The sequence below is a fragment of the Ochotona princeps genome, chromosome 13 (genome assembly GCF_030435755.1).
Source record: "Ochotona princeps isolate mOchPri1 chromosome 13, mOchPri1.hap1, whole genome shotgun sequence".
NCBI classification, from domain to species: Eukaryota; Metazoa; Chordata; class Mammalia; order Lagomorpha; family Ochotonidae; genus Ochotona; species Ochotona princeps.
In genome coordinates, this window is record NC_080844.1 from 63,770,853 (window position 1) to 63,913,523 (window position 142,671).

General features: G+C 54.7%; 1 protein-coding gene and 1 long non-coding RNA gene across 5 annotated transcripts; both read right to left on the reverse strand.

Moving 5' to 3' along the window:
• Nucleotides 1-10,178: 10,178 nt before the first annotated feature.
• Nucleotides 10,179-70,048, reverse strand: CHST15 (carbohydrate sulfotransferase 15). 4 transcript variants are annotated; one of them, XM_058671377.1, is made up of 8 exons: nucleotides 69,926-70,048; nucleotides 32,726-33,792; nucleotides 31,816-32,155; nucleotides 29,517-29,663; nucleotides 25,859-26,015; nucleotides 13,749-13,905; nucleotides 11,366-11,513; nucleotides 10,179-10,472 (listed from the first exon to the last, which is right to left on the reverse strand). In XM_058671377.1, the coding sequence occupies exons 2-8, from the start codon at nucleotides 33,275-33,277 to the stop codon at nucleotides 10,282-10,284; spliced, it is 1,692 nt and encodes a 563-aa protein (XP_058527360.1). In that variant the 5' UTR covers nucleotides 33,278-33,792; nucleotides 69,926-70,048; the 3' UTR covers nucleotides 10,179-10,281. The 4 variants fall into 4 exon arrangements, with proteins under 4 accessions (XP_058527360.1, XP_058527361.1, XP_058527362.1 ...); XM_058671378.1 differs by lacking the exon at nucleotides 69,926-70,048 and adding an exon at nucleotides 69,328-69,808; XM_058671379.1 differs by lacking the exon at nucleotides 69,926-70,048 and adding an exon at nucleotides 69,216-69,334.
• Nucleotides 70,049-72,337: 2,289 nt separating this feature from the next.
• LOC131481668 (uncharacterized) lies at nucleotides 72,338-73,957 on the reverse strand. The gene is made up of 3 exons (XR_009246491.1): nucleotides 73,856-73,957; nucleotides 73,409-73,474; nucleotides 72,338-73,144 (listed from the first exon to the last, which is right to left on the reverse strand). It is a non-coding gene; the product is annotated as an uncharacterized LOC131481668 (long non-coding RNA).
• Between the last annotated feature and the right edge of the window lie 68,714 nt (nucleotides 73,958-142,671).

The window sequence follows — 142,671 nt, forward strand, 5'->3', positions numbered from 1 at the left end:
TGTCCCCGGAGCCCAGGCCCAGAGAGAACCTTCCCCCAGGAACACTGCCTGGCCCTGGCTGCTGGAGTGGCTGCTGCAGGAACAGAAACCAGGAAGCACAAGTGGACACAGCTGGAGCCATGCTCTCGATGGCCCAAGTCTAGACCATAGTCCTTCCATCCTGAGACTCCCTCTCGCTGGGGACACCTTGGCCTGCAGGAGCTCTCTGGCCCAGATGAGTGATGTCCAGACACCAGTGAAGGTCGCAGGCAGAAGGACCAGGGCACAGCGGTTGACAGCCTTCCTGGGCACAGTGCCAGAGACGGCCACCAGGGGGCGGCACAGGGCTGCCTTTGGTCACTCCGGGTCACCCCGCCCAGTCCTGCTCAGTGGAATTCCAGGGGTGTGGGCAGAAGACGGCCATTCCAGCCCCTCCCTCCTCACCACACACAGTCACTCCAGGAAGCCAAGCAGCTTGTTTGCCCATGGCCATGAGCTCTGAAGGGACCCCCTACACCTCCCATGTTCTCCCACCCCTCAGAGCCAGGGGAAACGGAGGCTGGCAGTCACCCAGCTCCTTCCCTGGCCCCGATTGGTTTCTGCCTGCAGGTACCCATTGCATGGCCGGGAGCCAGGCTGGCATTGGGGCATCCCAGCAGCCCACAGGGAGGCTGTGGCTTCTGCACCTGACCGTGGGGTGGGGCGGGGTGAAGGCTGCCTGGGGGAGCCGTGTAGATCAGTGGGCAGAGGACTTGGGGCACAGCCAGCCAGCCTGGGTGCCCGGCCTGGAGCTGCAGCTGGCTCGGCTTAGGAATGTCCCTGCGTTGCTCTGTGCTGGAAGGGCAGGACTTGGCAGAGCCTCAGGATTATCTCATGGGTTGCTGGGAGCAGGCCCACGCTGGCCACGACCATGGTGGTGCAGCGGCGGTGCAGACGGCACCCACACCCCATTCCTTGTGGTGACTCAGACTCGCACGGCCCCATGCTGGCCTCACACTGACCTTGTAGCCAGTTCTGTCAGTCCAGCCCTGGGCCCAGGTTCTGACCAAACCTTGTCACCACTAAGCCACCCAGGGCCCGCAGAGGAGCCGGTCCCGTTTGCTCAATGCCCACCCCCAAAAATCAGGGGGAGTCCCTGGGGACAGCAGTGCCTTCGGCTCAGTGTCTTGCCATCCAGGCGACATCTATGCATGACGGAGGGAGCAGAGGGGCCGGGGCAGCAGGATAGGGGTTCTGCTGTGGCTGCCAGTTCTGTTCTTTCTACCGGAAGGACCCAGAGGACAACACCTGACCCTGACCTTGGCCCTCCCCTGCACGAGCAAGGCCAGCCCCTCAGCGCAGACTATCCCAGCCACTGCCCTGACTCCTGCAGGCATTCGGATTAAGGCGCTAAGCCCAAGAACCAGCACCACTCCTCGTGGGGTGGGCACCTGGAGCAGTGCCCGAGGAGCCTGTGTCTCCTGCCTGCCTGGCACAGAGCCCGAGGAAGACCCAGCACACTCCTGGGGTACTGCCAGGACCAGTGAGCGGTGTGCTCACCTGCTCAGCAGCAGCCACACCAGGTGGCCACCTGTCCAGGCCCACGATCCCCAGTGGGTTCCTGAAGTGTGGGAACACGCCCTCCAGGCCGTTCTGCGTTTACCCCAAGCCTGTGGTGTCTGCTCCCACCATGGTGGCCGTCGCTGGTGATGTCGTAAGTATTAGATTTGCCACACACGCCAAGTCAGCTATTTCCACCTGCTTACTCTTGGAACTCCACTCTGACCCAGGTCTAAAGAGCTCCCTGCGTGTTTCACGGGGTTCACACCTCCCTGTGTTTACTGTGTTAGAACTAGACCCGCATGGTTTCTGTTTATTTCCAAGATTTGTTTCTTTGAAAAACAGGGTTACAGAGGGATTTGGGGAAAGAGAGGGAGGCCTTGCCTCTGCCCATTCACTCTCCCAAACGGCTGCAGCAGCCAGGCCAGGGCCAGGGGGAAGCCGGGAGCCTGGAGCCCACCCAGGTCTCCCCCATGGGTGCAGGGACCTGAGCCCTTGAGCCGTCGTTGGGCCTCCCAGGTACAGTGGCAGCGAGCAGAACGGTAGGCAGAGCGACGAGGGTTCACACCTGTGCTCACATGGGATCCCGGCATCACAGTCTTAACTTCCTGCACCTCAATGCCAGCCTCCAGGGATTAACAAGTGTACCCTCAGCTGTCAAGTGGGACCAGGCCTCCAGGAATATCTGTGTTTATGATCGTGAGAAAACAGAAGGCAGACTTGCAGGCTCCCTGAATGGATCTCAGGGGTCCCCAGGATTCCTGGACCACCCTAGAACACACTGATGTAAATGAACGTGGTACAGGTGTGCAGAAACCACACGGGAGGCTCCAGAAAGTTCCGGGAGGAGCAGGGAGTGACCTGGGGGCCACAGCTACCCACCTGGGAAGGAGACGGCCTCCATTTGGCTGTGCAGGTTCCTCCTGTTCTCGCCCCTTCATCACCACGTGGCTGCTGCCCCGGACGTGTGCCCAGAGAAAAGGCTTGGGTCCTGCACCAGATAGCAAGTCCCAGCTTATGTCTTACACACCCGGACTAAAGTGAGACACTGAAGAAATGCCAGTGTGGACAAACCCAGCTGGCACTGATGGACGCTGCAGGAGTGTTGACCACCTCCCACACACACACACACACACACACGGACGTGCACTCACACACCGCAGGCTGGATGCCAGAGCCTATGACCACTGTTTCGGACCTTGCTCTGATTCCGCCTCCTGGTCCATGGCCATGCCATCCTTCAGTCCCTCACAGCGGGGCCCTGGAAGTCAGATTTGCTAGCTCTAACATGGATTCCAGCACCATGTGGCTGTGTGGGCTGAGTCGCCAGCCTTTCTGAGCCCCAGCTTCCCATCCTGCAAACCAGTAACTAACATGAGCAGGTGCCCCCGGCTCTCAGCAAGGTGGTAGGCACCTCCAGATGTCCCTCCATTGCCTGTCCCCCTCCCAGCCCTGAGACCCTACTCTCAGACCGCAATCATCTGCTGGGCCACCCCCCCCAGGCCCCCACACCTGCTCGGGACATGCAGGGCGGTACGGGTGTGTCTCCCGTGCCGCTGCAGCCCTTGTCTGCGAGGCTTCTCCCGCTGCCACTGACTCAAACCCTGCCCCCCAACACACACACACACACACACACACACACACAGCCCACAGTTGCCAGGGCCCTGGCGTCCAGAGATGGGCCTGGGCACAGAAGTATCCTGTAGAGAAGGAGGCAGGTTCAGGGCACAGACTCCCTGGCTGGGTCACACAGGGGCACTGCCTAAGGCAAGAGTGGGGCCCGGGTCCCCTGGACTCGGACACCCAGAATGTTCAACACCACTCGTCTTCCTGGATACATGAGACCTCCCCCCTCTGGGAGCCCCCCGGCCTTTCTAGACCCTATAAGTCCTCAGGGTGCTGCCAGGGACTCATGTCAACACATGGCCTGTGTTCTCCTGGGGCCTCCCTGTCACCAGGGAGTCAGCATGACCAGAGCTGAAGTGTTACTGAACCAAGGCTGGTCTTTATCCCAGCCTAAGGGAAATGAGGGACAGGCAAGGCCTCAAGGAGGACAACATGGAGTGGCGGGGCCAGGGGTGGGACATGACGCAAGTCTCATGGGAAGGAGTGGGTCGAGCTGGGTCACTGGCTCTGTGAGCTCAGGGCTGGCACGTCTCTGGGGTCCCAGGGTGGACATGCTGTCCCTGGCATCTGGCGCCAGGCCCTGGGGTGCTGAGGGAGGTAGAGTGTGGCTGGGTGAGGTTAGGCAAGCAGGTGGTTGGTGTGGCCAAGGAGCATCAGACATTCCCAGAAGCAGCCAGCCCGGGTGACACCGCTCCCCCTCCAGGCCAGTGAGGTCTCCAGATGCAAAAACATCGGAGGATACAGAAACGGAAATGACAGATACAGCAGTGCCTGGGATGGACGCAGAAGGGCACATGCTGAGGTGGGGAGGAAGAGGTGAATGGGACCTAGCAGTGGCCTGGAGGAATCCATAGAAAGGAATCCTCCAAACAGAAGGGAGAGCAGGGCAGGCAGGGCTGGCCCCTGGCTGAGTGACCATGACACGGGCTTGGGGCCGGGCCCTGCTGCAGAGGGACCCCCAGAGAAAGGGTCTGCAGGTCGTTGGCACAGAGGACCAGCTGGGTGATCACCGGCTGGGTGGCCTCGGCGGTGGGAGGTGGCCGAGGATAGGCTGTGGGGCGCCCCAGCAAGCCAGGGTTGGAGAGCAGAGGTGTGCAGTCAGGGGTCTGCAGGAGCGCTGGGGACGGGTTCCAGAGGGGACTTGGTCAACGGAGTTGATGGATGCCAGAGTCAGGATGGGCTGGACAGGACATGAACTTGACCTCAGCTGAGTTGGTACTCACCCCACCCCAGGGGAAATTCTTTCTTCTTGTAAGCAGACCTGTACTGAATTGTATTCTGGGTGGTTTTGAAGGCTAGCTTGTTTGAGAGAATCTTCCATCCACTGGTTCCTTCCATAAATGTCTGCAACAGCCAGGGTGGGACCAGGCTCAACTCTGAAGCCAGGAACTCCAACCTGGCCTTTCGTCTGGTCTAGGCACTTGAGCCAAATTCCACTGCTTTCCTAGGCACACTAGCAGGGAGCTGGGGCAGACGTGGAGCAGCTGGGACTTCAATCGGGCAGCACAACACGGGATCTCAGCGTCCAAGGCCACGTCTACCCACTGTGCCCCAACTGTCCACGCCCTCATTTCTTCATATTTGATTTCTCTCCCACCGTGTTAACAGCTCACCTCTCCGATTTTGCCTCCCAAATCCACAGTCCACCGTATTTATCAGGGGCCACCATATTTACTGCACAGCTCTATGGCACACTTGGGCCATCTCGAGCTAGAACAAGAAGCAGAGAAGGAGTTCTGAGGGGGGACTGCAAGGGCGTGGTGGCTTCTGAGAGGACCAGATAACGGGGGCTAGCAGGCAAGCCCAAGCCCTTGGGAAGACCTAGCAGGTGTGGCCCAGGGCATGCTGGGAGTGGCCTCAATGCCCACTGGGGAAAGCTAGGCTGCTTCCCCCCAACCTGGAGCTCGACCTCTAAAGCAAACAGGAAGGTTGGGCAGAGTGCAGGGACTGGGGAGCCCTCAGCAGGCACACTGCTGTCCCCAGCACCCCTCGCAGTGGGTGCAGCGCTGCAGTGTGCTGGTCAGTATCTGCGTTTCTTATCACTATCTGTTCATTGCACTTGATCCCAGCACAACCCGGGCAGAGAGCAGATCTGGCCTCCCTTGCACCCAAACCACTGGGCACCACACTGCTGTTGAAAGACCCTGGAGGGAATCAGCAGGTGAGCAAGCATCCAGCCCCCACTTCAACCCAACACCTGGCCCAGCACTTTCTGCAAGTAGATGCTCAGGAAATATGAGCTGAGAACATTCCACTTGGGTCTGCCATGTGTTTCCTAGCCAGGCGTGTACCCCGGATGCCTGGGAGGCAAGGACAGGGCTGAGGCCAGCAGATGGGGCAGTCCACTTGTGATGTGACTCAGGTCCCATGAGTCCCCTCAACTCAGCCAGCTGCTCCACCGACCTGTGTCGCGAGGCCAGGGCAAGGCAGGGCAGAGATCGGGATGTTGTCGTGGTCCTCCCAACACACACACACCAAGAATCACCAGTCCCCTTCCCTGTGAACGCTGGAAACGGAGACTGCAGGACAGACAAGAAGTCCTGCTACCCGACCCGGCTGGCTCCTGGGCTGGGCTGGCAGGTGCCAGTGGCACTGTGGTTAGAGGCCCTGGCACAGGCTGGGTGGGAAGCCTGCATGTACGTTCTGCTCACTGAGAGCTCCATGACCTCAGGCAGGCATGCAGCCTGCCAACGCTGTACATGCTGGTGAACCAAGACACCCACTGGCACGACTCCCCTGGGCATGCAAAACCAGCACTGTCCCCAGGCTACGCTACGGCCCTCGCAGGCGCTCCCTCGGGTGAGCAGGCCTGGGACCCAGCTTGTCTGGCTCAGCCCCCTCCCTGCTATGCCAGGAAGGAAAGCTTCAGGGGGCCAAAGCGCCAGGCCCCCACCATGAGTCAGGACACTGGGGACAAAAATCTGTCCACTGGCAGGCCTGACCAGGGCCTGGCGGTCCAGGGGTAGTGGGGAGCCTGGCACAGCCCAGATCACATCCCGGCCCGAGCCCCAGTGATTTCTGTGCTTCTGGGGGGACACCTCCAGGGGGCTGGCCTCCCGCATCCCAGCCACAGAGCCAGGAACTGATGGTGCCCCTCTAGGCTTGGCCACAAGCTCAGCAGTGACACAGCGCAGGTGCAGCGCGGCCCCTCCCGGCCCATCTGCCCGCTGACAGCGCTCACCTGCCACACTGTATCTCAGCTGGATCCCTGCAGACCCCCAGGGAGCAGTCTCCATTCCCCCCCACCACGGAGCTTCCTTGCCCACTCATGTTCTGACTGCTGGTAGCAGGAGTGCATGCCCAAGGAGAGTCAGGGCAGCGAGGGCCAAGGCTGCTGGGGGTTGCAGGCAGGACACGGAGACCAGGGAGGCACAGGCCAACCCCTGGGCTGGCTCTAGGAGTGGAGAATGAGGTTATCAGCCTCTACCCCATGAGTGGATGGCCACACCACAGCTGCCCCTGGAGGTTCATGGCCTCCCTGGAGGGCTGGCAGTAAGATCATAGTGACGAAGGCTACCGGCACCCAACCATGCTGTCTGCCCTGGGGCTGAGGAGCATGGCCCTGTGCAGTGGGCAGAGCCTGGCCCTGGACGGCAGGCCCCTCCTTCCCCAGTGGGGAGGCCTCGCGTCTCAGAATGCACCTCACCTGTCTCATCTACTCACCTCACCTTGTCTCATCTACTCGGGTTATAAGACAGATAGCTGCATCCGCCTTGAGACAGACAAGTCCAGGAGCTTGGTCCCCTACTAGGCAGCCACTCCCACCTGTTGCAAGTACAGCGCAGCAGGTGCCCACTTAATGCTGCTGGAAGAGCAGCCTAGGGCTCTTGCTCCCTCCTGTGGCAAAGGGGCCTGGCAGAGGTTGTCTTGAGAAGGGGGTGGTCCCACGTGGTCTGGTGTGCCAATCACCAGGCCCTTGCAAGAGGGAGGTGGGGCACGGACCAGCCGAGTGTCCATGGCAGCAGAGGTCACTGCAGGCAGGAGTGGGAAGGAGCCACGGGCCTGGACATGTGGCAGAACTGGGCTTCAAGGACCCTGGCTGGCTTCTTGGCAGGACTCCTCAAAGCTGTATCTCTCAGCGGAACAGGCCTTGCCTGTGGCCTGCAGAAACAGCAGCCCCTCGGAACCTCTGTTCCATCTTGGTGGCTGCTAAAGGGCTCCCTAGTGACACGACCTTGGCTTTGGCCCCCAAGGAGTCAGACCATGGGGAGACGCAATCCTTTCGGGACTCCACTGAGAGCTGGTGCCTGAGTGGGAGGGGAGGCAGCCCCAGAGCAGACAGGGGTTAGGAAGAGGGGCTGGCAGGGGGAGGTGTGTGCACACAGTGCTCACACTGTGCCCCAGCTTGTCCTGAACCCCTAGCTCCCATCATGCTGCCACTTCCTCTTCCCCGGTGCAGGCACATCCTTGCTGATCAAACCCAGGGTCCCACCACAGCTAGGCCTGGGTGGACGAAGAGGATCTCCCAGAGTGGGTTGACCCAGATCCTGGCCCTCATGGACTGGACTGAGCTGTAACCTGCTCTTCCCACTACCCCCGCCTCGGGCTGGGCTGCTGCGTTGCCCTCCAGGGCCCAGACTGCCAGTCCAGCCCCCAGCACTTGCAGCTGCTCTGGATGGCTGTTGGGGTTCGTGAGGGTCCTCATTCCACCTGCAAGAGGACATTCTTAGGAAAAACCACGGCAAACCTGCTGACACCTAGATACGGGCAGAGGAGACTCCAGTCTGTGCTGAAGCCCCGGCCTGTGGGACTTGTCATGGCCGTCCCAGGGCACACCCCAGGGCAATGAGTGCCAGTGATGGAGGGTGATGGAATGCACCCAGGGCTCTGGAGCCCACAGCTGCGCAGCTGGGCGGGCACAGCAATCATCCGGCCTTCACATCCCAGTACTGGGCAACAGGCCGGACCACCCCCTTACCTGGGAGATACTGCTCTCATCAGGGGCCCTGGTCACGGCCGAGACCTCGTCCCTCTGACCTCGCGTTTCTTCCTGCTGGGTGTTAGCAGAGTCAGGTCACATCCTGTCTCCCACAGGCCACAGCGAGCAGCCCGTCTCCGTCCTGCTGGTTCGTGAGCATCAGACATGGCAGGAAAGCAGTGCCCAGTCCAGGGCCGCGATGGATAGGGAGGCCACACACCACACAGCCACGGGTCAGAGGGGCTCGGCTTTTATTGTGTTAAATACCAACAAGAAGACAGCGTAACTGTGACGTGTGCCCTCAGCACTCCTCGCATGACGGAGTGAGCGTGGTAGGCTCCAGCCTGTGTGGACACAGCCCAGCTCCCACCCCAGGCGGTGTGGGTTCACTTTGGTTTGGGGTGGCAGGCCTCATGCTGTTAGGGAGGAACAAGACAGCACAGAGGGACGGGCCCATGTCTATAAAAAGATTCATGTAAGAAACCAAATAATATTGGGAATAATACTTTGAGCAGTAACTTCTGTAAGAAGCAGAATTACACCACGTGTCAGCCACACGCACCTAAGCTACACAAGAAACGTCCTTTCCTGTCGCTGGAGTTGGTGTGGGACAGTCACCCACGTCCTGGAGGCAACGCCTGAGCAATACGACCCCCTACGACAGAAATGTGTCCAGGGCCCCGGGGCCTTGGCAGGCAGCAACAGGACCTGCTTGGAAAGGAACCTGCTTGGAAAATGGCCCTGCACACGCCTGCTATGGGCTGCAAATAAATACACACACACACACACACACACCCACACCCAGAGACCACTCCCCAAAGCCTCCTTTTGCTCAGCCCAGATTCCCTGCCAGCTGCTGCTGCAGGTGTCAGCTATGCAAGAGGGTGGCACTGCCTGTGAAAGTGAGTGCTCGGGACACACGGCCCCCCTGGCAGCAGCGTCAGGGCTGAGAGTCCCCTCTCACGCCTTCACAGGCACCGGATGTGACAGCCAAGCCTCTGCAGGATCCTCATGCCACAGAATCCCTTAGGTCTCATACCCACGAGCTACAGCTGGGTTTCTGCGGCTTGCATGTCCTGCCTTGGTGGGTGTGGCCCCAGGGATGCTCGGATGCACCTCCGCCACAGGGCTGTGCCAAGGGAGCTCCGGCATCTTCTTCCACCCAAGCATCCACTAGGCTGCCACACGGCATGGAAAGTTCCACAGAGAGCATGGCTCTAGCAGCCTCACTCCGCACCCCTCGAATGGCCCAAGTTCAGCATCTGCGTGGCTTCTAAACACATCTTGTGGTTCCAGGATTGCGTACGGTGTGTGGACCACGCCTGGTGGAGAGCACACACAGCAAACTCATCCAGTGGGAGGGAGGACTGGGGTAGCCTGCTGCTGGCCACAGTCCAGACACTAACCCTCCTGTAGCTCTCTGCCAACCAGACGCACAGGAAGACAGCCTAGTTCTTAAAGTATCCACCGGGTGGCCAATGTTTGAGGTTGCTCCCTCTGGCATTAACAGTACAAAAAAAAAAAAAAAATCTTCCCAATTAGAGACCAAATTCTTTGAGAAAACATCCAACGAGCCAGAGGACAGAGTCGGGCTTGCCGAACGCAGGCAGCAGCCTGTCTCAAAAGCATCCAAAGTCAAGTTTGCACAGGAGGGCCAGAGAGAGGCGTGCACGCTGCCACTGGCAACAGAGGCCAGAGGGGCTCCTACCCGACAGGTCACAGGGCAGGCTGTGCTGCAGCGGAAGGAAGAACTGGATCAGACCATTCTGAAGGGACTCTCGCTCCTCTCCCAAGTCAGGCTGCAGCCTGGACAGAGCAGTTCCAAACTGACTGCGATGTAAGGCCTGGCAAGCCCCAGGGGAGGGCCTGGGGCATGCTGAGTCGGATCCGGTCATGTCACCACGCGGAGGGCTGTCCCGGAGGCAGGCTGGACTGGGCTGGGCTGGGCTGGGCTGAGGCCCTCTAAGGGTCCCCCCCTGCAGTCAGCATGGGTCCAGCTGGTCTGCCTTGGCCACGCACCCATAGAGCCGAAGGTGGAGTCCCTGGCATTCTCATGTGGAGGGGGCAGTCAGGGCATTTGGCGCGACAGAGATGCCACAGTGTCGTGGACGGGAGAGAAGGTTCCAGCTGCAGAAATGGGGGTTTCCACGCTCTGAGCTGAACCAACTCCCCACCATGAGAACTGCATAAAGCCACAGCTCTGTGGGCCATGGCCGCCCTCACGGCGTCTTCCACGCAAACGCTTCGTCGGCAAGCACCTGTGCCAGGCGGGTGTTGAAGGGCCGGTAGAAGTCCCGCAGGATCCTCTGGGTCACTGGCCACATGGGCCCCAGGCTGCGGTCCTCGGGCCTCCGCACGTTGGATGCGGGGCTCTTGGTCAGCAAGGCCTCCTGCTTCTCGCTCAAGGGCCCTGGAGGGAGAGAACAGCCGGGTGAGGAAGGAGGGGAGGCAGGGGGACAGGGACCCCGGCCAGCTTCCGGTGTGAACTGCCTTTTGGAGCGCTGGGGGATTGCAGTCCCTTGGCCACTGCATCACCAACAAGCAAGGCCCCTAAAGGGGGGTACTTTCCATGGCCACCAGCCTGTGCTGGACAACAGTGCCCACCCCAGGGTCCAGCAAGCCAGGGGTTCGGCCATGCTGCCATCCCGGCCCAGTCCTTCTCGCTTCCGGCCGCTGCTGCCCAGGGCCTATGACTGGACCACTTTCACACTCTTGCTGTGCTGTGGCCTCAGGAATGTGGGCAGGGAGGAGGCCACCTGTGCCCACTCAGAGACAGTTAGAGCTGCAGTAAGCCAGCTGGACCCCTCTCTGGCATTTCCTGGGTGCCCTGTTCACATGGGCAGTACCCCCACCAGCACACAAGCCTTGGGCACTACTGCCAAGGTGGGCAGTGGGGTTGTGACAGCTAGGTACGCCCAGGGACTTGGGCACCTCAGGGCTCCCCTAGTTCAGAGGCCCAGCAGCGGTGGCCAGCCCCTCCTCTCCCCTCTCCTCAATCCCTTATAAGACTCTGTTCCCAGTGTCCTCAGCTGCTGGGACACCAAGTCACCAGGAGGTCCCACTGTAACAGTACCACCTGCCACTCACCCAGGGGGTGGCACTGTAGTTTCTCCCCCTGGACAGTGAACTCCTGCCTGCCCAGAGAATCCATAGCCCGTGCGGCAAGCAGGCACTGAACTGCCTCCCTAGGGTGTCCCTGGGCCAGTCTGCTCATTGAGTCTAAGGCATGACCCAGAGAGTGCCTGGAACAGAGACATCCCTGGAACTCTCGTTGAACCCCTCGGCAGGAAGCAAGATGCATACCTAAGTTCAGAAACCGGAAAACCTTGTGCATGGTGTACTTGACGTTGGACGCATGGTCTTCCAGGCGCAGGATGAGGAATTGGTCCTTACTGAACACAGTGAGCCAGTCCAGCAGATACACGGCATACAGGCCGACCTGGAGCCTCACCTAGCGCAGAGGCACAGGGGCTCAGGAGTCACTTCCCAACACCGGAGGGTGGCTCCTGCCACCGAGAGCCACCCCCTCCACCATCACCCCCAGGCACTGGACTTACACACCGAAAAAGAAATAGATCTGAATTAGCTTAGTGTTGATTAGCATCTAAGAGGGGTGGGGAAGGGGGCTAGAGGGATCACACATGATGGGCACCAAATACAGCCAGAATGGAGGCAGGACGCTCTAGGGCATTTCCTATCATGTTCAAGCACATAGGTCCTGGCCACCCCCAAGGGAGACTGGATTGCATCCCAGCTCTCAGCTTCAGCTGTTGTGGACATGTGGAGAGTGAGCCAACAACAACGGGTCTTCCCTTCCCCTCCCCTCCCCTCCCCTCTTCTCCCTTCCCTTTCCTCTCCTCTCCTCCCTGCCATAATCTTTGAACAAAGAAGCAGTAAGCTCTAGCTCCACAGTGAAGTAGAGTAACTGTGATTCCTAATAAGGCGTTCTAATCTGCATAAAGAACTGGAAGCCAGGAGCTGGGAGGCTCCCAACAAAAACAGAGGACATAGTCCCACGGGGAATCCTCGTGGAGGGGGAACCAGTCAAAGGCCTTGAGGCTTCCCAAACCTGAGGCCAGGCCTGCTCAGTGGAGTAAGGCCCCACCTGCAGGGAGCGCAAGGGGCTGCCTTTGGTCCAGGGACCATGCTGAGCCCCTGCTTGGAGGGAGGAGCTGAGGCCCTGGGAGGGGAGGACAATCACAGTGGGGGTGGGGCGGGGTTTGGGCTGGGTGCGCTGTGTCCTCTGCAGCCTGCCTATCATCACCTCCACCAACATGGGCTGCAGGGAGGGGAACTGCCCGCCCAGACAGGAAGAGGCATCTCTACAAGGGGGGAGGCGGGACCCCCCTGCACCCTGCCTGCCCCTGCCCCTCAGCGTGACCTACCCAGGGACCGCCCACAGCCACACAGGTCCCACTAAGCCACATCCCTCCGGTGCCCAGACCTGCCCCCGGACTCTCCCTTTAAGCAGACAGTTGCTAAACTGTGTCATCCTGCTAGTCTGCAATGTGCACTTTTGGAGTCAGCCAGGGAAAATGGGCTTCTAACACCACAGGAGAGCGGGACAGCTCCTAGGAGCTGCCTGTCACAGAGCTGCCCTCTGCGAGCCACAGCACCCCCATCTGTAAAATGGGGGTGAACCAAAATGGTTTGAGTAAGTGCCTGGGGTGGTTCCCTCCTGTCTCTCACTGGCAAGAGTTTCCAGAATCTTCATCAGGAAGCTTCAAGCACACACAAGGGGGAGACACCTCAAGGACACTCATGACCTTGAAGTCCACGGCTAGAGTGCAGGAGGGGGAGGGGCTTACCCTCGCTCTCCCAGAGGAAGTAGCTATGGACATCCTGCCTCCTTGGGGGGGCTGCACACCCAGGTGGCTCTGCCCAGTGGTACCAACAATGCCAGGGGGAGGGACTGGGGCCTATGCCACACAAGGGGTGCCATCCCTGTGTGTGTTTATGTCACTTTCATGTAAAGAAGTGCAATTGAAAGCAACAACAAAAATGGCCCCATCACATAGAGTTCCATTCTGTCCTGCCTCCCCCTGCCCTCTTAAACCCAGAACAGCTCAAGCTGCTCCGAGGGGTCCTCCTGAAACCAAAGTCACACCTGTCCCTCTCTTCTGGGGTCTTCTTCAGGTAACCTGCTTCGGAGAGATTCCATGGCCAACAGGTCTGGAAAGGGCTCAGCCCATCGAACCCCAACAGACCCTGGTAGCCAGGTACCTTGCCCCTCACAGTGCCCATCTGCAAAGGAGGGTCCATGCATGGGGTAGTGTGAGCAGGGACAGCATGGGGCACACGGGCTTCTCTCCACTCATGCCCACTCAGCATCTGACTTAGAGCCCCGGGCCTGCCAACCAAATCCACCACTCCCAAGAACACTCTGAGGGCACCGCGCCAGCTGGGCAGCCCAAGGCTGTGGGTCCAAAGCAACAGGTGTGTTGTAGGGGCCTCACTGAACGGTGAGGCAGGAGACAGAGTGGTGATGGGGTGAGAGCAGGGAGCCAGCTGCCAGGGCCCAGCATCCGCCTTTGCATCAGGCACCGCTCAAAGGCTCAGAAGCCAGCATCTGCACACTGAAATGCTCCACTGTGTCTCCTCCCTAACATTTCCCTCTACACTGCCACTGCATGACGACCACGAGCAGACAACCCGCGGTGTGCAGGGGCCGGCCGGGGGTACGCACAGGCATGGCGTTGTTGAGGGTGTTGTTATAGACGCAGGAGCGCAGGGAATAGTCCAGCATACAATCCTCGAACAGCTTTAGTGCTTCTGTCACTTTCTCGTGGAAGTCATCGGCAGATTTATTCGAACTCGCAAAGTAGAGATAGTCCGAGTACAACCTGTGAATCAAAAAGCGATTTTACCACCCGCAGATGTGCCATCATGCCACTGGGGTGATGAAGAAACTCAACATGCAATCACACTACACGGTCATGCTCATTAAAACACACCTCTCTCTTTCCTGCTTTACCGTTGAGCCCATCCTATTCTCCCCTCACTCCCACCCTTCCTTCCCACACCATCCATGCTCTGCCGGACTCAGACATGTCCACACTGGCCCAAGAAAACCATCACCAGTGGGATTCTCATTCTTTCTCGGCATCTCGGACCCAGGCTGTTCGCACAGCTTTGAGACACCCCCAGGCTACAGAACTTGTACACCAGCAGAGGGGGCACACTTCCCACCTTTCTCTCTGGAGGAACAAGTACAAGTGCCTCGCAGGAAGTTTCTGACCATCACCCCATGAACACTCCTGACATTTAAAAAACATCATTTGAGGCCTCATTCTAGACTGGCCAGAGCTTATTTTCAAAGAACGTAAAACACCCTCGTGTGTGCGTGAGCACCTACCAAGGTGTGTGGACCCCACACATCAACCTTTCTGTTTGTTCACACAAGGAAATGTTCAGGCAGACGCACCCCCACCACAGGTAACAAGATCGGACCCACATTCCTGACTAAATCCCACTTCTGACTTCCACGTCCCCTTTGCCTCACCCCACTTTGGCAAGAATTTCGCTGCATGCATGGGAGGCCAGAGCTCTGGACCATCCCTGCACTGGCCCCAACTGACCAGCAGTCATTCCGGGCAGGGGCCATGGTTTCAGACTGAATTTAGAAAAGGGCTAGTTTTTCAAAACACACAGACTCCGGCATCATTCACAGCAGGCCCCACCTGGCTGAGCAGGCTGGACAGGGAGGCCCCCGGCTTGAACCCCACTTGAGAGGTCACTCTGAAGGGTGGCCTTTTCTCCCAGTATCGCCCCTACCCCACAACACTCCTCTGGCTGCAAAGACCCCTCATCTGGTTCACAAATTAGGTGAATACCAGCCTAATTGAAAGACTGTGCTCCCCTCAATCACCTTCCATCTTCCATACCTAATCACTCACCCTCACCCTAAGACCACGACGTCTGGTCACCTGCCTGTCATCACAGATCCTGCTCAACTGATTCAGCCAAAACCCTTTGTTTTAATCCTGTATCCTTTGGCTCATTCCTCAAATGGCCACAACAGCCAGGTGAAGCTAGAAGCCATGGTGGCATAGCTGGATCAGAAAATGGAGTGTCTAGGACTTGAACCAGTGGTACCCACAGAGGACGCCGGTATGTCAGGTCATGGGCTTTAAGGATACATTATGGCCCCCTGCCTGAACCCATCCTAGAGCAAATGGGGGAGGGGTGGGGAGAGGGCTTCACACTGCGCTTTGTCGGCAAACAGCTGGGCAGGGCCTTGGGCCACACATCCTGTCTGCACTGTGCCTGCGACAACATGTCCATGTCCCCAGTATGTCCAAGCCCTAACTCCTGGTGCCTGTGAAGGTGAGCTTGTGTGGGGATAGAGTCTTTGGCAGATGCAGTCAGGTGCTGGCTTTGGCTGGGGGACCCTGGAGCCATGGACCGGAGAGGAGAAGACCCAGACACGGCGCATATGCCAGGAGAAGAGAGAGGCAGAGTCGGAGCAGCGTATCTGTGACCAGAAGGCGGGAGTAAGGAGTGAAGGGCACAGGGCAGTCCATGCCACAGAGCCCCCAGGAGGACCTGACCCCGCAAACAGACCTCCCAGGTTCAGGTTCTCATCTGCACAGAGCAACTGTCCACTCTGTTCTGAGTCACGGAGTGTATGGTCATCCTTGACAACAGCCCCGGGAAAGCAAAGCCGAGCCTACAGCAGGCGGAACTTGTGTTCGCATCTGTCCGTCGCCCCGAAACCCAGGAGTAGGGGTCCCAGGCAAGCAGGGGGCTATGACCAGGGGGTTGTGGATCCCACCTCAGTTCAAGCTCTGAATACAACCTGGATGAAAAGGGACAGTGCAGGCAGGAAAGGCACCCCCACTGCCCTGTCCCTAACCCCTGCCCACTCCCCCCCCCCGGCTGTAAAAGCCTGGCAGACAGTTTATCGGGGGGGGCAGCCTTCGGGCAACTCTCCCTGCCCACCATATCCTTGATTGCTTTCCTGGGAGCATCATCTGAGAGAACCCAATCATTCCACTGTTAACGTTGCTCTGGAAAGCCAGAGCAACTTCAGGACCTTGGAGGAAAGAAGGCCGCTCTGCCAAAACTAGGCAGGATGGCACAGCTCAGCCAGTCAAAGCAGGTACCCACGCCCAGCATGCTGAAGTGTAGAGACAAAGCCTAACGTTGGTGTTTCCATTTCCCAAAGCAGCAGGCAGGAGGCTCAGGAACCAAGACCAGCTTGCCACCAGGCCAAGTTGGGCCAGAGAGGGTGTATCCAAGAAAGCAAACAGCCAGCCCCAGGCTGTGATGGAGGTCTGGAGACCTGACACTCCATTCTGGTGCCCCAATCTGGGGCCTGCCCAGCCCCCTCCTGCATAACCACCTCCCTGCCTTCCTCACAAACCATCCTGAGCAGATGGGTGCTACATTTGGCCAGGCCCGTTTCCAATGGCAATTCCAAATATAAGACCCAAAGTGTTGCAGGCCTTCTGTGCTGTGGTTATTTTAGAAGGTGGCTGGTGGAGCCCGTGCCACTGGGCCTGAGAGTGTGGCAGACACTGCTTGGCCTCTGCCCTGTGGCAGGCAGGGGTCTTGGGACCATAGGGTCCAGAGGGACCCTATGTGTTGGTGTCTCTGCATGCGGACCTTTGAAAGTGGCCCATGTCTCTCCCCTGGGGAACAGGAGAGTGGCCAGCGGTGAGCTTCAACGTCCCACAGACACCAGTCCAGTGGTTATCCCGAGGCCACTGCTGCGTTCATTCTGCGACGTCTCAGGGGCACAAGTAGAGGCATAAACAAATCAAAAAGCTGAAGTCACTTCTGTTCAGAAGCACCAAGACAGAGACCCATAGGTGATGACATCAGGGAATATAGCAGCCAGTGAGCGCTCGGGATCAACAGGAAAGTTTGTCAGGAAAGGCCAGTGTATTCATGGATACCACCCCAAGCAACCAAAAACATTACAGCAACACCCGATCTACACTCCATGTCCAGCGTCAAGCCAGGACATGCCCACTTACTGCCACGTGGACAAGCTAAGACTCTGTGGTCTTGCCAAGGCTCCTCAGACTGCACAGTGCCTGGGTGGTGATCGGCTTGTGACCGGCCTTCCCTGCGCCTGGAGAACTGGACTTCCCTCCTTGAGTTCTAGCTCCACATCCCTACCATGAACCCTCTCTCCAATGCTGGGTTCTCCTTCTTTCACAGCATGTTTATGCAAACACTCCTAAAAATTATTCACTCTTTAAAGCCAGGAGTGGGGAACTATGCAGGTCTTCCACCTGGGTGACAGGGACCCAGTGACCTGAGCTGGCACGTGCTGCCTCCCAGGATCTGCAGGAGCCCAAGGCTGGAGTCAGCAGCACAGGGACTTCGATAGGGGATTCAAGCATGCCACGGGGCAACCTCACCACTGGGCCAAATGCCCACTCCCTAGATGCACGGCTTTAATGTCCTAGAATTCTCCCTTTAGAGTGAACAGCTCAGTAGTTTTCGGTACAGTCTTGTCATTTGTGTGTCACCTAACGGCAGGGATGCCCAAGCTGCTGGGTGATGGCATCTCTGTGCAGGGAACATGTTGGGTGATCTGCACAAGCCAGGCCAGCACCACTGGATCCACAATCTGCATGAGCATCGCGGCACACATCAGCTACAGCTGGCAGAAACATCCAGTTGGAAAGGCATGTCCTGCATACCCACCACCCCTGCCTGATCCCCAAATACAGTCATCACCCTCATAAGTGACTTCTGAGCTCCCAGGAGTTACTAACAGCACGCAAGCTTCCATAAGCACAGCTTTAGTCTCACATTCAACTAACAGAAGTCAGCACAAGCCCAGGGGGCTTGTGGGCTGTGACAGTTCCCCTACCTATGGCTCCACTCTGGCGGGGAGCTTCACCGCTCCTGGGGGCCTCACCCCGGCAGCATGGGAGTACCCCCCCAGCCACCATCAAACCTCTCCTCGGTGACAGTGCAGTGAACAGCCACATATCCTCTACGAGCACCCCGAGAGGTAGCCATGCCATGCCCACATGGGGACTGTGATTAATATGCTCTTAGAGACCAAATACCTGCCTTGTTACTCCCCAGCAGCCAGCAGCCCAGTGCCAATCACCGATCAAGCACTCCCCGACCTCTGCTGGGCAGGGTGGACAGTAACGATCATGCTTGTCTGTCCTGAGAGATGCAGACAGGGCTGGGAAGGGGCCTGTGTGCTATTACATCGTCTTTTCATGGGGCATGGGGGGCAGCGGCCAGGCCAGCCAGGAAGGGTCAAGGGTTACCACAGGTTGAATGTGGAGCGACCCTAAAGAGACCCGTTCTCTGCCAGCTCAGAATATCCACATCTGGGCCTCAGACCTCCCAGTGGATGATACGCTGCCTGGGTCCATCTGGGCTTGGCTTCCCTCTGCATGGCTGGGAAGGTAGGGGAGACAGCAGGGCACTCCATGCCCTCAACTTTGAGGCTCAGCCTTCGTGGGGGACAGTCACATTTACAAAGCATGCCTTGCTATTCCCCAGCAATCCCCGTGGCAAACGTCCCTACAGATGCAAGCTCATGGGCACGAAGATTAGCAGCAACCTGTTACAGTCAGGCAAGGCCCTGAATGTGGGACCTTCACGGAAGAACAGTGGCCCCTGTGGAGTAGGAGTGGCCAGAGTGTGGCTTGTCCTGCTATGCCTCCAAGCCTGCCCCACAGCCGACCTCACGCATCAACCCCAGAACTCCTGGCTCTGGGCACTCAGCCATCCCTGCTGCCCCGTGTCATCTCCCCAGATCCCACCCCGGTCTGAACACCCCTCCTCTTAGCTTCTCTGCAGAGACAGACACAAGGGGGCTCCTGTCCCTGGTTGTCCCTGTGTGGAGCCACCCTTTGCAAACATTTCTAGGAGAACATGGGGCTTGGCAAGCTTGTCCCTAAAAACAAGCCACAGTAAACACGGGCTTCTCTCTCCCACCCAGAGCAAGACACCCATCTTTACCCGGTAGCCATTCTAGAATGTTCCCCAGCCTACCTTCCCAGAAGCCGGAGCTGTCTGCCTGGCCTGGGGCTGCCAGCTCCAAGGTCTGAGATTGGGGGCATGGCAGGGGGAGGGGTGCTCCTGTGATCTCAGGTCATTTCCAGAGCCCACAGGGGGTGTGCCAGGGACTCCAGGACAGAACCTCGGCTTCCCCAGGAAATGACTGGGACCACTCCCAGTGCTCCCCATGACTCCTCCTGGGTCACTCCTGCATCCCAGTGAGAGCTTGCAGCTCCTGTCACTCCCCGTCCCCACCACCCCATGGTCTCCCCAACCCGTCATTCCCCGTCCCCACCACCCCATGGTTTCCCTAGCCTGTCACCACCCCATCCCCACGACCCCATGGTCTCCCCAGCTTGTCACTCACCGTCCCTACCACCCCACTGTCTCCCTGACTTCACCTTTTCCTCCCCAGGAAGTTTGCCTCATTTCCTCTGGGATCTGACATCACTAACTAATCCCACCAATGCTAACTAGTCCTACTTGTGCTAATCTCTTCCAGAGAAAACACATCCTTAGCTTCAATGGGGGCCACCCAGGGCCCTGGACATGGAGCTTCCGGGAGCAGAGCTGTCAGTGTGGCTGATTGGCAGAAATCCTCACCAAGTCCAAGCTCTGTGGTCACTGCAAAGCTTGGTCCAGGCAGTGTCCGTCCATGCTAGTTCCTGCCCTGAGGTCAGCGTACTGTCCCCCGAAACCTGGGTGTGTAAGTGAACAGCATGGTCCAAGTTTAGCTCCCACCAAGACTGGCTTCTTACTGCTTATATCATTTGGCAAAACCAGGCAATGTCCTTACGGTGGGCATTGTGGCACAGTGGGCTCCACAGTCCACTTCCACAGCAGCATGTTGTATCTAAGCCCTGGTTTGAGCCTTGGCTGCCCCACTGCTGATCCAGCTCCCTAGTACTGCAAGCGGGAAGGCAGCAGGAGATGGGGAGACTTGGGTGGCGTTCTGGGCTCTGAGCCCCAGCCTGAACAAAACCAGTCACTGTGGCAATTAAAGATTTTTTTTTCTCTCTCTCTCTCTCTCTGCCCAGCTTTGTCCCTCCCTCCATCTGACTCTGCCTTTCACATAAATAAACAATTCTTTATAAATAAATAAACTAGACCAGAGCAGGGGGTCCCTCTGCCAGTGCTCCCAGCTTGACCGGGAAGCACCACTGGCTGGAAAGGCCAGGTCTACCAGCTGCTGCTGGGTTTGCTAAATCCCAGAGCTATATGAGGTCAGCTGAGTCCTCGGTGGCAACTCCAACACCATCCCCACCTCCACCTGCCCATCTGGCCTTGGCTGTGCCCCGGGCGCTGGCCCCCAAGCAGAAATCTCTCAGAAATTCCCCCAGAAATGTCTGGATCTTCCTAGGGGGATGAAAGACATGACTCTCCAGCAGGATCCGATGGATCCAGACCTGGCCTGGCCACTCGCCAACCCTGTGACCCTAGGTGACCCTTCTTACCTAGGCACCCATCCCAGCAGCCCTCACCCCTGCTTACAGAGCTTGGATGGGAGGTGCTGGCAAATCGCTACAGCCAGTGCTTGGGGACAAGGCCATGGCCCTGCTATGTATGCATTTCACTGGGGCCAGTGCTCGGGGACAAGGCCATGGCCCTGCTATGTACTTCACTGGGGCCAGTGCTTGGGGACAAGGCCATGGCCCTGCTATGTACTTCACTGGGGCCAGTGCTTGGAGACAAGGCCATGGCCCTGCTATGTATGCACTTCACTGGGGCCAGTGCTTGGGGACAAGGCCATGGCCCTGCTATGCATGCACTTCACTGGGGCCAGTGCTTGGGGACAAGGCCATGGCATGCCCTGCACTTGGCTTCCTGCATGCAGACCACAGGGAGCACGCATGGGCTACGTGATGGATGTTTGTGAGCAAGTGGGCAAGTGATCAGTTTGGTGATCACTGTTTGCTACTATTGATGCCTGCCAATGTAATAATAATAGTTAATGAAGACAGAACGGTCTTCATCTGTCCAGCACTGCTTAAACACCTCACTGTGTGTATTGAGCCATTTCATCTAGAGCCATCTAACATATTCCACAATCCTAGGGATTGGATTCTTTCCCCATTTCACTACCGACGACATGAAGCAGAGAGCAAGTCACCTGCAAGTCTTGGGGCAAGTGAATGGCAGAGGGATGGGAGGTTGCACTGCAGACTGGACCCCTCCCCACTGCCAGGCTATGTCTCTCCCTGTGACTCCAGCACTCCCCACTCACAGTAAGTGTGGGAGCTGCTCCCACTCCACCCCACCACACACTGGACATGCAGTGAAGCCAATGAAACCAGGTTCCTGCCCGCCAGCCCTCTGTAGTCAGTGAAGGCATATACAGGGACATATTTCATTAAACCTCACTCCACCTTCAGCACGTTGTCATGAGTAGATAAAATTTAGCCAGTCCAGGTATTAAAAAAAAAAAAAAGAATCAGCTGATACAGGCAACGAAGAACACAGCTACTGAGGTTCTGCGGCTTAGGTCCGAGTCAAAGTCAAGTTCCCATTGCAAGCCAGGCTGCGCTGCCTTTCCCTCACCTCAATCCTCAGAAAATGTGAAGAAGACCAACCACTCCAGCTGGTGGTCGCTCCTGGGTGCTGTGCTGAGGTTTACAGCAGAATTCAATCAAACTGCAGGCCCTGAAAAGTCCTTAGCAGATGGCATTCCAAAGACTGGGGCTGCGGTGGAGGCCCAGAACCTTCCAGAAGCTTTTCATGTCTATCGGGCTGGAGCTGTGTGTGTGAGGTCAGAGACAAGTTGTCAGCCATCTCACAAAGAAGAGGCGAAAGGGATGCTTTAGCACCCAAGAGAGGGAGAGAATGAACAATTCATCTGGTGAGTTCAGTGGTGGCTTGTTTCTAAACAACAGGTCAATTCAGGACAGGGGCCCATGACTTCTCAGCTGTCACCATCTCCCTCGATGCAATCCCAGAGCAGGAATTCCTGGCCTCTTTGGCCAGAAGGATCCTATCCCTCTTCCCCTCTTTGCTTTGTTCTCCAGCGGTGGGAAAATGGACTCCTTGCCTGTGCCTTCCTATGGAAACTTGGAAGTGATTTGATTTCCCAGGCCCCTGACTTTTGCCAATTATAGAAATCAAGGCTAAATGTGAATCTCCAGCTGGAAAGAAAAGTGGCATCTTTCCCCCCTCTCCAAGCCAATTTGCATAGGGAAAAGAATGATGTGGTCCGAGCCAACTTGGCAGTGAGCAGCCCAGGGAATCTCCCGCTCGCAGGAGTGCAAGGTCACGGATGACTGGAGTGGGCTCAGGGCCCGGGATGCAGTCAGACTAATGGGAAGTTGGGCTCTTGAGTGTTTGCTTCTTCAAGAGAGACATAAACATATAATATTTATCACCCTCTCTGCTTGGGGTGGGGAAGGAGCCAGTCATTTCAGATGGGCCATGAGTCATGGGATTTAAAAAAGAAGAAATCCTTATTGTTACATATTTTATAAATGTTGAAGAAACTGTCAGGAACTCAATGCCGAGAGCAGGCACTCCCTCTGCTGTCCAAGCGGGCAGCATACAGCTGAGGGATGCCAGACTGGGCTCCCATGTCCAGGTGGGACTGGAGCAAGCAGGTGCATGAGGTGGCCGGCTTCAAGGGGTGGTCTCTGCATCCCATGGCTCGGCATTGCCACCCCATAAGTTCCCCTGCCAAGCAGCCCCCACCCTGGGCCTTGTGTCTTACAGGATGTGGTGATAGTGACACAATGTCACCCTTGTGACGAGGCTCAGTAGATCATGATAACCAATCACCCTTGTTCCTTGGGTGGAGCCGTGGGCATCTGGAAAGACCCTGAGACACAGACCAAGGACAGCCAAGAGTCCACAAAGACAGGGGTCCTCTTTCCAGCCGTCCTCGGGGGTGGGGGTATGAGTGGGGCATGGGCATTGGGCATGGCCTGGAGGCGCGTCCTCCTGCAGGTTTGGATGAGACCCTAGCCCTGGTCTACACTGACAGTGGCTAGCAGAGACCCTGTAACACAGGATCTTGCAGAGCCATGCCCAGTGCCCAAGTCCTGGAAGTGTGGGATTGACAGGTGCTGTCTGAAGCCACTGACTTGGGGATAACTTGCCGCCCAGCAGATAACGTGCACAGCAAGGCTACGGTGTGCATTCCGACACGCACTGCCACCCCGCGCCCCACCTCCTCCTCAGCACAGGTAGTGCTCACTTCTCTGACAAGGCACCAGCTCCACTGGACCGAACTGGGGTACCTTTGCCATCCATCACTGTGCATAAGTCAGAGAGCCAGCCAGCAACATCTTGCAAGTGACAGGGCTGATAAAGGCTTGAATTCTGCCGAGGACCAAGGAGGTGAGGAACCCACAACATAAGAGGGTGGCAGCGCTGATATCCTGCTGTGGGCCATGCCTGGGGTGGGCTCTGCAGCTGGCCCCTCCTGCCCCTGGCCAAATACCACTGCCCATCCTGCCCCCAGGTCGCCTTTGTGGTTGTCTTATCCTCAGAGGTGGAGCTGAACTGCCAGGACAGGCCACATGCAGGGAGCCTGGGCCCATTTTCCTCCTCCTTGTCAGCCCAGTCCTCACCCTCCTCCCTGCTGGGGGTGCTTCAGCCCTTGGCCCAGCCCCTTTCTGCTTACTTGGCAAACTTATTCATCCCTTAGGAACCCGCCCAATGTCAGCTTTTCCAGCTCGTCTGCCCAGCGCACCTCCTCTCAGCAGGTGCAGGACCCGAGTCTGCAGGAGCTTGACATGCCACAGCCACACCTGTGCCCACACCAGGAGCACCACCTCCCTGGAGCAGGCATGGGGCTAGCAAACGGGGTCAGGGCCAGGCACCCGGTTCCCCACTGCTCTGAGCAGGCTCCTCTCCCCCAAGCCCTGAAGTTGGGGTATAGTCTCAGAATGAAGGCATCTGGGGTGTAGACAGCACACTCCAGATGGAACATTCCGTCTTGGGACCTCCAGCTGGCGCAGCCAGGAGGGAGAAGCAGAGCAGCTGAAAAAACACCTCTGTGGCCTGCCCTTCTGATGCCAGCGGTTTGTGTGGTGTGTCACCAAGCCAAGGTAGGGGACAGGAGCCTGATTCCTAACCTCATGGGGACAGGGACCTGATTCTACAATGTCAGTGGCTGCCTCGGACCCTGATGGATGGATTCCCGAGACTGGCAGACACACCTGCAGGGGCACCTGGGGGCTGCCGTGTGCCCAGGATGTCAGGAGCCAAGATTAATCCTGCCCTCCCCAACACTGGGAGAAGCAGGATCTGCCAGGGGCGTGAGGGGACCCCCCCACCCGGCCACCAGGCCAGAATGGACTTTCCCCATACTCAAACAGGCAAGGAGACCACATGGTCACATGGCTGCCATCACAGGAGAGCGTTCTCCTCTTCCTCCTCCTCCTTCCTCCCTCCCTCGCCGAGCTCACACTACACATCCTCATCTGCATAGAAAAGCATAGAACATATAGAACATAGAGCATAAAATATAGAAGCCTGGAAGAAGATACACCAAACACAAGTGGCAGGCCTTTGCATGGGAAACAGTGTTTTCACAAACAGCTTTTCTTCAGAGTTTTCCAATGTTTAAACACAACAAACAAGGCTTATTCTGACTGGAAGGCTGCAGGGCCAGGAGGGAGGGCTGTGGCGGAAGGCCTGGGGCTGCGGGAATTCCCTCGCCCACAGTTTTGGAGGCCAGTCCTCTGCCATCCAGGGTCAGAGGGCTGACGCCTCGCGGGGACTCAGTCTGCTGATGCCTCTCCCCGAGCTCCCGGCACTGCCAGCGGTCCTGAGAACGGCTCGGCTTGTGGCCACATCACTGCAGTCTCTGTGCACGGCTTGCTCCTGGGCCCTTGAGGGTGGACGAGGGTCGACCTTGACCCAAGATGACCTAGCTGCAACTTGACAGCATCTGTAAAACCTTACTTCCTAACCAGGTTTCAGCGACGCACACAAGAGGCTAGAACTCAAGCCTATCTTTTGGGGTGGTGGAATTTAACCCCAAAGAGATAGCACTCCAAGAAGGTAACACAGGCAGGTCTGTGCCCTGCCTCCGAGAATCTGATGGCCCCACCCACTTCAGGGCAGGGCTTTGTCTGCACAGCTCTGTAGGTGCTTCCTGTTAAGACCTGGTTACAAAAGGAAGAATAGAGCTGGCCTGGCCTGGCCATCTCAGGGGAGACCTTGCTGTCCCCAAAGGGCCTTCTTCCAGCTAGAAGGCTCTCTCCTCTCTCTGATGGAGTGGTCATTTGGAGGAAGAATGTGGCAGCTCTGAGATCCTGTGATCTACACGGGCACCATCAAAGATGGAAACAGGACTCAATGTACCAGCCAGGGGTTCACAATGGCTCTGTCTCACTTGGGCCAGGCAGCCCTGGCGGAAGAGGCAGACCCATCATGTCCATTGTGGCCTTCCTCTTGGTCTCTGCAGTAAAGTTGGAAATGCTGCTGTCAGAGCAAACCAATGGAAAAGTTTCCCAACCAGTGGGGAGACCCAGAGCTCCAAGGGCCAAGTCCTGTGGGTCAGACAGCACTCCTGATTCAGGGAGTGCATCCTGAGCCGGGCCAGGGCACAAGGAACCACCCCGGGTCCCAGGGCAACCCCAGTGGAGGCTGCAAGGCGCCCAGACCAGGCTCAGAGTGGCTAAGCCAACAATCTGTGATTTGTTTAAACACGGCGGAGATTGTCCCAAGAATAACATTTACACAAGACATAAACGGCCCCACTGCAACTGCAAGCCATTTTTTTTTTTCAAGCAAGGCAAAATCTTGTTTGTGACAAGAAAGAAACACGGCTCCTCAAAAGCGCCTTCCCTTTGTGCTCCACATACAGAGCTATGCACTCACCTCTCCACGGGGTCCCTCAGCATGACAATGAGCTTGGCGTTTGGCTGGAAAGCATGGATGAAGTCCTGCGTCAGGAACGGAGGCTCGCCAGCTGTGCTGTTTTCGTAGAAGAAGCTCCAGGCATTGTTGTCCCACATGGTGGAGGCACTGGCCTCCCCTAGCAATATAAGGCAGGAGCTGTGTATGACTCAGGTGGGCTCACTAGAGCTGGCGCCCACACCTGCCTCCCAGCCATTGCCTCTGAATCAGCCCCAGTTGGCAGGTGGTCAGCCCATCGCTGGCATTGGGGACTCCAGGCACGCCCCCTCACCCCAGGAGAGTGATCCCAGCCTGTCTGGAAATCCAGGCAAACCACCTGACCATGAGGGTCCTAGCCCCTCTCCAGCGTGGGTAGAGATGAAGCCTTTCTTGATTAGCACCCAGGGTTCTCTGTATTTAGCTCTGTTCAAGATGCTCGGCTCAATGTGCGGCTTCTTTCACGTGCATCTGAGATAAAACACGAGTCCAGCCAAGCTCCCCTCATTAGGGTATCGGATGCAAAGTGCATCAGTGTGGCCTTACAACAGGGTCAGTCACGTCACACACCTAGGATCCAGAGAGGAGACTGTGCCGACGATTCTCAGGGCCTCCTGCCCCATGTCCAACCCTCCTTCCTCACTGCACCGCCCTCGGGGCTGCTCCCAGACCCTTCTGCTCCTTGTGGTCCATGGGATTCAAGGATGGAAACGCAAAGCCTGCAGTCCATGTCAGAGGTGAGGCCAAGACGGGCATTTCTACAAACACAGACTCTCTCAGACACTGACCCAGTTCCCTGGTTTTTTTTAAGGACAGTCACCAGAGACTTAGAAAGAAAAGCAAATTGGAGCCAGTGTTGTGGCACACACCACTTGCAAAGCTGGTATCCCAATACGAGAATGGTGCTTGATTCAGCTCCTTGCTAATGCACCTGGGAAAGCATCAGAAGATGCCCAAGGCTCTTGGCTTCAGCCTGGCTCAGCTCTGCTGTGGCAGCCATATGGGGGGGGTGAACTAGTAAATGGAAGAGCTCTCTTTCTCTTTGTCCATCTCTTCCGTTTTCTGTCCTTCAGTCTCTCAAACAAATCATAAGACTTTTTTAAAAGCGAGGGAGGCAGATCAGTCAGTTCTGGCCCGCTTCCTGACATGTTGCATAGGGCTGCGTGAACATCTCAGGAAACATGAGAACCAGGAAGGCAAGTTCCTCTGGTCCGTGACAAGCACGTGGCAAGCATACAGAAAATGTGCTGGCTGTGTAACCACCCACAGTTGGGCATGTCTGCTCCTGGGTGTTTTATCCCTTCTCAGCAAGCCAATCAGGAACCCTTTCAAAATCCCACTCATCAGGATGAGTAAAGCATCTGAAACCGCATGGGTACAGATCCCAGCAGATCCCAGACACAAAGTGGTCCTGAAAGCACAGGGCGCCTGTCCAGCCACCTGTCAGGCCAGCCACGTGTCCGCCATCCCTCCTCCACCCACCCAGAAAACATTCATTTGGCATTCAGTTAGCGCCCCAAGCTGTGTTTGGTGCTGGGATCAAACAAGGCAAAAGGAAAAGGAGATAGACACATCCCTGCCCCCTGTGAGAAGCTGACAGGCATCCCTGGGGGGCTGAGAGCAGGCCAGGCACGCCTCTGCACGGGTCTGGCTGGAGAGGAGCTGACACCACCCAGGACTCGGATGAGCCCAGAAAGGATGAGCAGATGAGCCGACTGAGGTCAGGAATGATGGGACAGACTCGTCACAAGGCTTGGAGCCAGCTGCCGGCACAGCAGAGCTAGATGCCACCTGCTGCCTGCCTCCCTATCTTCCGGCCCTTATACCAGGAGGCCACCAAACCTCACCAAGTCTGCCTGACCTAAATATCAGCAGATTTCAGTGTTTTGTTTGTTTGTTTGTATTTGTTTAAATCTAGAAGTCAGTAGAGTTAGGAAATGAAACTAAGGCTTCATTCAATGTATTAGACCCTGCTTGCTAGGCCCTGGACAGATAAGACAGGAGTCTCCGAGAAACAGAAATGGTTCTTCGAGTGTTAAGACCCTCAGCTTTATGGAAAACGGCTAGCAGCCGAGTGGCACCACGGGGAGAGGGAACACGACCTCGGAAACTTGATGTTGAGTTTAATCATCACGCAAGTGAGTCAGGGCTTTGGCAGATACGCCCCTGTGACCTCAGAGGCCAGCTTTCAGTCTCACAAGGCACCTCAGTCGACAGCAAATGAACTAAGAGACTCAAAACCCAACAGGTCTAGGAAAGCTCTACAAGATAGACCACTGCCTCCAGTGTCAGCAACATGTGTGATGTGCGTGGGAGTGGATGCACACTGCTGTGAGCTGAGCTGGGTGAGAACAGCAGCCCAGGGGCACGAAGCCTGGGGGTTGAAGGGAAGGCTTGCTGGTTACAGCTGGCCACACCATAGCGGACATCACCAGTATCAGTACCTGTACGTGTGTGTCAACACACCACATATACTAACTATGCCATACAAAATACATTTGACAAGGGAGCAGGGGGGTGTTAGGTGTGGCTAGTGAGGTGCCCCTGGGAACGCCCACACTCCACACCAGAATCCCTGAGTTGAGTCCCAGATCTCCTTCTGACTCAGCTGCCTGTGCTAACACACCCTGGAGGCAGCTGCGATGGCTCCAGGACTTGGGTCCCTGCCGAGTGTGTGGAAAATCTACATGGCTTTCCCAGGTCACGCTTTGTTGCAGGCATCTGCGGAATGCAGCAGCTGATAAAACCTCTGCATGTATGGTGTGTGTATCTCTGCCTTCCAAATAAATAACACTCTTAAAAGGATATCTATATCTACATTCTTGTGAATTTTTAAAATGAATGAATATATATCAACCATCTCATTGTTGATGCAGGACAAATATCCCATGGTGCCTAGGGGCTGTGTTTGTTTCAGAAGCTGTCCACCTCCTCCCAACCCCCAACTCAGGGCCCAGGGTCTCCAACAGCCCCCAGGATGAAATCCACAACCAATCAGTGCAGGGAGCCTGTGGTTCCCCACCCCCACCACACACACATGAGTAGACCGCGCAAACATCAAGGATACACACTCTAGTAGAAGCAAGGAAATGGCAATGCTTAAAACACAGCAGCATTGGGCCCGGTGGCGTGGCCTAGCGGCTAAAGTCCTCGCCTTGAAAGCCCCGGGATCCCATATGGGCGCCGGTTCTAATCCCGGCAGCTCCACTTCCCATCCAGCTCCCTGCTTGTGGCCTGGGAAAGCAGTTGAGGACGGCCCAATGCATTGGGACACTGCACCCGCGTGGGAGACCCGGAAGAGGTTCCTGGTTCCTGGCATCGGATCGGCGCGCATCGGCCCGTTGTGGCTCACTTGGGGAGTGAATCATCGGACGGAAGATCTTCCTCTCTGTCTCTCCTCCACTCTGTATATCTGGCTGTAATAAAATGAATAAATCTTTTAAAAAAAAAAAAACACAGCACCATTTCAGCTGTTCTCAAGTCTCCACGGGTGAAACTGGATCAAGCAGTCTTGTCTTACGGCAAGGACGCGAGGATGTGGCTCTGTGTGGTGGGGGAGGGGGACTAGGGGCCCTGTGAGCTTGGCATAGATCCTGCAGGTGGAGCAGAGCCGGCCCCAGGGAGGCACTGCCCAGAGACATACCAACAATGATTTCGTTCATCCTGTTCTGCTCCTTTGCAGCACTGGCCTGCAGCCCCTGGTGGATCTGGTGTGCAGCCAAGTCAAAGAGATCCAGGTAATCTTCCACGGGGTAGCGGTCCCGCAGACCGTCTCGCAGGCGCACGATCCCTGTGAGAACCAAGAGGCACGAACTGCTTATTGCAGACAGAGGCACTGGGGCCCGGGGGGGCTGGTCTCCCACAGAATAACCAGGGCAGGAATGAAAGGCTCTACGGAGCAGGGCAACGGGCTAAATGCTAAGCCACGGAGGAGGTGGGCGCCCGCAGGGCAGGGGAAGGGACTGTGCCAGCTAAGCACACCTGCTTCACAAGTGGAAGACACTGCCACGGAGCTGGCAGCAGCCGCCACAGGATGTCACACCTGCGCAAGAGCCACAGATGTGCCTGCCTGGAAGGCCAGTGAGTAGCCAAGTCAAAGTGCCACCTGGGATGCCCAAGGTGAAGCCAACAGGAAAAGGTGAAAGGCAGACGGCCAGGAGGGCAGCATCACGTCCAAGCCCACATCTCTCTGATGTTTTAACTTCTAACCTACTCGGTCAAGCATCTTGTCCACTGCCCACACCCTCAGGGGAACTGACCCTCCCCTGCACAGATCTGGGCTTGTTTAGTCCAAACCCACCCCTTCCCTTAAACATGAGCAGACTGCAAACATTTTTACAACAGCCCGACAATCCCGACTACTGAAGCTGAGAGAGTGGAAAGAGCAGGCGCTCCAGCTGACGTGCGGCTCCGGCTCCAGGACCAGCTTTGTGCTTGCTGCTCTCCTGTCCGGGGGAAGCTGGTTTTCATTACAGGACAGGCCGTGGGGAGTACATCCATGCAGGCAGCACATCCAGACACGTCTGCCAACGTCCTGGCTTCTCAGGTGGCCGCTGCTCACCACAAGAGAAGCATTCGCACTGATGTCTACCCCAGCATGAACGTCAAAAGGGTGGAAGAAAAAGCTCCCCGGGAAATGCAGGCAGGAAACCTTCCAGATTCCCTCCTGGCCACCTGGGACCCTGGGTGGGCCATGCCCTCGGGGTCCGCCCGGTTCTGGCAGACTGCAGGCCGTGGGTCACCTCCAAGTCCTAGTGACTGAATGTCTCCTGGCAGGAGGGAAAAGGTCACTGAGAGGAAACAGAGACCAGGGGCCCACGGGGTGCCTGGGAGTGGGCTGAGCTGGAGGCAGCCTGGAGCGAGGGACAGGCAGTGCTCACGGTCAACGCATGGCAAAGGGGTGTGGAGAGCAGGGTTTTCCACAGGGGACCCAGGAGCAGGCAGGGCGGCTCCGAGAAGCTCTGTCTCCGGAGGTGTGGGGCCTGCTTGACACAGGACAAGGCTGGGAGCCCAGGACTCCAGGTCAGCGGCTGTTCCTGACCAGTCCACCCCCACTCAGCTCCCACTGCTCTCCCTGCTGGGGTCATCTGACACGGCCACTCAGGATGAGAGGACCTGCCCCTTCACCCTGCACTCTGCTGGCTGTCAAACAACGCTGCCTGGCTGGCAGGGAACAGGGCTGCGGGCCATGTTGGGACCCTGCCAGTGACCGGCTGCTGCGGTTGGGGAGGATCAGTGTGTGTCCCAGCTCGGTTCCCGGAGGGTGAGAGGGTTGGGATGGTTGGGGGTGGGGAGCCAAGCAGGTGCTGATGGACAATGGCAGTTCTGAGGGCACAGCTTTGAAAGGGGTGAACGCAGATCTTGCAAAGCACGCTGGTCAGCATGGGAGTGAGTTCTGACCAAACAAGCCCACCTCACACACCGGGCTTCTTGCACATTTGGCCTGTTTTATTTCCATTTCTTACCACATTGTGACGTACCCAGGGGCCAGTGCTAGACTGCAGACCCCCCAGGATCAGGACTCAGGCAGCCTGCACTGGCACACGAAGGGTTAAGCCAGGGGCCATGAGAACAGCATCCCACGTGGACATGGGTTTGAATCCCAGTTGCTCTGCTTCCCATCTAGCTCCCTGCCAATGCACTTGGAAAAGCAACAGAAGGTGGTCCCAATGCTTGGGCCCCTACTACCCTCAGAAAAGAATGGGACAGAGTTCCAGGCTCCTGGCTTCAGGGTTGTGCATCTGCCCACAGAAGATTTTTACTCTGCCTTTCAAATAAATAAATCTTGGGGGAAAATTCAGGAGCCAGATAAATCCCTTTATGAAGTGCTCAGCCTAGGGACAGGCTCATCTCCTCCCCACCCCTGCCCTACCCTGGTTCCTTCACTGCCGCTGGCCCTCCACACCCTACCGCCAGCCCCAAGAGCGAGCACCAAGCCTTACCGAACCGTTTCCGGGTCCACCAGTGCGGCTCCTTGATGGCAGAGAACTTCACTTCCGGGTGCAGGCGCAGGCGGTCATAGAGGTCGGTGGTGCCACACTTGGGCTGCCCAATGATGTAGAAGTGAGGCAGGCAGCGTAGGCGGAAGTGCTTCCCGTCGGCGTGAGACAGGTGGCCCCAAAAGGCCTTGCGCAGGGCATCAAAGGTGGAGCGGAAGCGCTTGGAGTAGAGCACATAGGAGTTGGTCAGGTAGGGGTCGGTGGTGTTCCTGCCGGAGAACTCCTCGTACCAGCAGGGGCTCTTACTGTTGGGAAGGAATTTGCTGGGGATGACGGAGAACATCTACGCAGAGAAACCCCAGAGGGGTGGGAAAGAGAGTGAGAGAGAAAGCACTTAGTAAAACTATGTCGATGGTCCCATCCTACACTATGCTGCCTCCAGGGTTCCAGTTGGATCTGTGACTGTAAAAATCCAGCAAAATCTGGTAGACAGCTGCTGACTACACTGTCTGTCTCCCACGTTAAAGAAAATATAGATTACCTTGGCCCGTGTGAGGCTAAAAGTCTACCCACAACCATCTAATTGAAGGGAACTGTTGTGAATTTAAACTGCCATTAGCAACCAAGACACTGATCCAGACAGAAGAGAAACAGGAAAGCCAAGTCCAGCGTGAAGATGCCAGCCACAGCTGCTGGGCGCGAGCACCCTCAGCCACCAGGACCATGTGTCCAGCAGGAAGTCATGGGTGTGCTGAAAGGAGGGGCTGGTTCACCTGGCTGTGCCCCTCAGGACAGCAGGTGCACCGCTCTGATCCTCAGGGCTGCCATGTGTCCCTTCCTACATGTCGGGCCACATCTAGTCCCTCCGTCCTATGTTCCTGGAGACGGTGGCAGGCAGCCCAGTGCTACTCACATGCTCCTCCTGCTTCCTGAGGTCTTCTAAGTCCGGGAGCTGCCTGGTGGTGAACTCGACCCTGGCCGTGATGCTGTTGATGATGAACCTGATGCTCTGATAGTCCCTCATGGACGACACGTTGGTCACCGCAGGCTGGGGGGCATGCTCCTTGGTGTCTCCCAGAGTCTCACCGTCCGTCCAGCCTGGCGTGCTAGGGAACCCCCCGTAACGGAACGGAGATGAGATCAGGAGCTCCTGGTGAGCCCCTGAGAGGATGTAGGACGCCATCACCAAGGTCATTATGATCAGGCCGAAAATGAGGCTCCATCGCTTCCCCTTCCGAAAGCGCAAAAGCCCACCCCAGGTCTCGTTCCCTTCGGTCCTCACTTCGAGCACAGCAAGCAAGTTCATCTGCTTACCGTCCACACGAAACAGGATTTTGTTCTCCCCCTGGCACGTGGGGCACACCTGGTGATGGTGGGCGAGGCCTCCACGGCAGCCAGCCCGCTGCGTGTGCGCCTCCTTGTGGTCCGGAATCAGCTGTATGCAGCAGTTGATGCAGTACCTCATGACAGAGCCCAGGCTGGGCACGGCTGGCCTGCCGAGCCCCAGGTGGGCCACGAGGAGTGGGCAGGCACGCGCAGGAGGAGTTGTGTTGGGTGACTCAACAGAAGTCTCGGGATCACAGAAGGTGGCAAACAAACACGCACAAATGTGGAGCTGGAGAGTCTGCAGAGCCCGAGAGAGGAGGAGGCACGTTCCTGGGGGGGGGGGGTGTGAACAAGACCCAGAGGACGTGAGCTCCCCACCTACGGGGTCCCGTGTGGGCCTCCTGACAGCCCCAAGCGTGGAAGCAATGCAGCCTGCACCTCAGGTTGTTCCCATGGCACAAAAGGAAGTGGAAAGAAGATGCTGGGAGAAGCTGTAAGCACCCGAGGGATCAGGAGGCGTCATGGTCTTCTCCCTGGTGGGTGGACTGGCAGGCCGCCCATGGGGACGCTGGAGGAGATTCCCATTTTACATCCCAAATTCCTTCCAGCTGCTTCCTGTGCGTGGGGAGCAAGCCCTTGGGGATGTCCGACTACCTAAACAAAAGGGAAAGAAGCCAGATTACAACACAGCGGTAACAACTCCACGTCCTGCCCAAGAGCGAGAGAGAGCTTTGGCGTTGCTTTCCTGCTGCTAAGTGTCTGCCAAGCCTGCTCAATCACCAACAAGTCACAGGAAACCACACAGGACAGACGGAGTGGCCAGGCACTTGAGCTTGGCTCGGGACTTGAACCTCCTGCTACCAAACGTGGCTGCCAGGAAGCAACAGCGGCAGCACAGCTAAGCACTGGCCCAGCAGGCACAGTTCTGCAGCCCCCACATCCACCTGACTCCAGGACCCTGCAGATAGCCTGATTCCTGCACTGGCCGTGACTGTGAATGCGAGAGATGAACTCAAAGAGCAGTATTTGCAAGTCCACGGAAAACCTGGAGAATAACAAGACGCAGACTGGGCAGAGAAGGTATGCCTTCCCTTCCAACAGCATCTTCGTTAAGCTCTCCCTGAAAACTAACTTTGATTACAAGATTTGAAAACAAACATTAATGAATATTGAGAACCAACAAAATGATCCTTTCAGTAGACTATCAAATTAAAAAATCTGACATTAAGTTATGAAGCAATTAAATCCAATGGACAGTATTCCCCTGAGAGGCAAGATACTCCAGACCTTGCGAGAGATTTTCATGTTCACCATTCTGGGGGAGATATGATTCTTAAAAACCCATTAATAGAATCCTGTGGTTGTAAAACGTATTGTTGTTCAAATAATGCTTCATAAAAAGAATAATGGAGGAATAAAAAGAAGGCCATTAGCTTCTGGCAGTGGCACTCGTCCGAGACTGGCTGTGTGATCTCAAGCAAGCCACCCAGCTTCTCTGAGCTCGGCTTCCTCACCAACAGAATCAGGGTGCAAGCCCCTCACTCCGTAACAAGTTTGTACCAAGTACTGGATCCGTCAACGCACATGGAGTTTGAGTAATGTTTAGCATCCCAGAAGGGTAGACTCCACCAATCACAGGAGCTCTCTGTATTCTGATCTGAATGGTCAGGCCATGCCAAGAACCTCTGGAACGGGGTCAGAGATGGTGATCTCCTCTGCCACATTGCCCTGCCTTTCCAACTCCACACACACACACCTGCATACACATATTTGCACACACGTGCGCAGGGAGGGTGAGCTAACTACCTGTTCATTCAAGCCCCATGCAAGGGTGGGAGGACTGCACCATCTGAGCTCAGCAGAAGAGACACTCACTTCCCTTGGACCACATAGCCCACGTTTTCTGGAAATATGCTGGCCGAGAAACAGCCAGGCAGTGTTTCCCAAAACATCTTCCCCCACATCATGTTCTGCAGGCTGTTAGTAAGCAACAATGCTTAAATTAAGCAAGGTGGGATGGACAAAATCACACAGAATTCTTTACGGTATGAGCAGCAGGGGGAGGGCTGTAATATGCTAACAAGCCCCAGGAATCCACAGGAGAGGAATACATTTATGATACAAGAAATGTGCAAATTTTCAAGGAGATCACAAGATCCTAGAAACGCTGCTCAGTGTCGGCTGGGACGGTCAGGCCCAGGCTGGGGTAGGTGGGGAGACCCAGGGAGGGGGCGCGGAGAGCACCAAGGAGGGGGCGTGGGAATGGCAGCTCCAGGAGGCCAAGCCAGACCCTCCAGCCAGCCCCAGGGCAGCTGAGAGCACAGGGCAGGACCCCCTGGGCTCAAGCCTCTACTTCTACTTGCTCAACCGCCCCAACCTATCCGTTGGTACAAACAGTTCTTCCAAGCCAAAGCAACAAAAGGGCATGAAAGTCCACTTGGAAACACCATCAGGAAAGCCAAGAAAGCATTTTTTTCCCACATGTCAGAGACAAGGCCAAACCGGGGTTAAAAATGAGATTCCAGCTGGGAGCTGGGCAGGAGGGAGCACACCCGCCCTCTCTCAGTTGCACAAGGTCTCATTAGAGTCTTGTTTTCAAGACAAACAAACACGACCTGGAAGCCACAAGACAAGAATGTGGATCCTCTGGGTCCTGCACAGAGGGCAAGCCTTCCTAAGCTGCAGAAATGTCACTGTAGTTCCAGCAAAGAAGGAAGGAGGGAGGGAGAGGTGGGAGGGAAGGAGGAAGTGAACCAGGGGGCGGCAGGAGCTGAGGGTCTCTCAGCCGGGGACGTGGAAGGCGCCTGAGCCTCCGTGAGCTGGACAGGGGTCCCATGGCCAGCCAGATCACTCCAATCTCCTACTTCAAACCTGGGAAACACGGGAACAACTGAAGTGCCTCGCCAGCCCCAGGAGACACTGGGACCCGGAGTTCTCTCATCAACCATGTTTTGGGAAACCTGTCTTGCTTTATTCTCAGCATCACTCACTCATTCCTTCACTCCACGATGCTGACTGCCCTGGCACACCCAGGTGCGGGGGCCTGTACAGCCAGTAGGGGTGCTTCCAGAAATTCTTGGGCAAATGCAATGAAAGCTAAGCTTGGGTTGCAAATGATTTCGAAATGCACACCTTCAAACAGACCACAGAATATGGGTATTATGAAACAGCAGTATGCATTTCAAACATTTTTTATACCAAAATAAGCTGTTTATTTTATAATTCCATTTTCCCAACACATTTTTTACAGTACCCTCTTGACAAGATAAGAACTGGACACAGGTTTGGTTCTCAGCCTCAGTTGCTAGGACCCAGCTTCCAGAACCCTAGGAACTCACACAGAGATGAGGGCGAGAGGAGCGTCCTGCCTCACCCCTTCCAGTGTGCTGAGGAGGTGGCCCTCGGCTTCAGCACGGGGCTGGCCACCTGAGAGATGCAGCCCGGTTCAGATGGGAGAAGGGAGGCCCGTGGTTTAACCAGAGGTGCTTGTTCAGGAGTATTCCCTAGGGTCCCTGTGCTTGCATGTGGCATCTGAAGAGGGGACAGGTTTGAAGGACAGAGCCGTCACACCATGGTGTCTAGTGCTGGCCCTGGGAGATGGGATGAGACGGCCCACTAACTGTCCAGAAATACGAGGCAGCTGTTGCTGATGGACAGCATCCCTGAGTGGAGGACCCTCTTAAGGGAAAACTAACAAACTCTCTTACATACGTAAGTTTCAACAAAACATACAGGTGCAAAACACACCTCAACAGAGTTGATTAAAAATAACAACTTGGAGCCAGTGCCATGACACAGCAAGTTCAATCACTGCCTGAAGTGCCAGCATGCCAGCATCCCTTATGGGCACTGGTTCAAGTCCTGGCTGCTCCACTTCTGATCCAGCACCCAGCTAATGTGCCTGGGAAAACAGCAGAGATAAGTCCTGTCCTGAGCTGGCAAGATGAGTAAAGCTCTGGCCAGGGGAGAGCAGCTGTTTCCCCTGGGGTTCCCACCAGGCTCAGGGCAGAGCAGCTCATGCACCTGAAAGGCCAGGGGCAGAACCAGAGTGGCAGAGCAGGGTTCTCCAACGCCATGATTCAGTCAGATGCCAGGGCCACCGAGCATGGGGTTGGCGGTGGCACTGGCTTCCATTTCCCTGATGCCAGGAGTACTCCCTTGGGCTCTGATGTCCCCTGGGAGATGCAGGAACCGCCCCAGCTGAGGACCCCTGCCTTAGAGGGAGGACACGAGGACAGGGGAAGACCTGAGCCCCGAATGGGAATCAGGAAGCCCAGATGTTCACCAGAACCAGCAAAAGCAAGGCTGGGGAGAGGCAAAGGTTTGGGCGCCGGGGTGGGGGACACCGGGCAGGGGGGGCGGGGAAGGAACTGGATGGGACAGGAGGCAGGAACCAGACTTTACACGGTTTCAAAGTCTGGAGCTGGGGGGAGTGTGCAAATCTGTAGGTATACTCTCACGTTCTCCCCCAAGGCGTCTCGGCAGGGCATGCAAGAGCCAGTACCATGACTGTGCTGAAAGCAAAGAGAGGGGCTATCATGTTCCTCCACTGGCCTTTCCCAGGTTCCACACAACACCCCAGGAAGGGTCTCTGAGAAACCTGACCCTCAGGAGTGCTTCCTTCAAAGCCACGCAACAGCTTCACTTGTCAGCAACGCCCGCACCTTGGTGCCAGCCGACACTGCTCAGACAGGTCCCTGGGCACTTTAGTGCACGTACCCACTCCAGGCCTCGGGTGTGCATTTCAGCTAAAATTCTGGTCCTACCCGGCCTCCCGTCTGTGCCCAAGGCCAGACTTGTGGGAACCTGCTGTCACTGCCAGAGATCAGATAGCAGGTCCCAAAATAGAAAGCGTTCCATTACCCAGCCCTTGCTCGGAGACCCCCATTAACCTGTGCACCTCAAGCGTCATCAGCCAGCCATTTGTAACAGAATTGTAATTGAGAGACCCAGAAAGCCCACTTTAGATAAAGTAATTGAATGCCTGCTTGGTGCCAGTTCGGTAAAGAGCATCCGATTTCACCCCAGGAAAAACTTATTAAATTATGGCAGCTATAAGCTGATGTGGTAGAATAAGGAGATATAAACTTCAAAAGAAATTTGGGTGGATTTCAATAAATAGCCTCATTTAGGTAGAATGTCTACATCTGCACTCTGGGGGAGGGGACAGAGAAAGGAAAAAATAGCTAATTATTTTATGTTTGCAGAGGGGGAAAAGGGTGGCCCTAATTAGCCTTTACTAAAACACAAAACCTTCTTCTTTTGATTAGTATGTCTAACCGCTGACGCATCTCTTCAGGCAAAGAATGTGGAAATACCCTTTTTTTTTTCCTCCGGAGGAATATTAGTCAACCAGTGGGACAGAGGTGTCTTTCGCAGCAAGCTCTTAGCACAGTCGTCACGAGACGGAGAAGCTGTGCACCTGGACATTTGCGCTTTGCATCCCGTCATGGTCAACAAACACCACCAAGTCGGCCCCTTGATCAACACTCACTGGCCCACTGGTCCACGGCTTGGGATTCCACATGCGTGTCCGTGTGGGAACCTCAGACAAGACTCTCTTAAGGTACGTGGAACTCCGTGTTCTCTGACAAAACCCTCATCACCACAGATCTCCCCAGGCTGGAGGGAGAAGCCCAGCGGCCTGGGTCTGACCTGGAGCAAAACACAGAATCTCTTCCTCCCATTTCCTCTGAAGCAGAATGTAAATAATTACAGGCCCTGTATCACAGCACCACTGTGAGCGCCAAGTGAATGAACTTGTGGAAAGTTCTTAAGGAATGTCTGGCTTGGGCCCAGCGTGATAGACCAGCGGCTAAAGTCCTCACTTTGCATACGCCAGGATCGCATATGGGCACCAGTTTGTATCCCGGCAGCTGCAATTACCTTCCAGCTCCCTGTTTGTAGTCCTGGAGGGCAGCCGAGGACGGCCCAAAGCCTTGGGATCCTGCACCCATGTGGGAGACCTGGAAGAAGCTGCTGGCTTTGGATCGGCTCAACAAATATGCAGAGAGGACGAGAGACAGAGAAGAAACTCTTCCATCTGATGGTTCACTCCCTAGGCGGCTGCAACGGCCGGTGCTGAGCAGATCCAAAGCCAGGAGCCCAGAGCTTCTTCTGGGTCTCCCGTGCAGGTGCAGGATCCCATGGCTTTGGGCCATCCTCAACTGCTTTCCCAGGCCACAGACAGGAAACTGGGTGGGAAGCAGGGCTGCCGGGATTAGAACTGGCGCCCATATGGGATCCCAGCACATTCAAGGTGAGAACTTTAGCTGCTAGGCTATTGAGCCAGGCCCAACAGTTTAATTCCGATCAGTTTCATTACTGGCTTCAATCTGTTGTTCCTACACACTCGTGGCCATGTGACTCACCTGAGTTTCTACAACTAAAGGAGTAAAATCATTCTCTGCCCTTCAGTAGGATTGAGGGGATTGTCTTGCCAATGGCGTGAGGCTGCAGCGACCACATGAAGGTCCCAAGCCCAAGCCAGTCGTAAGACGCACTGTGCGTGTGTTCGTGTGCGTGTGTGTGTATGTGTGCACATGTATCTGCTGGCCTGTTTTGCCACAGCCATGGGAAGAACAGCATGCAAGATAAGAATGAGGCAGGTGGAACAGTGCCACCTGGCCCAGCCTGACCTGCAGCAGCCAGCCCCAGTCAACCCTTGAACACACAGGAACACAGGCTGCTGCTGACACCACTGCGTTTTAGGGAGTGGCTTGTTACACACCAAAAGCCAGCTGATACATTCTTCCACAGGTGAGGAACCAAGCTGTGACTACATCAAACAAGAACAACTGTAGGTTAACCAGCTCTGAGAAGTGTCTTGGCAACAGGAATCACAAGCTACTGGGGCCATGACAAGTCACCCCAACACCCAGGAAGCCCACAGACCTAGAGCCATCCCCCAAGAACCCACGGGTCACAGCACATGGAAACCTGGAAGGGAGTCGTTCCCCAGCCGCCTGGCACACGTGCATTTTTTTTATTACATCGCATTATGTGACACACATGCATTTATGACAGCCACAGCTACGTGCGTTTGTGATGGCCACAAACAGGTGTATCTGTGCCGGCCACAGCTGCCTTGTCTCAGGCTTCCTCCTCCCTCATCTGAGACCTCCCTCCTACCTCTGCCTGAGCAAATCCATCCTGTAATCTGCCCCGCCCCCACTGCCGTTTCCTGGCCAGGTGGCCTTTCCTGGGACCTGGGATGCCTTATCCAGGCTTTGTCTGCATGGAGGACTCAGACACCAAGACCTTCCAGGTCTTTCTGGCTGGCCTGAAGGGTGTGACAATCAAATGCAGGCCATTCAGAGACACACTGTTAAGGCAATGGTGAGGACGCTAAGTTCCTCCTCGATGTTATCTCTGTCACCGATGGGCTCTTTGAGGAAGTGTTCTGGCTATCACTTCACGCCACAAACCACATCTGTTAGAACATGGGTTTCCTGGGATGAGGCCTCCGCCACAAGCAGCCACCTCCTCCCCTGCTCCCTGCCCAGCGAGCCTGCTGCATTCCAGGGATACAGTGTGACCCCCCTACAACTCGGTCTGCTCATCTGTAGCGTGGGCATAAACACACATCTGTCTCCCAGAGGAAATGCAAAAAGGCGGGTACCTAAAACGTGCTGGGAAAAAAGAAACAAAAAGATCAATTTCCTCTGGTGCCAAAAACAGATGTACACCCACGTCTAGGAAGGGGATTCAAAAAGTTTATGGAAAACACTTATGTGTATTTACTCAATAAACCACGCATTGATTTCCAAAAAACAAGCACTTCAATACACTGACCTTTGCTGTCATTCTCCAAAGCCCTCCAAAGCACAATGAGAGCACCCTGACACAGCAAGCCGCCATCAGTGAGAGGCGCCCTGCCAGGCTAACAGGGGAGCCCCTCAACAAGCTGCAGTCCCGGTGCTCTGCTTCCCACGTGGGCAGAACCCCAGGCACAGCACCCTGCCTTCCTGTCTGCCATAGATCCAAAGCCAGGCACCAGAAGAGGCAGTGGACACTGGTGGCAGGAAGCAATACCTTTGATTTGCAGCAGAGCAGGCCGACTGGGACCCAGGGCAGGCCAACTGGGACCCTGGGTAGTCTGACTGGCACCCCGGGTAGGCTGACTGGGACCCAGGACAGGCCGACTGGGACCCCAAGTAGTTTGACTGAGACCCAGGCAGGCCAACTGGCATCCGGGGTAGACTGGGACCCGGGGCAAGCCAACTGGCACCCCAGGTAGGCTGACTGGGACCTGGGGCAAACCAACTGGGACCCCGGGTAGGCTGACTGGGACCCAGGGCAGGCCGACTGGCACCCGGGGCAGGCCAACTGGGACCTGGGGTAGACTGGGACCCAGGGCAAGCCAACTGGGACCCCGGGTAGGCTGACTGGGACCCAGGACAGGCTGACTGGGACCCCAAGTAGGTTGACTGAGACCCAGGACAGGCTGACTGGGACCCCAAGTAGGTTGACTGAGACCCAGGCAGGCCAACTGGCACCCGGGGCAGGCCAACTGGGACCTGGGGTAGACTGGGACCCAGGGCAAGCCAACTGGGACCCCGGGTAGGCTGACTGGGACCCAGGACAGGCCAACTGGGACCCCAAGTAGGTTGACTGAGACCCAGGCAGGCCAACTGGCACCCAGGGTAGACTGGGACCTGGGGCAAACCAACTGGGACCCCGGGTAGGCTGATTGGGACCCAGGGCAGGCCAACTGGCACCTGGGGCAGGCCGACTGGGACCCGGCACAGGTCTCAGCCACCAGGCCCCGTGGCTGTGCAGGGTTGGCTTAGGGCAGCCTGCCCTCATCAGATGCCCAGCTTCTCCAGGACTTATTGCAATGCACCTGGGGGCAGAAGAAAGGGAACAATTTCCCAGAAATGTGCCCATCACCACCCCCAACATGGGGAGAGCTAGCTGCTTCTTTACAAGTGGGGGCTCCCCAGGGCTTTCTCACTGCACAGTCGCTGATGGAAGTCCCATCCTCAAGGTCACCGTGGGCAGCCAGAGCCCAGGTCAGATCTGAGTGGGCTCCCGAGGGACATCAGTCCAACCAACAGGCACATGCTCACCCAGGACTGCTCCATCCTCTCCAAGGGCAGGCACACAGCTCTTTACTGAAGGGTGGAGCAAGACTCAGGACCCACTAACCTCACCAGGGGTGACCCTGGCCGGGCCTCCAACAGGCCAGCAGCTCACGTAGACCCAGGCATCCCTCCATCCCGCTGCCTTCAGGAACCTCTTCCTAAAGAAAAGATCTACAGTGTCACACAGTCAGACAGGGAGGGGTGAGACACGCCAGACCAAGCTACCGCCATGTCCACGTGCCTTGTGGGCCATAGGCACTGAGTCAAAAAGTGCCTCAATCGAGACTCCTCTCATCACTCAGCCATGTCTCCTGCAGCCTGTGAAGCGTGGTGGGTGACAAGTCAAGGGAGGGGGCGGAGAGGCTGGTCTGGAGTCAAGGAGGGGGCAGGGAGAAGGAGGGGCAGAGAACATGGAGGGTGGGTGGACAGGGAGTGAGGTAAGACAGGCAGTGACTGCCACGGCTGAGACACTAGGGAGGAACAAAAGGGTCCCCCAGGCTGAAGGCTGTCCCTGGAAGATGGCCCTGACCCGCTGTCGCTGCTGCACATCAAAGGGGCAAGCCTGGACACTGCAGGACACAGGCATCAGGTGGTGGTGTCCAGAACAGTCTGCAAGTGGCTAGGATGGTGGCGTCCCGTCACGGCAAACACCCTGACCTGAGCTCCCCGACCTAGTCTCCGCCATCACCTCTTAACTGGTAACCTGGGGCAAGCCACTCCAGCTCCCCAGGACAACAGCTTCCCCCCAGGTAACATGAGGCTGCCCTTTGGGCCCCAAGGCTCCTGGGTGTGCGACCTTCATCCAAGGCCAGCATCAGGCTGTCTGACTCCCAGGGCTGCTCTGAGGTCTGCGCTTTACAGCAAGCCCTGGGAAGCTAGGGCCATCCTGGCTGTATTCACTGGGCAAACAGCTGGCCAGTCAGGCCCAGAAAGCTTGTGCTAGGTGCCACGGTACTCTCTGGTACACTTCATCAAGCTCCTACTATATGCACAGCTTGGGTCTCCTCGGGCTACAGGTGTGAGAACCCACACAGATCGAGTCTGCAGGGTGCACTCCGCTTCGGACCAAAGGCTGCAGGGAAAAGCCCACAGTGAGACCACATGGCCTGTTTCAGCCCCCAACGCCCAGGTCTGCAGAGCCAGCCAGCTCTGCAGCTGAGAAGGCATCAAACAACAGCGCTCATGGAGGCCTCCAGCAGCCGAAGACAGCAGGCCAGTCTCTCTTTCTCTGGGACAGCTCGCTCTCTGACAGGGCAGTCTGCCCCAACTCCTGCGTGCAGCCACCCTGGGCAGGGGCCAGGCCCTGCCAGCCACCACCATCTCTCAGAACAGCAACACCTAACGAGATGCTTTCTGCCAAGGGTGGATGGGAGACTCTAGAAACACTCATGGCACAGTTGTCCCCCCATCCAGGATTTCAGCATACACAAAAGACTCTACAGGTCTTTGTGACACAACCCATAATTTTCTTTTTCTAAAACCAACTGGGGGAAAATGAATTCAGGGCACTCATTTTATTACTTTCAGCAGCAAATCAAGCAGATGTAGGGATTCAATTCGCCATGCAAGTGTGTCGCTCTGCTACCCACAGCTTTCCATCAGGGTGGAACCCACCAAGATATGCTAAGCTGCTGGAAAGGACCTATACATACAAAGCCACCACAGCCGGTCACCGTAAGGCACCCCGGGGAGGTACATGCAGAGGGTTCTACCCAAGCACACAGGCAATGGAGGGAGAAGAGAAGAAACAATGGCCCAGGGCCAACCAGAAGCAGGACACCAGGCAAGGTCCCTGCCCGATGGCAGCCCCCTGAGGCTAACAATGCAACCCCCACGTTACATATGAGAAACCAAGTCACACAGCAGCATGCAACATGTGTTCAGAGTCATGTGGCCGCTACAGTGGGCTAGGATGGGCTGCAGAGATTGTGCACAAAGGACCTGCTAGCAGCACTGGGGGAACACCTGCTCAGGACCCCCGGCTCATAGAGTGGTACCTGCAGTCAGCCCCTGCCCAGCCTGCCAGCCACCCGACTCCCAGGCCGGGAGGTGCAGCTGGATGGCAAGTCCAGGAAAGGCACCCAGTTAGTGATGTTCAACCCTGAACAGTAACTCCCATGGGGCAGGTGACTCCACAGCTTCTAAGCGCAAGGCGGTGTAAAGGCCCAGCAGGTGCCCAGGACAGAGCTCCAGCCACTGTGTGACACCACCAAGGGCTTCCTGTGGCAGGGGGTGACAGGGGAATTATGCTGTTAAAGCACAGTTAAGAGGAATGCCTGACATTGTCTCCACTTTACAGATGGGTAAACTATGGCCCTCAAAATCGAATGCCATACATGTCCTACATAGAACAGAAAACAAGATCTGAGACAGGTGGGGGACCCACAGGACTGTCAGGAGCAGCAGCCCCAGCACTTGGCTAGCCACGTGACTGCAGGCAAACTCCCCTCGCCTTCAAGTAGACAGGAAGACTCAGCCATGCCACATGGGCCCAAGGACCCCAGGGCATTGAGAAACTCTCCTTACTCTTGTCACATGTTGTCACCATCAGATCTTGACTGTCAGGACCAAGTGACACACCATCAGGGTCATTCTAGCTGTGGCACAAGCAGGCCCCACAGACGAGGGGTGCGTGCCAATTGTCTCCCCACAACATTTCCTTCCACAGCAGGAAGAAGGATGGAAGGCAGCAGCCCAGAGTATAATGCACAGAGACCACGGATGAGGCTCCCAAGCGGTGGGACAGCTTTGCCCACCCTTCCGTCCCCAAACCTCTCCTGGCCACGTGAACTAGCTCTGCAGAGGCAGCCAGGACCAAACATCCAGCATGGAGGACGAAAAGAATGGTCCCACACAGACCCAGCGCTCACACGTGTAGCACCCAGTGCCAAGCCTGGCTCTGCATATGCACAGTGGCACCCCAGAGGGAATAAATTAGAGGCGGTACAAAGCGAGGGAGCAGCTGTGTGCTCCCCACCAGATGGTCTCGGGATCTGGATCGTTTGAGACATTGTTTGATTTCCCAAGATAAGCAAAAGTAGGAGCCTGGTTAACTCTTGAACGAGAAAAGCCTCCTGAAAACCACTTCCTCGGTGTTCGTTTCCTTTGCACTGCTGGGCCAAAGAACAATGTGCCTTGAATGCTTGCAGAACGAAGACAGGGGAACCAGCCACACTGGGTGTGGCACGAGACAGGAGCATACCCTATAGCCCCTGGTGGCCTTGCCTTTGGGTCACAACTCTCCCCAGCTTATGAACCCAGAGCAAGTGTCTCTTTTGGAACAACAGGAGACACAGCACGTGTGGAAGAGCAAAAGTGTGGCAAAAACAAACAGAATGGCCCGGGACTCCAGGACCTGCCGGATGAATAACATATCCAAACCTCAGTTTCCCCCTTTGTTGAACGCATGTGCCCTCTTTGCTCCTCCATCAGACCAGGTGTCCAGGGGACAGAAGTGAGGCCACAGCATACAGGGGAAGGGACTGCAGGGCACGGAAGTGGGGCTCAGGCTAAGGTTAGCCCCTCATATCTCAACTCACCTTGGAATTCAGAACATCATCGTCCCCCAAGACACAGTGTAATGCTCAACGGCCACTGAAAAATCCAAGAATTGGCTCTCACCTGGATCAGCACGGGGTGCCTGGGAACGAGCCCCAGCAGGACGTCATCCTCTGCCATGACCGAAAGCTCTGAACAGAGCACAGAACTCTGCGGAGCGTGCAGACACTGTCACTAACGCCAGCCACCAGGACTGTAGCCGGCACTGTGGCATCCTTTTCCCGGAGCACTGGTGTAAGTCCCACCTGCCCCACCTCCCATCCAGGTCCCTGCCACCACATGGGAGACCTAGACCGAGCACCAGACTCCTGGCTTCAGCCTGGCTCTGCCCTGGCTGTTGTTGGCATTTGGGGAAGTGTGCCAGAAAATGGAAGAGCAAGATAAAGTGTTTTAAAAAACAAAAAACAGACCCAACATCTGACACCCCCAGCCAAATCTGGATTCTCAGACCCAACAAGTGTTTGTTTGCACACATATCACCCACGGCAGCAGGCACGGCCACGTCCACTCCATGGCAGAGTGGCTTTCTTCCGTTCTCTCCTGCACTCACTGGGTCTTGGATGAAGGATGAGCCCTTTCAAACCTCTCCACACCTGACACTGCACCAGGAGAGGTAAATTCTGGGTGACTGTTGGAACAGGTGTCTGCCCTCCAGCACTCTCTGTGCCTCTCCCCAGCCCAGCACAGGCTCTGCTCCTCTTCCCACACGTCACATTGGACGAGGACAGTGCACCCTGGGAGGGGAAGAGGGGACAGAGAGGGGATGTTCACATGTACAGCATTGGATGGGTAGGGCTCCAGGGCCGGGCCACAAGCTCAGCTTTCTGTAAACAATTCATTGAAAAAAATCTCGTTGGAAAAGCACTAAGTGGGTCTTGGCCCCAGGAAACCGTCTCACACGCAGTGGACACTGTAGGAGATGGGAACTTGGCAACCCCCTCGGTGACCCCCAAGAATGGAATCTCCTTCCTAAACATCGAGGCTCATTGGCAGAGAGGAGACTCCCCCTGCCCCCAGTCGCAAGGTCTTTTTTTTAAATTAACTTAAAGAAGTCCTTGTAGTTGATTCCCTATCAAGAACTGCTCTGGTCTCCATCTCAGAAAACAAGTATTTGGCCGAAGCGCATGGTTGTTCAGACCTGAATCAGCTCAGCCAGTAGCCATCTCTGCACACAGTCCCAGTGCCTAGAGGGTGTCCCCGCCTCCACTCCAGTCCAAAGCCACAGAAGCAACACGCCACTGGGTTTGGAGTCTGGGGGGATTCAAGGCGAGCAGAGCAGGACCATGCCTGGCGCAGGCGCACTCACAAGAGAACCAGACACCAGCAGCAACTGTGTGACTCTGGACAGCACCCCCACCCTTGCTGGGAGGTGAATGGGGACATGTGCCAAAGGCCTTGCAAGGCTCCAGGGCGAACATCAGCAGCTGACCCATTGTACTACGTGTCCCTCTGTCTCCCCTCCTGCTCCCACCCACCCCACCCACTTACTCCCACATTCCCTGACTTCCAACAGCCCCGCCGCTCCTGCCCACTCTCCACTCAGCCTAAGGACCTGCCTGTGCCCTATCCCTCCAGCCTGGAACCTTCTCTGCCCAGCCACCACCCTGTGGGCTCCATAGGCTGCAGCAGCTCTGGGGTTGCCTTGGACCACAATCTCCTACAGGCAGACCATTTAACAGGCAAGCAGGCAGCACACTTTAAGATAGAGTGTGATCACAGATGGAGAACTTTCCAGAAGGATTCATCACTGGGTATTTAAAGCAGAAATCAAAGTTCTGCACGGTTCTACACTCTGCCTTTCTGGGAGGTGTGCGGGCCACTGAGCTGCCCCTGCTTGGCGTCTCAGGGTCCCACTGCCACCACTCGTAAGGGACTCTTTGTGGGCACCTGGCACCTCACCTGGGTCCTGCTGGCAGCAAAGACCCCCAAGGGCCCATGAGGGTGTCCTCCTGCCAGCCCTCAGGCCACCTCCTGCCTTCCCTGCATTCGTGTCCACATTTATGGAAACATCGAAACGGCACGCCTTAGAAGTTACGTGACGCCCATCTGTGGCCCATCTGTTTGCAGTTTGTTCTGCTTCGTCCCGCCCCGTTTTCAGTTCTTCCAGCCCTTCAGGTAAATTTCTGGATAAAGCCAACTGACTCCATTTTCCACCCTACACTGCCACACCCTGGGTCCTGAGCTCAGGATGCAAGAAGAGGAAAACTACCAAGCCCTCCTCTCTTTGGGTCACTTCCACTCCTTTCCTGTAAAGGAAATTTGGAGACGCTTCAAAAACAGCAAGAATCCAGAGTCGACTTCAAAACTCAAAATATTTTTCTCTTTCTCTTGTTTTCACTCCCCTCAACCACTGCTTCCTCTTCCACGCTTCAGAAAACACACATCAGCATCACCAAGGCAGTAGGGAGCCCCTCATATGATTAACGTGGGATTTTGCCGGTTTCCAGGGGATAGGAGCTGGATTTTTATGTTCAAAGAAGTGTACATCCCATGAGACCACTGGGCTGGTTGCACTTTGAGACTTGCCAGCTCTCCTCCAGAAGAGGCAGGGGGAGTTGAGATGGAAAGAAAAAAAAGGGTGCCTTCCTAGGTGGCAGGTGGAGGGCCTGGCACCAGAACTCAGCAGTGCCAGCATCCCCTTCTGGGCAGACATGCTCTCCCCCTTAACAAACTGGGTCTGAGAAGCAAGCTGGCATGGTCACAGAGCCATGTAAGATGATGGTTTTTTCCAAAAGTTGATAAAGGGGATTATTGTCACCACTGATGACATCTGAGATGGTCCTTGGTTGACTCTGAAATATTCACACCCAAAACCTGGAACACAACCTTTTCCCCCAAGAATGGCCTAAAGTGACATTTCGTGACCTCAGCTGCCAAGCCCCTTATTCCCAGTGTGGCCCAGCATCCTGCCTCCACCAACCAAGCCCAGCCCAGCCCAGCCATGGCTTCCTGAGACTGCACAGCCGGTGTATGTCACCGCAATCTCAAGATGCCTCCTCCACCCCACCTCTCCTAAGGGCTGCCTCATCACAGGTGGAGGTGGGTGCAGTGCACACAGTCCAGACTCTCGGGCTGGACTTCTCAGGGTCCGGTCATGCAGCCCTAACTGAGGAGGGACAACACACCCCGGACCCCACTCTCTGCACTTGCGTGGAAGGATGCAATCCATGGAAGGTCACCGGCAGCGCCCTGCAAGTCACTTAAAGTCAGCTCTGGGGAGCACAGACAGGAACCCAGGAACACGGTCCAGAAGCAGCATGAAGTTCTCTGATGTTGCTCTTTGCCACAGCTATTCTCTAGCCAGTAATTTACATTCATACCATTCAAACCACTGGCATCCTGCAGACTTACTCAGGCTAATTTGCTCAGCAAAGAAGCAACACACGTATCCAGCTTCCTAGGAAGCCACCTGCATGACCTCAGACCCCCACAGGAGGTCCGAGAGACCATCTCACCTCAAGTCCCTAGTCTCCCAGTAAGGAGCAGATCCAGGCAATCTGCCTCAGCTCAAAGCTGTCTTTCAAGTCTCAGTCACAGGGCAGTTAAAGAATGGCAAGCATGGAGCCATTCAGTGACAAAACTCCAACCCTGCACCACCAAATACCTCAGCAGGGAAACAAACCTAAAAAAAAAAAAAAAGTTAATATCACTTCCCCCAGGGCCAGGTAGGGTATTCAAACTGCATTAAGGGTTTTATGCAAACATGTAAAGTGGAAGTGATACGATGAAGCAATTATGCAGACCCCTTGAATGAGAGCTCCCAGAACCAGTGCCTCAATTAGGGAAAGAACTGAAGCAAAGAATTGAGCATATGGCCAGTTCCGGGAATAGCTCCCCAAGCTCCCCCTTCTCCCTGAGACAGACAGGCAGACCCAGTCCACTCTCCACAGCCCAGAGGGTCCTGAGTCCCGGGCTGGTCACTGTGGGGGCAACCTGGCACAGACTCATGGATGACCCTGCCCGGGCTTCATGGCCTGACGCTACACCCACCACGGTTTCTCATCTGAAAGATGAGGATGAAAATGCTAACATGTTGTCTACTGCAGCCACACTGAGGATGGCCAGAGAAGCATGGAAGGGGGCCCTGTGTTTTAGAACACTGGGTAACTCCCATTCACCCCACCACCTGCTCCAGGGTTTGTCTCGGGCTGCACAGCGCCACTATGAGCCCCTCAGCTTCATCCCATGCCAGCATCATGGAGCTGCACCAGAAATGAATGACTTTGCTGTCTATTACCAGGACTGCTCCTTTGCATTCTGGCCCCAAGAAAGACCGAAACACACGCTGCTGAATGTCTCCTGCATCTGCTGAGAGAAACATCACCGGGATCGTGCACAAAAATGCCCCTTTCATCACATGCCTTAATATCCCCGCTCTTAAAGGAAAGAAAAATCAGAGGAAACAGTTGCTTTTAAAGTGAGATCTTGTCTCATGAATCACTGCAAAGCATTCGATTATAAGAAACTCACATGTCAACGCCAAACCAGGATCATTTCTATTTCACAATGTCGAGGTCTTGGTGTTTGGAGTCTGAGCTCAAACAGAAAATCAGATCGGGACAAGAAAATCAGATCGGGCGTTTCCCAGGGCTCGGCCAGCGGGGGGAAGGGAGCAGGTATGAGCTGGGCAGAACTGGTGGGGGAGAGTGCAGACTTGTGGGGGGCTCCGCCTCTCAGTGGCGAAGAAAGCAGCCCTGCCACTGCACTCCCAAGCGCTCAGCCTGGCGAAGTGGCGAGACTGCGCCACATGAGCCACCGGGCCAAGCGGCAAACCCATACCAACCAACAGGCCACTGCATTCCCACATCCTGCACCCAAATTTAGACAGAACTGTGTCCAGCTGAATTCTGCAGGTTCAGCTCTTGAGCAAATCGATGCCACCCAGACCAGAAATACTTTCAGGAAATGCAAGTGCCTTGCAAAAGTTCAAGTTCATCCCTATTGTTTTCAGGCTTCCCCACCCCATCAGCAGCCAGGGATGAGAAAGGGCCCAGGTGCAGCACCATGGGGATGATCAGGTTGGCCCTGGGCTAGGTGGCAGGGGGGTTCGGGGCTCTGGCACATCTCAGAATGCTGCCACCCCCACAATGAATACAACATCAAGGTCACTGAACACAAAAGGACAACGCAGGGAAAAGATGAACCAGCAAAACCTATGCCTGACAGAAGGCAGAAGACGGCTGAGAAGTTCCGAGTACCTGGTTTCATGTTGAGGAAATCAGTGTCAGCGACTCCTAACGGGGGCTGTGGCACAGAAAATCCATGGCCAGGGGCACCAGGGCACAGAGGCCAACCTGGGGCCTGGCCATGCCAGTCAGCCAGCCAGCTGAGCTCTCCTGAGCAGGGATAGACACAGACATTGCTCTCATCTGATACCAACACTTCCTGTGCCCCAGGCTTGACAAACCAAGATTACACATCAGAGGGCAGGAAATGAGGATCACAGTGAAGGTAAACAAGATGCCCCAACCCGGACATTCCCCTGAATAGAAGCCTGAAGGACTGGGCATGAGGGGACCCCTTTTCCTGGGAGATATAAGAAAGGCAACATCACCAGCGTGCTGACAGGAGCCAATGACAGCGGGTGGCCCTGTCAATGCAATGTCAGAGAGGAGATCTGTCATAGGAAGCAGTTTCTGGAAGTAAAAGAAAAACTCAGACATTTAGAAGCAAGCTGGATGCCCATCTGAGCACCCTGGAGCCCAGAGCCCAGAATCCAGCTATGGGTCACCTGGCATTAGGTGTCCTCGTGCAGAGTAAAGTTTGCAGGTCCATCAGAGATGGCTGAGGCCAGCCGGAGGGCTTGTCCGGTCCCCTGCAGCAAAGTCCCAACACATGGTAAAAGCCATGGACGAGGGCATTGGGCTCCATGAGGTAACACCTGCTCCTGCATCGCAAAGCCTGTCCAGGTCACTTTCCCTGCTCGGGCTCCCAGCTCAGATTTCCCACCTGCACACATCCCTGTAGGCACAGGTGATGGTCCCAGTGACTGGCTCCCTGTCATTTGGGGTGTGAATGCTGAGGAGCATTCCTGGGGTCCCCCAGCTCTTCCTGTCACTTGGGGCGTGAGTCTGTTAATAGGAGAGCTCACATCATCAATCTCTCTGTATCTCTTGAATAATAACTTTTTTTTTAAAGACACAAACTAGAAATCTCAGCGGTGCCATTTACAAAGCCAAAACGGGAAATCGCATCACATCTATTCACAGCAGAAGAGACAAACATAATTCAGGCTAGAACCCCATGAACGCGGTGGAGTACACGAGTACAGAGGCAGCCTGGGCCCATTTACACCCAACACGATGCATAGGCAGGCAGGACGGTGGGTCCTTGGGTGGGGGCTGGGAGGGGCGATGGCTGCACAGGTGGGTCTGGTCATGCAGAAACATCACACCATACACTCCATGGCTGTTCCTGAACATAGATGTGTTACATCCCCATTTAAAAATAGCTAATAAAAAGAAGACAAGTTGTGCTGAGCTTCTGCCAGTAAGCTACAGGGAGAAGCAAGGGTGCGAACATGACCGAACCAGGGCAGTCCAGCCCTTTGGCCTTGACCATGAAGCCAACGTCCTCCCACCAGAACAACGCCCATTTCCTGCCAGAGGTGCCAAGGCAAAGACTCCTCTATGCGTGCAGTTAAAAATGGCCCGGGGAGTTCCAAACCACTTAGGGCTTATTTTACAACCCAGCTTGCAGACGGCCAGCTAATGACCTCCAGCTGCCAGCGACGTCTCGACGGCTCCATCCGAGCAGACTCAGCCAGGAAGCTGTAGCCAAGGCCTTGTGTGCAGCCACCTGCAGGCTGGGCACGTGCAGGGCAGGGCCCAGGGCCAAGGTGGGGCTGTGAAAGGGACAAGGCCCATGTGGTCTTCTCTGCCTCTCTCTGTAGAAGACTCCCACAGGAAGGCGCTGGGGCTGGAAGGCTGGCCACCGAAGCCATCAGCAAGTCTCTGCTCTGCAAGCTGCCTCCAGAGAACTGACCAAATTCCCTGGTGGAGAAACCCTGTAATCCTCAGTGCTAGCTGGGGAAACCCAGCTCCTCTGGACACAACAGCCAACAGGTACTAAACACATAAGGAGACTTCAAAGAGCTTGTGGGGGGAAGGGAATTACAAGATACACTTATTTCAGTTCAAAAAGAACTTTGAAACCCAAGCATGCAAAGGACTTTCCAGAAGTTCACAGAAATCTGTATTATGAAAACACTATGCATTCATTTCAAAACTTTTTTGCACCTAAGTACACTGATCATTTAAAAAAAAAAAAAAAAAGCTTGCTTAATTATTTATCGGAAAGGCAGATCTGACACAGAGAGAGGAAGAGATCTTTTATCCGCTGGTTCACTCACCAGGTGGCTGCAACAGCCAGGCCCAGGCCAGATCTATGCCAAGAGTCTGAAGCTCCATCTGGGTCTCCCACACGGGTGGCAGGGCCCAAGTACTGGGCCCATCTTCTGCTGCTCTCCTAGGCACATGAACAGGGACCTGCACCGGAAGCAGAGCAGCCAGAACTCAAGCTGGCGACCGTGTGGGACTGTCACAGGCTGTGCCAAAATCCTGGTCCGCAAACTGATCTAATTCCATTTCTCCATGAACTTCATGACATCCCCTCAGATATGCCCCCTGACTGTAATGGCCACAATTTGCGGTAGAAGGAAGCAAGTGTTGGGGTCAGGGAGGAAGGAGTATGCCAGTGTAAACTGATTTAGTCTCAATTCTGAACCTTAAAGGAGAGAGCCACAGCCCCAGGCACCTCACTGGGGAACTGGGTCCAAGTCCAGACACCCCTGGCTGTATGCTCTGCCCTTTCAGGAGGCTGCCCAGGACCCCTTACACTCCGCTCTGGCTTTGGAGTTTCCCTCCGGCAGGCCCCACACCCTGGCCACATGGGGCTCCCTGCACCCAGCAGCTCCATCACCCAGCACTTGACAAGGACTTCTCCATATCATCTACCCCATCCCCCAGACTCTAAGCTCTGCCAGGGCAGGGCCTGGGCACACCCGCTCACCACAACTCGGAGAAGCCAAGCTAAGCTCCCAGTCTGTGTCCCTCTGTAGTCAGGGCTTGCTGAAGGGAACGTCAGGGCTTCCCACGCATCTGATTGTCCCAAGTCATAAAAAGAACTGAGCATAGCCATGTGGCCAGGCCTCAAGTCAAACCCCAAGCCAGCCCTTGCTAGCTGGGCAGCCCTGGACAAGTTCACCAACATCTCTGAGCTTCAAGTGGCCCTTCCAGGTCTCCTGCCTGCCCCATCCCCTTTGATCTTGCTCAATTCTTTCCATGGCAGGGACACTAACAATGCCAACTCACAGGCCCTATAGGCACCCAAGTCATGCGCTTATGAACAGATTCCAAGAGGTGCGTGGCAATGAGAGGCTCTGAGACACACACAACTGCTGCCTCCAGGCACATCGTGAGGCCTGCAGAGGGGGCCAGATGGTCAGGGCGCACCATTTTGCTCCCTCTCTTACGCACAGATTTCTGGGTGAAGGTTTTGAATGACAATCATTATCCAAACCATCTCAGACTCCCACCCTAGGTAGCACAAACACAGTTGCGTGCTGTGGAATTATTTTCCCTTTTGAAATAGAAGACAATGCTGGTGGCTATCTTAACAAGGAAATCAATCCGTTTTGCCTGTGTATGCTAGGTGCTTGCTGGGTTTGTTCTCTCGCGGAGCTAACTGTTGGCTGAATGATACTCCTCCTCCCGAAGAAGCTCCAGTTCCAGACCACAGAGGTCCAACACAGACCCCCTTCTCACCCCCTACCACCTCTGCCCGTCCCCCTGTCCTCCACACCTGCCTTGGGCAGCTCCAAAGCCTCTAGGGTAGCCACTTCCTGTCCCGCTTTCTCTCTCCAGCCTGGAGTAGGAACACCAATTTCTTTCTTTCTTTGAATGTCACAGCCCCATTGAGAGCCATGGGTTTGGGACAATGAGAGGAAGAGAGCCTCCTGGCTCCGAGTGAGCCCACATCTCCAGCACTAAAGGAGGACAAAGGGAGACAATCCAGTCCCTGGGCAGCTCACTCCCCCGAGACCCTTCCCCGCACAGACCTGGCTCCCTGCTTGTGTTCTGGGAACAGTTCCAGCACCCTCCCTCCCCACCCTGGGAAAGGTAAACCTTAATCCTCATTCAGCAGTCCTGGCTCCCATTTAAAACCTGCCCAGTCATAGCTCGCTGGGCCTGGACCCCCACCCCTGGCTTTGGCAGCTGGCCCAGGATGCTTCCAGCAGGAAAGGGCGCCCACTGCCCATGGACATGGCCAGGCTCACCATGCTGGGAGAGAACAGAGACCCAGCACACTAAGGGGTGGGTGCGCTGAGCAGCATGCTGTTCCGTCCCCAAGATGCGTGGGGAGCCCCTCCCCACACTCAAATGCTGGCATTCTCCATGACCCAGGAATGACCTCAGTGACATCCTCCAAACCCCGGGCTCCCCCATCCTGGGACTTTCCATTGGGCTTGGAGGAGCAGGGGCCACTGGGGGTGAGTCTCCCCCTCTCAGGGTGCAAACACTAGGACACAGACACACACAGTTTAGCAACTATCAGGGGTGCTGGGCAATGCCCATGGGCCAGCCTCTTGCGAAGGACCAGACTTAAAGTTTAGTAGACTCAATTCATCCTTATCCTCTCTCTCTCTCTCTCTCTCTCTCTCTCTCTCTCTCTCTCTTTCTCTCTCTCTCTCTCTGTTGTAGCCCTCATCCCCATGGATTCTGAAGGATTCAGAGCTAGACTGTTGGCCGACTGGAAAACTAAACAAGCCCCAAGAAAACCCATCTGCAGGCAGGGATATTCGCCCCTGGGTGGGTCCAGCTCAGCCACTGTCTCCTAGCTGTGTCCTTGGATCAGGCACCTTGCCAGGCTCCTAGAAGCACAACCAGGGACACAGACATGGCAGTCCTCTTGCCCTTGGACACTTACAAACCCACTGCTGGTACAAGCTGCTAGGATGAGCCCAAGATCCCAAAGCCAGCCCTGCCTGTGGTGTGGTCCATGCAGTCATGCAGGGTCCCCTGCTCTGAGCTGTCCCACACTTGGTTTAATTCTCCGCTGTCTCCAGTTTGAAATTCTTCATGATTTTTGAATAAGATGCTCACATTTTCATATTGCAGTGGCCCTTGGAAACCACACTGCTGGTCTGGGAGACACCTCCAGGGTCACACAGGTGGGACAACACTCCTCTCATTCCCATCCACACCACAGCCAGAAGCAGACGCCAAGAGCAGAAGCTTCCACCACTCCCAGGAGTGAGGTTAGCAAAAGCCATTTTCTCAAGCCTGTGTCCTCACTCAGATCTGTAACAGTATCTGCTGATTTCAAAAATCCGGGACCCTTTAATTTATCACGCTAATGTGATTATACATTCATCCCCGGAGTCTAGGCCAGCTCAGGCCGACGGCCCCATCAGGGAAATTTATGAGTTGAGGCTCACACTCTTCTGGCCCCTTTAAATGGGGAAAGCTTTGCCTGGACCAGGCATGGCACTCAGTGCAACCAGAGGAAACAGCTGCACCCCTCCAAGGCGCCCTGCTCTGCTAGTTTTCATAATTCATCCCAAGCCTGCACAATTTAAACACCATTTACACACTTGCTGAATGCTTTTGTCCCAGGTATGTCTCCCAGGCAGGGCTGCCCAGGGGGCCCCACAGGAGCATGTCTGGATCCCACAGCAAGTGCACGACTCGCTACCTGCGGCCTTTGCGTCTTTGAGAAATCAGTCTGTAGGGGGTTCATTAAAATGCACCAGAACACACTTCGTATGGGACCACGGCTCCCGTGGAGCCCGATGAGCTGCAGAAATCTCAGGCTTCCAAGCAGCTGCATGGGCGGGCGAGATGTTCCGCACGCATCTCAAGTATGTCCAGCTCTGCGAGCACAACACTGGGTCTCTACCCAGAAAGTCAACTGCACCAGATACGAAAGAGACATGACAGGCAGCCCTAGATGATGCCTGGTATGGCAGGAAAGGAAACAGAGATGTCAGGTGAGCAGCCCAAGCACGCAGCGCAGCCAGGGAGAACAAGGGCCAGATGGGGCACAGGTCTGGACCAAGGAGGAAGTCTGAGAGGATGCAAGCGCTGGCCAGAGCAAGCAAGAGGCAGCTCCGGAATGCCTGGGTTCAAGGCCCAACTCTTCCACTACGTAGCAGGAGCTTTGAGAGTGGGGTAAGGTCAGTCTTCCCATTTATAAAAGGAACTACGATTGTATCCACCTCAGAGGCGGCTGGGAATATGAACTGAGATAAAACTAACAAAACTGAGCACATGCTGGGGCCTTCACAGAAGGCGTATTTGGAAAAGGCCCTGGAATGTGGCATGGGATGTCTATTTTGGCACATGAAACTTCGAAACCCATGGATACAAGGTTCAGGGAAGCCATGCATTATGAAAGTTTGCATGGGCTTCAAAACCCATTTGTACCAATGCAGACTTATCTCTTAATCCCACGTTTTGAAGCCCCCTCATACTTGCTACTGACTATCCTCAGAATTGAAGCTGTCATTTCCCTGCTTAATGTTCTGTTCTGCCGAAGCGTTCTTCACAGCTCCAGATCTGGGGAGGAAAGTTGTGTGCACACACTGGGCATGGGGCACCTACCCAGGGCATGTGGGCCCCAGAGCAGGTGCAGGGAATGCAACAGGTCTGTTTGCTGACCTGAGGGAGATGCATTTTAACTGACAGCCAATGGGACAGGTCTAAGTGCTAATCTAAATTAAAATGGGGGAGATTGTCAAATGCGTCCCAATATGCTGTGGACCCCTGGATGTGGTCAAATTAGCATGCAGCAAAAAAAAGCCTGTGGCTTGGTTCACTGTGTTGTCAAGTTGGACAATGTGCTGGGGTGGCCCAAGATGCTGTATCAGCGGGAAGCTGGGTGAAAGGTACAGGAACTCAGCTATTTTCCAACCCCCTGTGAGTCTGTTATTTCAGAATAATAGGAACGAAATCCAAGCAGCCCCAGGGAGCCCCAGAAGCTGGAGGGAGCTCCCAGCCAGTTCTGAGCCTGTCAGCACAGTCCCAGCTGGCAGGCAGTGTGGCCTTGCCTAGACGCGGTTGATGCGGGGAGGAGTCTCTATACAAGTGCTCGGAAAACATTTTCCTCTTATCTCCTCCTTTACTAAAACATAGGGAAGTGTATGTCTTTCCCACTGTTGGAAAATTACTCATCAGCAGATCCAAGATGGAAAACCATGTCCCATGGCTCCAACCACTGATAAACAGCAAGCAGAAAATGTGGCGAGGTTACATCTCAGATAGGGCTGCCCAGGACAGGAGAGAAGGGAGGGACACCGTCAGGGCAGACTCTACCATGGGTGCCAGGCATGACGTGCCCATGGAGGAAAGGCTGGCATTAAGGGACAATGACCGTGGATGAGTCAGAGGCTATGCCGTGCTTACCAGCTATGGACGCCGTCCAGGGCATCGCAATGGAGGACATGGGAAGGCAGGGCACACCCCAGGGTGACTGCAATGACCCGGGTGACAGCAGCACCTAGGCAGCGGGGACAGCGTGAGAGTTTGCCCAATAGCAGACAGGCAGCTAATGGCAAGAAAAGAGCAACAGGAGAAAGATCTGGAAGCAGCAAGGGCATGAGGAGGCACTGCCCTTAAGTAGACTCGAGGCAAATCAAGTCCCAAGGAAGGGCCAGGCAGGCGGGCAACGCTCAAGAAAGCAGTGCCAGCCCAGGGCTGGCGTTTCCAGTGCCAGAACCTCATGTGGAGCCAGGCATCTGAGAAGTGTCAGCAAGTTCAATCCCACAGCCCATGCACACTCTGGGACCCCATAGCTGTCCAGTTCCCTGCGTGGCTCCCAGCTCCGGAACAGCAGTATGGGGCAGAGACAGAGGAGAAGGGCCAGGCCCCCACCTGCGCCTGTGGACAAGGCTGAGAGATAAGGACACGTCACCCCCACTCTGCAGGTCTCCGTGTCCCCTGCTCTAGCAGAGGGTGAGCAGGGTGGGGAAGCAAACGGGGTGACGTGGAAGCCCCTTGCCTTCCCCACACCACAAGTCAAGGTTCTCTATGATCAGCACACCTCGGCCCCCACCTACCTTCCCTCTTCCCATCTATCCAGCCACTCATCCAATCCTGTGTCCCATGGTCAAGACCCTGAGAGACACACCTGCTCTGTGCAAGGGACAGAGGGAAAGGAGGGGATGCCTGGGCCTCTGCCCTGGGCAATAGCAGGGAGGCGGGCATGAGGTGAGGCTAGGCCAGCCTCAGGGAACGGGAAAACAGGTACACAGGCCCCCATCTGCTACAGAGTGAGGAAAACATAAGTCAGCCCCCTCCGGGGATCCAAACTTGCAAGGCAAAGACAGCATTCTTGAAGCCTCAGCACAGACTGGGAAGAAACCAGGCTGCCTGCAGGGGCACTGGACTGTTTCTTCTGTCCGCAGTGCTGGCCAGGGCAGAGCTGGAAGCACACCTCCAGGGGTTCCAAGCATGGCCGAGCCTCACCAGTGCCCCTCGGCACACATGTAGGTATGCACACACACACGTGCACTCAAGTGCACACTCATACACACACATGGGTATGCACATCCAGAAGGCCTCCTGCAGCAGAAGTGAAGCAGGCCCACAGAGTGTGTGTTTCCTCCAAAAGTCCCCAGCAGATCCCCCACCAGCACTCCAACTCAGGGCCACTGAGCTTCCTGTCCGGCTTCGTTCCTCCGTTACCATCGTCACGAGACTGCAAAGGATGTGCGAGGTAACTGCCGCGCCAGCCAGCCTTGTACCCACAGGTCCAGCCGACCGCAGAGCCCACATACTGCACTCAACGCATGCAGACTTGCCTCCCCGGCACAATTCCCCAAACCACACACCCTAATGACAATTTCTGCCATGTCTTCATGGGATCAGACAGGATGTCATCTAGGGGCAATTTAAAGCAAGCAAGAGTGGCCGGCATTTGGGGTACAGTCCCTTGTGATGCCAGCATCCCAGATGGGAGTGCTGGTTCAAGTCCTGGCTGCTCCACTTCCTATCCAACTCCCTGCTAACATGCACGGGAAAGCAATAAAAGACACCCCAAGGGCTTAGGCCCTGCACCCACTTAGGAGATCTGGATGCAGCTTCAGGCTCCTGACTGCAGCCATTTGGAGCGTGAACCAGCGGCTAATTTTCTGTCTCTCTCCCTCTCTGCCTTTCAAGTAAACAAAATCTTTTAGAAAACAATAAAGTACACGAGAGGTTCCTGGAAACACTGCATTACAGAGACTTTAGCAGCCTCAGATGTGGGGATCCCAGATGGGCCTAGAAACCCATAAAACCTCAACTGTGAGACCTTGAGAAGCTTAACAGCAGAGCATTCCTAAGCAGAGAGAGTAGGCAAACCTTGTCTCCCTCGCTGGAACCCACCCGGGACCTGGCGGCAAAGCTGGCCTGGGGCTGAGCTAAACCCCAAGACTGCATCCCCAGAGCCTGGAACCCAGCTCCAGGGGGGCTCCAGGGGGTCTCCAGGCCCGCCCCTGCAGAGTTCTTTCCGTGCTGTAGCCTGTAGCCCAGCATGATTCTTTTAAAAACAACTCCAACACGTAGCCTGGAGTCACAGTCACAGTCCCTTGCTTATGAGTGGGGCCAGATCAGATAAAATTTCATTCTCCGAATTGGTTCCTAATTGAATTATCCCCAGGATAAGCGAGTCGGCCTCTGCTGCTGCAGGGAAGGAGAACTGGAAGGATGCTGGCACCACAGGCCGGGGCTCTCACTGGCAACTCATGGAGGATGAGGCATTAAGCAGTTAGGCGGGGGGCCTCTGCTGGGTCACAGGAGCGCTCCGACCTCGGGCTGAGATCAGGGCAAGGCCATGACCCTCTGTCCACCAGCCAGCCTGCATGCATTGCACCATGTCCAGCAAGAAGCAAACCTGGGTTTTTACCTAGAGTTTGGAAAACACTAGCAGTAACTGATTTGTGATTCCAAATTCCCGGATTCTATCCTGACTGTAAGAGCCCTCTCTGGACCTCAGTTCCCCCATCTACAAAATGGGGCTGAGCAACGTCCACCCAGAGTCCTCTCGGACTATTCAAGATCTTGGCCAAGGAAGTGAAAAGGGGGACCAGGATCCCAGTCGAGCACCAAGCCTTCTCCAGGGCCAGGGAAAAGGCATACAAAAACAAATACATCAAATACACAGCAAACGTGTGCATACAAAGGCTGGCTGGCATTACTCCCAGGAGCCAAAAAAGGTGGAGATGGTGTGACTGCCTGGCAATCAGCACAACTGTGATCGAACCAACCCTTGAGACATTACTTGGCCACGAAAAGAGACGAACCGTGGCACATGCTACAACACAGATGAACCAGGAAACACTGAACTGGAAAGAGGAAGCTGGCCACAGGACCACATGGTATGGGGTCCTACTCACAGGCTGGGCACTGCCAGAGGTGGAAAGCACGGGTGGGCGTATTTTCACTGGGTGAATTTTGCATCGTCCTCACTAGGGCTGTTTAAAGAACAGGTTGAAGAGCTTTAAAAAAAGTCTGTCGTGTGAATGTTTTTTCAGAGAGAAAGATGTGGACAGTTCTACGGCCTCACTTGGGACCCAGAGGGGATTCTGAGCGAGCAAATCCGCTTCTCTGTCTATAAGCAAAATCGCTGACTCCAGAGTGGGCAGACCGGCGTTCTCCAATCGATCTGTTTCCGTTTTAACGGCCGAGAACAAATTTGTCTTCTCACCCTCCACCTGCCATGTCGTTTGATTTTCAATGCATCATTTTTATTCTCAGAGTCCAGCCTGCCCGCCTCGCAGGGCCCACAGACCCTGCAGCCACACTGCCCACCCACGAGTAAACACTCTTCCCGCTCCGTGTTTCTGATGAGGTCACATCTCCGAAGCTCTCGCCCCTGTGCTTGGCCATCGCATCCCCCATCTCATTTCGCACTGCACCTGCTGCTGAGCCGTTACAAATAGCTTCCCCGAGTCGGACAAACCACAGGGCCAGGCCAGTGCCTCTCTCATTCCGATCATACTTGTCTGTCCTTGTGGCTCCTTGCTGAAAACTCCCTCAAGCAAGTCCCAGGAACCTCAAAGCCCTCATGCCTCCTTGCTGAAAACTCCCTCAAGCAAGTCCCAAGAACTTCAAAGCAGCCAATTCCTCTGAGTTTCAACATCGTGCCCTCTAGACTTACTGGCCCAAAGTGGCCCCTGGATGGGGACTTTCTGGAGCACATCATCTTTATGAAAACAAGCAGGGTCACGTCATCACATGTCGGGCTGGTGGGGTGGTGGCATGGCACAGAAAGAACCATGGTGTATTTCCACGGTTCGGCAACACTCAGAACACGCAGCATGCAGCTCTCCACGGCTACGCCCAGACAAGCCTCTTTCAGACAAGGCTCGGTCCCCGCCTGGTCTCAGGGTCACCTGGGAAACCCCGAGCCCGACACTGGAAGGCATAGCTTGGGGACGCCAGCCCAGGACTCTCTCCACTCCTCTCCCCTTGAGCCACTTTCCTCCTTTGTTTCCTCTTCTTTGGGGGGCTCAGCACCCCCAGGACCCCGGGGTAGCAAAGGCCCCCACACAAGCAGATGCCTGACACGCACCTGTCCTTGGTAGGCTGCAGATGGCAGAGGGAGGACAGAAGGCCTGCGGGGTCCTGCCCCCAGGACTCAGGGCTCAGTGGATGGAGGAGGAGCTGTCCCCACCAGCGAAGGGGTTCCCGGGTTGGCATTCCAGAACTTTTTGCTCCATCCACCAGGCTGCAGGAAGAATCATCCTTGGGCAGAAATCCAGCATGTGGCTACATGACATGGGGGTCCCCAGGGTGGCCAGATGACCCTGCAGCCCCTCAGGTGGTAACCCTCTACAACCCTCTGTCCCCCAACACTGCGTGGCTGCCACTAGGAAGTCAGAAGTGCATGTCAGGACACCTCCCACTTCCTGTTCATGAGGGAGACCCTGGGGTGGATAAAACAAGCCTGGGTGGCCGCATGGACAGTAGGCAAAATTTACACAAACAGAATCACACACCAGAGAGCAATCCCCGGCAGGCCAATAGTCTGATGGTGGGTTTGGAAATTCCGGTCTGTAAAAACATGCACAGGATGCAAGTTATACTTTTAATGCAAATATTTACATTCCAAACAAAGGCGCATGGAGCATAAAGACACAGTATTTATAACCACCGTAGGAAACCCTAACGGCCTCCACATTTCTCACTTCAGTAGCCAGCTCCTGCTCACAGTCCTCCAACACTAACCAAATTTCCAGAGTCGTTTTCCATAAGACTCTTCAGACACAAAAAGCTATGGCAACTGCCTTTTTAATTGACCCGGAACCTAACGCTCAAAGAATCCAGGGTCATGACTCCTTTTGCAACTCAGTGGCTAGGATCAACGCTACCACATCTAGGGTCCTCTCTGTCTGCTGGGGGCATGCCCTGAGGCCTGGATGATCCCACCTGCCTTTTGACTCAGCACACTCGATCCCTGCGCAGCTCTGAGCGGCTCCGGCTACGAGCCCCAGACACTGTCCTCCCAGGGCAGCAGGCCGTGCCCAGATAACCAGAACCTAGAACCACACAGGCCAGTTCTGGGTTGACACCTCACAGAACCGCAGGTACCTCTGGGGGTTGTTAGCCTTGGACGGGGTGGGGATATGGCAGGAGTGACCCACAACCGTTGGCGTGCACAAGGAAGCAGGGGTACAAGGCAGAGGCTGAAGGGACAGCTCCCCCTGCAGTGGCTGTAGAACCAGAGTGGGATCACCATGCCAGGGCCCAGCTGGCCTGGGCTGGCACAAGTGCAGACCAGATATGACCCCATGGAGCCCCAGGTGAGGTTGTCCGGGCCCAGGGGTAAAGTCAGTCCGTTCCTCTGCTCCGGGTAGGCTGGGTTCCACTCAGCATGCAGCACTGAGCCCGGCTAATGAGGGCAGTGCTCAGCCAGGAGTAAGGAAGCTGCTCCCCTTGGGCCTGAGAGCACTTTCCCACAGCAGAGAACAGCTGCCGCTGTACCCCTAACGGTCCATCAGCCCCTACCAGGCCAGGGCCCAGCTGAACTCTCCATCTTCACCATGGGGTATCCTCCTAGCCCCTCCTGAGGGCTCCTTTCACATGGACGATGCTCTGCCTAGCCCCTCCTGAGGGCTCCTTTCACATGGACGATGCTCTGCCTTGCAGAAATCCCCTGGTCTACACCTGGGGACGTCAACACTGCCCTAGGAGGGTGGGGAGAAGCCATGGACACACGGAGCCCAGCCCCGCTTCTCCTCCTAGCTACATGGAATAATCTGCCCAATGGCCCGTGAGGTCCCTCTCCCGCTGCATTGGGTCAGTCACGTTGACTGCCATCAGCTTAACCAGGAACCAACACAATGGACCCCACTGGGCTCCCCTCACTCAGCCAGAAGACATGATTCAGTTTGGGTAGCTCCCTGGAGTCCTAAATTGTGTCCACTCTACCACTCAAATGACCTGACCAGGTAGAGTTTATTTGTCTCATTTCACAGATGGGGAAACTGAGGCACGAGTCACTTAAGTATCCAAGGTCTCAAGAGTAGAAAGAAGACTTGAATCCATGCCAGCGTGAAGTTCCTCTAAGTGCCCACAGGATCCAACATTTGGGCTAAAAGAGGTCTTGTTCACCCAGCACACAGCTGCGCAGAACATGGAGGGGCTGGCGGCGTGTCCTGCAGTGCATAGGAACTGAGGGGAAGAGAGGCCACTTGCAACAACGCCTGGGACAGTGCTACATCTTATGTCTTCTGCAACCACTCAGCAGCGGGCAGCTCCCCACAGGACCATGGTACAGCAGAGAATAGAACTGCCCTGGGCCCTGTAGCCACCCCAGGAGAGACGGAACCACCACCTATCCTGGGTGCCCCCCAACCTGGGCACAACCACTGTCCTCATTTTAACCACATGGAGCAAAGCCAGATTGGTCGACACAGATCCCGTTTTAAGAGAAAACGTGAAGCCAGCAGCAGACCACAAGACAAGCACAACAGGGCCGGCCTGGCCTAATGTCCCACCCGCGGTGCAGCGTTTTGCAGGCACCTGGGAGGCTGGGCTGCGGGTTTCAGTATTTCCATCACAAACTCTGGAAAAGCTCCAAGTCTTCATTATAATGACACCTCCTGCTTTTGAGGAGCTGCCAGCCCTGCTTTCTTCAGAAACTTAAAAGGCCAGCACCAGGAGGAGTTCTAGAAATTCTAAGAGGGGGTGTCCGGGAGCACCTGCCCCAGCCAAGAGCCCCCAGCCCCACTCCACCACACTCTGCTCAGAACTCCTTTCAAGCTCAGAGAGACACGCGGAATGAGACATTCAGACAGGAGCCCCCAGCATGTCTCTGCCCACTCGGCTTACTGCTCAGCAGCTCATGTGGAACACGGCTAACCCCCATGGCCCACCTGCACCTCCGCTGAGCAGAGGGGGGCGGCAGCTGCTGGTCCGCCACCGCCTTCCATGCACGGGTGGCCAGATAGGGGAAACTACCAGCCCAGTTGACCCAGGTGCAGTCCCAGCACCCAGGGGCTTCCCACCTTATACCCTCGTAGGCGCCCTGAGAGCGGTGCCTCCCTCCCTAAGACATGCCTGTGGGAGGAGCCTACCAAGAGTTCATGAAAAATCCTGCTACAAAGACCCACACCTGGACTTCAAAATTCTTTGCACCAAAATACATCCATCTTCCAATTCTATCTCCGAGAACTTTTGGAAGCACTATTTTATATATAAACTGCGTGCAATCTCAGGCCTGGAGGCTGCCCTCCGTCACTAGCCATGGGCTTCAGGGCTGAAGCACAGCCCAGGAACCAACTGTCCGGCAGCGTTCCCAGCGCTAGGGGATCCAGCAAGCAGGGACAGGATGAAGTCACTACCCCAGGTGCCTGGCGGGCTCCCCGGAGGCCCCCCGGAAGGCGCCTGGCAGCCATGTTATGTAACTGTGACTTGCACCAGCCCCGCCCCGCCCACAAATCTGAGCACTGTGCTCTGTGCAGGGGGCTCTGCTCTCTGCCCCCATGGACTCCCGGGGAGACCCAGAAACACTGCTGCTGCTTTGCCCATTCCTCCGCACCTCTTCCAAAAGACATCAGGATGAGAAACCGCTTCCCACTTGCCTCCTCCCCCTAACTCAACCACTTGCTGATTCATGCCTGCCTCCTCCCTCGAGAAGCCAAAATTGCTCCCTGCCGCCCACCCGCCTCTCATTCCCTTCCTTCCTACGGTGTCAGTCTTGGAGTCTTCCTGCTATCTACCCCCAGACAGCGAAGAGCTTGCGGTGTGCCATCTCCGACAGCATCCCCCACCCCACCTCGACAGGAGGCCAGGGCCGCACCTGTACAAGCCCAGCACAAGCACAGCTGCAAACAGGAAGGGCCACAGCACAGAATGCTGTCTTCCTCCCCCACACCCACACTTCCACAGGAAGAGCTGCATCCTGGCCCGGAGCAGCACAACACCCAGCTTCTTCCTGCAGGACATTCCGACTCCAGCCAGCCAACTGCTGCCTCTGTGCCTCACCTCGAGCCAGGGGGACATACCAGTCACTTCACCCCAGGGCCAGCTGCTACAGGAGACTCCACTCCACAAAGCATCAGACCCTAACAGTTAGGAACAACAGAGTTAGCCTTGGAAGTAACATCATCACCCCAAAGACAGACCTGGGGGTGGGGAGACAGGCTGGGACCCTACGTGGCTAGACTGACAGTCCCCCACAATAGCACTCCCAGGTCAGCCACGGCTTGAAATTTGGTTTTTAGAGTTGGACCTCCCCCGCCTCCAAAGGGCACCTCTGCCATGGTGGTTTGCAGATGCCTGGGGAGACTCTGCGTATGACCTCGGGAACAGCTGCCCAGCCATAGGGAGTATCCAGCCCTCTAGCAGCTTCTCAGAGGCCCAGCCAATGTGGTGCAGCCAAGGACTGCACCCACTTTCCACTTAGCCAGTGGGGAACTTGGACACCAGGCTGCATGCGCTGAGCTCCCAGTTCCACATCTACAATAGGAGGCTCCTCCCACTCCCCCTGCACCGTGCATCGTGCCCTTGTCCACCTGTCCACAGTGTGCTACCAGCCTTCTCCAAGCACTCCCCAGCCAGGTTTGGGATGCCATCAATCCTAACTCAGGAGGCTCAACTGTGGGGTTTACTTGGCAAAAGCCACAAAGTTTGGCGCATACAGCAGGAATTTACGGAGGAGCTGCGGAAGGAGCCAAGGGGGAGAGGAAATCTAGAGGGCCTGATCTCTTGCCTCCACCCGTGACCGGGCACCAGGGGTGCCCGTTCTGGTTTAGTCCCTGGGCCTGTGGGACTGTGATGCCAGCGCCCAATATATCCTTCCAGGCCAGACGGAGCATTGCAGAGCTCTCCAGAAGGCTGTCACCCCAATCCCTTATTAAAATTTTGGCCCATGCTGACATATACAAGCTGTAAAATTCCCTTGCACTTTAACAAGACTTGTCCATTTGTTTCCAACAGGCCAAAGCTGAGCGTATGCTGCTCCTGCAGGTGGCAGTCAGTTCCAGACAGCCCCAGGCCAGCCTCTTCCCCAAGCCCCTCCATCTGCAGGGCACCTGCCGGCTTCAGGCAGTCTCAACCCAACAATAAGTGATGGTTTCCCCAGGACAGGTTCATAAAGCCCAGGGCCAATGCGGAGTTTCTTCTCTGCACTTTGTCTAAACAAGCAGCACTCCCTCTCCAAGTCCCAGCCTGGCCTCCTCCCCAAGCCTTCTGGCAAGGGTCTGACAGGTCCTCACCTTTCCTGGCCAGGGACCCAGCACTGTCACTCTAGCTCCTAGGGCAGCTGTTTTCCTTCCATACCGTTCTCCTCCCAGGTTGCTCCCTACCGCCCGGTCAGGTCCATGGTTCCAGCACCGGCATTCTGATCATCAAAGAAAAGCAGGGCACGCCTGCTTCCCCACACCCTGTACAAGGGCCCAGATGGATTAACCCTGCTCTTTCACGCACAAGCAGCAAACACATTGCCCATCTCCTTCAGGGACCCTGGCACCTGCTCAAACAGCCAGCAACCTTGCAGGACAAGTCAGGCCGGGGGGCTCCACTCCCAGCTCACCTGGCAGACAGACTCCTGGCAGGCCACTGCACCTGCTTAGTCTCCCAGCCAGGAGGTGACTAGGAAAAAAAAAATCTTCCTGCCAACTCTCTGATGAGCCTCACAGAGAGAAACTCATTTCATTAAAACAATCCAGCTAAAAGGGGTTTCCAGTCCCTGGCTGTTTGAAACAAAATCGCAGATATTCTCTACAGCTTCATCTATCAATCAAGAGATCCTGGTTCTACACAGTTTGCAAAATTAATCAGCACTGCGTTCTGAAAAGAAGGAGTACTGCTTTTGCAACTAGGAAAGGGATGAAATGGAGATGAATAATGCGTAAGGACCCGCAGAAATTGTGACCCAAATCCCTAGGCCACAGTTTCCTTCCGGGACCTCAGGAGGTTTCGCACCACTCAGGGACCCCTACTGGGAGACGGGACTGAGCCACCACGCGCAGCCTCAGCGAGAAGCTTCCAGAATCAAAACTTCATTCCTGAAACCTCAGCACCCCAAGAAACCCAACTGACCCACCGGCAGGAACTCAGGGGCGGCAGGGTCGAGGGAAAGTGCTGCTCCAGGAGCCTGCCCCAGCCTCCAGCCTCCAGGGGCCAGCAGGAACACAGGGTCCGCGGCTACCCGTGCTGCTCCAGCCGCCCCGCCGGGAGCGCGGAGCGCAGGGCGAGTGGGCAGCACCGGCACTGGGACCGCGACGGGGCGGCCACGCAGCGCTGCCTGGAGGCAGGCTGCTGCAAAAGCTCGGCACGCAGAGAGGCGCGCGCGGGCCGGCCAATCGGTTCCCCAGAGGAGTCGGAGACGCCGCTGCAGCGCTCCATTCATTGCCCCTCACCTCCACCACCCACCCCCCCAACGCCAGGTTCCCTTTGCCCCGAGGCCGCCTCCCAGCGATTCCAGGGGGCCCCACCCGGACCAACTGAGCCACGATCGCCACCCCCCGCCCAAGCCCCTGCGTCCTCTCCATCGGCACACACAGCCAGGTCGGGGCCACCGCAGCCCCGACTCCCCACAGCTCCCCTACCCACAGCCCGCCTCCCCAGCGCCGCCTCCCCGCGCGCGGTTCAGACCTGTCGTGCTCGGCTCGCCGCACCCAGGCAGCCTGGGGACGCAGTGGAGAAGCGGAGAAGCGGGCAACTCCCGAGTCACGCCGCCTCGGGAGACGCGGCAGGGCGCGGGGAGGGGACTGGGACGGGGGACCAAGAGGAGGGTGGACGAGGAGGCGGGGAGCAAAAGTTCAGGCCGCTCCAGGCTTGGCCGCACCTAGTCCCCGAGGGCTCCGCTCCCGGAACCGGGCCCCCAGCCATGCGCGCCCGAGACCCCTCTCCTTCCCTACCAGGGAGGCCGTAGGACCGAGGTAGGGTTCCCGAGGCGGCACCCGAGCCCACGTCCCGGAAGAGCGTGCCAGATGCCCCCTACCTGCCTGGAGCCACGCCTGGGAACTTCCCCGAAGTGCGCGGGGGTGAGGACGCACGACCAAGGCGAATCCCTCTCCCACACGGTGAAGACAACGGTGTCTGCGGGTTCCCACCTGCAGCTCCTGGGACCGGGTGGTGCGGGGGCGCGGGATTGCGACTCCCGGGGCTGTTGTGCTAGACTGCGGGCCGGTGCGTACCGGCGGCGTGCGTCCCTCACCAGTCTCCAGCTATCCACAGCGCCACCACGCCATCGTCCGGCCCGCTGTGCCCGAGCTCCGGCCGCGTTCTCTTAGGGCTTGGGAGGGGGGCGTGTGAGCCCCAGCGGCGGCGCCGCCTCCGGGCAGCCGTTCCAGCAGGGTCCCCAATCGCGTTGGGCGCCCGGAACTCGGCCAGGACCCGCCGCGAGGGGACTCCAGCCGCCGGGGACGGCGAAAGCCTCGGGGAAGCCAGGCCGAGGGGCACGGGGCCCAGACCTGCCTGGGCTCAGCGCGCTCGCAAGTTCATTGTCTGCCTGGGCCGCCGCCGCTGCTGCTTCTGCCGCCGCGCCGGCAGCGCCGCGGGAAGTGAGGCTGCGCGCAGTCTCCGCCGGCTCGGACTCGCTGCGCCGGCCGTCGGCCGCCAGCCACACCGCTTCCCCGGAACCGGAGGGGCCCGGGACCCGAAGCCAGACCCTCGCCACCCCCGCCCCGGCACCTGGCACCCAACGCGTACCTGGATAGCCCGGCTCCAGTCCGCGAGCCTCTGCGGCTCCGGCTCCGCGGGAGCGCGCCCAGCCCCGCGCCTGGTGCTCCGCATCCAAGGCGCGTCAACCTGCTCCTGGAGCGCAGGCTGGAAAAGTTTGGGAGTGACGTGCAGCTGGCGAACCAGCGTCCGAGGAGAACCCGCCCCCCGCCTGTGTCGCGCGGCCACACAGCGTCCCGCGCCTGGAATGCGAGGCCAGGACCCCGCCCCCTCCCCTTCCTAGGAAAGGCGGCTGGTGGGGTGCGGTGCGCTGCAAACAGGCAAACCGAAAGCCCCCCCGGCCTGGCAGGGGCCGCGCACCGGAGACATTTTTAAGGAACTTGGCCATCTGGAGCCATCCTATACATTGAGATTCAAGGCCGCGGCGCGGGCGGGGGCGGGAGATGTTGGGCGCCCTCTGTTGCATTTTTGTATCCCTGGAAGGCTGGCCTGGCTTCTTGGCCCAGCTTGTTGGTGCCTGCGAGACCCCAAGCGCCAGAGCCTGTCGCACTGGCCTGGAGGCACCCTGCTCCAGCCAGAACTGAGTTAAAGAGAGACACTTTAGAGGGTTGGGGCAGGAAGGGTGCTTGGAGCACACCCCCTCCTACCCACACAGACACCGTCTTTCAGTTAACAGGTCAGAAGGACAGGCAAAGAGCCTGCAGCCCCTTGACGACATTGCCAGAGCCAGAGCCGAGCAGCCTTTGCCTCAAAGCCTCGGGCAGTGGAACTCCAAGCCCTGGCTAAACTAGAGTGCTCGGCTTGACGGTTGGAATGGTGACGGTTGGAATGGTGACGCTTGGCGCTGCCTTTCCCTTTCTCCCCTGTATGGCTGGCGACTCCTTCTACTCCAGAATCCAAAAGCCACCCCAAGGCCCTCAACTTGAGCTGAGAATCCATTCCGACCATCTATTGTAGAGGTCACAATCAGAGGTTGTTAACTGCAGATGGGAGCGCTCACCGGAGGGGCCTTCCCTGAAGCTTCATCTTGTTTCCCTGCAAAGAATGCCCCCTTACAGAAAACCTGCAAGGAAAGAGTGCCGTGGCAAAGAGGCCAGCCCTGGAGGCCAAGCCCAGCTTGCTTTTTTCCACATAGACTCCACTTGGCGGGTTTTGTCCTTTATTATTTCTTTAAACAAAAACCTTCTTCTGCAAATACAATGAACTGCTTTTTGCAAGGTTCACAATCCCCGATAGATGCCGACGCCATTTTTCAAGGTCTCACCCGCGTTGTGGCTTGGGGCTTATTTATGAGTTTCCCCCAGAAAAGCCTGCCTTTCAGTGAGGTTTATAAGCAGGAGTAATGGCACAGGGAGACACAGTGCAGGCTGCTGTTCAGGAGGCCAGGCTGTCCACGCGTCTGCGAGCAAGGCCCTGGGCCAGGCAGCTGTCAGACCCCAGTGTGCCCCGGGTAAACACAGGGCCGGGTCTGTGGCTGCAGGAGAGAAGGAAATCCCATGTCCGAGCGGGTGAGGGCCCTAGTTCCTGCTCACCACTTCCCTCTCCCTCCCACAGACACATGCCTGTCCCAGAGCCGGGCACTGGGCCCCCTTGGGTCAGTGTCCAGCACAGGTGTCGGAAATGGCAGCTGACGTGGGGCACATTGTTTGGAAGAAAAATCACAGTGTTGCCTAAATTGGGATTCCCCTGGGGACTGCCTGGTGTCTTCCTCCCCGTGCCCAGAGGTCACCCAGAGGATCATCCCCACTGCCAGGCGCCCCTCAACGTGAACTGCGAAAATGACCCTGGAGTTGCCCATGGGAATGTGAGTCGGAAGAGCTGAAATGTCCATGAGCCTGCAGACGTGCTGGAGAGGCAGAGGCCAACAGGGGGCCGTGGTAACTCGTGGAGGTGACTGGGGAAAGTATGTGGATAATTTGGGAAACCAAATAGTTCCCCCCTCGTGTGTGCATGCACGCGCAGGCATGTACGGCACTCTGACACCCCATCACCATGAAATTCAATCTCCTGGGTTCAAATTCTGCTTCTGCCTTGGGCAGAACAGCTCTGTGCTTGCCCTGGTGGATGGAATTCTTCCTCCCCTGCCTGGCCTTGTGGCACATCCTCATCCCGCACAGCCTCCAGCTGTGCCGGCTCTACTTCCCCCACCCCTTAGCTTCGAACTTGCCCTAGACCCTGAGCCATCACTGATTGGAAGTGGGTCAGAGGCATGAAATGTGCTTGCAGGACTGAACTTGCCTGTGTGCATTTTGGAGAGAAAGACAGCGTCCCGAGGCGCAGCTGCCTCTTGGGTTCACACATGCGCACACACGGGTTAGATTTGAACTCAACTTGCCCCCGGACTCAAAGTGGCTGCCGCCCACCTACAGAGGCTTAAACGGGGGAGGGGGGAGACCAGGAAGGCTTGTGCTCCTGAGCCACTGAAGACTGGGGTCACGGCCTCAGCACTCCTGGGGCAGCCACTGACAGGCATGTGGCCTCAGTGGGTGCTTTGAGGACTGGAGACAACATCTAGGTGACAACAAGAGCGGAAAAGTTTCTGGTAGTAACCCTGTTGAAAATCATGTCACGATGAGCATCACATGGTGTTTGCTAATGGATTCATTGATTCAGCGAACAAATGTGCCTGTAATTAAGATACCATGGAAGACAAGTGAAGGACATATCAGAGAGTGAGAAGACCAGGGCCTGCCTGCAGCCTGCATGCATTCATTCACTCATTTGTGCAGGGGGCTAGGAGCGCTCAGCAGATCCAGGCTCTGCTTCTGCCACTGGGAAAGGCTGTGCCTGAGTGCCAGCGAGGCCTAGACACTGATGTTTCCAGCACCTCTGCCACCAGTACCGACCTGCTTCCCACCCCGTGACTGACAGATTTAGACTGCTTGGGAACTTGAAGTGCATTTCAATTGCATAAATTCAGAAATACTCCAGTTAGGCGGATCCCTTCTACAGTAATGCATACACTAAGTGCACCTGAAGCAATTTTGGAATGCTAATCCATCACAAATCGACAGGAAATCCGGGTCCATGTGAAAATGTCCTACCCCCAGTCTATACCATCTACCAGAGTTTGGAGAAAAACAGCCAGCTGCTCCTCGAGGCTGGGCCCGGGGTTCTGCGTTGAAACCTTCAGTGGACAGGTGAGTGGTACCGCTTGTAAGTAAACGTCCAGCTCAGGCACGCATGAGAGCTAGCTGATCTAACAGGGTTCCTGAAAGTTCAGAAGGGTGCACCTGTTTCTGCGACAATCTCTGAAACCAGGAGAGAACGAATCAATGGGTGATAAAATAGACCAAACCTCAGCTACCACCTCCCGAGACTGTTGCTACCAGATGTTAAAGGACAGCGCCTGTTAACTTGCTGTTTTAAGCCGCGTCACAGACATTTTGCCAATAAGGCAAAGCTTACAACTGGTAGCATTTCCACTCGCTTGCTTCTGTCATGAGATCTCCAACCCTCCCCACAGCTAAATGAGCTGGTGGCTCAGTAACTTTAGTCCTGAATGTGAAATACCTGAGCCTTCTCAGTGAATCTCATTCTGATTCAGGGTTCCACGCAGTCAGATGTCACAAAGCGGTGCTGACAAGGATGACAGCCGTGAGGAGGGTCACATGCCAGTCATGCGATTTGCTTCCTCCCTTCTGGGTCCAGCCCAGGCCTGCTCCACCCCACAGCCCCAGCCCTGTGAGGGCCCCAGCTCCAGTTAATAACATTCCTCCTACCAAGGCTGGAAAAACACTGAGGAATTTTTTTAAATGCAAATTTCCAAGTCCCTACTAAAGATTCTGTCTTAATGCATTTAGGCTGGAAGCAGGAATCAGATAGTATAGGGTGGTGCCTGGGAATCTGACTTTTAGCAAGCATCACCGCCGACCCACAATCCCACCCCATCCACAGGCCCAGAGAAGTTTGTACCTGGGTCCTCTCAGCCTTGGACTACGGCCCTTGCCCTCCACTGACCTGTCCCTCCTACATCCCAGCTGGGAAAAGTCAGGATCATCTCCCTTAAGGTCCCCTGATGAGCAACCTTCATTTCATTTGCAAAGTTTCACAGGCATGTCGGAAGTGTGAATGGCCAGAATTCTCCAGAGAGCCAGCAGGATGCTATGTGCATGCATGGGTGGGTGCTAGAGTGGCTATGGAGACTGAGAAATTTGGACCCAGGAGGGTCAGTGGCGTGGGCCTGGGTCCAAGCCCAGCTCCAAAAGCAGGAGACTGAAGTGCCTGCTGGAGGGCAGCCAGGCAGAAGAGACAGAGTCGGGGTACAGATGGAGAGGAGCGAGATAACAAAAGTAAGAGAGAGAGGAGGGGTTTCCCTCCCTTGGCCATTTGCTCTGCTCTGACCCTCGAAGCATCAGAGGACCCCACCCACATCGGAGGCATGCTCTGCGTGACTCAATCTCCTGATTCAAATGCTATTCTCACCCAAAGACACCTCACAGACACACCTCAGAGTGACATTTGCCAGGCCCCAGCTGACTCATGGCCCTGTCAGGTTGCCCTATAACAACCACCCCAGAGGCTGCTTAAAACCCAGCATCTGTTCCCATCCACCCAGCTAGCTCACTCCACTTCTTCACTTGCTGAGCAGGCTCCAGGGCTGCCCAGCTCTCACCCTCTGAGCCCACCGGCTGAAAAGACCCAGACAGCTGAGCGCCAGGAGCCAGACCTGACCAGGATGTGGAGAAGCCAGCTCAGCAGGCGCATGCTTCTCCTGTATCCGCGAGAACCTGGCCTGAGAGAGGGTCCCCAGTCCCAGGATCTCCCCACGCAGTCACAGAGAAGCAGTTGACACCCTGACGGCCTTTCCTCTAATCTGGTTTGGAGGCCCCTCCCCGGGAGTGGCCACACACATCAGAGATTCCAGGAGAAAGATGTCAGGATGCTCACAGCATGCCTTTCACAGGTGCATCTTGATCCCAGGACCAGGATCACTCTCCCGGGAAACGTGGAGGTGCTGGAATGATGCCCAGAGTGATCTACTGCTGCTGCCACCCCCATGCTGGGGTGTCCAGCACTCACCCCGCTCCTTCCAGGTGGGAGACCTTTGAAAGCAGCTCTGGGGTGAACGCCCTTTTCCACTGCACAGCCAAGCTGCTGGTTCCTTTAGTATTCATCCCCAGCGGAGCTCTGGTGTCCCTTCAGCAGCCACCAACACTAAGACAGGGACCTCAGCTTCCTGTCCTCACTCAGGCTGCGATCCAGCCCAGTGCAGGTCATGGCAACAAGACTGAGTTCTTTCAGTTCAGTTGACAGTCGAGGAATCAGATGGTCAACGACAAACCCACTTGTACGATCCTGCCTGGAAGTGTGAATCTGGTGTGAGGACCCACAGAGCCATCCTCTCCAGCAAACTCCACATAGACCCCATGTGGGACACTTGGAAGTGTAGAACCCAAATAAACCAGGTCTCACAGCAGCCCACCCCCACCCAGCCCAGGTGTTACAGTCACATTGGCTGCGTAACCACTTGCAGCTGCCATACCCCTGGGCGTTCCCGACAGACGCCCCTCTGGGCCTTCCTGGCAGTCGCCCCTCTGGGCCTGGCTCCCACCTCCAAAGGACTCCTAGAGGAAATCTGAATGCCATGTTTTCCAAATGGCACAGTAGGCTGAGAAACGGGACTCTCGGCTCCAGCAGACACAGGAGGATCGAAATCCAAGTTCAGGGGCAGCCACTGCGTCTAGCAATGAAGCCACTGCTTGGGATGTCCGCATCACAAATCAAAGAGCCTGGTTCAAGTCCCAGCTTGGGCTCCTGACTCCAGTTTCCTGTTAAAGTGCTCCTAGGTGATGGGTCTGGGATGTGGGTCCCTGCCAATTCACACTGAAGGTCTGGATTGAGCTGTGGCTCCCGGCTCTGGCCTGGCTGTGTGTGGGTGTTTGGGGAGTAAGCCAGCGGATGGAGAGCTCTGTTTCCTTCTCTCTGCATTCTAAATAAATGACACATTTATTTTCCAAATAAATAAGTAGATCCAAGCTGTCCACGCTCCTGTGTGCTTAGAAAACCACAGAGTCCTAACCTCGCCAAGGAACAGCCACAATTTGATCTGCTCTGTAGGGACACTGCAGGGCACAAGGGTTTCGTTGTGACAATGCCCCACATCCCCAGTGCCCCCTCAACCCCTGGCTGCAGCTCTGCAGCACCCCAGGGTCAAGCACCCACGAAGGTGGTTCCTTCACATATGTTGTTTGGCCTTTAGGTTTGCCGGCCCCGTGTGTTAAGAAACATCAACACACCAAGACCACTGAACACAAGGTGTTTTGCACGTTGGCTGACTTCCTGCTGACTCAGCCAGGCTGGGAAGCAGCCAGTTGTGCTAAGTTCTCAGGCCTCGCAAGAGGGATATTGATTGCTGACTCGTCCTCTGTTTAGTATAACACACTGGGCCTCGCAGTGGGGCCCGGGGGCTCCTCGGGGCCTCTCCCCGCCCCCGCCCCCCCTCTGCAGAAAGGGGGTGAAGCCTAATCAACCACAACAGGACTTCCAGTTCCCATTCTCGCCCTCCTGTGGTTTTGCTGGGTCAAAGAGGTGAGTCAACATTTCCATGCCTCAGTTTGCACACCTGCAAAATGGCTCCAAGGAAATGCAGGCCTTGCTGAGGGCAGAGCGCACCCTTGTAGTTCTTCTCCAAGGAGCTCAGTTCTTTCCAGAAGTGAGGCCAGTAGCTGCAGGGACTCCCTCTTTGGGACTCAAACTCGGCTAAGGTGATTTTAAGAGCAGATTCTGCAACACCAAAGCACCACAAAGACAGGCGAAGGATTGCAGGACACACAGGAAGCCCTCTGCTCACCCCTGGCCCTGCCTGGCAGGAGGCATTGTACCATGACCAGCTCATCTGTCAGCCAGGCCAGAGAGCCAGCACAGAGCATAGCAGCAGAGGCTCTGGTTAAACCACCATGCCAACACCCCATGCTACCCCTTGCAATGCCAACACCCCATGCTACCCCTTGCAATGCCAACACCCCACGTGGGCGCCAGTTCAAGTCCCAGCTGCTCTACATCAGCTTCAGCTTTCCAAGTGCCTGGGTCCCTGCACCCATAGAGAAGACGCAGATGGAGTTCCTGGCTTCAGCCCGGGCCAGAGCTGGCTGTTGCAGCATTTGGGGAGTGAAGCAAGGGATGGAAGGTTTTTCTCTCTCTTATTCTCACTCATATTCTCTCTCCATTCTTCTTTTTGAATAATCTTTTTAAAAGAAAGAAAATCGTAAAAAAAAAAAAAAGAGAGAGCTGTTTACAACACGCTGAATTCCAAATTCCAAGGACCGGAAGGGTCCATGACATTTCTAAGGCCTTGACTGCTGCAAGCATGAAACCCATGTCATGTGTTACTCACGTGATGTGCCTCATGGCCCCCAACCACTACCCGGCCTGAGTCGGCCAGCACTGGGATCTGGTTACCTGCTCCAGGACCACCATTGTGGGATAACACACACACTTCCTGAGCTGGGGCTCCATCTTTGCTCTAGAGGGACAGTCTGACTTCTGGAGGGACTGTCTAGTGCAGACCTCAGCTTGGGGGAGCAGAAGGGGGAAGAAGGTGGCAGAGCCTCCTGCAGTGGGAATTCTGCAGACAGTGGGGCACGGGGGCCAGTGGGCAGGAGGCTGGGCATGCTGTGATCAGTGACGCTGGGACCCACATCTCCCTTTGTGGCCCTGGAGGGTGGCATCCCACTGCCCTACCAGGCATATCCTAGCCCACTCCTCACCTTCCCTAAGAGCTGCCCCTCCCTCTTCTCAGGAATGACGTCACCCAAGGGAGGAAGCTGGTTGGGTCCTGGATCCTCCCATTAGCACCAACAGGACCTTTCCTGCCTCCCCTGTCCCTCAGCCATGGCCATGGTGAATACACGTGGATTGATGGATGGTAGGATGGACAGGTGGATTGATGGATAGAAGGAAGGCTACTGCCTGAGCAGAAAACACAAGTTTGTTGTAAAGAAAAGTCTTTTCAGAAGGAGGTTCAAAGCCAGGAGAAGGAGGAATTGGAAGGCAGTAAAAGCTGGGGACCAGTGGTTCATGCCATGTCCACACCCTTGCAAAGACCTGCCCCAGGTGTGGGAAGCCACTCCTGAGCCTCCGACCATCCAGCAGCAGAGTCTGAACCAGAAGCTAGAAGGGCCTCTGACAGCCTATGCAGTCTGACTCCCGCAAGTGCAGCCCTGCTGACAGGAGTCACAACTTCCCCCAACATTTCCCCACCCACAGAGACAAGGCCGGCATCTGGCTGTCAACACAGTCCTTAGAGAGTGTTTAATTGAGAACACTACAGCATAAACACAGGGATCACCTCCGATTCCCCTCCCTGAGAAATAGGAGCAGGACTCTCAGATCTGAGGCCCCAGGGATGTCAGTGGGGGAGAGCCAAGCAGGCCACAGGGCGGCAGCTGTTCAGCTCCTGCTCAGGCAGCAGTCCGCTCCCCAGGAGCTCGAGAAGTTCTTGGTGAATAGATGACCAAGTGACTATTCCGGGGCGCTTAGGGACCAGCCTGCTCCTGGGAAGTAGATCCAAAGTCTCCTGGGGGTAGGCCCTCACTTCCTAAAAAAGACTCCAGATGCAGTAGAAATCAAGACCAAAATAAACAATTGGGACCTCATCAAACTAAGAAGCTTCTGTACAGCTAGAGAAACAATCAACAAAGTAAAAAGGCAACCCACAGAATGGGAGAAGATCTTCGCACACGACATAGGTGATAGAGGGCTAATATCCAGAATATACAAAGAGCTACAAAACAACCAAAATGTCAAAACAAACAACCCACTCAAGAAATGGGCACGGGAAATGGGCAGACACTTCACAAAGGAACAAACCCAAATGGCAAATAAACATATGAAAAAATGCTCAAGTTCCCTGGCAATAAGGGAAATCCAAATTAAAACATCAATGAGGTACCACCTAACGCCAGTAAGACTGGCCCACATGAATAAAAGCACCAACGACACTTGTTGGCGAGGTTGCGGGGAAAAGGGAACCCTACTCCACTGCTGGTGGGGCTGCAGGCTGGTACAGCCTCTATGGAAATCAGTATGGAGAATATTCAAACAACTCAAATTCAACATACCGTATGATCCAGCAATAGCACTCCTAGGAATATATCCAGAACACTTGTTTTATGAGAAACCAACATGTACTCCTATGTTCATAGCAGCACAATCAGTAATTGCAAAAACATGGAAACAACCAAAATGCCCATCAAAAGAGGATTGGATAAGAAAGCTATGGTTCATCTACTCCATGGAATACTACTCAGCTATTAAAAAAAACAAAATGCAGTTCTTTGTGGCCAAATGGGCCAAACTGGAAACCATAATGCTAAGGGAAATGAGCCAATCCCAAAAGGTTAAATACCACATGTTTGCCTTAATTTAAGATGATATGATGTTATGTATAACATGTTATGTTTTGAATGTTATATGTTGTGTATAAACTAAAATTGAAGTATAGGTGAGGTGGTCACAGAAGGTGGCTGGGAACCCGCATTTACTTTTAACATATTGGTTACTCATTACTATGTCAATTAATTCCATAATGATGTAAATTTTTGCTGATGGTATGTTGGAGCTTTCAATTGACTGGGATGATACTCTGCTGGCTCTGTCATTAGACCAGAGAGGGTATACCTAAGAAGCCGTTGAACTTGACTGGACAATAAGATGCTGGACTCTATGTTTGGTATACGCTTGCAATGGGGAAATCTCAACTGAACTTGAGCTGTGGTTATGCAATAAGGTGGAGGAATCCACCATGGTGGGAGGGTTTGGGGAGGGGTGGGGAGAACCCAAGTATCTATGTAACTGTGTCACATAATACAATGTAATTACTGAAGTTAAATAATAAATAATTAAACAAAAAAAACAAAGTCTCCTGGGATCTCTGTTGGGAAGCGCCAGGAATCCTAAAGTCCTGGTCATTCCAGGACTGGAAGCCCTGCAGGGGGTGGGGGGTGGGACTTGGATTCCTCACACCTCAATCTCCCCATTTCTCACCCTGGAGCTGGGGGGTGCTGTTCCGGGCAGGAGTCAGAGCCAGTTTGGGGAATGGGGAGGAGTGGGGCAAGCAGAGGGTAGAGATGGAGTGAGGGGATGCGGGGCAGCCATCAGAAAGGATGGTGGTGCACAAGGCTTTCCGCCTCCTGACATCTCGTTCTCTTTCAGAGATGGAAATAGAGAATCCCTGAGTGTGGCCCCCGTGGAGTGTGAGCCCCATTGAGACCTGGCTCTGCTGTGAACATGCAGCAGAGCCCCCCCACCAGCAAGGGCCCCAGCTGTGCAGACCCTCCTAGACTCCTCCCAGCCAGGGAGTGGGAGTGCCCACGTGGTTCGCAGGCCCACTAGCACTCACAGCAACTCCCCTGGGCATAGAGACACCCTCATCCTTCACCCCCAGCTTCAAACCCTCCGAAGCCCTGTGTATGTCTCTTCCTTCACACAGCGGTTGGGGCAGGTGGAAAGTTCTCCCTTGGTGAAAGGTGTTTAGGTAGCAATTTTCCCATCAGCTTTCAGAACTCCCGTGGGCGTCTCTAAGACAGCTGTCTACTCAGCTAGCATCCCAATGAACCCCTGGGCACTGGAGTCTTCATGAGCAGAGGGTAAAGCCTGAAAGACCAGAAATGACTGTGGTTCCTGGGGATTCCCCCTAGCCAAGGCATCAGCACAAAAGACGCCTTTGTTCTAGAATATTCTTGGCACCTCCTCGTTACTCATTGGCCTCTTTCTCTCCTGCCATGCTGTAGGTAAGTGGGGATCTGAGACCAGCTGTCCCTACTCACAAATAAAATCTCTTCTCTTCCCATGATGGTCACAGTTCATGAGCACCGCTCCTAACTCCTGCAGGCTTAAGAACAGAGTGGGTGGAGACACAAGAGAAGGGGGTGGCTGCACACAGAAAGTAGGATCTTTGTTCCATGTGCTGACCCTCATGGTCTCCACTTGGAAGAGGGGCTTGGCAAGACCCAGACAGGATTGCTGAGTAAGCAGGATGCTCATCTTCAGGACGGTAGGAAAACAAGCAGAGATCAGCCCCGGGGCTGGGTTGGAATGGCAGAAGGGAAGAAAGGTGCCAACAACTGCCCAGAAGTGCTCCCAAGAGGATGCCAGGTGCACTGGCCCAGGGAGGCTGCAGGACGTATCCCAAGGGGAACGGTTCCCATCACTGCCCTAGCAAGTGTGGTCATAAGGCTCAGGGCAGGCAGCACCCAAGGCTGCGCACCTTGTCCCCACTAGGCAGGGTGCCCTGTGGAGCCTCCTGGTGCCAGGCACATGTCATGGGACTGGACGTCCAGCAAAGCTGCCGGCTGCATGAGTCCTGCTGAAGTTGGCGTTGAGGGAGAGGTTGGGGCTTCCGCCACAGGTGCACATGGACAGCGAGGTCCTCTGGTCTTAGAATCTCCGGGAATGAATAGGTTGCAAAGACAGAAGAACGCCCTGCTGGGTTATATTGATTATCTTGGGGGCTAGAGACTGTTGAGCGGTTGTTGCTGATTGAAAGATTTTCTATTAATTCCTTCTGACAGGCAGAATAAGAAATATTGAATACCTAATTGCCTTTGAATTAATTACACCCCCAAATGTAACGTCTTTCCCCATGTATCATGCAGTCGATGTTTCGCTGTGTGAGGGAGAGTCCAAAGGGAACGGGACATTAGCCTTGGGTGGGGAAGGTGGCACCTGGACGTTATGCAGGGGGATACCTGCAGGCTCATGGGGCCCCGTTCTGTTCCCACTCCTAGACAGCGGACAGGCAGCCTCTCCCACCGAGGGGGCTTCAGAAAACACAAGTGGGGAGCCTTTTCTGTGCAGACAGTTGTGGGAGAAGGGCAAAGCACTGAGTCAGAGCCGCGCTCATTAACCTCCAGAGTCCATGACTGTGGGGAGTTCATCCTCCTGCCAGGCCTCTGCACGCGGACACCGACTTCCCCGATGGCTGTGGACACCCAGGGCAGCCAGTCAGCCACGAGGGGTTAAGACCTGGTTACACAGACTCTGCCTCCACCAGCCCTGTTCCAGGTCCTGGGGGACAGGCGTCCCTGCCTTCAGCAGCTGCTGGCTAGTGGGAAGGGAGAAGATAATGCAGACAAGTAGAAGGTGCAGCTGGCTCTGCATGGCTACCAGTCTCACAGCTGGAAGTTCCAGCACCCTCTATTCTAAAATATCCAGGACTTGGTCCTGATAGACAAGATACAGGCCACAGACTCCCACATCCCTCAGCAGAGAGGCTGCATCTGAGAGCTGGCTCCCAATCCCAGCAGACCCCAGTGGGGGGGCAGTGGTGCTGACCCCCGGAGCAGGGTTCCTGCCTCCCATGGAGCGGGTAACACTGCATTCCCAGATCCCAGCCTGGGCATTTGGGGCGTTCATCAGTGGCTGGGAGCTCCCTCTCTCTCTGTTGGTCTACCATCCCCCCAAATAAATAATTCTTAAGAGCAAATATTTTAAAATATTGCTTCTGTACCAAACCTATATAGTTTTTCTTGTACTTACATCCTGTGCAACACAAAATAATGACTTATGTAACATTTATGTTACACTGGGAGTTATAAGTAATCTTGGAGTGATTCACAACAGACAAAAAGATGAGCATAGGTTATTTGAAAAAACCAATCCATTTGACATCAAGGACTTGAGTGCAGATTTTTGCTGTCTTTGGGGGACACTAGAAATGATGCCCTCAGACACTGGGGGAACGATTGTGAAATGTGCAGCATGCTTATAGCAAAGCCAAGGAGGGAAAAGCGACCGGCGGAAGGATAAAATGAAAGAATGGGAGGAGAGTGGAGTCAGGAAGGGTGGACAAGGGTCTCCCTTGGGGCAACTGTGGCGGCCAGGAGCTGAGTGAAGCATAGACAGAGAATGCAAGAAGTCACAGGAGGAGGTTTGCTTTGCCAGGAGAAAGCACAGCACTCTAGGTATTGATGGGAATAAAAAAGAGAAAGAAAACCTTACCGCTGGAAAAGGAGGTGGAAATTATTAGAATAGCATCTTAAACCCGTGAGAGAAGAGAAGGCATGTGGCCCCAAGGGTTGGGTCTCAGCAGATGCTGAGGCCAAAACAGGGACTCAAGGATGCAGGGCACAGCTCTGCCTCACTGCCCCTGACCTCCTAACGGTGCAGGCACCAAGGCAGCTGCCTGCCACAGGTCAGAGCCAGGCTCAGCCAGTTGGTTGCCTCCCTCCCTCCAGCAGGAAGCTGCCAGAGCTTCTCATTTCACTGCCATTAATGCAGCATTTTCATAGCAAGGGGCGGAGCCTTCTAAGTGACTGCTGTAATTGTCTTGCTCAGCTCCCAGAATATCAAGAGAGAAAAAAGTTAATAGTCATATGTTCCCCAGAGATTTTGAAAGAAAAAAGAAATTGAAGTCACACTTTAAAAATTTTAAGGTTATCCTAATAATGCAAAGATTTCCAAGCAACCTGAAGAGCAGGCCTGAAGGCTCCCTGAGAAGGACCTGTTGGTGGGGAGGTGACCAAACAACAGGCTGCCCAACAGCTGGCCAGGGCATCCACGCTTGACAACATCAAGCATCTTGTGTGGAGATGCTGCCAGGCTGCGTGTTCTGGGGCCAAGACAAGGCAGGGGACTTGTTGAGGAAGGGGAAAGAGAGGAGAAGCAGCCATTTGCTCCACACCTGACCCACAACACACCTGACCCAGAACACACACCTGACCCACAGCACACACCTGACCCACAACACACCTGACCCACAACACACACCTGACCCATAACACATACACACCTGACCCACAATACACACCTGACCCATAGCACACACCTGACACAGAACACACACCTGACCCACAACACACACCACACCCACAACACACATGTCACTCACAATACACACCTGACCCACAACACACACCTGACCCACAACACACACCTGACCCACAACACACATCTGACACAGAACACACACCTGACCCACAACACATACCTGACCCATAGCACACACCTGACCCACAACACACATCTGACACAGAACGCACAACTGGCCCACAACACACATCTCACTCACAATACATACCTGACCCACAATACATACCTGACCCACAACACACCTGACCCACAACACACCTGACCCACAACACACACCTGACCCATAGCACACACCTGACCCACAACACACACCTGACCCATAGCACACACCTGACCCACAACACACACCTGACCCACAACACACATCTGACACAGAACACACACCTGACCCACAACACATACCTGACCCATAGCACACACCTGACCCACAACACACACCTGACCCACAATACACACCTGACCCATAGCACACACCTGACCCACAACACACACCTGACCCATAACACACACCTGACCCACAACACACATCTCACTCACAATACACACCTGACCCACAACACACACCTGACCCACAACACACACCTGACCCACAACACACATCTGACCCACAACACACACCTGGCCCACAACACACATCTCACTCACAATACACACCTGACCCACAACACACACCTGACCCACAACACACACCTGACCCACAACACACATCTGATCCACAACACACACCTGATCCATAGCACACACCTGACCCACAACACACACCTGACCCACAACACACACCTGACCCACAACACACATCTCACTCACAATACATACCTGACCCACAATACATACCTGACCCACAATACACACCTGACCCACAACACACCTGACCCACAACACACACCTGACCCACAACACACCTGACCCACAACACACACCTGACCCATAGCACACACCTGACCCATAGCACACACCTGACCCACAACACACACCTGACCCACAACACACACCTGACCCACAACACACACCTGACCCATAGCACACACCTGACCCACAACACACCTGACCCACAACACACACCTGACCCACAACACACATCTCACTCACAATACACACCTGACCCACAATACATACCTGACCCACAACACATACCTGACCCACAGCACACACCTGACCCACAACACACATCTGACCCACAACACACACCTGGCCCACAACACACACCTGGCCCACAACACACACACCTGACCCACAACACACACCTGACCCATAGCACACACCTGACCCACACACACACCTGACCCACAACACACACCGGATCCCCAGCACAGTTGCTGCCCTGCTGTGTGAATCGCTGCTCAGCAGTGCTAATTTGTTAAATTCACTAGAGTCACTGTGTACTGACTTTCCATGCAGGACCTGTATCTTCAAAGTTATACTAGAAAGATATATTATTAATATTCATCAATTTTTCCAAGTAGTGTCTTGTGGATCTAGAAAGCCTTATTAGTAAGAAGAGCTTGGAACAGTGGCTACCAATGGCTTGTAAGTTGGCTGGCCTATGACTGCTCAACCAGTGCCACAACTAAGCATTACTAGGATAATACACCCTGAGTGCTCTAAAGCAAAACTCATGTGTTCCTCACTTGCCAAATTGTTTGGGAAGATTCTTGTGTTCTTCAATCACAAGTACATGACTTGTTAGACTATAACTAGTAGATTGCTTGCTTCCACTAAGAGTCTGGGTTCACAGTCTGCTGTCCCCTCCTCAGCCAGCTGTGCTGGCTCCTGAAGAGCTTTTGAAGAACCTGGATGTTTTCTGTCTTTTGTGATTCTGCCTTAATGGCTTGGCTGGGGGCTGTGTGAACTCCAGGCCTGACAGTCTACATACAGCAGGCAGGACACCTGGCAGGTCACGTAGGCAGACCACTCCTCAGAAAGGAGGTACCTGGTGTTTGATAAGATTCACCGCCCTATAGCTCATCGATTTGTACTTTTTGAAAGTTGCTTGCTTCAAACCCACCAATAGAAGCCTGCTAAATCATGACTGTATAATTAATAGCCTGAAATGTAAAAGAACTAGGGGGCTCGGGCGCTCTCTCTCTCTCTCTCTCTTTCTGGCTCTTGCGCTCGCTTTTTGCCTTCCCTGCAGATCCTGCAGCGGCTGCCCCTCCCCCGCCCAGCCATGCTGGGCTGGGGGAGGTGGCGGGGAGACCTAGGTTAACCTAAATAAACCACCTTTATGCCATAGCATCGACTTCAGACTTGATGATTATCTGGGGATTTCAAAATCCGGCACAACACTTTGACTTCCTTACCCCCACCGTGGGTGTGAAATAGAACATACCGGGAGGGCTGCAGGAAGGAAAGACTTGGTGTCACAGCCCCAGGCACGCGGTACCATCCCCCACCTGCCCATGGTCTGTGCCTCCTGGACTCAGACCACGCCCAGGGCTCTCTCATGCTTCCAGCACCTCCTGGTGCTTGGCACAGAGGGGTGGCCCACAAATGCCCGCCAGAACCTCCCAGGAGAGCCGCCACCCACTTCCTTCAGGACACAAGGCGACCATCCGGCCTGACAGAACTGACAAACAGGCGATTCTGCAGCCATTTCCTGCCACAGGCACAGTCCCTGACTCGTTCCCCCAAACAACAGGATAAAATGAGGGGGCTGAGGTTGCTGCCCGCATCTCCCCAGCCCTTGCTCCCAAGCCCCTGGGCAGGAGAAGGCAGCGGGAGGGACTCCATCAGGAAGCAAAGCAGGGAGCAGCACAAGTGCCTGTGGTACTGTGGAGTCTGTGGGGAGTGCACGTTGGTGTGTGTAGCCAGGTGTCTGTGTTGTATGTTTTGCATGTATGACATGTGATATTGTGTGGCAGGCATGTAATTGTTGCATGCCACATAGTATGTGTATGTTGTGGTGTGTGTAGTATGTGTGTATTGTGGGGTGGGATGTGTGGTGTGTCTGTGATGTATGATGTGTGTGTGATATGTGCTGTGTAGCATGCCTGATACACGGCATTGTGGTGTACCTATGTGTTGACTAGTATGCGTGTATTAGTATGCATGGTGTATGTTGTAGTGTGTGCTGTGCCTGTGATTGGTGCTAAGCACCCGTGTGTGGTATATGGTGTGTGTGTGTGCTGTGTATGATGTGTTTCTGTTGGTGTATGTGGGGTGTATTGTGTAGTGTGTGTGAGAGGTGTTGTATACCTATGTGGTATGTAGTGTGTGATGTGTGTGGCATGTGTGATGTTTCTGTGTACCACATAGCATGGTGTACAATGTGTGTGTAGGGTGTGGTGTGTGCTGATGTGTGTAGTGTGTGTGGCATGTGTTGTGTATTTGTACTATGTAGAGATATGTATGCTGTGTAGGGTGTGTGTTGTGTGTGTTGACATGTGTAGAGTATACTGTGTGTGTTGATGTATAAATGGTGTGGTGTGTGTATGTTAGTGTGTGGTGCCTGTGGACAGGCCATGGAATGTTCTCCATCCACGGATGGGAATGGGGGTCAGAGAGCATCCCTAGTGGTCTGCAGACAGAAGGACATCCTGGCATGGGGAGGCGGCTATGAGGAACACACTGTGAGGCCAGGGTGTGCAGGCCACTGCCAGCTGTTAGGAAAGCTGGTTTCTGCTTCCACTGCGGGGTAGGTCAGGGTTTTAGATGTGGCCAGGGAGAGTCCTGGAGGCCTGCACCCTGCTCTTTGCCACCCATGCCTTGACCTAGAGGAGAACCTGTCAGGAGAGCTCGGTGAGGGGGCGTCTCAAGGCCCAGGGGATGGGGTTCAGGCCAAGTGGGGTGGTCGTTAGAGCTCTCTGTTCTGTGACCTACGTGGCCACCACAGTCCTCTCCTTAGCCACCCCAGGGTGGGTGGTGGTGTGGTGTCAGTGCCCGCTACAATCCTGCTGTCCAAATAGTCCAGTCCTTCAGTTGTTGAGGGTCCACTCATTAAGGTGCCAACCACAAGCCTGGTATTGAGGAAGAGCAGGGCAGGCTGGCCCCTGGGTCCTTACTTGGCATTTCCAGTGCTTGAGAGGGAAGAGCTCAGCTGGCCAGTGGCCAAAGGATGCCACCCTGGTCCGATCAGCTAGTAAACCTTCAGCTAGTCTACAAGCTGTCAGGGTGCAAGGGAAGTCCAAGGGAACTAACTCAGCCACACTGTTTCCTCCCCTGTGTCCCTGGCTGCTCCTGCCCAAACCCAGCAGAGCCGCCAAGCTGGGCTGCAGTTACGTGGCCTGTAAAGCCAACATCACCAGGATTGCCGAATCTTGAACCAGGACAGCAGCTGTGAGCTATCCATGAGTCCCTCTGAGTGCTGCATAAATATAAGGAATTGCGGCGATGATGGCAGATGTCTTGCTCTTCCAGGATTTTACACATCAGCTAGACCCTGGACTAGAACGCCAAACTTCCTGGTAGCTGTCTTCCAGGGTGCTGAGCTTGCCGCCCATCTATAAATACAACCTGGGTGGCTCTGACCAGACCACCTCTGGCCAGGCCCTTCTGGCTCTGAATGGGGCCAACGTGGGGCTCTCGAGTTGTAACAAAGACACTGCATGTGGGACTTACTCCTAATAACCAAACAAGCTTGGCTCTCTGATGGACTGATTCTACTGCCACCCAGAGCTGCCAGGATGGGACCTGGGTCTGCAGACACCTCAGCTCCTGACTTCCTACCCAGACTAAGGAGCTTAAAAAAAATTGTCTATTTGAACCATTGACCTGTTTGGGTTCACAGTCTATGCAAACTAGTGAGCTGGGTGTTTTGGGGAACAGAAAACATGACGAACAAAGTGTTGTCCTTGCCCCAGGGGAAGTCCCCGGGTCGTGGGTTCTGACAGAGATAGACGCTCACAGAACAAACAGGAAGACACTCACTCTGCAGCTTCACTGGGGTTACAGTAAGAGGTAAATTCAGGAACTTTCCTGCCACTGAGGACCATACAGACAGTTCACACTGGGGTCATCACCTGTTAGGGCCACCTGTCCCTGCCCAGTGGCCCTGTGACAGGGTGTAAGTGGACATACTATGCACCACTTGTGGGCCTGGCCCAAGAAGATCTGCAGGGTGTCTTCCAGGCACTTTTCCCTTCCTGCTCACTGGAGTGGAGGAGCCCCAACCCCAGGGAGATCTGGGATCTGGTTGCAGATGACACAGAGAAGTAGTAAGACCAAATCATCACGTGGAGGGTGGCCACTGGGACACTGGCCTGCACTGTCACATGAATGGGAACTAACTAATCAATCATGCTGACCCACTGAGATCTGCAGCACTGTGTGTTCCAAGAGCCAGAATCGTCAGAGCTGGCATTGATTCACGGTGGGTTAAGCCACCACCTGCATTGCGGGCATGCCCTAGGAACACTGGTTAGTGTCTCAGTTGTCCCATCTCCAGTCCAGTTTCCTGAGAATGTCTAAGGGAAGGCAGCAGAAGGTGGTCAGAGCACTTGGGTGCCTGCCACCCAGGAGACTCTGGTGGTCCTCATTTCTGATCCTGATCCAGCCCTGCCCTGGCCATTGCAATCCTTTGGGGAGTAAGCCAGTGGAGAGAAGATCTCTCTCCCTCCCTGTCTCTTTCTCTGTCTCTCCCACTCTACCTTTCAAGTAAATTAATAAATCTTTTTAAAAAAAAAAACCAAAGGAACTACACTTATTGACCATGATCAACTCACACTGCAGTCATGGGGGCGGGTGCTTCTGTGACACCCCTGAGTTCCACCACAGATGTCCTGAGCTGGTAGCTATGCGGTGTGTGCTTCTCCACCAAGCATGATGGGTGATCCTGGTATCCCTTCACCAAACCTCAAGATTTTAGAGATGGAGCCCCTCCAAGGTCATCATTACAAAATCACACATCCACGTCAGGTGCAGAGAGAGGACTCAACTGTGGGCCACCCCACAGGCCACTGATCACAATATAGGTTTGGGGACCACATCTACCAGTCCCTGTGACATTTTTAATCTCCAGCTGGGGCAATTACCAGAGAAATGTCATTTTGTTGATAGGACTTAAATGAAACCAAATTATGCAAAAGTATTTCTGATCGCACTGTTGTCTGATTCTGGGAGTCAAATCTGTTTGTGCTTCTCCCTCTTACAACACTCCTTCTTTGCCATCTCGGAGTTCCTGTCTAGCCCTGCACTTGCACTCTTTGAAAGCTCAGCAGATCTGAGCCCCCACCAGGCCCACCCTTCTCCCAGCACGGCTGCAAGTGTGTAGCAAACTGATTCAGCCATGTTGGGCTGTCCCTCTCCGGCCACATCTGGCCAACACCCTGGTTGGCAGCAGGCTTTGTGTGCTTTTGCGGTTCTCCCTCCAGTACAGGGCACTTTGTTTTCTGAATGATTAATGATCCTCCCCGGGGGCATGACTGGGAAATGCCACTGCACCTGTGCTGGGTGTTGGCCCTGCCCTGCATTCTCTCCCCTGAATGCTGCCTGAGAGCTCAGCTCTTCCTATTTGGGCCTTAGCAGAAGCTGGGGTGCCCTTCCCACCCAGGGAAGGGTCAGCTTGGCGGAGAGTTGCTTTGCTCCAAATCCAGACCCAGCGGTGCTGAATGTCTGATTGTGTACATTCACATGTTGGAGGCCCTCTAATTTGCCTGGCTGTGGGCCGGGCCTGATGGTCTCTAATGCGCCCTGTCCCCTTGCCCTGGGTGGTGTGTGCCTCTGTCAAACCATCTCCATACTCTTCCTGTTTCAGCTGGGTCTCCCAGATCAAGCTGTGGGATGCCAAGGGCTGTGAGTCTCCTCCCGCATCTGCTCTGTGCTGGGGCTCAGCATCTGAGTGCCATGGCGCAGAGTAGGGGTCTCCTCATATCTGTGAACCACAGCTGCACGCCCCAGACTAGGACCAATGCTGCCAGACTTTATGTTAACTTTTCCTGAAAATATGATCTTAGCTGCAAGTCAGTGGACAGAGCACAACAGTGGCCTCTGGGAACATTACCCTCAATGAGCAGATTTAAATTCACCAGATTTCTGCATTTATCATGTAAAAAAAGTTACCTAGGGGGCTTGGAAGAAAATTGCATTCCATAATTTAAAGAAATAACTGATGTTTTTAATTTCTTAATGGGTTTATAACTGAAAAAAATTATCCTTAATACTGTATCTTTGCCAGACACCAAATCCATTCTCATTTTGAGTTGAGCTTTTTACCCTCTGAGCTCAGAACTCTCATCTTTTTCTTTTAAGTTTTGTTTATCTGAAAACAAGAATTACAGAGAAAGAGATGGGGAGAAAGAGAATCATGCAGCCACTGGTTCATTCCCTAGTTGGCCATGACCTCCAGGGCTGGGTTAGGACTAAGCCAGGAGCCAGGAGCTTCCTCCAGGGCTGGGTCAGGACTAAGCCAGGAGCCAGGAGCTTCCTCCAGGTCTCCCGCGTGGGTGGAAAGCACTTGGACTATCTTCCGCTGCTTTCCCAGGCACATCAGCAGGGAGCTTGGCCTCGAACTGGCACCTCTATCGGATGCTGGTGTTGCAGGCAGTCCCATGAACCCTCATCTTCTTTCTGCTGCCACACTGAGCTTGTTGGTGGATATATAGCATAAATATGCACTTCATCAGGGCCCAGCAGCTCTTCCCTAGAGTGAGCTAAAAAGTGTCTTGCTGGAATCCCATGCATGTGTGGGATTCCACACATCAGGCCATCCTGTAGGCTCCTGAAATGCCTGATGATGCAGCCAATGTACTCTGGGATGGCACCAAATGCCTATAACTAGGAACACTCACAAGCAAGCAGCCTGGGGGAGAAGAGCTGGAGGTCCAGGCAGAGGCTTTGAGCAGATCAGCTGCAAAGCCTGAACTTCAGAGGTCTCTCCCTCTACTGCCCCACTGTCTCCTTTGTTCTGTATCCACCAGACACCTTCTGTAGGCCTAGTCTGGCTCCTGGTATCCTGGCCACCTTGAGGTGGTGGGGAAAGGAGGGAACAATGGAGAACATGAATCCACCGGGATTTACTTTGTCTAAAAAGCACTGTCTGGATGACACTTGAGAGTGTCTACCACTATGATGCTTCTAAGAACGAACTTTCTGGTCAGCTTGGCTCCTCAGGGCTGCTAACAGGAGAAAACCTCCCCCAAGAAAAAGGAGGCCTAGGGCTGTGTGCTGGGTCAACCCAAATATCAGCGGCCAGTGTATTTTTGTCTCTGAGATAGGTTGGATACGATGCAAAGCACTTTGGAGATCGGTGAAGGCCAGGCAGCTGGTGCTCCACTCAGCTACAAGATGCTGTTGGTCGGCTAGCTGAATGAGTAAGGATTCCCACAGCAGCGCAGGCTGAGTCCAAGGTCAGCATGGTCACGTGCGGGATTCTGGTGAAGCTCTCTGGCTGGCTTGCACACAGCTGCTTTATGCTATGTCCTCACATGAAGGACAGAGAGGATGTGAGCTTTCTGATATCTCTGCTTGTAAGGGACCAATCCCACTGAGGAGACTCTACCCACAGCACCTCGACTACCTGTTACCTCCCGGCAGCCCCATCACCAGATCCCGTGGAATTTGGGGTATTCACACAATCTTAGAGAGGGAAACACGGAGCCCATGACTGGAGCGCACGCTCTCAGGGTCCACCTGCCCTGGAGCCGAGCATGCAGGTCCCTTCCTCGTGGGCCAGGTATCATGCACTGAGATGAGTTTACAGAGAGCCAGAGCAGCTGTGGACAGCCACTCCTCCCTGCCCAAGACCAAGTCTTTGCCCAGAACCCCGCCACTCCTCTGTGCTATTGGAGGTCATCCACTGGACTCCCTCTGGAGCAGAGCTTGAGTTTTCAGCAGGGAGCGCCACTGGCTTCTAGTATGCTCTAGATGATTCTAAAGGAAACTCACAGCCTGGGGCCTCCCAACTTGGGGTGAAATCGACTCTCAGGAAGAAGCCTCCTACCTACCTGCCCCTCTTTGCTCTGTTTCTCCCCAGCCTTGTGGCCTTGACATCAACATTCTTGTCCGCAGAAGGGCAAGTTGTACCAGATGAGCTCCGCTGAGCTTCCCAGATCTGATGCTCAGGCTGTCGTTGGAGAGGACCACAGAGGGGTTCATGAGCAGAGCCAGAGACTATAAGGCACACAGGCCAGATCTAAGTCCTATCCTTACCCAACTGCCGGAAACACCTGTGACAGCTTTCCTGAGCTCACAGAAGGGTCTCAGGACAAAGTGATGCAACAAGTTAGGCTCGGACATGGATCTGTGAGGACCAGCGCTGGGCCACAGAGATTCCCCCAACTCTGTTGTCCGTGTAACCCCACCCTCTGGTCCTTGTGGTCACTTTCTGTAGTGCCCCCAGCTGGCATGCAGTGACCTGGGTGTCCGGCCCTATCACCAGCCACCTGGGTTCTAGCTAAAAGGCCCAAGTCGCCTTGCCTGCAGGAAATCCAGATGTGTGTGTATGTTTCAGGCAGTGTGCGTATGTTCCAGCAGTAGAGGCAGCTGGAAAATTGAGGGTTCTTTGTGGTGACAACCAACCAAGCACAGATCAGGGGTCATTGGGCTTCACGCAGGTGTAGGGAAAGCTTAGGGATGCCGCCCCAGGGTTGAGTGCCAGCTCTGCCAGCCACTGCCACCTGACCATGGCCCAGGCCTGCGTTTCCTCTCTGGGGGAAGGTGGATTTCCCAGACTGATGTGAGCTAAATGTACACTCGGGAGGAAGGGTCAGGGCCCGCACAGGGGAGCCATCACTCCTCCATCCCCGCTGACCCCATAGAGAAGCTCAGCACCCACACAATCCCTGGGTGACCTCAGGGAGCCGGCATTTCCCTCCTGTACATCCTCCTCTGTAAATGAGGACAAGGGTTGGACGCCCTACCTGCCGCAGTCCGCACAGAGCCCGCCACAATCCTGTGTCTGGTTTTCCCCTTTTAACCTTTCCTGCTCAGATGGGTTCACTGCCAAGGGACTCTGGGGAGTGGTCTGACACCTAGGAGCAAGAGGCAAGGCTAGGACGGCTGGGCATCGGGGGTGTAGCCAGTGGCATGAGGGACATTGCATGCCCAGGAACCACCATGGTGAGGACTGCCTGCTAGAAGGGAGCCACTTGGGGGAGGGTGCTGGCTCAGCCACCCACCCGCATATCCCATGTATAATTGATGGGCATTTGTTTCTCTCCTGTGGAGCCCTGGGAGGGCAGTGGCCATAATGCAGGATGTTAAAAGCTTCCTGGGAAGCGCTGCTGTAAGAGGGGTAATTAATGTAATAAAGGGGCCTCCAATTACGATCCCCATGGCAGCTCTGATCCCCAGCAGATCTGCCTGAGATGTTTCCAGAAGCTCCCGGGCCTTTAGACCCTGTGCCCTCCTTGCAGCCCACTTGCTCCTATTTTGCTCATCCCCAAAGAGAGACGTCATGTTGGTAGAGTACAGGCATGTGCAGTGACTGGGAGTGAAGGAAGCAGCCCCCAGATCCCAGCCACAGCCCCACGTAAAGGCCTTGCCTGGCTTCCCGCACAGGCCTGGGCCCCTAGCCGGGCCCCCTCCTCTTGTTCCGAGGTGATTCTTGACCTCCAAGGGTACCCATACCTGAAAGTATACTGCTTAAAGCCAAGACCAGGGAAGTAGGCAGTACAAACTTGATTCAGCCAGTTCCCTCCACCCAGGGCCATTCCCATCCAGTCCCCTGTCCTCCTGGCAGCCTGGACAGGCAGGTGCATCCCAGAGCTCCAGAGAGCCTAAGAGTCTCACAAAGTCATACATGGGGACGTCCCACCTAGCATCCAGAGCGGTTATTCAAATGTCATCTTCCCCCTTCTGACCTAAGAGCTGCAATCAGGCTCATCCTCTGCTTACAGCCTGCCCTGCTGGAGACACACTGAGGGGTGGGGGAGGGGAGGCCCTTTTCACTGGCTTGAAGAGGTACCATTGCTCCCTGTAGGGGCAGCATGAGACTGGGGTAGGGATGCCAACCTCCTCTGCCCACCCCTCCCTGCAGTAAACACCCAGCAGACTCTGCTTTCAGATGTGATCTGCTGGGATCCAGGGGAAGTTTGAGGGGATTGGGGGACATGATGGGGCTATGGGAGCCATAGCAGAGGCCAGAGGGAGGCTCTCTGGGCAGCGGTCCAGGCGATGCGGCTGCGGTGCAAGGTAGGGTCCACAGCAAGAGAACTGGGGCAGCCTGTGGGGACTCAGAGCATCACAGCCCTGAGGGAGCATGGGCAGACCATGGGCCCAAGTGGACAGTCACCATGCTCAGGGCAGCCCAGCAGGTGCTAAAGTCCTCACCTTGAACGTGCCAGAATGTGGGCACGCTTCCCATCCAGCTCCCTGCTTGTGGCCTGGGAAAGCAGTTGAGCACGGCCCAAAGCCTTGGGACCCTGCACCCACGTGGGAGACCCAGAAGAGCTCTCGGCTCCAGGCTTCAGATCGGCTCAGCTCCAGCCATTGAGGTCACTTGGGGAGTGAATCATCAGACGGAAGATCTTCCTCTCTGTCTCTCCTCCTCTATATATATCTGACTTTGCAATTTAAAATAAATAAATAAATAAATCTTTAAAAAATTTTTTGGTTCCATGTAAACAGACACAAACTCAGAAAACCAGGACATGATCGGGGTGGTAGGAGATTGGAAACTTCATGCAACAAAGAGTGAAAGGAGGAGCCAGTCCCGGTGGCCGGGATGGGAGCCCCTGCTGATCCAGGGCCGGAGCTATTTTCCGCTGTCACTATCGTTAACTCTCTTGGGTGCCCCTGATAGCTCCTGCCAGCCTCAGGCGGAAACTTGGAAGTTCCTCCCATTAAAAATTAACATTGCCTCGTGCACTTCTCTTCAAACAGGAATGAGCTACAGCAGAATATTTAAACAGTCACCTGCCGCATGGCCATTTTTCCTTCCCCATAACCAAAGGAGCTAACTTTTTTCATTCATTCATGCGTAAATGCTTCTTGAGTTCTTCCTGTGTGCATGGCCTCATTCTGAAGGTAGCAATGCCACTGAAAGCAGCTTCGGAACTTTCACATTTTTTTCACAGTTGCTTGTTTCCAAACCACCGATTAGTGTAATCCCACAATTTGAGTCTCAGGAGGAAAACAACAGCATCGTTCCAGTGGGAAATACCTAGATGGAGCCAGCCTGGTCATTGAGATTCAAGGATGGGGGGGGGGGGGTAACGACCAGTGCCAACACTGGAACCCTCTGCCCAGGGCTGGCAGGGGAGGGCACCTAGTGACAGCAAGCAGCATGGGGAAGTCACAGATTCCTCTCTGGGGTGGGGATCTGCATTGTGGCACTGCACATGAAGCTGCCGCTTAACTATTCCAGCCTCCGGGCCCGGCGGCGTAGCCTAGTGGCTAAAGTCCTCGCCTTGAACGCCCCGGGATCCCATATGGGCGCCGGTTCTAGTCCCAGCAGCTCCACTTCCCATCCAGCTCCCTGCTTGTGGCCTGGGAAGGCAGTCGAGGACGGCCCAATGCATTGGGACCCTGCAACCGCGTGGGAGACCTGGAAGAGGTTCCTGGTTCCCGGCATCGGATCAGCGCTCACCGGCCGTTGCGGCTCACTTGGGGAGTGAGTCATTGGACGGAAGATCTTCCTCTCTGTCTCTCCTCCTCTCTGTATATCTGACTTTGTAATAAAAATAAATGAAAAAAAAAAAAAAACTATTCCAGCCTCCTTTGTGAAGCTCAGGTTGGAATCCCAGTGGCTCCATTTCCGATTCCGATTCAGCTCTTTGCTGATGCGCTTGGGAAAGCAGCAGTGGATGGCCCAAGTGCTAGGTGCCCCTGCAACCATGTGGGAGACCCCAGATGGAGCTCCAGGCTCCTGGCTTCAGCCTAGTCCAGCCCTGGCCATTGCAGACATTTGGGGAATGAGGCAGTGAATAGAAGATCGATCTCTCTCTCTAACCCTACTTTTCAAATAAATACATAAATCCATAAAAACAAAAAGTTTGTTGGGGTTGGTGCAATGGCTTAATTGGCTAATCCTCCACCTCCAAGTATGGCAGTCCACATGGGCTCTGGTTCATGTCCTGGCTGCTCCACTTTCCATCCAGCTTCCTGCTTATAGCCTGGAGAAAGCAGTGGAGGATGGCCCAAGTCCATGGGACCCTACACCCACGTGGGAGACCTGGAAGAAGCTCTTGGCTCCCAGCTTTGGATCAGCTCATCACTGGCCATTGTGCTCATTTGGAGAGTGAACCAGTGGGTGGAAGCTATTTCTGTCTCTTCTTCGTTCTGTAAACTTGCCTTTCCAACAAAAATAAATGAATCTTTTAAAAAAAAAGTTTTCTTTCCTGACTGCACGTGTTTAATTCTCTTGTGAAGCATTAGGCAAAATGTATAACCCTGTCGCAATCCTGCCCCACTGAGGACTGTGACAAACGTCCCACGGGTCCAGCCAGGAGGTGAAGAGAGGGGAGCATCATGCACAGCTCAGAGAGGACAACCCTCCCTTGCAAAGCGTGAATCTGCCCAAACCCCTGGACATGAGGCATGTGTTGCTGTCACTGGGCTGTGAGCATGAGCTCCGTGGTGACTGAGAGAGCTGGACACAGGGCTGATGGCTTGTGCACATGGCACCTGTTGTCTCCTCCATGAAGGATGAATCATGCACCATTGTCCTCCCACTAGAGTTGAACTCCACACCACAGGAATGGGATTGCCTTTGCTCTCTGCTTTAATCTGACTCTGGCACCCAGTGGGTACTCAGGAAGTGTTTCTGAAGTGAGAGTGCGCAGAGATACCGCTGAGGACTGCACTGGGGCCTGCAGCCCCTACATGGCCTGGCGCTCCTCAGGCCCCTGCTCTGCTGGTTGCATGCCCCAGGATGTGGCCTGATTCATCCAGCTGCACTGTTTGTGGACTCCGCTAAGATGCACATTCTGGGAGAACAGCGAGTCTAGCCAATTGTGATCACTGGGTCCTCCCAACCCCTGGTTCACCACAAATGGTAGACCCTCCAGAGCTGCTGTTGGAAGGGGCCAATGAGTAATTGAAAACTGTGCTATGTAGGAGTTGATAGGATGATGATATGGGGTGGTCACGGAAGACTTCCCGCAGGATATAACACCTGGGCCTAGCGTAAATCCTAACAGTTTCACTCAGAAACTGACTCAGAGGAAATAGGCAACTGGGCAGGTGTACAGCCATTGCACACGTTGAACTCATCCACAGCTAAAACCTGTGGGGCCCAGACAAGCAGAGCAGCTCTGCTGAACTCCTCACCCCAGCTTTACAGCAACTCCTCCAGAGAGCAGAAGGGAGAGAACCCCGTGTGAGGCTACCCTTCCCTGGATCCCAGAGCCAGGCTGGCCGGGGCAGGAAAGGGCTGGCTGACTGACGGCTCACGCCCAGCAGGCTCTTAACAAGTCTCATTTACCAGTGCTTGAGCGCAATAGCGCTTATCATCACCTCAGCGGGTTCCACTGGAACCGAAGGTGGGTTACTATTAAGCAAATTATTGGTAATTTCACTCTCTTCAGATATTAAAGAAAGCATTAGCATCTCATTAATAGCAGGTAGAGCATTAGATAACATTAGCACCCAGTCATGACAAAAATCCCCAGATGTTTGGAAAAAATAGAAATTAACATGGTATAAAATTAAGTTTCTAAGACTATACAAATATGAATTTGACAGCCAAGCATTCAGTCATTCCTTTCAGAATCATGAGTCAGCATTCCTTTCAGGGGAGGATTTCTTAGATACTTGCTTCGACTCAACAGAAAAGACTGAATAATATAAAAGGAAGACTGACTATTAAACAAATGGTGCCAGGGAAATTCACCATCTACATGGAAAACAAAGGATTGCTATCGCAGGCTCTGTGAGCAGAGGAAGTGTAAAACAGAAGGAAAAAAGAGAACAGTTTAACTAGATAAGCAAAACTCCTGTCAGTCTGATAACATAACAGAAAAGGGCAGACCACAACCCGGGAAAAGATGTTTATACCGCTTATCCAAGATATCTCTGAACATTTCTTCACATCATGAACCATTACGAGAAGAGATGTAGAAGGAGCAAAAGTTTCACATGGGCATTTCCTGGGGGAGGAGCCTGACGGTCCAGGCAGGAGGAGGGAAGACTGCCTTCCCCTGAACACCCCTCTGCTGCCAGGAACCTTCCACTGTGTCCACAGACTGCACAGGCCTCTGTGGACACAGCTGTGTGGCCAGCCCCGACCGCTCTGACACACAAGTGGGCAGTATCTGCTGAACTTGGAGGTGAACGTGCCCTGCAACTTTCAAACCACTTCTGCTGGTCGCTGGAGCATCTCTCCCCCTTGGGCATGAGGAGCTGCGCTCAGCATGTGCACATAGCACAAGTCACAAAAACAGGGAAGCAACATAGGGAGCGGATGTGCACACATGTGTGCCGAAATGCTGCAGCACCGAGAAAATGAATCAGCCAGAGTTCTATGCATCAACATGCAGCATCGCAAACCCAGCCACAGGAGCCTACGCAGAGCACGGCATCATTTAGACCACGTTTTGGAACATTTTAAGCTGAGAAATGAATGCACACATCCATAGGTAAAGAATTTTCTAGAAAAGACAAATAGCCATTCAAAACAAGGGTTATGTGGGTGAAGCGGAGAAAGAACCAGGAAGGGGCCTGCAGAGCCTTGGCTGTGTTCACCTAACCCATTTCTTCAGCTTGCTTATATATTCTTTATATCTCTTGGGTGCCAGATGTTTTATTAAAAGTTTAAGAACAGGGAAAAAAAGGCATTGAGTTCTCACCAGGAGCAGAACGAAGGAAGGAATGTTTCAGGAGGGAGGAAGAGCATGGCCAAAGACAGTGGGGGTGATCCAGGGCGGAAGGAGCAGAGCAAGCGGAAAGAGGGGCTTAAAGCCCATCAGGAGGGGTGGTCAGAGTGAAGGCTGTAGAGACTGTTGGGCATAAACAAAGCAGGCCAGGGTGCCTTGCCAAGGGACCACACCATCCCCCCCACAGCCACAGGACTTTTGGGGGTAATTTTGGGTGGGTGGTTCAATCCTGTCAGCATCCCACGGCAGTATGAAAGATTCAAGAACGAGGCAGGAGAGAGGGGCTTCCGAAAGCTGGGAGGGGTCTAGACTGGAGTGAGGGAGCTCTGAACAGTGAGGAAGCTGCCGAAATCCCAGTTTCTCTGTTCAAAGCGGTCTGGTGCTGCAGGACGCCCACATGGCGCGGACTGCTCAGCACGCAACTGCTAGCAAGCTCACGGCACAGCAGCTCTGGCCCTTGCCACAGGCTACACAAGGTGGTGGAGAGTGACAGGCCCCGGGAACTTGACTGAGCTCCGCAGGCCTCTGACACCTGAATTACGTATTTCCTGGTGTTTGGAGCGGCTGGTGCAGGCTGCCCGTGTGGTCACATTGACAGATGGCTTCACCACTGCTCCCCTTCCTAATGAGCACACACACTCGAGCCCTTGCCTCCCAGGATGAACAGCCCTCTCACAGAACAAAGCCCTCTGAGGACTCAGTGATTTCTGACTCTTATTAGCCAAGCTGACAACTGTGGGCAAAGTCATTAGAAATTTTGACTTATCTCCAAATTGGCTGAATTATGGTAGTAATTGCAAGACAGAGTCTCTGAATTCCAGAACTTTAATACCAGCTATGGAACGACAGGCCCAGTTCCTCCTGATGAGAATGCAAGGCCTGGGGACTGAAACTGATGGTCTACAGTAGACGGGCTGTGAACCCTCACCACAGGGATGCCATCATGCTAGGTGCTAGGGATGCCGTGAGGAACAATACCTGTCTACCTCCAGGGAGCTGATCTGTTTCCTTGGGGAAGGAGGACAAGCAGTAAGCAAACCATTCAGTGTCAGAGTTCGCTGGGGACAGGCCAGTGCGACAAAGCACAGCGAGGGGTGGCCTGACGTAGGCACCTGCAGCTGCTTCTCCTGGGATGTGGAAGGTTGGTTCCTCGGAGCTTCAGTCAGTCTCCCATCAAGGAATTAGACATCAGGACCGGTGCAGTGGTACAGCACGTTAAGCCACGGCCTGCAACGCCAGCACCCCATAGGAGCACGGGTTCAGGCCCCATCTGCTCCATTTCTGATCCAGCTCCCTGCTGAGGCACCTCGGAAAGTAGTGGAAGATGAGCTGAGTGCTGGGGCCCCTGCCACCATGTGGGAGACTCGGGGGGAAGCAGTAGGCTCCAGGACCAGGGCCGGAGCACCAAGAAGGACAGGGCAGCCCAGCAGAATCTGGAACCATGGTGCACAGCTGGAGGTGGCCCCCAAATAGGGGAAGTCACTATATCCTAGTTTCTGCACTCCATCTTGCCATCAACATCTCTCACCAGCTGACTCTTACCAGAAAGCCTGGAAAGTGTATTTTTCCCAAGGAAATATAAAATGTTTGCCACCCTGTGATGCCCAGAGGGCCAGCAAAAGTGGAGGGCAGATCTTACAGCAAGCAGGTAAACCCCCTGAGTTCAACGCAGTGACTGGGGCAAGACACAGATGCAAAGATCCAGGGGAGAGAACTCCACCTAAGGAATAGAGCACGGTGGGCACACTGGCCTCCTCTCCCCAGTCTAGCCTTGTCTCTGCCCTGGTCACCTGGGCCAGACTGGGTTTCCTTCCCTCTCCAGCCTGCCCCCCTGTGGACCTCCACAGCAGAGGGAAGCTGCCTTTTGGGGAGCTAGTGAAACCCAGCACCTGCACTGGTCCCCTGGCTCCATCCATCACCCATTTACCTGGGCTAGGAATTGTGCACAAGCTTAAAGCACCTGAGCCCAGGCACTCCTTCAGCAGTCCGGACAGAGGTCTTGCGCTCCCATTTGACAGGTGGGGAAGGATAGGCTTGAGCCAGCAATCTGTTCAGTCACAGAATAGGTGGCAGAGTGAGGACCCCTCTTACTCGATTTGCAAGTGCTTACTGAACAGTCCTCAAGGCTCCAACTGTGGGGATAAGCGGCGAGCAGCATCATAGCACTGTATGTTCTTCGGGGAAGATGCCCACTAGACATGACGCTTATGACTCACTCGCTGACGTTTTTTGTTTTTTAATTTTCAATCTTGTCAGAGGAGGAGGGGATGAGGGGAGACAGAACCAGGAATATAATCCAGGCCTTTCCCCCTGGGCGACAAGGATGCAGCTTGGAGCCATCCCTCCTCGGGGTCTCCCAGGGTCTGCATGGATAGGAACCTGCAGCCAGCAATAAAACCAAGGGGCAGAGGCATCTCATCAGATAATTGAATGATTGTCCCACATGCTCTTCCTTGAAGAAATTATTGGTGCCAATAAAATTTAATCATCTAGAACCCTCTTCATATATTTACAAAGTATGATAATTTGTTTTTTTTAATCAATTTCTTCTCCTGTGTTATCATTTCCATTCTTCCTTTATCTTATTCTGATTTCCTCCCATCTTTTCTTAGATATGCTTAACCCTTTTACAGTCAGGCTATGCATTTTCTCCACACCCCGCAGGCTTTGCATGGCATTCTTTCCTTCTGGTTTAGCTCTGACTCTCATGATCCCAGGCGTGATTTTCTCTTCAGCACGAGTCACTTGACAATGTCTCAAACCACATGTCTCAGTCCAATCAGACTACCATGACAAAATTCCATAAAGTGTTGTGGCTTAGAAACAGCAACTGACAGAAAGCCAGGAAGTCCAAATGTGTGTCTGGGGAGGACCTCCTGTGCAACTCAGGCAGCTCCCTTCTGCTGTGACCTGAGCCAGCAGAAGCAGTGAAGCGTTTCTCAAAAGGATCTCAATCCTATTCTTCAGGGTCCGCCCTGGTGACCTCCCAATACCATCACCTTTAGGGGACAGAATTTCAGCATGTGAATTAGTGGAAAGAAGACACCAACATGGGGACCCTACCCATTTCCAGGCCAGACCTAACCTCATCACTTTACTGATGACTTTCAGTTGAACTGCTTAAGTAATGGATATGAAGTCATTGGTATCGGTTAGGACCATATTCAAGATTTACTATGCAATACATTTCTATAACCGCCTATCATGTGCCAAACATCTACTAAGGTATACTAGATACAGGGCGATGAATCCCAGACCTGCACTCCCTGGGCCCCTGTGTCATTAACAGAGGTGTGCTCATGTGTCAATGGGGATTTAAAGTTTTTGTATTCCTGTCCTGTGTCTTGACGTCCTCTCTTGGTTTTAAAATCCAACATCTGTCATATTGTAGTGGAGTCCCTTGTTCAAACACTGGGATGGCCAAACTCGAAAACAAGCAGGGAGCTTTGTAAGCACAGGGCTCTGGGTCCACGCTGGCCTGCTTGGGCCATCTGCAGTGGGAAGCTGCTTGGTGTGGACATGGCCTCCTTCATGACATCCGAGCAAATGCTGGTATCCAATAGTGACGTGTTACCAGCGCCAATGTCATCCAAAGTCTGAGAGGGTTGGGGACCCACGGTGACACTGATTCTTTTCCTAAACTGCACTGTATGCTCTTCACAATTTTTGAAATCAAAGTTTCTGAAAGCTTTTCATTCATTTTCAGTGGTTTCGGCCGTCTGTGGGCTTTGCCTAAGCTGAAATTTGAGGCCCACAGGTGTCCGTTCGGAGCCCCAGCCCATGTTTCATGGCAGATGAGTGGTGTCCAGTGGGAGAGGGTGGCCTAGCCCTGGACCAGCTGTCGCATTTGGAAAGTGACCTTTGGGGGCTGCAGAACTCTGCGGCTTCTGCTTCTGAGGTTTTGTTGTAAAGCCCAGGGAGCAATAAATAGCATCATTCCACAGACATTCCTGCCTGCATGTTTGATCTTGGCCTGGCAGCCGCTGTTCAGTATGCCCAGTCCCCACCCCTTCATGGGTGTGGTCAGTGCCCTGTGGCCACATAAGCCATGACACCCTCAATCACAGCAGAAGCCCAGAGGGGGCACGTGTTTGGCACCTGGGACAGCAGGCATTGGGCTCCTCCCCCAGGAGACCTGCCAAAGACCAGCTGGGTGGCCACCACATGGACATTCGCATGTGCACGGAGACTAAGCCAGCAGTGCCCAGACAAGCCTGGTGCCCAGAATGCATGGCAGCTGTCAGCCATTGCAATAAAAGCATAGACGGATCAGAGATAAAGGCCTTTGAGTCACATTTCTGCTTCCTGTAGGCAAGGCAATGGCAGTGTGGAGAACCGGGGAGAGTCCTGCGTGCACTTACAGCCAGCAGCGTTCCCATGGGGTTCTGGACCCCGAGTCCTGTGCAGAGAGAACCCAGATAGCTCGGGGCCATGGAGGACATGTACCTGGCACCCAGCACTGTGACAAACAATTCCGTTTTGTGCGTGGGACAGGAAATGAAAGCCCAGCACTGAGGGCTTATCCTCTGCATTTCCTGACAACGAGGACTGGGACACACACATACACAGGGCTAGAAGGGCAACCTCGGTCAACAGCGCCCCCAGGCCCCTGGGGTCCCCGGGGCGGGGGGGGGGGGGGACTTCCTGTGAGCACGCCCCACTGAAGGAAAACATCCCCTGCTGTCTGTGTGTGTGAAGCAATTCACATCCGGCTGCCAAGCGCTGCCACCAAATCACTCTAAATTGAGCAATTAGTGGTGTGATTTGTGAAATGAGGAACACATTAGGCTCCGACCCCTTGAACTTATTCCCTGCTGAACTCTTGGTGTTTAGCTGAGTTGGAAATTTTTAGAAGCAGGGACAGGAGAGGGGAGGAGATGGTGCCTTAAACCAGTGCAGTCCAGTCCGGCTGGGAGGAGGTGGGTTCCTTGCTGACCATCCCTATTAGGGGATCAGAATTTCAAAACCCACTGCCTAAACAGTGAAACCCATGCAGAGGACAGGCTGGGTAGGCAGGCAGGTCGAGTGTTTGGCCAGGGTGTCAGAAGATGGGAAGAGCTAGTGCCCCTAATAAAAGCAGTGTTTCCAAGGCACAGGTGGGACTCCCCAGAAAGGGGCAGTTACTTGGGGGGTCACAATCAGTCTCCCAGTTCCTGCAGGAACTTGTGGGAAGCTCCCAATCTCCGAGCAGATGAAACCAGAACAGTCACTTGCACTCAAGTTGCACATGAACAAGCTGAAACTAAGGTGCTCTGTGTCCTTCCAGGAGTCCAGTGCGAGGGGCCTGCCAGACCCAGGCCCAGCAGCCCAGGGTGAGCTGGTAGGATGAGACATTCCTCTGCACTGGCCCTGCAGGCCCCGCTCGCTGCCCTGCCGGCTTTTGTTGCCTGCTCCTGCTTTGCTCGGCTCTTTCCTGCTGCCAAACCCCACTCTTTGCTCAGCATCTCAGAGCCCCTATTCCTTGCTTATCACAGCCAAGTCAAGGTATAAGCTATTTATTGGTGTTTTGCTTTGAAACACCAAAATAGCAAGTAAATCATTTTTCTTCTAATAGATTGGCAAAAATGTTGCCTCATCTAGGCCTACCTTCATAAACTGGGTTTTAAACCAGCACCACCCGGGGCCTTGTGGCTCAATTGGCTAATCCTCCCCTTGCAAGTGCCGGGATCCTACATGGCACCAGTTCATGTCCTGGCTGCTCCACTTCCCAGTCAGCTCTCTGCCTGTGGCCTGGGAAAGCAGTCTAGGATGGCCCAAGGCCTTAGGACCCTGTACCCATATGGGAGACCTGGATGAAGCTTCTGGCTGCTGGCATCAGCTTGACTCAGCCCTGGCTATTGCAGCCATTTGGGCAGTGAGCCAGTGGTTGGAAGATCTTGTGTGTGTGTGTGTGTGTGTGTGTGTGTGTGTGTGTCCCCTTCTCCCTGTAACTCTGATTTTCAACTAAATAAAGAAATCTTCTAAAAAAGAAATCTGACCCAAACATTAAGACTTTATCCCATTTCAGAAGCTAGGCAGAACTAAACATTCAGATGCTCCTTGCTACTTATCATATTGGAAAGTCTGGGATGGGGCCTACCCTGCGTGGCTGACAATCCATTGTTACTCATGGAAAGGAGAGACAATTCACGTGGAGGGTCTTAAGCTGCTTCCAGAAGACCCCGAGAAGCCCAAGTCTGGCTCTCAGTCAGTGCCTGCTTCCCTGGTCTGTCAGACGGCACCACTGCTTTCCCAGCTCACAGTTGGCATGGGGTGGCAATGGGGCGCGACTGTAGCTGATACCCCTGAGATGGTGCAAGGTGGCACAGGGCGCGGGCTGGGAGGAAGACCAGGGCTTAGGGACAGAATGTTCCCTTGGCCTCCAAATCAAAGCCACATGCTTTCGAGTATGAGGCTAATTAAATAACATGTCCTTGCATATTTCACCCCTGTTTACTCTGCACCTGCCCCTCCCTCCACCTGGATGGGGCATGTGGCCCGCCTGGGGCACAGTGCAGAGGACAGAATGCCTGATTCTCTGCCACCATGAGCAGCTCCTCAGAGGCAGCCACGGGTCTGGGGTCTGGCCCACACGGATGATCAGCAGGTGAATTTCTTCTCAGGATCTTCCCCAGCACGGCCTGAGCCCATGGGCTCCCATCATTCACCAGCAGCCGCAACGTGGCAGAAAGCTGGGGAGGGAAGTTCTCAATGCCCAAGTAGTGACTGAAAGACGCAAAGAGACACCTGCTGGCTGCGCACCTCCCAGGAACTCTCAGCGAGCTCCAGGAAAGAGCGTGTGGCTCACCCTCCAGACCCATACTAGGTTCTAATAAAGGGGTCCCCGTGTGATCCAAGCAGGCCACGGAACTCCAGAGCACTCCTTGCTCCTACCTCCTGAGAAGCCAGAGGACCTGCACACCACATTCCACAGTAGAACAGACTGTCAGTTCTGACCTAGGCCCTCTCCACTTGCCCACGCAGCCTGCTTAAAAGCAGTGCATGCCGGCTGCCAACAGACACAGGCATCCCTACCTCCAGGATACTCCATGGCTGCTGTTGGGTGGACTCTGAGGTGGGCATAGGGGCCCAGCCTCCCGTTGCCAGAGACCAGAGACAACAGCGCTGCTGCAAGTCAAGCCCAGAGCTCCTCGACAGTAAATCCCTGGAAGAGGCCACAGCCTTGTCGGCGCCTTCCCTACCCACATGGGCTCTCCTCTCCTCTCCTCCAGAGCCAGGAGCCCCATGCTTGCCACTGTGGTGCCAGGAGCTAGGGTTCATGCAGAGCAGCAGTAAGTGAAAATCCAAACAAAACCAGTCCAAGGGAGCCTCTCTGACCCATAGAAGGGCGTTGTCCATCAGGTCCTTTCGATGTCTTACAGTAACCCCTGTTAACACCTCTTTGACCCATAGTTCCACAGAACACAGACTGGAAAAGTAGACAAAAGCCCACATCTAGGGCCCAGCACAGTAGCCTAGCGGCTAAAGTCCTCGCCTTGCACACGCAGGGATCACATATGAGTACCAGTTCTAATCCTGGCAGCCCACATCCCACCCAGCTCCCTGCTTGTGGCCTGGGAAAGCAGTCAAGGTCGGCCCAAGGCCTTGGGACCCTACACCTGTGTGGAAAATCTAGAAGAAGCTCCTGGTTTCGATTGGCTCAGCTCTGGCTGTTGCAGCTGCTTGGGGAGTGAATCAATGGACTGAAGATCTCTCTCTGTCTCTTCTCTCTGTATATCTGACTTTCCAGTAAAAATAAAGTAAATCTTTTAAAAAATCCATTTAAGAGCTGGATGAACCAAGGGGCTGAATGGACAGGGTCCACCCACAGCACCCAACGAAGTCAGCAGTGAGTCTGTAACTGGAGGCCACATCCCTAACCTGAGCCCTCAGGGCGATGAATCCACCCACTAAAGCCCCACCTGGGCAGCACAGCATGGCACCTGCAGGAAGGCCACAGGCAGACTGAAGGCTGACCAACACCACGAGAGCCCTCCCCACACACCGGTCCAGCTCCCCTGCCTCCCCAAAGATGTCTGATTCCTTTGGTTCCATTCCAGGGATGGACTGGTGGCATAGTTGTCTCTAATAACCACTTCTGCATCACTTCGGAGGAATGGTGATGAGCAACAAGGAGTGGCGCCTGCAGGGAAGGCTGGGAGCGAGAGCAGACAGCCCCTGAGCCTTCGCCGAGTGGATGGGAACCATTCATTCTTTTCAGACCCAGCTCACTCAGAGTCCTTCCCCTGAACGCCACGTGCCAAGCCACGAGCACACACCTGCAGGCTTGCATTACCACCCAGGGAACATCTCTCAAGACTTCTATTGTGAGAGAGCTATAACTCAAATCCCAAGGGCCAACACTCACTAAGCTCTCCAGTCCGACCTCCCTCGTTCTTTGCAAAATCTCGAACATTGTCCTGCGGGCCTGGAGATTGCCAGCCCCACTCCCATCCAAGACTGTTGCTTGTGAAAAATGGCAGGACTCTCCTTCACCTACCTGGGAAATGAAGTTTCAGGAAAAGCCGGCGTTGCATTCACACTGCGTGCTCAATTATGACCATCGGAAGGCAAGCTCTCCACTTGTGCAGCTTTGAAAACATCTGTGTTTCTCTTTGGACTTTGGGGGATAATTATACCGGCTCATATTGTGATTGCTAATTACGAAGCTAAACGAACCTGCCGAAGGGCTGCCAGGAGAATGCTTCTTTTCAAAGCACTTTTCCCCAGAGCGTGAAACCGTCTGAAAATGGAAACAGAAAATGCCCCAGCTCAGCCTTCTCTCCCACCTGTTCAGGCTGGGCTGATTGATGGGGCCTGGCTCCGCATGTCTGGACCCAGGAAGGGTAAGAGCGGAGGAGGGGTGACTGCACCAAACGGCCAAGTGGCCATTTGTTTTTCCCATGACCAGTCGATTGCTCTGTTGGAGAAGTTGTTCCAAGAATTCAAATGGTATCTACCATTTTTAAAATTTTCTTCAATGCCAGAGGTTTCAAAATGGATATGTAGTGAATCCTTTTAGAGCTTGCTCAGGCTTTGTTCTAAAGCATGAGATTTGAACCCAACAAGGGCACTCATTCACTGCTTTATTCACTCACTCCTGTGAGTCCCCACCTGCCTGGAGGACTCACTCCTGGATGCACAGGAAGCAAGGCAGGCCCAGCCGCTGCCCTCACAGAGCTTGGGGAGGCAAAGAGCCAGGCCAAGCTGTGTTGTGATGGGGCAGGATGGAGTGAGTAGCTTGGGGTCTACGAGACTAGGAGGGGCCCCCCGTTATTGACTTGAGCCACACACAGTTGAGGATGGAGAGGCAGGTTGTAAGGGGTGACCAATGCCAGCCCAGGGCTGGGAGAAAGGGAGGAAGGTAAGAAGGCTGCTGACAGCAAAATCACAAGTATGAAGGGCCTGTGGCAACAGCCCAGAGAGAGCAGAGAAACAAGAGGGCCCAGATCACCAAGGCACTGACCCCGGGAGCCACAACAGCAACAGCCATAGCAGGGACCCCATACACCACCCTGGACCCCATAACCATGCACTGTCCCGGATCCCATGGCTGTGTACCACTGCGGATCCCACAGCCGCTAGGGCCACACACCAGGAAGGAGCCCACACAAACACAGCAGCAGAGAAATCCAGGAAGGGAATGCTGGAGCTGCTTCCAGGAGCCCCTACCGGTCCAGAAAGGAAGGGGACCTTTGCACCTGTAGGAAGAGGTGCACAGGAGAGGCTGTGGACATGCTCAGGCGAGGGGATCCTCATGCAAAGAAAGGCTCTGCTAGGGCAGTGGGCAGAGCTGCTGTGGGACCGGCTGAGCCCCCTGTGGCTGTGTCACAGCCAGCTCTGGGCTCCAGGGCAGCCGGTAGTGCTCCCTAACCAGGTAGAGCCACGCAGATGTCAATCAATGGAGCCCCGCCCAGTAGCCATGGAAGCCACAGGGATGCTCCAGGTGGGCTTGTGAGCCAGAGGTGGCGCTGATGGGAAGGCTGCACAGGGAGGCCACCCACGGAGCCCCACAAAGAAGAGGGTGAAGAGGGGAGTCCACTTGCTGGAGAGCCAATGCTCAGGAAAGCTACTGAATGGCACACAGACCCTGTTGGACAAGTCAGTCCTGGGCCACCCCATGCAAGGTGGAGCTCAGGGGACAGGGCTGTTCTGTGCAGCTGGAATGCCTGTTCAGTGTGTGTGTGTAACCTGGGCAGACAGCAGCCCAGCAGCCAGGCCCAACCTCCCCCTCCCCAGCCCCCCATCACCTTTACCCCAGCTTCCTTCCTCCAGCTCAGCTTCCCAAAGCGCCTCACCCACAGGCTGCTCCCTCGGTTCCAATTCCACTCGCTTCCTGTGGGATTTCTGGTTTTGTCCAACTCAGCAGTTGGAAAACCTCGACAGCAGGAATAGTGTTATTTTTGTATGGGAAGAGAGAAGCTGGAGCCTGGATCCCAGCCCCTCTGCCTGGAATTTCTTGGCTCCACAGGACCGGCTTGTGGAGGCTAGGAGGGGTGAGTGGATCCACTGGGGGTGGGTAGGGCTAGGTTGGGGCCCAGGGTGACCCTTTTAAGGCACGAGGTTGGACGTGGCAAGACTGGAAAGGCAGAGTGAGGCCGCATTGCTCCTAACCAGTCCAGAGGCATGGCAACCTGCAGAAAGCCACAGTTGGGTGCCCTCACGTGGGAACAGCCGCCACCTGGCATCTGGGTTCAAATCCTCAGGCGGTGTCTAATCAGAGCTGAGGCTTCCTCGAGGTAGGGATCTGTTCTCACCTTTCCTTCCATCTGGAGTGCTCAGCCTGCTCTCTGCTCTGGCTCCTGCACACAGGGCAGTGAGCTGGCTCCTGGGGCATTGCTCTTAGGGTCCCTGGGACTATGACTTGGCTGCCCCTCCTGGCTCTGTCCTGGACGTGAGCAGCAGCATCCTCACAGATTCACCCTTGGCACCAACTCCTGAGACCCCAAAAACACCCAACCCCGATGCCTGGGGTCCCTCCCTGAGAGAGCGTGTGTCCACATGGAAAAAGGAAGCCCCTTGGCTTCCCAGGATCTCACCTTCGACCCGGAGACCAGCCCCGTTGCCCTTTCGCCTTCCAGAAGCCTCCTCCACACATCTGGGGAAAGATGTTTCCTGTCCACCAGCTGACGTTTGAGCTGTCAGATACTTGGTGTTGAGACTCCTGTCCGGGAAGTATTGATGGTGCCTTGATCCTGACCACTCACACAGAGCAACCCTGCGAAGGGCAAATTATGGAAATTCAGCCCACCTTGCAACAAAGCTGAGAGGAACGCAGTAGTCCTGACACGCACCTTTTCCAGAAGAAAATGCAATTGAGCATTTCTGATTACACATGAAATTCTGAAATGATTCCTGTACTCATTTTTTTGCCTCTTTGTTTTAATATATAAGTAAATGAGCTCCACACACCTGACAGCGGGCAGGAGAAGACCAGAATCTGAATGGGCTGCCATCCCGTGTAGGTCACGTGAAGAACTGAGCCTTGGATGGTGTCTCCCAGCTAGCTGCCTTGTCACAATCTGGAAGCCGTTGACCTTGAGGCGTGCGCAGGAATGAGAAAGCGGCACAGCTTGGGGATGGTTCCGACCACGGGCTGGGCTAGGTTTGCATCAGCAGGCTTGCTCTCGGCATCAGAATGGCCAATGGTGGTGGTGGTTCCTGCACAGACTCTCAGCCGTGCCTGGGCTTCTTCAGCTAGCAGCCACTCAATAGTGGCCAGAGCTGCCCATCCAGCTGCATACAACCCCTAGCCCCCATCCCCACTCCCAGCTGGAAGGCAGAGCCAAGTCCCTCCTGGGGGCTTGTGGGCATCTCTCAATGTGCTGTTGGTCTGGTTTTGGCACAGAGGGAATTCAAGTGAAGACTGCTTGAGCCCTTACTGGGGCCAATTCCTCCCATACAACTCCCCCACCTCCACCCCCAGAGCATCGCAAAGTCCCTGAGGTGTGCATGGGCAAGTCTGGAAAGCTTCCTGGAGGTGGAATCCCAGCACAGGCCCCTCACCTCCAAGCCACCTGCTGCCACCCCTCCCCCAAAAGACGGGAAGCGGAGCATGCACAAAAAAGTGATTGACCCTCTAACGGGGCTCACTGGGCACCAACAGCTGGGAGGTGGATCAGCTCTGTTGAATCCAGCATGTCCTCGGGAATTATGGTGCTGGTCCCTGGCCTGTCCCCTCTGAGGGACATGATGTAGAGGAGGACATAGCCCCCATCCTGGAAGAACCAGTAATCCCTTAGGAAAGGGAGGAGTGCCTCAATGAGCCTCTTGCAGTTTGCAGAGCAGCTGGTGCACCTTGCCCCACTGCATCCTGGGAAGAGCAGAGGGTTTGTGCACTGACCCCACAGCATTCTGGGAAGAACAGGAGGCTCGTGCACTTCGCCCCACAGCATTCTGGGAAGAGCAGGAGGCTCGTGCACTTCGCCCCACAGCATTCTGGGAAGAGCAGGAGGCGAGCCCCGTGGAGCTCGCTTTGTAGTTGAGAGCATCCCCCCACACAAAGAACACACTGAGATCAGAGAGGCTGCGTGGGCCACAGCCACCAAACCGCTCAGCCTGAGGTTACCTCCAGGAGCGCATCTGCTGCGTCAGATGATTCATGTCTCTGAAAGCATATTTTAATGTTGACAAGACCGGCTGATGTTAACTCCCAAAGATTCAGCCCCAAACATTAAAAAAAACCCTCGGTGTTTCCGTAACACAGAAGTGGGGGAGGGGAGGGATCAGCTTACACGGCGAAGAATTCTTTTTGGTGTCTTTTTTTTCCTTTGCAGCCAAGCATAAGAAGTTGAAGGGATCTGTTAACATATTGATTGCTTTGAGCACTATTTTAAATTAGCTTTCCGTTCCCCTCCATATGCTTTTCCATTAAATTTAAATAAATTAAAGTTCACTTCTCTGGAAGAGACACATGCTGGGCATCCTTAGGGTTTGAGATGAATTCATCAGCAAGGTCCACGCTGTCAGAAGCTCAGCAGAGCAAGTGTGGATGGGCACAGCACCTGCCAACATCTCGTGCCACCTGCTCTTTCTCAGCAGCTCTCATGGCAACAGGTGCCCCTGCCCCAGAAACCTGCAGCTTCTGCTGCCTGACAGCAGGAAGTATGGGCCCCCCCCCCGCGCCCCCCCCACCCTTGGCTTCCCAGCTGCTCCTAACCAAGCCACACCCCCAACCCCCACCTCATGAACACCTGCAGGCAGGTGTACCAGCACAGCCAGGACACACCCAAGTACTGTCCCATGGCTCTTTCTGCTGTTGGAACTCTGAACGGCTGGTGAAATGAAAGCTTAAGGCCAGGGGTGAGGTGACTTCTGACTAAGGAATTACTGGCAGGGAGGGGTCTGTCCACCCTGCCTCTCCCCCTCTCCAGCAGTGCCAGCAAGACCCTAGGAGATACTGTGGCCCACCGAGTAGATTTTATTTTTGCACTGATTGGTTCAATCAGGCTGGTATGAGGTAAAGACTGCATGGATCCCAGGTGCCTCGCAAATGGGGTTGCAAGTGGAGACAACCAGCCAGCCTTGAGTGACAACCAGCCAGCCTCGACACTCCTGGCACTGGCCAGGGCTCAGCGGCGACCAGATCCCTCGTCCACAGCTGCAGATGGCACCCCTTAGGCCCTCTGTGATGGACTGAGGCAGGTGAGGGGGTCCCCAAAATGGGCGTGACAAGGTGGCTCCATGAGGTGCCCTGCAGGAAGATCAGCAGGTTGAGCAATGGCCAGGTGGGAGGAGGTAGAAGGAGGCAGACCCAGAGCTTACTCCTTCCTGCCTCCCCCTCCACCTCCCCCGGGGGTTCTGGGAAGAAGAGGCACCGGTAGGGTCACCAGGAGCCGCCAGCCCTGCCAGGCCCCACCTGGAGGTGACACAGAGAAGGGAAGGGAAGGATTACAGAGCAGAGGCCCTGGGCTCGGGAGGCAGGTGAAAGCAGGCAGGCACTGGCCAGGGCTCAGCGACAACCAGATCCCTCATCAACAGGAAGAGGAGCCCAGGTGAGCAGAGCAGAGCAGCTCAACCCCAGTGACACCTGGGACCCCACGCCCACCTAGCAACCCCCATGGAGCGAGAGATCCTAGGAGACGCAAGCCCGCCTGTTAACCCAGGATGTGTGAGTTTGTGACAACTGTGACACACCGGCCCCAGGAGGCGAACTTTTTCAGATACACCCAAAATAAACTTTAGGGTTCACCTGGCAGTTTCTCTGTAACTGATAGGCAAATGTCTTCTAAAGACATGGATTGTAAGGCTTCATTTTTGGAGTTCTATCTCATGTGGGTGTGCCCGTCCCCTCTATATCCCCCACACTGCTGCCCACCTCTCATCCTGTGGCACAGCTGTGTTACGGGCATCACAGCTTCCCTGGGGCCCATGACATCATGCATAGTCCACTCTGCCTGGGAGGGAATCATGGAGGGACAGAACACCCCCAGAACTTCTCCCAAATATTATTTAAACCATGGCCCAACACATTGACTGTTTTAACTTTTCCTCTGTACGGGTTTAGTGCTAATGCTACTCCAGTGCATAGATAAACTGCACCATAAACCACCCTGTTGTGGCAGGGAGCAAGAGGTCTCTTCTGCTCCTCTATATTGTGTTTGTTTATTTAACAGACTAAGATAAATGACAAGGAATACCTCTGGGCACTGGACTTTTGCCTGAATTCCCTCAGGGACTCTGGAGTGGATTAGAGCAATTAGCTCCTGCTCAGAAACTGGTGTTGCTTCCCAGACTCAGTGACCTCCCCCCTACAAAGCTACAAGCACAGGGGAGTGACACCCCCATCACCTGGCACTTCTGTGGGTCAAGGTTAAACAGCTCAGAATGGCGAGCTCTCCGCAAAGTGGAAAAGGCGCCTCACGCCTCCTCTGTCATGAACAGTTCCAGCTTGTCCCGTGCGGGACCTGGACAGTCTTGGCTATCTTGGGACTGTGTGTCATCAGTGCAGACGAGCACTTCAGATAGTTACAGACGTGAAACCTCTGTCAGTCCTGCTTTGAAAGCCACGCTGCTTCAGTTCAGTGTAAGCATTCCCCCAGAGTGTCATCACCCGTTTGCAGGTGACACTCAGCCCATCTCTGCCTCGGCCGTTCCTCCCTCTGCTTGCGAGATAGGCAGTTCAGCTGCAGATCTTACTATGTTCTGGCTTCTGTGCTTCCCTCACTTCCTCCTCCATATTTAATGTTTCAGTTTGTGGGGTCGTTGGAGTTACATGACTCCCATCTAGTATTTTACTCTAAGCTATTACTCCTTTCTTCAACGCAAAATATTTCTTTTTCTTTTTAAGGGCAGTTCATTTTTTAAAATTATTTTATGGGAAAGGCAGATTTACAGAGAGAAAGAGACATAGGGAAATATTTTCCATCTGCTGGTTCATTCTCTCAAATAGCTACAATGGCCAAAGCTGAGCCAATCTGAAGCCAGGGGCCAGGAGCTTCTTCCAGGTCTCCCACATAGATACAGGAGTCCCAGGTGTTGGGCCATCCTCTGCTGCTTTCTCAGGCCACAAGCAGGGAGCTGGATGGAAAGTGGAGCAGCCGGGACATGAACCTTGCCCATATGGGATGTCAATGCTTGCAGGTAGAGGACTATCCAGTTCAGCCATTGCACCAGTCCCACAAAATATTTCTTTTTAAGATTTTATTTCTTTGAAAGGGAGAGTTGCAGAGATGGGGGAGAGACAGAGAGCTCTTCCATCTACTGGCTCACTCCCCAGGTGGCTGCAAACGCTAGAGTTGAGCCAGTATGAAGCTAGGAGCCAGCAAACCCATGCAGGTCTCCCACCTGGGAGGTAGTGGACCCAAGTCCTTGGGTCATCTTCCGCTGTTTTCCCAGGCCATTAGCAGTGAACTAGATAGGAAGTAAAGCAGCCAGGAATCCTGTGGGTACTCATATGCGATACCAGTATTGCAGGCAGCGGCTTACCCAGCTGAACTACAGCACCAGCACCACCAAACGTGGACTCAATCATGTGCTGCCATTGTTCAGACTCAAGCCTATTCATGAGGCTGGACAGTTCCCTCGTCTGCCTCCTTGTGCTGGAGCTCACTCCAAGGTGTCCACAACTTTGCTCCTGAACGCCACACTCTCTGCCTCTACCTCTCCTGCACTAGGTGGCCCTGCACCATAAGGTCATCCCTTGAAATTCTGTTTCACAAAGGACGACGAAACATATTGACTGTAAGTCACCTTGAGGAGTTTTGATTGGAATTGTATTTGATCTGTGGTTTACCTGAGTGAGCATAGTCATTGTTCAATAGAGGATCTGCTCGCTGCCTAATAAATTCTCTTTTGAAATTAACTTGGGGACGGACATTTGGTCTAGCCGTTAAGATGCCAGTCGGGATGCCACTTCCTATGTTAGTGGGCTAGGTTTGCTCCCTGCTTCTGCTCCTGATGCCAGCTTCCTGTGAGGGCAGACCCTGGAGCAGTGTGATGAGTCAACTCATTGGGTTCTTGGAACCTAATGAGAGAACTGGATTGAGGCTCCAGCTTTAGTTCCAACAAAAGGCAGTGGTGGGCACTTGGGGGAGTGAGCCCCTGGATGGAAGTGCTCTCTCCCCTCTCCCCTCTCTCCCCTCTCTCCCCTCTCTCCTCTTTCCCCTCTCCCCTCTCTCCCCTCTCCCCTCTCTCCTCTTTCCCCTCTTTCCCCTCTCTGAGCCCCTTCCGCTCTGAGCCCTTTCCGGTACCCACTCACTTCCACTCCCGTCTGATCACCTGAGGCTTTACCTATCTTGAGTCATGTGGAGTGGCACCCAACCTGTTCATGCCAGTTTTCTTCGTTATGGCAATTATGTCCTATCCTGAAATGCTAGCCAAACCTATGGAACACAAATGCAACAAGAAAAGGTGTAGGTGAAGGTTGTGTTGAATGCTTAGGGAAAGCCTGGCGCAGGCGAGTTGCTCAGCATGTCATCCACCATGTGAGATGCGGGGAAGAGACTTGGGGAAGGTGGTACCAGCCTGAAGGGATGGCAGCCACATTGCTGCGGAGTGTTCAAATTTCTCCTGAAGTTAATTCTTGTGACAGGTTGAACAGGGAACTGTGGATTGGGAGCTGAGGATGTGGCTGAGTTGAGGGGAGGGGAAGGCTCGGTCTCCTCGACTCTAGAATCCCAGATCTATCACTCCCTCCCCAAGCTCCAAGTCAGGTAGGTCTGAGCCGGTGTCCAGCTCTGAGTCCCCTGCCCTTGTTTGATTCCTGGGCCTTCTCTTACTCGTAGATGTAAAAAAAAAAAAAAAAAAAAAAAACAAAAAACCAGCTCAGCAACAGTCCTTGAAAATCTCTCCTTAGGTCAACATCATGACCTCATGTTTGCAGGTGGGCAGGCATGCTGCTCCCTTCCTGAGTGTCCCTCCACAGGAGGACAGGGCAGGACACATAGGACACCACTGCTCCATGTCACCTGCTCCCTGTAAGGTGTGCAAGCTTTGGGTCTCCCTGCCAGCCACACAGGCTGGCAGTCTATGCCAACTGCCTCCACCTTGCACATTTCTGTGGCTGAGAGCCCCTGCTTACAGTGCCAACCCAGGTGGCTTCTGGTGAGAGGCCTCCTCCAGGTTACAAACTCTGACTTCACCCTAGCTCCTCACATGCAGGTAACCTCACATGCTGCCCCACCAGCATAGGTCCTGGGGGCCCTTGCATTAGAAGGGGTAGCAGGTGCTCAGCAGACAGAATCCAGGGATACGTCTGTGTCTACACTCTGGGAGGGGACCCTCACCAGAACCTGACGGAGCCAGCACCCTGACTGGACTCCCAGCCCTTGCAGCAGTGAGAGGTGGATTCTGCTGGTGTACGCCACTGGTCTATGGTATTTTTAGCAGCAACCTTGATGGACCAAGACACCTCACTCTGTCTTGCTGTGCCTGGCACCAGGTCTGCACTCACGAAACACTTAGCAATTGTCCCACTGGAGAGTAAAAGGCCATACCTGCTGCCCAGCCTTTGTGACCAGGGCACTGAGGGTAAGCCAGTGTCTGAAGGGCTACAGGCATCTGCCCCTAATCCCTTTTTGGGCCAAGCTGGAGGCCCTGCCTCATTGACCAAGCACACAGCACATTTGGAGCCTGCTTTGCGAAGATATTTTGAAATTTTCCCAATACTGCCATAAAAATTAAAAATTCATCTCACAAAAAATGAAAGGCAAATTTAACTAACAGGGCAAGGCTGGCTCCGTTACCTGCAAGCTGAAGAGGAACAGCCCCCCAGGCTGCAGCCTGGGGTCCCTGCGGTCACCACCACGTGCAGGGAGCACCCCGGCTGCTGGCGTTCGGGCTGCACTCTCTCGAATCAATAGCTTGATTGCTGGGCCTGCCCTGGGAGTGGGCCCCAGCAGGACCTGGCTTTTACCCTTACCTGCGGGGATGCTTTCAACTCTGTTTAGCTGGGGAGAAATCTCTCAATCCTCATTTGCATCCCACTTCTCCTCTGTGGCCTCTAAAGAGTGGATTGGGGATCTCACTTTAATGGATGGCAGAAAGACAACTCCCTGGATGCACCCAGTCGTTCAGACAAGCGGGCAGGCAAGCCGAAGTTTACACGCCTCACAGGGAGCAGCTGACAGAGCAGCGATGTGTGTGTCGTTTGACTTGTGTAGCAGAGGTGGATTTTTTAACTTGATGCTTAAAGTCAAATCAGTCCAACAGTGCTGTGACCCTCAGCAATTTTTCTTCTTGGACCCCACCTGTCATCCTACAGTAACAATTGCACGATTCTCATCTGGGAGTGAGCTGACCATTGCACAAACCCCATGAATGTACACACACATATATGGCAATGTACACAGAGTGGCAGAGCCCTTTGTCCCTGAAGCCTTGTACAAGAGGAGTTCTGTGGCAAGTGGATGCCTGGCCACCATATCCACTATGCAATGGCCTCATGCTGAGCTGAATATTCTTCCTGACCTTGATTTTGGGATTAACCACTAGCCTTCTTCAGCTGAGAGGGGGTTGCTGTCAGACCCAGCCAGCCCCAAGCCTGTGTGCACACCGTTCACGATGAGAATGAGCCATGTCCAATAGCCATGTCCCCATCACCCAGAGCACCCCAGTGAGATGCGTGCAGTGGACCAGCTGCCCTGTTGAGGGAGGACACGGGGTCACAGCTGACCCCAGCTACAGCCAGGCTAGCACAGCTGAGCTGAGGTCAGCCCAGAGATCTCCTGAGATTAAGGCCGATAAAATGTGGGTACCAGCTTCGGAGGTCTAGGATGATCGTGATACATGCATCATTGTCATGGCGACAGCTTAGGGACACAACATCCATACTCAGAAAAACCTACACAACACGCTAGATCACACAGGCCTTGCATACTCTGAACACACACGCACACACGTACACACGTGTGCACGTCTCCAGCAGGGACCCTAACAGATCCTGGCCACAGGAACTCCATCGCATGGGCCCCCTGTCCCCTACCACCCCTTGCACTCCTTCCTGCTGCTCTCACAGTCACTCTCCAGGCACTGCCTGGTCTGCCAGAAGCCCAGTGTGTCTTACACCTCCCTCCCCATGCAGGGTGCCTAGCAGCTCTGCACCTTTTATCTTGGCAAGTTGTTATTCCAGCTCTTTTGCCAAAAATGTGCTGCTGTCGAAGCCCTGGCAGCTTGCTGACTTTCTCCACTTCCTAGCCCAGTTGTTGAATGCCTGTCAGAGTTGTGACATCCCTTTCTCCCAGGGGGAGCGTTATCACAGCAATATATGCAAACAAACTCACGCAGCATGCATCTTCTGTGTCTTTGCTGCTGGCAGCCCATCTGACGGCCCTTCTCCTCTGCCCGCAGGTGTAGCTGCTCCATCTCTGAGCTGGAAATGGATCCGTTCTTTTCTCCAAGGGGGACAGGTGCCCCCACTCTCGCTTTCAACTTGTGAAAGAAAAAAAGAACTGGAAGACACCTGACCCCTTGTCCTCTCAGAAGCTCCAGCCAAGAAGCGAGGGGCCTTGGCAAGCTGGCTAGGGATGAGTGTTCAGGACCCCAGCTGCCTGGTGCCATGACTCGGGCACACAGGGAGAAAACCTGCTTGCCGCTTGGCAGGCTCTGTCATCCTCTAAGGAGTATGCTCTTTACGCAGTGTGGCATGGCCTGGTCCCCCTACAAACAAGAGAGATGCTTGAGGAAGGCACCTGCTTGTGCTGGGCACCTGCACGGCACTTGTCGGGGTGGTGAGGCAGGAAGCTCGGGAGGGACTCCCAGACAGGTCACTGCTCACGTGAGTCTGTAAAGGATGCCCAGAGATGTCCAGGTGGGTCCTGAGACAGAAGCCAAAGCCAGTTGCTCACAGGACATGAGGGTCTGGTGTGCTCAGAGAATGGCAGAGACCAGGGAGACTGGCACTCAGGGTGCCAGGGGCAGCCCGGAAAAACAGATGAATCGCAAAGGTCCTCCTAAAGCCAGGCTTGGAATCAGGGTTGGGCCGCTGCCTCATAACACAGGAAGCCCTGGGGAGGTCCAAGGAGAGAAAGGCAGCAGCAGGCGGCTCACACGCAGCTCCCCTCCAGCCCCAGGTAGAAGTGGCCTCAGAGGCAGTGGGACTCTGGGGCAGAAGGACAGCCACAGAGGCACCAGAAGGCCATGATGCAGGCTTGGCTCGGTGAGAGTGGCTTTGCCTCGGCCCATGAGATGAGCAGGTGGCACTGCTGGCTGGATCTCCCCACACCCCACCCTACACCCTCCAAGTTACCAGGTGCCCTTCCTAAGAGCCATGAGGCAAGGCTTCTGGGTCTGTCCCCTCCTCTGATCAACCCTTTATCCAAGCCCCACCAGCTCAAGTGGCCCCTGGGTGGGGTGACTGGACCAACACCCAGTCCCTGGGCCGCACCTGTTTCTTGGTCCTTCACTCAGCACCTGTTTTCCAAGCAGTCACAGCTGCCAGAGCCTCTGGTGGATGCCAGGGCTAAAGCAGCAGACCCCACAGAGGGTGCTTCAGACATCACAGGGGCTGCATCCAGGCTGAGGCCCTGCTGCACAGTGAGCAGTACAGCCACCTGTGGGTAGGGCCAGCGGGCACCTCCCGGGGACCAGCCTGGGCCAACAGGTCCAAGAGCACCGCCCTAGGTGTGGATGGTCCTGGGTAGGAGGCAGGTTAGGTGAGGGGCGGTATGTAGATGAACTGGTACGAGGTCAGGGTGGTGACAGGGCTTTGTGGAGAGCTGGAAATTTTGCCTGGGAGCGAGAGAATCGCAGTGGTAAATGTGAGGGCCCTGTGCAACGTGTAGGCTTCCCACCCACCATCTGGGTCTATCAGGGCCCCCTCCCCCAGGCAGCAGAGAGAGGAGAGATACCCGGACCTTAAAATCATCCAGCACCCCTGCCAGGATGCTGGGTGTGGGAGCGCAGTTGGCGGGAGCAGCCTCATTTGCTTACCTGTTCTGGGGCAGCAGGGATGCCCTCCCATGTCTGCTGGCGCTGAGAGGGGGAGAGGAAGGCAGGGATGGTGGGGGGAGGCACAGGGCTAGAGGCATTGAGGAAGAACTAGGGAGAAGGGTGTGCCTCGCTGTGAGGACAAAGCGTCTGCTGACTCCTGGGGGCCAGTGGACAGAGCCCCCAGCCCTGCTCCTCATGTGTGGACCTTGGGGCACAGTTTGGAAAGGGTCCCCAGCAGCCTTCCCTACCAGGCCCACAGCCAGGAATCGCGGCCACCAGCCTAGGACTCGGACAGATGATCTCAGACTGGACCAGCCAACAGTACAATTGGCCTCAGTGTGTAAATCTGAGAAAGGGGCAGAGGGTGCCTGGCCAAGTCCCTATGCAGTCAGCCTGCTGCTGACCAACCACCTCTCAATCTCCCTCTCCCCACCCTCTGGCCCCTGACCCAGACCCCTGCTCACACCACACTCTCAAGGCCCCTTAGAGTGTATGCAGCATGCTCTGAGTTAGAAATGATTGAATCCAAGGTCATAATTATTTTAAAAATAAAAACCAACCACAAACAGGAGACAGCAGCAAAACTCAGCTATTCTGCCCCACCACTCATTTCCTGAAAAGCCATCATTATTGCTGCTAAAAATAAATGCCAAGGCCCTGTTGGGGTCCCCAGGGAGCTGGGGCCCAGCGTCCAGGTGCTGGTTCCCACTCAGAACCCAGCCGTCCCCCTGGCCTTGCACAGTCGGGGTGACAGCAGCACCCCAGCCACATGCTCACACTGATCAGGTCTCCATAGTGGCCGTGTGGCTAGGAAGGGACCTTTCCACGGGCTCACGTGTGCATGGACCCCACCATCCCCCTCCTTTCCCCACTGCTAACCAGAAATTCCTTTGCTCCCAGAAGCACCCAGCCCTGAACAGTCCTCCTGTGCCTCCCTCGTCTGCCCCTTCGGGTCCCGGCTCACTGGCTCCTCTGCCCCTGTGACCTGCCCCTTCGGGTCCCGGCTCACTGGCTCCTCTGCCCCTGTCACCTGCTCCTTCGGGTCCCGGCTCACTGGCTCCTCTGCCCCTGTCACCTGCCCCTTCGGGTCCCGGCTCACTGGCTCCTCTGCCCCTGTCACCTGCCCCTTCGGGTCCCGGCTCACTGGCTCCTCTGCCCCTGTCACCTGCCCCTTCGGGTCCCGGCTCCCTGGCGTCACACAGGAGGCTGCTGCATCCCAGCAGAGAGGCTGAATGACACTTGTAGGAGGGTTCCCAGGCCACGGGAATGCTGGGGCCTCCAAGGACATGCAGCCACACGCCCTACTTCAGCACCAGGGTCGGCCCCTCACCACCCCTCAAAGCACTGCTTCCCATGCCCAGTCCTCTTCCCTTGCCCCCTGGCCCTCACCCAGAGTGCCCACCCATAGGTGCTGCTCCTTGTCCACTCCCTGGCTGCCTCTGCTTGGGTCACCCCTTAACTTGCACACACTGGAGTGTCCTCCCCAGCCCCTTCCTGGGGGTGCCTATGACCCATCTCAGTGCCCACTTCTTACACACACTCCCTACTGTCCCCAGGGAGCCAACAGGCACTGTAGCACCCTTGCCCTTCCCTGAGCCAGTGCTGCCCAAGGCACTTCCCTTGTACCACTTCTAACCCTCTCAGCCACATGGTGCCAAGTATACCCATCTTGCAGGTTAGAAGACCAAGGCTCAGAAAAGCACTTTTATTCACTGAGTCACGACCTGAATATAAGGGGTGGAATGCCATCAACCAGCTGTCTGTCAGGGCTGGTACATTGTTCTGCTGGCTCCTGGGCAGCCTGGCCCAGATGGGTAGGGGTGTGTGTGCATGGGTACCCAGGTGTACAATGCCTCCTGTAGATGGGCTGTTGGGGGCACCTCCAGGGCTTTTGTGTATCCTGGAGCCTCTGCAGGAACAGGACATAGTTGGTCTCAGAGCAGACTGGCCATAGGACAGGTTACCCACTCCTGGCCACTGTAAACAAAAATGCTAGATGCAGAGGGCACAGTGCTGCCTCACTTCTTGGTGCCTCCTCCCACTGGGTGAGCTAAACCTCTTCCATGCTGCCAAAACATATGTGCCAGGAGAAGGAGAGCAAAGCTGGTGTCCTCCCACCACTCTGGTGGGCCCTGGGCAGCTCAGGGGCCTCAGTGGCAGGAGGCAGACTTGAGGCTTCTGGTTGACCTCCCAGGCCAACTGCAGCAGCTGACGGAGGAAGCTCAGCAGTCATTATTCAGCTTTCCAGATCACTTGAGATCAGGGAGATGCAAACCTCAGGTGCTTCCTTCTTACCAGCCTGTTAGTGCAACCGCTGTGCTGCTCCCATTCCTGCCTCTCTAAGTCTACTCAAGGCAGGAGGGACTTGAACCCAGAAGGACTCCCTCGGGAGACGGGGGGCGGGGGGCTGCTCAGCTGCAGGGAGCATGGGAGGCGAAGAGGCTGGGCGTGGCACTCTGCCATGTAGAGAGCCATGGCACAGATACACCCAGCGGGAGAGCTTCAGACACTCCTGAGCAAACTCTACCACCTGTTCTGATCCTCTCTCTTACCCAGCCCCTGCTGTGCGTTAAGCTCTCTGTGGGCACTATGTGCTAAACCCTCACCAGCAACTGGACACTTCTTCCCTACAAAGAAAGCTGAAGTTCAAAAGCACAAAGGAATTGGCCCAAGGCCATGCACCGACAACCGATGTGATTGGTCAAAAGTGTGTTCAGCTGCAAGTGAGAAGCCTCTTCGGGAAGGCGCATGCGTGATGGCGATTTCAGGTCAGGACAAGACTACCCGGAAGGACAGGTGTCTGCTTTGGGCCTACCTGAAGTCAGGGTACCCCAGGCTGGCTCTGTGAGTCATGCCAACAGAGATGAGGTCCGCATAGAAGGGGCAGCCGCCGTGAAGTGACTCACTACCTGGCCCCTTGGAAGACATTTGCCACAGCTGTGCCCTGAGTTTCTGGCCAAAGTTCAAAGCTATTGAGTCTGTAGCGCCCTTGATATGCTTGGTTTGCCTTGAGTCCCTCCACTATCCTCCCCGCAGCTCCAGGGCAAACAGACAGAGCCCCCTGGCATGTCGGGGCTAATCCTAGAAGGAATCGCCTCACCTGGCACAGGACACACTCCCAGAAGGAAGTGTGGGCTGGTCCCTCCCCTGTGCCCCTCCTCTCTTCTCCCCTACAACCTCCCTCACAACAACTTGATAACAGGAAAACCCCAGTAATGGTTGCCTCTTAAAGTGCTCTCATCAAAGAGCCAGCCAGGTGTCTGCCCCAAAGGTTGGCCCATGGGTTACCACCAAAGTTCTCAGCGCTCCCTTCTCATTCCTTTAAAAAGATGGTGCACGCACCGTGAGCTCCCCTTTGGAACGGGCAGACACAGGTGCAGAGGCGGAAACCCAGGGCTTGCATTTTTATTCACAACCTTCTGATCCTCCTATCAAACAGAAACATTAACTGCGATCCCACGGTCTTTCTGTCCTGCTGTTTCACAAAAGCTCCCAGTATATCCTTGACAGGCTCCTTATCAGCAGTGTGACTGTTCCTGGTGACCGGTCGCCCTCCATGGTCTGCATGCTCCGTCATGGAGACAGCGCACACTCAGGGACTGGTTTTTAATGCATCTTTAATGTCTCGCTGTTAAAAACCCAACTTGAATAAGCGGCCTTAGAGACACATTTTTGACACATCTTGAATTCTCTCTTCCCTTCCAGTAAATTCCTAGAAGTGGAATTGCTGGGTCAGAGGCTAAGTGCATGTTAAAGGCTCTGGTGAGTGGTGCCAAATTGCCCTCCAGACGGCTCGTCCTCTGACCAACATGGGAACAGGGCAGAAGTTTATTTACTCCTTAGCAGAATTCCTGGATCTTTCCAACCCAAGGAGAGGGACAGCACTTGCTCTGGGAGCCCCTGGAAGGTGGACTAAGCAGAACTTTCCATGTGTTGACCACGGCTCTCTTGGAGCGCCACGATGCGGGAACAGCAGAGCTCGTGGGTCTTGGACAAGGACACCGGAACTATCTGCTAGTGAGCACCGGCCTGTTGAGAAACTGGTACAGAAGTGGGCGGTGTGCATGTGAACTGGGTAGGTCAAGGCCAAGGCCAAATCCTTGAGCCCTCTGCAGCTCCCTCCCAGGTGGGATTCTGTTCTTTGGTCTGGTGTGATACCCTCAGGTGCTTAGACCCATGGCATTCAATGCCTGGGCTCCCAGCCTGTCTTCCATCTCGCCCGCCCTCTGAGAAGCCTCCCAAATTGGCCTGCACCCCGGAGCTACTATTCACCCAAAGCCTATTTAGTCAAGTGTTAAAAGCTCTGAGAAAGCAGGGAGCTCAGGTTAGAGCTCAGATTCCTCCTCTCCTGATACAACCCAGAGCCCCAGGGACAGCGGCAGGGCTGGAAGCCCCTGACACAGTTCTTCATCCAGGTGGGGTGCCCAGGCGCACGCTGGGTCGCCGAGCTGCTGCCAAACATGAGCCTCATTGCCCTGTGCCAGCGCTGCTGCTGGCTGGCCCCCTTCTCCCTGCAGACAGCTTTGACAAAGGCCTTTGTGTTCACGCCCAGTCTCCTCTGCCACATAAAACCACTGACTGATATAAAAATGGTCACCTCACTTGGGTCTTCATCATTTTTCAATTTTCCAAGCGGCTGCCTCCTGCATGCCACGGTGCAGAGCGGCGCACACACTAAACCGGGCTTCCGAGTGGCACTGGTTCAGCCGTGCACTTGGCTGCTGTCAGGTGCCGGGTGCTCACACTGAGGGTGGCTCATGCTGTCCATGTCCTTCCCCTGGACAGCAGCTGACAGGGAGCAAGGTGTAGGGGTTGGGAAAAGCAGGGCCCAGGGCTCGAGTTCTGGCTCTGACATTTAGCTGTGAAACGCCGGCATCCCATGTGGGTGCCCGCAGGAATCCCAGCTGCCGCACTTCTGATCCAGCTCCCTGCTAATGCAGCGGGGAAAGCAGCAGGGATTGGCCCAAGTGCTTGGGCCTCACACCCCTGAGGGAGACCTGGAAGAAGCTCCTGGTTCCTGCCTTTGGGCCAGCCCAGCTCTGCCATTACGGAGATTAATGAGGTGGGTCGGTGGTGGCAAAATCTATATGTATTTCTCTCTGTGTCTCTGTAACTCTACCTTTCAAATTAATTAATTAATTAATTTTTTAAACGTCAAGAGAAGGGGACCCACCCCATGGATGGTCAAAGGTCTGGGGGCTAGCCTGCATGGACACAGACTGAGCATGTCAGCAGGGTATCACTCTGACCACTAATGCCTTCACTGTTACAAGGTCCATCAGCAGATCTCACAGGGTGGCTTCTTTCTTATTTTAAAAGACTTATTTATTTTTATTGAAAGTCAAATTCATAGAAAGAAGGAGAAACAGAGAGAGAGGAGGAGAGAGATTTCAACTGCTGGTTCACTCCCCCAATGGCCACAATGGCCAGAGCTGAATAGGTCTAAAGCCAGGAGCCAGGAGCTTCTTCCAGGTCTCCCACATAAGTGTAAGGGCCCAAGGGCTTGAGCCATCCTCCACTTCTTTGCTAGGTCATAAACAAGGAGCTGGATCAGAAGCAGAGCAGCAGGGACATGAACCAGCATCCGTAGGAGATGTTAGCACTTGCAAGTGGAGGATTAGCCTGTTGACCCACCATGCCACCCCCTACCCCCTTCAGAGAACCTTCCTAGCTCCCAATTAGGCTGTTACTCTTCAAAGATTCAGTAGCCTCTGAGGCCACTCCCATCTTCCTGCTTTCCCCACCCCCATTGCACAGGCTCCTGGACAAGCAGCAACAAGGTACTTTCAGGAGTAAGTGGTAGTGGTAGGCACCAGCAGGAGGTGCTGGAGGAAGGCAGAGCAGAGCCATCTGCAGGCACGGGCCTGGGCAGAGACACTTGTGACGTTCATGCCCTCCTTAAGGAGGGTTGGCATGGAGTGTGGCCTCCTCTGACTACCTCCTGACAGGCCAAGCCTGGGGACCATGAAGGGAGAAGTTTCCGTAAAGAATATGGCCAGATTCAGGGCAGGGGCTGTAGCTCTGAGGGCCAAGCAGAGCAAGTGCAGCCTGCTGGAGACAAAGCCAGCCAAGCCCAGTGAGAGCCCAGGAACAGAGAGAGGAAAGCAGTGCACCCCAATGAGAGGATGTGGGCTCCAGCCAGAGCCTCAGACTTTCCTGGGAAAGGCAGGCCCAGACAGAGGCCTCCTCACCAGCCACAGCTAGACAGCAGGCACACACATGGGCTCTGCACAGCCCCGGCCGGGAGAACGGCGCCACTGGCGGGGGTGGGGTTGGGGTGGGGGAGTACAGCCACATCAACAGTGACCTCCTCCTCTGTCCTGCTCCCCCAGGCTGCCCTGCCTTGAGCTTGGTTTCTCTCCCTGACCTGTCCTGCATACCCCATCCCTCCATGTCAGACAGGTACAAGAGCGAGATTCTGGAATCTTTAATCTGGTCCCGTTCTATCCCTGTTCTAATGTGTCTGACTGCTGACAGTGGATAGTGTCAGAGAACCACTGCACATCCCCCCCACGCAAACACCCAGGGCATCTCAGGAAAGGTCTAGAAAGCTCAGCCGATGCAGCTTTGCTCATTAGTTAAAGTTGTCAGTTCAGCTGAGTGGCCACTTGGTGCCAGGTCTGTCCTGAGCTGATGGACATTGCCCCACCTGCCTGGTGCCCACAGTTCTGAGGGGCAAGGCAGACCAAAGCCAGCCCCAACCTGACCGCGGTGAGAAGCTGTCACAAGGAGATCTGAGGCTGCAGAAATTAGAGCTGGTCTTGCTGGATTGGTAAATGTATTCATCACATCAAGAGACCAAGGGAGAATATTTAAGCAGAGGGAACAGCTGGGGGGAAGGCTCAGGGGGAAGGGCACTGATGCATCGTGGACTGGGGATGATTTCCATCCAAGGGGACAGCCTGGAACAGAGTCACAGGAGCTGAGTCAGAATGGTGGGCCAGGGCTCTTCAGCCCGGGGACAGGGGGTGAGGGAACAATTCACCTGCTAAGTCCAGGCTGTGCGTGCTGTGCCTGGGAGGGTTTTGGGGGCAAAGATGGAGATGTGTGGACCGGGGCAGTGGCCCAGGGGAAGGACGCAGGGCTGGCACTGCGTGATAGCAGCAAGGGAGGCATGGGGTGACCAAGTCCAACCGGCTGGCCGCACTGCCCAGAGCTGAGCAGACACACGGCTTGACCTCTGAACAGACTGTTCAGCCTCCCCTCAGGGTGGCAACTGCTGCAGCTCCCCAGACACGAGCCCTCCTGGCAGGTGGGCCCAATGCTGCCCGCAGGGTCTGGGGTCTCCTGCCAGTACCCCAAGCCCAGGGGGCCGCCTGCTGGGGGGCCAGGCTAGAGCTGCCGAGGTCAATGAGAAGGAGCTACAGTGCACACAAGTTCTGGGTGCCACTGATTTCATGTTCTGGAACCTTCAGAAAAGGATCAGGCAGAGCCGGCTAGAGAACAAGAGGCATTATCAGTCTCACTGCTCCAACTCCTCTCCTCCTAGACTGGGCCTCGGAGGCCCCCAGGGACTCTGCCGGGAGCCTGCTGCACTCCCTAAACCTCAGTTTCCTTACCCAGAAAATGGGTCTCCTGCTCAGTGTCAATGACCCCACAGCCCTCATTAAGAGACAGCGGCTCAGCTCATGGGCTCCACACACCCTCTCCCTGACCGGGGGGGGGGGGTGGGGCGCAGGGGACAGTGAGGTTCTAAAGGCTCCAAGCCCCCCAGTGCCCCAGCGTGATCCATGGCTCCAGGAAATCAGAGCACAGCACACAGGACGCTGCAGTCTGGTCCTGCCGCCACCACACTCCATGCAGCAGCCAGGAAATGGACCGTGATCCTCGTAATATTACATTTTAATGGTCTGCTGCATCAAAGGCAGACTGAGCGATTGCTCCTGCGGTGGTCACAGGTTAACTCCTTCCTTTCTGGTCTTTTCTAGAGGCTTCTAGGTAAACTCCCTGGGGAGGGAAGGCGCTGGGCTGGGAGAGGGATGGGAAGGCTGGCGGGCTGTGGAGACAGGGGGATTGTGGAGTTTGCTGGTTGTCCCCCTCTACCACATCTGTCAGTGTGCACTCAGCTGGGCCAGGCCAGCTACTCCGTACCCCGTCTCTGCCAGGTGGGCAATCTCTTGTGCTGGTTTTTGGGGATACATGAAAGCGCAGCACAAGCTTGCTTGGAGTTAGGGCTCTGGGGTAGACTCCAAGAGCCACCTATTCTCTCTTAGGCCCAGAAAGCCAAGGCCCTTGTTCCAGCTCACCCCCAAGTCCTTGTGGATCAGGGACCCATACCCCAGGGCTGTGATCCCAAATGGGGGTCCAGACGACCCCTGCACATCAGGTTCCTCCATGTGCCAACAGATGGTTATGTCACTGATGTGTGGCACTTTCCAAGTTTTGCAGCATGAATACTCCCTGCCCACCAGGCCAACAGGCATCCATTCATTACCATGTCTGTACAAAGCTTCTGGGGAGTGGGATGTTGGTTTTCTTTAAAGATTCATTTGCTTAAAAGGCAGAGTTAAAGAGAGAGGGGGGAGAAAAAGAGGTCTTCAGGGGAAGGAACTCCTTGCTATTGTAGGACCATAACCAGCTGGAATCCTGTGGAAAGCTCCAGGAATTCGGGTCCAAGGTCCTGCAGCAGTTGCTATGGAAATGCATGGGCCAGGAGTTCCCTAACCATCCAGTTTAGATAGCAGACTGAAGAGGGATGCCCTTTCCCTCTATGCTGTTAGTAGCCTGCTAGAACACACTGTCTGCTGGTTTACGGCCCCCCTTGCACGCCTGTGCAGCTTGTTTCAGACCCTTGGTCTTTGAAAGTCTTTGGCTGTCAATGAACTTCAGCTATTGACCATCAGTCAGTAGTCCATGTGTGTGATTCTCGGCTCCGTGTGCCAAGTCCCTCCCTGCTGGACAGTGACAAGTCTACAAATAACTGCGATAGCCGGGGCCAAAGCCAGGAGCCTAGAACTCTGCTCAGGTCACGCCTGTGAGTGTCTGGGTCCAAGCACTTAGGCCCGCCTTGGTTGCCTTCCTGGTGCCTTAGCATTAGCAGTGGAGCGACCAGGATTTGAGCCACATTGTTGGGGATACCAGTGTCTCAGGCAGTGGCTCAGCCCACTGCTCTGCAGCATCAGCCCAAGGATGATTTAAGCTGAAGTATGACCCCTGTCCCTCTGTGATGTTTCCACAGGAACTACACCAGTCCAAAGTTAATTGGGCTGTGCCTGGCACTGCCATTGGCAGCACAGTAACAAGAGCTTTAGCAAGACAGACTTTCAAGTCTCCTGGGAGAATGAAGTCCAGAGGTGGACCACCTGTGTCCCGTGTGGCTCTCCAACAGGTCAGTGACCCAGGTTCCCACTCTTACTCTACCACCATGAGAAAGAGACTCTTGCCTCCTGGTCTACAGACGGCTGCTACAGCTCCAGCCATTACACGCAATTTCAGCCAGAAGAGAGGAAGAAAAGTATACCCTTTCCCGCTACCAGGAGGGAGGGACAGAGAAAGGCACACTTGTTCAGTGAAGATGGCAAAGGTTGTATACACTGCTTCCAGTTCTGCTCCTAAGTCAGACCACCAGGCCAGTGTTCATTCATGGCTCTAGTTCTGAGCACTAAGCCATTATTTGGTGGTCCTGTACCCAGGTGAAAGCTCCAGGGTTCTGGGGGTGCAAAGGGAAAGCATGGGTGCTGGTGGGTGATCAGCTATCCAGGCCCTCCAGCTCACAGATGGGTGAATGGAGTACTCGGTGCCCCTGGCAGCTGACAAGGATGCCAGGAGGCTCTTGTCAAGCTCTTGGTCTGAAGCACACTCCACTACGCTTCTCTAGCTGGGGTGTGGGCGGCCTGCTTATCCTTCCTCACCTGTCTCCCCCGGTCGAGTCTGCGACAGTGGCAGCTCTCTCTGCTGTTCTGGTCGAGTCTGCGACAGCAGCAGCTCTGCTGCTCTCACTTCGCACTCAATGAGTGAATGGAGGCATGAGCCAGCACAGGCCCTGCTGCTCACCTTCATGGCAGAGAAGTTCAAACACATGCACCTGACGGGGAAGCCACTGTTAAGACGTGGGCAGGCCTCGGACCTTGGCCAAGAGCACTTCGGAGGCCTCTGCAGGATCTGCTCAGAGCCACTTGCAGGAAGGTGACACTCCTTTCCTGTGCCTGCACCGTCACATTTCCAGACTCATAAAGAACCATGCCATCTTGGCAACCAGGAGTTTCTTCCATGTCTGCCACCGGGTGCAGGGTCCCAAGGCTTTGGGCTGTCCTCCACTGCTTTCCCAGGCCATAGGCAGGGAGCTGGACGGGAAGCGGGGCTGCCAGGATTAGAACAAGTGCCCATATGGGATCCCGGCTCAGACAAGGTAAGGATTTAGCCACTAGGCTATCACACCACGGCACAGTAACATTCTTAAGAGAAAGACAGAGCAAATGCTGAAATGGCAATTGTTTTTCAGAACTCTCTTACTTTGCCCAGGAAGCCAGCCTGTGCTGGCATAGCACCCAGAGCCCCACAGGAGATGTGAAAAAGCAAGGCCATTTTGAACAACTGGCCTGAGGAATTTTGTTTTTGCTAAACTGATTGAGAGATCATGGAGGCGTATGCCAATGGGTAAAATCCATGCAGTTGAAAACAAACCATAATTTTTTAAAAATGTGGATTGATTTTCTTTATTGTTGAAAGGCAGAGAGGACAGTCATAAATGAGAGCGCACCCATCATTCGATTCAATCCCCAGATGTTCATGACAATCAGGACAGGGCCAGGTTCAAGTCAGCAACCCAAGCCAGGCCTCCCACACGCATGTCAGGGATCCATGTCACAAACACCACCTGCTGCTCACCAGGGTGCACAGTAGCAGGAAGCCAGAATCAGAAACAGAGCCAGGACTTGAGGTCAGACATTCTGATCTGGGATGTGGGTGTCCCAAGGGGTCACTGCGCAGCTGCCCAGATGCTCCCCCTGAGGCTCTGCAGGACTGACCCCTGCACAGCAGTGGGCAAGCAAGCGAGGGCACAGGGGCCATCCTCCGCTGCCTCCCCAGGCACACCAGCAGGGAGCTGGATCAGGAGTGGAGCAGCCAGGACCCGAACTGGTACCCAAATGGGATGGTGGCACCACAGGCAGTGGCTTAATAACCGTACACAGTGCCGGCCTCTCTGGCAAAAAAATTGTTAACACAATACCCAGTGTACTTAAGTATGTGGCAAAACCATCCGTTGCACAGCTAATGGTACACATTGTTAGTACAATGCAAATCTGTGCGATTGGGAACCATGTGTCCAAATCCATGCACGGCCCATTGCACACAGGAGTCCTCACAATTTACTCTAAAATAACCATTCATATTTTCAGCTAGCACATGCCTTTTGCCATGATAGTACTGACTATTCGTGGCTGAATAAACACAACTTAGTTCCTGCCCTTTTGGATTTCATCATTTTAATGGGTAAGCAGGCGATAAACAAATAAATAAACCAGCCAAAATAAATAAATAAATAAAAGCCTAAAATATGAGTGTGGTGAAGAGGGATGTCACATTAATGCAGGGCAATACTGGAACTGCCTCCTAGACGACCATGAAAGGTTACTTTTGAGGGGTGATGTTTTACGTCAAGATCTGAAAGATGAGAGAAAGGGGGCACAGTCAGATCTCAGGAACCAAGAGCAGCAGGTGCAAATGTTGTGAATCTGTAATGCCTACAGGGCCCATGGAAGCAGAGGGCAGGTGACGGGCACACAGCCAAGGAGGGGCCTGAGACACAGGAGGGGAGCCAGAACAGACTGCAGACAACGGGGAGCATCTGAATGTTCTTGAGCAAGGGAGTAGCAGAATCACGGTTGTACAGAAAAGGACTTATTTAAAAGAGTGACAGAGAAAGAGGAAGAGAGAGACTGAGATCCTCCATTGGTTGGTTCACTCTCCAAATGTCTGCCATGGCTGGGGCTGTGTCAAGACAAAGCCAGGAGCCCAGAACCCCATCCAGGTCTCCCACATGGGTGCAGGGACCCAAGCTCCTGGGTCATAATCTGCTGCTTTCCCTGGCCATTAGCAGGGAGCTGGATCAGAGGCAGAGCAGCCAGAACTGGAAGCTTTGAGTGCTGTACCCCAGTATTGGCCCCTCAAGCAGGGGGCAAGGACACGAGACTGGAAAGCAGGAAACGTCACTGGCAGGCCATTGCCATCCACAGTCTATGTCCAGGAGGGGTAGGCTGGAGGGGGTTTTGAGGCAGAGCCCACAATTGTGGCCACTCTTGGCTGCAGGTGGCCAGGGAATGGGAGGAGCTGGCAGTGTTCCCTGGGAGCCTGGGAACCTGGGAGGAGGGGATGAACAGTTAGGTGGGGGTGGCAATGAGGAGCCCCAGCTAGACTCCCTGCGTCACGGGCCAGGCAGGGCCCTCGTGCTGCTCTTGGAGATCCCTCCAGGCCTCTCCAGCACCTGGGGCCTCATCCCATCTCGGCTCACAAGCCCAGGACAAAGGGTAGGGCTTTGTGGTTGAATCCCACAAGAAGCTGTGAGTAAAATGCAACCTGGTTTTCTTCCCTTCCCTTACTCTTCTGCTTTCCATGCCTAATTCCAAAGAAACATGCTAGCAAGGTCAAAGGCTTTTGCTTGGGACTTCTCCCACAGGATGCATTTTCCCCGACCTGGACATTAGGGGTGCTCTGGGGCCCAGACCTCAGTTGGTCTCGGGTCATGATCACCAAGAGTTACCTTGTCTCAGGCCTCAGAGAGGAGTCCTGAGCTGCCCTGAGCTCTTTTGCCAAGGAAGCTGAGGGTGGGCCAGCTCACAGCGGGAGACAAGGTTGGGAACCCATGTGGCTCTAGTTCTGATGGCTCATCTTGGCTTCTGGACTGTGACTTGAGGAACGAACAAGGGCTGAGCCATGTCAAGCAGCTAGCTAGGAGGCTGGTCCCAGGCCTTGGAAGAGATGCTCAAGGCCAGGCCACGGCTTCTAGTGCTGATCTGAGCCACCTGCAGGTATGAATGCTTTTCTGCCTAGAAGACAATAGTTCTGAGGCTATTTACTTAAGGCCTGTGGACGCAGGCAGGCCAAGGCCAGTGTGATGCATCCATTAAAGAAGTCACATCCTCCTGCCGGCCGCCCAGGGATTCCTCCTCTAAGGCCGCCACAGAGTCAGCGTCAGAGGCAGAAGGGACCCTCCTCTTCCTGGGACAATCGCGCACCTGTGCAGTTGGACTTGGACAAAGAAAAGGAGACATCTCCAGCATATTGAAAAGTGGGCTTGCAATGCTGCGAACCTGTTCTTACTGCAGGCTTGGGAGAAATCTTGGTGAGAAGATTTGCTTAAATTCTGAATCTGCTACCTGCTCTCATCTGCCCCGGAACCGTCAGATGCCCATTTCAGGGACAGGGAGGCTGCGGGCTCCAGCTGCCATGATGGCATCCATGGCATTGATGGAATACTCCTTGGCACAACTGCAGTGGTACAGGTTCCTCCTGTACGGGATGCACGGGTCCTTTTTCTAGAATAGTCTCTGTGATAGAAATGGCTATATTTCTGTTTGTTTTTAATTGTGGGACATTTCAAACACACACACACAAAAGCGCAGAAAAAGAATTTGACAGACACTCCTCCATCCAAATCAGCCTTTGCCAGACTTGCTTTACATCTTTCCTCTCTCTCTCGCTCTTTAAAATGGTTACAAACCAGCTAAATCTAACCCTTCTCATTCTTTCCCCAGCCCCAGAAGCACACAGATTTCAATCTGTTTACTGCCAATGCATGAATTCATAATGGCACAGGCCATTCCTATGTTGTTTCACATTTTTCATTTAAATGGTAATCATCCTGGATGCCTTCTCTTGAAACCAATTTTCCCCTCTAAATGACACTTGGGAGCAAGCGCGCCCCATGTCCTCAGCCACGGGCACTCCCTGGCAACCATCATGTCCATTCAACGAGTGTGTCTGCAGATGGAATGTGATTCGATTCATCAGCCACCAGCAGCCTTGCTTCCGGAGCGAGGTAAGTTGATGATGAAGTTTATCTGCAAAAGCCAACACCTCGATGTTACAGTGACGGGCCGTGCAGCGTGTCAGCAGCGGCCAACACCGCCACATGCCAGAGCCTGTGATTAGGCACTCAGTGTTGGCACGGGAATAGAGACCAAAGCGACCACAAGAAATCCAGAAATAGACCCAACTACATCTGAAAAGTTATTCTGTGAGGGAGGCAGCTTCGCAAAGCCGCGTGGAGAGGACCTCCTTCTTTTCTGAAAAAGGGAGGTTGAGATCATGGGAAAACCATATGGAGAAAGCCAGCTCTCTGGAATGGATACCACACTTTGGGGCAAAGTCCAGAGAGGCTCAGACATTTGAATACAATAACTGAAACCTTGTAGGGTGCTAGCGAAAACTGAAAACCAAACTGAGGGCTTACATAACCTGGGTGTGGACCAAACCTGCTGAGCCACAGGCAGTAAGCGAAATGCCATTGCGTCTGAGTGACTGAACATGAAAACCCTTCGGGGTGTCAAAGCCACAGTAAGCCAAGTTACACACACATACACACACACACACACACACCCCTCGGTGAAGGTCCCTGCAACTTCTGTTTCAAGGTCATGTCAGGCAAAACGCATATCGCCCCCGCAGTCATGGATGGGTTTGAGTTCTGTTTGGGAGACCACAAAAGAGGCCAGGTTGGTGCGTGCCTCCCTGTGTTAGAATCTGGCGCCACCACTGCTGTGGGTGCCATATGAGTGTCCCCAGAGCTCCTGTGCTGAAATTCAAGTCTCATTCTGAAGGCTGGGCCATGGTCTCACAAGGGCGTTGGGAGATGAGACTCTGGCGGGATTAGGATTAGGGACAGCGACAGCCACCGAGGTGGGGCTCCAGGGCTAGATCCTTGGGGCTTCATGAGATGGAAAGACCAAAAGAGGCACATGCTCCTGCTCCCTGTCTCCACCACGGGCTCTACCCTCTTCCACCAAGCCCTGGGACCTCCTTTCCTGACAGCCTGATGCCCTCCCATATCTCTTTACGATAATGACAAATGGACCAACATAGCTATTTATGAGCCATGAGGGCTCAAGGAAAATGTATGGACCCTCAGAACTCAGCTTGCTCAACAATACCTCATCCTGGTATGTATGTATAATATAATGATGTGTAAAATGCTTACAAAGCAAACTATCTGGAACATTCTACAACCTCACTTCCTTCAGCCTCCTCTAATACAAAGCTTAGGCAGCGAGCAGCTGCAGGGCTCCTAACTGTGCCTTCCCTTTGGGCTGGACACACAACTCCCCTGTGTAAGCAGCAGGTCCGGTTTCTCAGCTCCACCTCTGGGAGGCCTCTGGGGTCCTGCTTGGCCATAGGACCTCAGCTCTTTGGTTTTCTTGTTTGTTTGTTTTTTGTTTTTCCATAAGATTTATTTATTTACCTGAAAGCTACAGAGAGAGGAATTGGTGAAAAAGAAAAAGGGATCTTCCATCTGCTGGTTCACTCCCCGCACGGCCTCAACAGTCAGGCTGAACCAGGCTGAGACCAGGGTCTCTCTGTGTCTCCCATGTGGGTACAGGGTCCCAAGGACAGGAGCCATCATCTGCTCCCTGGCCATCAGCACGGAGCTGGATGGGAAGTGGAGCTGCAGGAATACAAACAGGTGCTCATATGGGGTGCTGGTCTCACAGGCGCCATCAAGACAGCCCCTGGGTCACAGACTCTCACTTGCCACGGCCATCAGAGGTCTGCCTCTCCTGGCCTTTGGCTTGTGTGTATTCTCATTCGGAGTCGTTCCTGCATGCCGCACATTTCTCTGTTTCCTTGGTTCCTGAGGGTGTTGGCTTTTGGTCTGGACGATCCTCTCATTCTTTCCTGCCCTTGGCACCATCACTTCCTTCAACTTTCTTTGGGTGACTCTGCTTTCTTGTTTCTCCACCCTCTCGGGTGACCATCCAACGTCATTAATATTCCGTCTTTCTCTCTTCCCAGAGTTGGTGTCAAAGCCTGTGGACGTCTGTCATACCCTCACGTGCCATGATGGGCTGTGACAGTGCTGCCATGGTGAGCTCCTCCCTTCCTTCTTCCCTCAGAGTCCTGCCATGGAGATCAAGAACGTTCCAGGCCAGGGAGGGCCCATCAGCCTCCACTTCTGAGCACAGAGCATGGGAAGCAGGTGTCTTCCTGGCCAGTGATGCACCTGTCATGGAGGTAGGAAGAAGCCCTTGGGGTGGAAGCCACCTGACATGGGGCTGTTTGTTGTCTCAGGGTAATGGGTAATATTAGGTAATAAACCTATGCTGCCTGACACATACAGTGTTTCACTATTGTTCAGTGTTCAGCCTTTTCTAGTCCCTATTGCAATTCCTTCCTTGATATATGAATCATCTACTACTACTATATATACTATTTCTAAGCATGTGTGATGGGTTCTAACAGACAAATTCATTACATTACAATCTGAGAACACAATGTAGAGGCCTGCTGTTGTGGCGTACGGGGTAGAGCCACCACCTGTGTTGGCCAGCATTGCATATTAGCGCTGCTGGGAATCCCAGCTGCTTCACTTCCAGTTCAACTCGCTGCTAATATGCCTGGTGCTTGGGCCTCTGCACCCACATGGGAGAACTGGATAGAGGTCTGGGATCCTGGCTGGCACCTGGCCCAGCCCTAGCCATTGTGGCCTCTTGAGTAGAAGACCAATTAATGATTTTCTCTCTCTAATTCTTCCTTTCAAACAAAAGTTAAAAAGTGTTATTTTTAAAAGAGAGAGAACACATCTGTGTGAATGGATTTTGGGCCCGATATGGTCAGTTTGGGTAACTATTAATCCTATGCTGGAAGCAGGTGTACGCTCCAGTCATCAGGTACTAGATGCTGTGTCTACGCTGAGATGGCCTAATGCATTGCACAGTCCAGCTTTGCTACATTCTCGATTCCTTTCTACCTGTTGGTGGCGGGTGGCAGTATGTGAACCTCCTCTGCTGGGAATGCACCTGTGTCTGTTTCTCTCTGCCACCTGTCAAGGTGTGGTGACTCTTGGTGAGTGTTCCCACCTGCTTCAAATACCCGGGAGAGGGCAGCCCTGGAGAGCCTCGTGGGTTCACCTCGGCCAGGGGCTGCCTTGCTCTCTCACGGACTTCATGAAAGAAAGTCCTCTCTTTCAACGTTGTGCATGAAGTTCCCTTCACTCTAACAGCCACAGGATGGACGTTTAGTAGCCTTCAGCTTCAAATCAAAAGTGAGAGCTGGTGTGCTGCCACTCAACATGAGAATCAGAAAAGGAGCAAGGCAGTGCTCTGTGTCCGGGACCTTGCATTTCCTGCATGGAGCTAGAAGACAAGGTCAGGGACAGCGAGCTCACTCCTGCCTCTACCCCAGCCCAGATCAGATCCTGTAAGCTCAGTAGTCCTTCCAGGACCTATTGGGCATGCAGCTTATGCCAGTGCACATGTGAGCAGCCTGGATGTTGATGATGGGAAGAAGTTACAAGGATGCCTGCGTGGGGACCGAGTGCCAGGGATGCGCTGTGAATCTGGGTTCCAGGGATGCCCATGAAAAGCTGAGAGCCCATGGTCACTGCCACGAGAACAACAGTGGCTACATTGAGGCTCTGGTCAACCATTGGCATCACGATGCAATACCCAAAGCAGCTCCCTTTGTGCAAAGAAGTGGACTATGAGGCCTGTGGTTCTACAGGCTAGAAGTACACGGCATGAAGCCAGCTTCGGCAGAGACCCAGGCTACAGAGAGAGTGCATGGGAAGGTGGAATGTCACCAGGACGAGGCAGGAAACAGAGTGGGGAGAGCTACTTGCCTTCCCAGACAAGCCCTCAACGACCCCAGGAAGGATACCAGGCCCTTCCCCCAGGCATTCCATCATGGCACCTCCCTGGAGACCAGGCCTTTAGCAACGGGTTTTGGGAAACGTTCAACACCCAAACCAATAACCAATCTGCAGGTGCAGATGAGGCTGGAGAAGCAGGAGAAGGAAGCAGAGCAGGAGAAGGAAGCTGCACAGGCAGCAGGCACCTGCAGAACCAAGAACGCTTGAGGACCCCGAATCCGCAGGGAGATGAGCGGCTCAACTGTTGCTGATGGTTTACCCCACAGCAACAGGGGTGCCCCTTCCAGGTTTGGAAGAAGGGATTCATGGGCACAAGGAAGAGGCAAGTGCATCTGGCAGGGTCTTTAGAACAATCGTGGCGTAAGTATGTAGTCGGGCTTGATCAGCAACAGTCTGGCCAGACTCAGCATCTCTGTGGGTTGAGAAGCAGTGCTTGGAGATGCTAGGTGTCTTCAGGCACCAGCCTGAGACAGCGCTGTAAGTACCAGGGCCACAGCTACGCGTGGGCTTTGGGCACCCTACAAAACAGCTCACCGAGCAACTGCCTCCACAGCTGTTGGTGGAGCACATTATTGTTCATATTTTATAGATGAGTCGCAGAGGTAAGACGAATTTCACATCCATTTCCTGTAGCCCAGCAGCAACTGAGTAGCCAGGTCTTTGGAGCGCAGGACCCAGGGCTGTGATCCATGACACACTCAGAAAGTCCTGAGCAACAGCGGCACCTGTGAGTCCTATTGCCACCAACCTTGGGTTGACAGGGGATTATCTAAGACAAGATCACTTCCTGGTGTCATTCAGAAACTCTTGGCCCTCTGAGCCAGGGGCCTCCCAGTGAATGGAAGCGAAGTCCTCCCTACCTGACAGGTGTGCTCTGTGAAATGCACTAGACAGTGTGGAGCGTTTTCTTAATCCTCATGAACTTTGCAAACCAAATCAAGTTTAACATCTACATCCCAACTTTTCAGCAGCCTGCAGCACACAGCTGTCTCCACCCCATGACAGAATCAGAAGCAAATCCCTCGGACAACTGGTTGTTTGCTCTGTGCGGAGAAGGAAATGGCTCCCACTTAAACACACACCCAGCGAGGTCTCCCAGTTCAGCCTGCTGCCAGCCCTCCTCCACCACAGCTCACATCTTTTCAAACCCAGGACGATCCCAGACTTTAAATAGAAATGATAAATTATTGACTCTCATAGTGATTGATTCTCAGACTGTCTGCTGACCACCAAATTGCTCCAATCGTCTCCAGCATGAAAATTCCATAAGTCGTTAGCAGGAGCCCGCACCACCATCCGTCACACTAACGACTCAGCTGCGATCGCTCCCTGACGCTAATTACCTTTTCTGACTAATTTCAAATGCAGAAGTTCGTTAATGACTGAGGCCCGCCATTAAGAAGGCCCCATGTTCCCCCAGCATTCCACACCCTGTGGCACGTCCTTGGCCACACTGCAGTGACTGACATCGGGCCGGGGCCTGTCTCTTCATACATGGTGGAAACAAGACGTGCTTTCCTCCAAGCCCCATATTATCTGAACCTAAAGGTGAGTGAGAGTCTAGGGTGGGGTTATCGGCAGGGGTACGTGTCTGACTCCTGGAAACAGCCAATAGACAGCACGCAGCATTAGCCCCCGCGTCATTTCTGGCTAGCGGCAGGGAGCCCCAAGTGCTCCTTCATGCTTCACACCCCAGTGACACAGTTGCCTTCATTCCACAGGTGAAGCATAGGGCCTGGAAGGCGGCTTGTGAGCTCTGAATACAAGAGGAGACAGCACTTCCCAGGACACCACTCTGTGCAGAGGATCCCACAGCAAGGAGCTGGGGTGGCCTCAGTCCCTGCACTCCAGCCCATGGGGACTGCGTCCTGCCCACAGTTCTGAGTGATCTTGAAATGGATCTTCCCCACAGCCCAGCCAACATCTGGATTCCAACCCATGACAGACCTGGAGGCAGAAGACTCAGAAGGCAGCCCTGGGGCTCAGAGTGAGCCAGTGGAATGGCTCTGGGGGTCTGGGTTTAGGATCATTGCTTATAGCAGTTACATTGGTTACAATCTCAAACCTAGCGGCAAAAGCAATGGATCAAGCCTCAAGTGTGATACAGAATCTGTATTCATTATCTTCTCTTTGAATATTTTCAAAAGTTTTTCTGTTTCATTTTATTTGAAATACAGAGAGAGAGAGAGAGAGAGAGAGAGAGAGAGAGAGAGAGAGAGAGAATCTCCCATCTGCTTCATTCCCCAGATGCCAGGGCTGGGCCAAGTCAAGGCCAGGAGGCCGGAGCATCATCCGGATCTCTATGCCTTTATTGCAAGGTACAACAACTTTGTTCTTGAACTGGCAGCTTTGCTGATGTCCTAAACTTCACAGAGTTTATGTCCCAGCCCTGCTACTCCCCAGCAAGTGGAGTAGACAAAATGAATGAGGCCCCGGAGCACAGAGGAAGGTCAGGGAGAACGAGACTTAACCCAAGGACTGAAAGGAACTGAGGAGTTCAAGGGGTGGATGGCTGCAGGTACTCCGGGGAAGCAGGGCCAAGGCGAAAGATAGGCATCTCCTGACTGAGCTAGGGCTGCGACTGGAGATAACAGAGATATAAGGATATGGGCAGAGCTCGAGACAGAGGTAGGGAAAGGGAGCAGGAAATAAGAACTGAGACAGGGAGAGAGACAAAGACAGGTACAGGGAGAGAGCTAGGGTTGGGGATAGGTATTTGAATAGACAGAGGCCAAGGTTGGGATAGAATACAAATATGGATAAAGGATACGGACAGGGATGGGGGAAGAGAAATCAGGATAAGCAGAAAGAAAAAGGTGGGATAGGCAGAGACAGAGAGGGAATTGACGTATTTTAAGAAGAATACTCAAGATGGCAGAACAGGGTAAGGACACGTTTAAACAGATGGAGAAATATTAGCCAGTGTGAAGCAGAGAGGGCACATTCCAGGAAATAGAAGAGGACAGAACAACAGCAGAGGGTACCTGGAGACTGACAGACACAGGAAAGCAGCAGACACAACAGTGTAGTGTTGCAAGGACTGATACCCCAGCGGCATTCAACAAAACTGAACTCCACCAGTAGCCAGAACTCCATCAGCAACAAGGTGGGAAGGGATTTTCACCAGGAACTCAGAAGGTGAACTCAGACAAAGAACTGCCCATCCTGCTGATCTGTTTGATTTGACCAGAAAGAGACATAGCGGCAGATCCAACGGACAGTGTGGGAACAGGTTGGATTTCACAGCCCAGTCTGTCCCCTAGAGTCATATTGGGCGCCATTTTGTTTAAGGAGGCAAGGGCTATGGGTCAGGACTGTGTATACACGGAGTTGGGAGTGAACTCATTTCTGACTCAGTGAACTGCAGCAACATAGCATCCAAAGGTTCCACCCAAGACAGGTCTGGGTAGCCCTCAGATCTTACGAACAGCAAATCAAGAACTCTAATAGTGGCACATCAGGCACCATTTTGTACAGTGTGACAAAGAATTTAAGACTGAAGGGGACAACAATGAGCTGTGCATGCGGCTCACCGGGCTCAATGCATTGCACTGGTCCTGCAGGAAAATAATACCAACTGTGGCACTGTAGAGGTCAAAATAGGTCCGTGTGACCCTCAGACCTAACGACCAACAGGTCCTGGCAAGATCAGTACCACCAACAACCTAGCTATATAGGACACCTGGTATCTCCCTAATCCTGGGACCTGCTCCAACAGGAAGTGGGTAAAAGGTTGTACAGACAATGGTGCAGCCTCAGCACGGTATCACAGGAGGTGGAGACTGGTGAGCCAGGAGCTGTGGCTACGGAGACTATGGTGGAAATGTAACATAAGAACCCAGACCTGGAACTCGCTGGAGGGAGTGGCACAAGTGACTGCAAACAAAGAGCCGTGTGCCAACTGCAATAAATAAAATCAAACTACAGACCTGTGGGTGACAGAGCTTAGAAATCTGCCCCAAGGAGAAGACTCTGCTAACCAGAAATGCAATGACCAAGAGCAAAAGAAGAGACAAAGGCACAATGAATATTACTGAAGACTCCCCTGCAAAGGAGCAAAACCCTTTGCCAAACTCAGAGTTCACTAAGGAAGACACTGAGAAAATGGAAGATATGGAATTCAT

Bases quoted from the DNA above. Each gene is read 5' to 3' on its own strand.
- CHST15 (XM_058671377.1), bottom strand. From the start codon at position 33,277: ATGAGGTACTGCATCAACTGCTGCATACAGCTGATTCCGGACCACAAG. The intron at 29,664-31,815 runs GTAAGGCTTGGT...TGGTTCTCACAG, and splicing joins GTGGACCCGGAAACGGTTCG to GGATCGTGCGCCTGCGAGAC. The intron at 11,514-13,748 runs GTGCGTACCCCC...CCTCTGCGCTAG, and splicing joins CCCTCAACAACGCCATGCCT to GTGAGGCTCCAGGTCGGCCT.